Source organism: Oncorhynchus gorbuscha, linkage group LG15 (assembly GCF_021184085.1).
Source record: "Oncorhynchus gorbuscha isolate QuinsamMale2020 ecotype Even-year linkage group LG15, OgorEven_v1.0, whole genome shotgun sequence".
In the NCBI taxonomy this organism is placed as follows: Eukaryota; Metazoa; Chordata; class Actinopteri; order Salmoniformes; family Salmonidae; genus Oncorhynchus; species Oncorhynchus gorbuscha.
This window is the reverse complement of record NC_060187.1, coordinates 924,999-1,069,177: the sequence shown is the minus strand read 5'-3', so window position 1 is coordinate 1,069,177 and position 144,179 is coordinate 924,999. Positions and strand designations below refer to the sequence as shown.

At 46.0% G+C, this 144,179-nt stretch overlaps 5 protein-coding genes across 9 annotated transcripts in view; 4 read left to right on the top strand and 1 right to left on the bottom strand.

The window, feature by feature from the left end:
- The window catches only part of LOC123996510 (cytoplasmic FMR1-interacting protein 1 homolog), an 89,591-nt gene extending 70,856 nt beyond the window's left edge, over nt 1-18,735 (bottom strand). For 2 of the 3 annotated variants that reach the window (XR_006832002.1, XR_006832001.1), the window contains exon 1: nt 18,497-18,735. The gene's annotated coding sequence lies outside the window, so the exon portion shown is untranslated. The remainder of the gene's footprint in view (nt 1-18,496) is intronic. The other variant, XM_046299900.1, reaches the window with a different exon arrangement.
- Nucleotides 18,736-28,792: 10,057 nt separating this feature from the next.
- Nucleotides 28,793-44,944, top strand: LOC123996792 (protein XRP2-like). Of its 2 annotated transcripts, XM_046300494.1 has the most exons (7): nt 28,793-29,109; nt 31,354-32,022; nt 36,617-36,731; nt 42,854-42,939; nt 43,074-43,243; nt 43,280-43,669; nt 44,134-44,944. In XM_046300494.1, exons 1-5 carry the CDS (start codon nt 28,954-28,956, stop codon nt 43,155-43,157), a joined length of 1,110 nt encoding a protein of 369 aa, XP_046156450.1. In that variant the 5' UTR covers nt 28,793-28,953; the 3' UTR covers nt 43,158-43,243; nt 43,280-43,669; nt 44,134-44,944. The 2 variants fall into 2 exon arrangements, with proteins under 2 accessions (XP_046156450.1, XP_046156449.1); XM_046300493.1 differs by having other exon boundaries at nt 43,074-43,669.
- A 5,741-nt stretch (nt 44,945-50,685) lies between these two features.
- Nucleotides 50,686-97,153, top strand: LOC123996509 (protein Jade-3-like). Its single transcript, XM_046299899.1, has 13 exons — nt 50,686-51,076; nt 62,069-62,126; nt 65,093-65,152; nt 67,622-67,704; nt 71,329-71,486; nt 74,000-74,190; nt 76,326-76,537; nt 79,370-79,537; nt 91,954-92,070; nt 93,008-93,544; nt 94,746-94,863; nt 95,214-95,373; nt 95,538-97,153. The coding sequence occupies exons 3-13, from the start codon at nt 65,104-65,106 to the stop codon at nt 96,361-96,363; spliced, it is 2,619 nt and encodes an 872-aa protein (XP_046155855.1). The 5' UTR covers nt 50,686-51,076; nt 62,069-62,126; nt 65,093-65,103; the 3' UTR covers nt 96,364-97,153.
- LOC123996508 (glutenin, high molecular weight subunit DX5-like) lies at nt 72,092-74,110 on the top strand. The gene is made up of 2 exons (XM_046299898.1): nt 72,092-73,192; nt 73,257-74,110. The coding sequence occupies exons 1-2, from the start codon at nt 72,456-72,458 to the stop codon at nt 73,333-73,335; spliced, it is 816 nt and encodes a 271-aa protein (XP_046155854.1). The 5' UTR covers nt 72,092-72,455; the 3' UTR covers nt 73,336-74,110.
- A 16,057-nt stretch (nt 97,154-113,210) lies between the features above and the next one.
- Nucleotides 113,211-141,884, top strand: si:dkey-66a8.7 (PI-PLC X domain-containing protein 1). Of its 2 annotated transcripts, XM_046301071.1 has the most exons (6): nt 113,215-113,603; nt 115,238-115,374; nt 123,293-123,421; nt 123,642-123,797; nt 129,047-129,230; nt 140,993-141,884. In XM_046301071.1, the coding sequence occupies exons 1-6, from the start codon at nt 113,489-113,491 to the stop codon at nt 141,253-141,255; spliced, it is 984 nt and encodes a 327-aa protein (XP_046157027.1). In that variant the 5' UTR covers nt 113,215-113,488; the 3' UTR covers nt 141,256-141,884. The 2 variants fall into 2 exon arrangements, with proteins under 2 accessions (XP_046157028.1, XP_046157027.1); XM_046301072.1 differs by lacking the exon at nt 115,238-115,374 and having other exon boundaries at nt 113,211-113,603.
- The last annotated feature ends 2,295 nt before the right edge of the window (nt 141,885-144,179 follow it).

The following is a 144,179-nucleotide window of genomic DNA, read 5'->3' as shown; positions in this document are numbered from 1 at the left end:
GATGTTTGAAGTTGGTGAGGGAGATAAAAGTCTCCAACTTCAGCGATTTTTGCAATTTGTTCCAGTCACAGGCAGCAGAGTACTGGAACGAAAGGCGGCCAAATGAGGTGTTGGCTTTAGGGATGATCAATGAGATACACCTGCTGGAGCGCGTGCTACGGATGGGTGTTGCCATCGTGACCAGTGAACTGAGATAAGGCGGAGCTTTACCTAGCATGGACTTGTAGATGACCTGGAGCCAGTGGGTCTGGTGACGAATATGTAGCGAGGGCCAGCCGACTAGAGCATACAAGTCGCAGTGGTGGGTGGTATAAGGTGCTTTCGTGACAAAACGGATGGCACTGTGATAGACTGCATCCAGTTTGCTGAGTAGAGTGTTGGAAGCCATTTTGTAGATGACATCGCCGAAGTCGAGGATCTGTAGGATAGTCAGTTTTACTAGAGTAAGCTTGGCGGCGTGAGTGAAGGAGGCTTTGTTGCGGAATAGAAAGCCGACTCTTGATGTGATTTTCGATTGGAGATGTTTGATATGAGTCTGGAAGGAGAGTTTGCAGTCTAGCCAGACACCTAGGTACTTATAGATGTCCACATATTCAAGGTCGGAACCATCCAGGGTGGTGATGCTAGTCGGGCATGCGGGTGCAGGCAGCGATCGGTTGAAAAGCATGCATTTGGTTTTACTCGCGTTTAAGAGCAGTTGGAGGCCACGGAAGGAGTGCTGTATGGCATTGAAGCTCGTTTGGAGGTTAGATAGCACAGTGTCCAATGACGGGCCGAAAGTATATAGAATGGTGTCGTCTGCGTAGAGGTGGATCAGGGAATCGCCCACAGCAAGAGCAACATCATTGATATATACAGAGAAAAGAGTCGGCCCGAGAATTGAACCCTGTGGCACCCCCATAGAGACTGCCAGAGGACCGGACAGCATGCCCTCCGATTTGACACACTGAACTCTGTCTGCAAAGTAATTGGTGAACCTGGCAAGGCAGTCATCCGAAAAACCGAGGCTGAGTCTGCCGATAAGAGAGGTTGAACAGGCTGGTAATAGGGGTTGCGACAATGGCGGCGGATAGTTTCAGAAATAGAGGGTCCAGATTGTCAAGCCCAGCTGATTTGTACGGGTCCAGGTTTTGGAGCTCTTTCAGAACATCTGCTATCTGGTTTTGGGTAAAGGAGAACCTGGAGAGGCTTGGGCGAGGAGCTGCGGGGGGGGGGCGGAGCTGTTGGCCGAGGTTGGAGTAGCCAGGCGGAAGGCATGGCCAGCCGTTGAGAAATGCTTTTTGAAGTTTTCGATAATCATGGATTTATCGGTGGTGACCGTGTTACCTAGCCTCAGTGCAGTGGGCAGCTGGGAGGAGGTGCTCTTGTTCTCCATGGACTTCAGTGTCCCAGAACTTTTTGGAGTTGGAGCTACAGGATGCAAACTTCTGCCTGAAGAAGCTGGCCTTAGCTTTCCTGACTGACTGCGTGTATTGGTTCCTGACTTCCCTGAACAGTTGCATATCACGGGGACTATTCGATGCTATTGCAGTCCGCCACAGGATGTTTTTGTGCTGGTCGAGGGCAGTCAGGTCTGGAGTGAACCAAGGGCTGTATCTGTTCTTAGTTCTGCATTTTTTGAACGGAGCATGCTTATCTAAAATGGAGAGGAAGTTACTTTTAAAGAATGACCAGGCATCCTCAACTGACGGGATGAGGTCAATGTCCTTCCAGGATACCCGGGCCAGGTCGATTAGGAAGGCCTCCTCACAGAAGTGTTGTAGGGAGCGTTTGACAGTGATGAGGGGTGGTCGTTTGACTGCGGCTCCATTGCGGATACAGTCAATGAGGCAGTGATCGCTGAGATCCTGGTTGAAGACAGCAGAGGTATATTTGGAGGGCCAGTTGGTCAGGATAACATCTATGAGGGTGCCCTTGTTTACAGAGTTAGGGTTGTACCTGGTGGGTTCCTTGATGATTTGTGTGAGATTGAGGGCATCTAGCTTAGATTGTAGGACTGCCGGGGTGTTAAGCATATCCCAGTTTAGGTCACCTAACAGAACAAACTCTGAAGCTAGATGGGGGGGGCGATCAATTCACAAATGGTGTCCAGGGCACAGCTGGCAGCTGAGGAGGGTCGGTAGCAGGCGGCAACAGTGAGAGACTTATTTCTGGAGAGAGTAATTTTTAATTAGTAGTTCGAACTGTTTGGGTATGGACCTGGAAAGTATGACATTACTTTGCAGGCTATCTCTGCAGTAGACTGAAACTCCTCCCCCCTTTGGCAGTTCTATCTTGACGGAAGATGTTATAGTTGGGTATGGAAATCTCTGAATTTTTGGTGGCCTTCCTGAGCCAGGATTCAGACACTGCAAGAACATCAGGGTTAGCAGAGTGTGCTAAAGCAGTGAGTAAAACAAACTTAGGGAGGAGGCTTCTGATGTTGACATGCATGAAACCAAGGGTTTTTCGATCACAGAAGTCAACAAATGAGGGTGCCTGGGGACATGCAGGGCCTGGGTTTACCTCCACATCACCCACGGAACAGAGAAGGAGTAGTATGAGGGTGCGGCTAAAGGCTATCAAAACTGGTCGCCTAGAGCGTTGGGGACAGAGAATAAGAGGAGCAGGTTTCTGGGCATGGTAGAATATATTCAGGGCATAATGCGCAGACAGGGGTATGGTGGGGTGCGGGTACAGCGGAGGTAAGCCCAGGCCCTGGGTGATGATGAGAGAGGTTTTATCTCTGGACATGCTGGTTGTAATGGGTGAGGTCACTGCATGTGTGGGAGGTGGGACAAAGGAGTTATCAGGGGTATGAGGAGTGGGACTAGGGGCTCCATTGTGAACTAAAACAATGATAACTAACCTGAACAACAGTATACAAGGCATATTGACATTTGAGAGAGTCATACAGCAAGGCATACAGTAATCACAGGTGTTGAATTGGCAGAGCTAGCTAAAACAGTAGGTTAGACAGCAACAGCTAATCTGCTAGCACGACAACAGCAGGTAAAATGGCATTGACTAGGCAACGGGGCCAACAGATAAAACAAACAAGCAGAATGGAGTACCGTGATTAATGGACAGTCCAGCGTGCATCAGCTATGTAGCCAAGTGATCAGAGTCCAGGGGCAGCGGTGGATGGGGCAGGGGGGCTGGACTGGCGAGTGTTATCCAGGTTAAAAAACTAACAATGACTAAATAGCTTGTAGCTAGTTAGCTGGTTAGCTTCTGGGGGTTCTTGAGTGTGTTCTAAAAAATAAAAATAATAGCGATTCTGTATCACATTGGGTGAGGCAGGTTTCCGGAAGGTAAAAACAAATTAAAAATCAGAAAGCGATAGAAAGTAAATATGGGTGTTTGGGACGCGGCGATGCAGACGGTTAGCAGGCCTGTGCTTGCAAGCTAACAGTTCGTAGATAGCTAGATAGCTAGTTGTGAAGATCCAGCTGAAAATTGTTCCGTTTGCGGTGGGAATCCGGGGATGAAAAATAAGTAGGTCCGTTATGCTCTGGTTAGAGTCGCGTTGTTCGAACTGGCGAGAGCTTTCCGTGCTGAAGGTTAGCTGATGACCGCTAGCATGGCTGGTGGTTAGCTGGCTAGCTTCAGTTGAGGGGTTCCGGTTCCGAAGTAAATATAAATACTTTAGGAAAAATAGCTACATTGGGTGAGGCGGGTTGCAGGAGAGTATTTGGAAGCTTAGGTTTAGCTAAATGTTTTTAAAGAGATATGCGAAGAAAAATATGTAAAAAACGAAAAATAAACTATATATACAGGGGACACGACAGGACGACTTACTACTACGCCATCTTGGAACAACTATCTAACAGGCATCAGGCTATCAATGTGTATAATATCTAACAGGCTGGAGGCTATCAATGTGTATAATATCTAACAGGCTCAGGCTATCAATGTGTATATTATCTAACAGGCATCAGGCTATCAATGTGTATAATATCTAACAGGCATCAGGCTATCAATGTGTATAATATCTAACAGGCATCAGGCTATCAATGTGTATAATATCTAACAGGCATCAGGCTATCAATGTGTATAATATCTAACAGGCTGGAGGCTATCAATGTGTATATTATCTAACAGGCATCAGGCTATCAATGTGTATAATATCTAACAGGCATCAGGTTAACAGGCATCAGGCTATCAATGTGTATAATATGGAGGCTATCAATGTGTATAATATCTAACAGGCGGGGTAAGAGTAGAGAAGACAATGAAATGCTAATGCACATTGTGACTGAGTGACAGTAAACTTGGCTGCCTGCTGCAACATGACCACAGACACTCAGAGTGCTAATCTGAAGCTAATCTGAAGCCAACATCTATTTACATTAAAACACTTCTTTTTTTTTTTTACAATCACAAGTAGCATCCGATCCAACTGTCAATTTACGGACATGATTATGAGTATAGCCATGTCAGCAAACCCCTGGCAGGAACTTACACATAACTGAACAATAAGGCATCTGATTGGCTTAGAATAAACACTGGGACAATCACACTTCCTGGTTGAAACACTCAATCTAAAAGATGGAAGTAGACTGAATATGTACACTAGTAGTGGAGCTCTTCAACACATTATAGTTGTGGAGCTCTTCAACACATATTATAGTTGTGGAGCTCTTCAACACATATTATAGTTGTGGAGCTCTTCAACACATATTATAGTTGTGGAGCTCTTCAACACATATTATAGTTGTGGAGCTCTTCAACACATATTATAGTTGTGGAGCTCTTCAACACATATTATAGTTGTGGAGCTCTTCAACACATATTATAGTTGTGGAGCTCTTCAACACATATTATAGTTGTGGAGCTCTTCAACACATATTATAGTTGTGGAGCTCTTCAACACATATTATAGTTGTGGAGCTCTTCAACACATATTATAGTAGTGGAGCTCTTCAACACATATTATAGTTGTGGAGCTCTTCAACACATATTATAGTTGTGGAGCTCTTCAACACATATTATAGTTGTGGAGCTCTTCAACACATATTATAGTTGTGGAGCTCTTCAACACATATTATAGTTGTGGAGCTCTTCAACACATATTATAGTTGTGGAGCTCTTCAACACATATTATAGTAGTGGAGCTCTTCAACACTAACTGACTGGCAGACCTGTGAAATACAGTCTGTCAGACTCTTCAAACATATTATAGTCTGTCAGACCTGTGAAATACAGTCTGTCAGACCTGTGAAATACAGTCTGTCAGACCTATGAAATACAGTCTGTCAGACCTGTGAAATACAGTCTGTCAGACCTGTGAAATACAGTCTGGCAGACCTGTGAAATACAGTCTGGCAGAGCAGGGTAGTAACTGTAGAGAACTACACATGGTATGTTATGCTTACGTTTCAACAAATGATTTAACAGATTCACTATGCAGATATCACTCTGCCATTTACATTTAAGTCATTTAGCAGACGCTCTTATCCAGAGCGACTTACAACCATCACATCAGGATTACTTTATCCTATCCTAGGTATTCATTAAAGAGGTGGGGTTTCAGGTGTCTCCGGAAGGTGGTGATTGACTCCGCTGTCCTGGCGTCGTGAGGGAGTTTGTTCCACCATTGGGGGGCCAGGGAGCGAACAGTTTTGACTGGGCTGAGCTGGAACTGTACTTCCTCAGTGGGAGGGAGGCGAGCAGGCCAGAGGTGGATGAACGCAGTGCCCTTGTTTGGGTGTAGGGCCTGATCAGAGCCTGAGGTACTTCCTCAGTGGTAGGGAGGCGAGCAGGCCAGAGGTGGATGAACATTTCCTGGTTCATAAAACTAGTAGTTTGACTAATTCCAGTTTATGTGACAAAACAAACAAGTGTTGTGTAGAGAATCACTGTTCCCTCTCAACCACTGACATTTATTATCCAGTCTAATGTCATTTACTACACGCTTAATCAAAGGGCCACAGACTGCTTCCAGTCTAATGTCATTTACTACACCCTTTATCAAAGGGCCACAGACTGCTTGACCAGTCTAATGTCATTTACTACACCCTTAATCAAAGGGCCAGGCCAGACTGCTTCCAGTCTAATGTTTTTACTACACCCTTAATCAGTGGTAAGGGCCACAGACTGAACATTTCCAGTCTAAAATGTCATTTACTAACCCTTTATCAAAACAAACAAGTGTTCCAGTCTAATGTCATTTTACACCCTTAATCAACCACTGACATTTATTATCCAGTCTAATGTCATTTACTACACCCTTTATCAAAGGGCCACAGACTGCTTCCAGTCTAATGTCATTTACTACACCCTTAATCAAAGGGCCACAGACTGCTTCCAGTCTAATGTCATTTACTACACCCTTAATCAAAGGGCCACAGACTGCTTCCAGTCTAATGTCATTTACTACACCCTTTATCAAAGGGCCACAGACTGCTTCCAGTCTAATGTCATTTACTACACCCTTAATCAAAGGGCCACAGACTGCTTCCAGTCTAATGTCATTTACTACACCCTTTATCAAAGGGCCACAGACTGCTTCCAGGGGAAGGAAACCAATATGTCCTCTTTGTAATTTAGGAGACCAATTTGTTTTCAGCACTTCTCTTGCCATGACGGATTGAAACTAGATGTTTTCTCATGACTCGTATCTCTGCAGCAGTGGCGAACAATATGTTCGCAACATCGAATCACAATAAAATCACAGTATGCAATTACAATACACATCATAGAAGCGTTGTGATAATATCGGATCGTGAGGTCCCTGGTAATTCCCAGCCCTAATATCTGGGGGGGCGTTCAGTTCACTCAAACGTTTGCTACGTTGTGGAATGGTTTGTACATGAATGGCACATTTTCCCCAAAACATTTTTTGTAAGTTCTTGAACAGAAAGATAAGTTATCCATTTTGGTGGGTGTGGCTTGAAGCAAAGAGCAGCGTATTTTAAAAAGGGAAACGGTGCATTTTTAACCCATAACCCAAACCCCCCCCCCAACTAGTCATTCAATACAGCACCGTTTCAATTCAATTGAAGGTAAAAATGTAGTGAACCCAGCCCAGTAGTGCTGTTGGAAATCAGTCTCCTCTCACAGACTCTCGTCTGGATGAAGCCTTGCGTGGTAGAAACTCCGTTCAAGTCATGTTATGTTTTGTGGCCCTGTAGCTATGTCGAGACCAGCAGAAAAAGATGTAGCCAATGACACCTCTGAACAGGAGATTGACAGAGTCACACCTCCAACAGTAGCTGTGCAGTTGCAACAAGTTGTCACGTTTGCAAATATACAAGAGGTGTGAAATCACATGAAAACGTCAGCTTCCAAGGAAACCACTTCGCTCGAAGCCTCACTTTGGCACAAGAAAAACAACTACAGAGGTAGAAACCCTGCGGAGATAAATGACGTCCCCCACCACAAACCAAACCTGCAATACCAAGATCCAGATATACTAGGGTCCAGCTGTAACCCTCCCCCATCTACAGTTTCTCTCTTTCGCTTCTAAACCTCAGCAGCAACTCTCACTTCTCCTAAACCTCAGCAGCAGCTCTCACTTCTCCTAAACATCAGCTGCAACTCCCTCTACCCTGCCCCCTCTCTCAACTGTGCTTCACCAGATCACACAAGGAAGGAAGACACTGAGCAAATACAAAACACACAGAGTTCCTTGGGCATATACCAGACTGCTGGAGGGCCTATAGCAGACTAGATCTAGGCCTATAGCAGACTAGATCTAGGCCTATAGCAGACTAGATCTAGGCCTATAGCAGACTAGATCTAGGCCTATAGCAGACTAGATCTAGGCCTATAGCAGACTAGATCTAGGCCTATAGCAGACTGCTGGAGGGCCTATAGCAGACTAGATCTAGGCCTATAGCAGACTAGATCTAGGCCTATAGCAGACTAGATCTAGGCCTATAGCAGACTAGATCTAGGCCTATAGCAGACTAGATCTAGGCCTATCTGGTCTCAATAGAGACATGTTGAGCTTTAAGAGAAACTTCTCCTTATCTAATTGCAGAGTTGGTTCGTGGTGGCAGAATGACTATAGTCATTAGTGGGTGTATTACAAAGCAAGGATCCAACCAACTGGTTACATTGTGGTTTTGCAGGAACCTGGGCCATGCCACCCAGCCCACACCCAACAGATATGATACGAGTACATAGAAACCACATTTATAAATCAACAATACAAGTCACTACAGACATCTGGTTCGTGTGCACTGACACCAAATACAATTTAAACCGTGATTTTCGCAGAGCAAATGGATATGACTTCAGTTCAGAAATAATGAAATGTCGACTTTGAAATCTCTGTTCCTCAATAACAACCCAACTACTAGACCGACATGTAGTTCAACTCCTAGACCGACATGTAGTTCAACTACTAGACCGACATGTAGTTCAACTACTAGACCGACATGTAGTTCAACTCCTAGACCGACATGTAGTTCAACTACTAGACCGACATGTAGTTCAACTACTAGACCGACATGTAGTTCAACTCCTAGACCGACATGTAGTTCAACTACTAGACCGACATGTAGTTCAACTACTAGACCGACATGTAGTTCAACTACTAGACCGACATGTAGTTCAACTACTAGACCGACATGTAGTTCAACTACTAGACCGACATGTAGTTCAACTCCTAGACCGACATGTAGTTCAACTACTAGACCGACATGTAGTTCAACTACTAGACCGACATGTAGTTCAACTACTAGACCGACATGTAGTTCAACTACTAGACCGACATGTAGTTCAACTACTAGACCGACATGTAGTTCAACTACTAGACCGACATGTAGTTCAACTACTAGACCGACATGTAGTTCAACTACTAGACCGACATGTAGTTCAACTACTAGACCGACATGTAGTTCAACTACTAGACCGACATGTAGTTCAACTACTAGACCGACACGTAGTTCAACTACTAGACCGACACGTAGTTCAACTACTAGACCGACACGTAGTTCAACTACTAGACCGACATGTAGTTCAACTACTAGACCGACATGTAGTTCAACTACTAGACCGACATGTAGTTCAACTACTAGACCGACATGTAGTTCAACTACTAGACCGACATGTAGTTCAACTACTAGACCGACATGTAGTTCAACTACTAGACCGACATGTAGTTCAACTACTAGACCGACATGTAGTTCAACTACTAGACCGACATGTAGTTCAACTACTAGACCGACATGTAGTTCAACTACTAGACCGACATGTAGTTCAACTACTAGACCGACATGTAGTTCAACTACTAGACCGACATGTAGTTCAACTACTAGACCGACATGTAGTTCAACTACTAGACCGACATGTAGTTCAACTACTAGACCGACATGTAGTTCAACTACTAGACCGACATGTAGTTCAACTACTAGACCGACATGTAGTTCAACTACTAGACCGACATGTAGTTCAACTCAACTACTAGACCGACATGTAGTTCAACTACTAGACCGACTATGTAGTTCAACTACTAGTTCGACATGTAGTTCAACTACTAGACCGACATGTAGTTCAACTACTAGACCGACATGTAGTTCAACTACTAGACCGACATGTAGTTCAACTCGTAGTTCAACTACTAGACCGACATGTAGTTCAACTCCTAGACCGACATGTAGTTCAACTACTAGACCGACATGTAGTTCAACTACTAGACCGACATGTAGTTCAACTACTAGACCGACATGTAGTTCAACTACTAGACCGACATGTAGTTCAACTACTAGACCGACATGTAGTTCAACTACTAGACCGACATGTAGTTCAACTACTAGACCGACATGTAGTTCAACTACTAGACCGACATGTAGTTCAACTACTAGACCGACATGTAGTTCAACTACTAGACCGACATGTAGTTCAACTACTAGACCGACATGTAGTTCAACTACTAGACCGACATGTAGTTCAACTACTAGACCGACATGTAGTTCAACTACTAGACCGACATGTAGTTCAACTACTAGACCGACATGTAGTTCAACTACTAGACCGACACTAGACCGTAGTTCAACTACTAGACCGACATGTAGTTCAACTACTAGACCGACATGTAGTTCAACTACTAGACCGACATGTAGTTCAACTACTAGACCGACATGTAGTTCAACTACTAGACCGACATGTAGTTCAACTACTCGTAGTTCAACTACAGACCGACATGTAGTTCAACGACATGTAGTTCAACTACTAGACCGACATGTAGTTCAACTACTAGACCGACATGTAGTTCAACTACTAGACCGACATGTAGTTCAACTCGTAGTTCAACTACTAGACCGACATGTAGTTCAACTCGTAGTTCAACTACTAGACCGACATGTAGTTCAACTCGTAGTTCAACTACTAGACCGACATGTAGTTCAACTCGTAGTTCAACTACTAGACCGACATGTAGTTCAACTCGTAGTTCAACTCCTAGACCGACATGTAGTTCAACTACTAGACCGACATGTAGTTCAACTCCTAGACCGACATGTAGTTCAACTACTAGACCGACATGTAGTTCAACTACTAGACCGACATGTAGTTCAACTACTAGACCGACATGTAGTTCAACTACTAGACCGACATGTAGTTCAACTACTAGACCGACATGTAGTTCAACTACTAGACCGACATGTAGTTCAACTACTAGACCGACATGTAGTTCAACTCCTAGACCGACATGTAGTTCAACTACTAGACCGACATGTAGTTCAACTACTAGACCGACATGTAGTTCAACTACTAGACCGACATGTAGTTCAACTACTAGACCGACATGTAGTTCAACTACTAGACCGACATGTAGTTCAACTCGTAGTTCAACTACTAGACCGACATGTAGTTCAACTCGTAGTTCAACTACTAGACCGACATGTAGTTCAACTCGTAGTTCAACTACTAGACCGACATGTAGTTCAACTCGTAGTTCAACTACTAGACCGACATGTAGTTCAACTCGTAGTTCAACTCCTAGACCGACATGTAGTTCAACTACTAGACCGACATGTAGTTCAACTCCTAGACCGACATGTAGTTCAAACTAGACTAGTTCAACTACGACATGTAGTTCAACTACTAGACCGACATGTAGTTCAACTACTAGACCGACATGTAGTTCAACTACTAGACCGACATGTAGTTCAACTACTAGACCGACATGTAGTTCAACTACTAGACCGACATGTAGTTCAACTACTAGACCGACATGTAGTTCAACTCCTAGACCGACATGTAGTTCAACTACTAGACCGACATGTAGTTCAACTACTAGACCGACATGTAGTTCAACTACTAGACCGACATGTAGTTCAACTACTAGACCCATGTAGTTCAACTACTAGACCGACATGTAGTTCAACTACTAGACCGACATGTAGTTCAACTACTAGACCGACATGTAGTTCAACTACTAGACCGACATGTAGTTCAACTACTAGACCGACATGTAGTTCAACTACTAGACCGACATGTAGTTCAACTACTAGACCGACATGTAGTTCAACTACTAGACCGACATGTAGTTCAACTACTAGACCGACATGTAGTTCAACTACTAGACCGACATGTAGTTCAACTACTAGACCGACATGTAGTTCAACTACTAGTTCAACCGACCATGTAGTTCAACTACTAGACCGACATGTAGTTCAACTACTAGACCGACATGTAGTTCAACTACTAGACCGACATGTAGTTCAACTACTAGACCGACATGTAGTTCAACTACTAGACCGACATGTAGTTCAACTACTAGACCGACATGTAGTTCAACTACTAGACCGACATGTAGTTCAACTCGTAGTTCAACTACTAGACCGACATGTAGTTCAACTCGTAGTTCAACTACTAGACCGACATGTAGTTCAACTCGTAGTTCAACTACTAGACCGACATGTAGTTCAACTCGTAGTTCAACTACTAGACCGACATGTAGTTCAACTCGTAGTTCAACTACTAGACCGACATGTAGTTCAACTCGTAGTTCAACTACTAGACCGACATGTAGTTCAACTCGTAGTTCAACTACTAGACCGACATGTAGTTCAACTCGTAGTTCAACTACTAGACCGACATGTAGTTCAACTCGTAGTTCAACTACTAGACCGACATGTAGTTCAACTCGTAGTTCAACTACTAGACCGACATGTAGTTCAACTCGTAGTTCAACTACTAGACCGACATGTAGTTCAACTCGTAGTTCAACTACTAGACCGACATGTAGTTCAACTCGTAGTTCAACTACTAGACCGACATGTAGTTCAACTCGTAGTTCAACTACTAGACCGACATGTAGTTCAACTCGTAGTTCAACTACTAGACCGACATGTAGTTCAACTCGTAGTTCAACTACTAGACCGACATGTAGTTCAACTCGTAGTTCAACTACTAGACCGACATGTAGTTCAACTCGTAGTTCAACTACTAGACCGACATGTAGTTCAACTCGTAGTTCAACTACTAGACCGACATGTAGTTCAACTCGTAGTTCAACTACTAGACCGACATGTAGTTCAACTCGTAGTTCAACTACTAGACATTTTGCAGGTGGTAGCTGAACTACACTGAACACAAATAGAAGAAACACAACATGTAAAGTGTTGGTCCCGTGTTTCATGAGCTGAAATTACAAAAATCCCAGAAACGTTCCATACCTGCAAAAACTCCCCACCCATAGCCGCACCCCTGAGCCCACTGCACCCCTGAGCCCACTGCACCCCTGTGCCCACTGCACCCCTGTGCCCACTGCACCCCTGTGCCCACTGCACCCCTGAGCCCACTGCACCCCTGAGCCCACTGCACCCCTGTGCCCACTGCACCCCTGTGCCCACTGCACCCCTGAGCCCACTGCACCCCTGAGCCCACTGCACCCCTGCGCCCACTGCACCCCTGAGCCCATGCGCGCCTGAGCCCATGCGCGCCTGAGCCCATGCGCCCCTGAGCCCACTGCACCCCTGAGCCCACTGCACCCCTGAGCCCACTGCACCCCTGAGCCCACTGCACCCCTGCGCCCACTGCACCCCTGCGCCCACTGCACCCCTGTGCCCACTGCGCCCGAGCCCACTGTGCCCACTGCACCCACTGCGCCCTCTGCAACCCTGTCGCCACTGCACCCACTGCACCCCTGAGCCCCCTGCACCCCTGAGCCCACTGCACCCCTGAGCCCACTGCACCCCTGTGCCCGCTGCACCCATGAGCCCCTGAGCCCACTGCACCCCTGCACCCCTGAGCCCACTGCACCCCTGTGCCCGCTGCACCCCTGAGCCCCCTGAGCCCGCTGCACCCCTGAGCCCGCTGCACCCCTGAGCCCACTGCACCCCTGAGCCCCTGTGCCCGCTGCACCCCTGTGCCCGCTGCACCCCTGTACCCCTGTGCCCGCTGCACCCCTGAGCCCACTGCACCCCTGAGCCCACTGCACCCCTGAGCCCACTGCACCCCTGTGCCCACTGCACCCCTGTGCCCACTGCACCCCTGAGCCCACTGCACCCCTGCACCCCTGAGCCCACTGCACCCCTGTGCCCGCTGCACCCCTGAGCCCACTGCACCCCTGCACCCCTGAGCCCACTGCACCCCTGTGCCCGCTGCACCCCTGAGCCCGCTGCACCCCTGAGCCCACTGCACCCCTCGCCCGAGCCCACTGCACCCCTGTGCCCGCTGCATCCCTGAGCCCCTGAGCCCCTGCCCAGTCAAGTCAAGTGAAATCCATAGATAAGAGCCTTGTGAATTTATTTCAATTGACTGATTTCCTTCCATGAACTGTAACTCAGTAAAACCGTTTATATTTTTGTTCAGTTTGTTGGATTTGACATTTTGAACATTGACACATGATAGACACACATTAAGGAGAGAGATCTGTAGAAAGACAGAGTGGCTGACAGAGTGGCTGTGGAATGTGTTGGGGGACGGGAGCAGAGCAACGTGGTGATACAGGGGAGACAGATGGACATCTGTGGACTAGGGGAAGGAGGGGTTGAGGTCAGGAGGTGAGGACAGCGATGTGCTGATACAGGGGAGACAGATGGACATCTGTGGACTAGGGGAAGGAGGGGTTGAGGTCAGGAGGTGAGGACAGCGATGTGTTGATACAGGGGAGACAGATGGACATCTGTGGACTAGGGGAAGGAGGGGTTGAGGTCAGGAGGTCAGGACAGCGATGTGCTGATACAGGGGAGACAGATTGACATCTGTGGACTAGGGGAAGGAGGGGTTGAGGTCAGGAGGTGAGGACAGCGATGTGTTGATACAGGGGAGACAGATTGACATCTGTGGACTAGGGGAAGGAGGGGTTGAGGTCAGGAGGTGAGGACAGCGATGTGTTGATACAGGGGAGACAGATGGACATCTGTGGACTAGGGGAAGGAGGGGTTGAGGTCAGGAGGTGAGGACAGCGATGTGTTGATACAGGGGAGACAGATGGACATCTGTGGACTAGGGGAAGGAGGGGTTAAGGTGAGGAGGTGAGGACAGATCTCCTGAAGGGAGTATTTCAAGGTTTTACTACCCTCTTCCTGTGGAACCATAAGATGTAAGGATTGGAGAGGAGGAGGAGCAGCAAACCACTCTTGCTGTCTCTGACTGGCCGGCTCCCCTCGCTCTACTGGGATTCGTACCCTATTACGGGGGCTGAGTCACTGGCTTAGTAGCGCTCTTGCATGACAGTCCTAGAAGGGGTGAGTCACTGACGTGATCTTCCTGTCCGATCTCACAGCGGATGATACCTTCGTGGCTATACTCAGCCTTGCCTCAGGGTCGTAAGTTGGTGGTCTGTTGATATGCCTCGTGGTGTTGGGGCTGTGCATTGGCTAAGTGGGTGGGGTTATATTCTGCCTGGTTGACCCTGTCTGGGGGTATCGTCAGACGGGGCCACAGTGTCCCCCAACCCACCCTTGTCTCAGCCTCCAGTATCTATGTTACAATAGTTTGTGTGTCGGGGGGCTAGGGTCAGTATGTTATATCTGGTGAAATTATCCTGTCTTATCTGGTGTCCTGTGTGAATTTAAGTATGCTCACTCTAATTCTCTCCCTCCCCTCCCGGAGGACCTGAGCCCTGGGACCATGCCTCAGAACTACCTGGCCTGATGACTCCTTGCTGTCCCCAGTCCACCTGGTCATGCTTCTGCTCCAGTTTCAACTGTTCTGCCTGCAGCTATGGAACCCTGACTTGTTCACCAGACGTGCTACCTTGGGTTTCTGTATAGAACTTTGGGACAAAGGCCTTTACAAATACATTTAATTGAAATTTGATTGACTCTCAACGTGGCACAGTCATAGGATGCCACCTTTCCAACAAATCTGTTTGTCAAATGTCTGCCCTGCTAGAACTGGCCCAGTGTAAGTGCTGTTATTGTGAAGTGGAAACTTCTAGGAGGAACAACGGCTCAGCTGTGACGTGGTAGGCCACACAAGCTCACCGAACAGGACCACGGAGTGATGAAACGTGTAGCGTGTGAAAAATAGTCCGTCCTCTGTGGCGACACTCACTACCGTGTTCCAAACTACCCCTGGAAGCAACGTCAGCATAAGAAGTGTTCATGGCCTAGCAGCCGCACATAAGCATGAAATCACCATGCACAATGCCAAGCGTCAGCTGGAGTGGTGATAAGCTCACCGCCATTGGACTCTGGAGCTGCGGAAACGCGTCGAACGGACTAATCATATGTATGTATGTATGTAGCGCTTGGCATTGTACATACATACATACATACATACATACATACATACATACATACATACATACATACATACATACATACATACATACATACATACATACATACATACATACATACATACATACATACATACATACATACATACATACATACATACATACATACATACATACATACATACATACATACATACATACATACATACATACATACATACATACATACATACATACATACATACATACATACATACATACATACATACATACATACATACATACATACATACATACATACATACATACATACATACATACATACATACATACATACATACATACATACATACACTCTTGAATGTACAGGATGGCAACAACAACTGCCCACGTTACACCAGGAACACACAATCCCTCCATCAGTGCTCAGACTGTCCGTAATAGGCTGAGAGAGGCTGGACTGAGGGCCTGTAGGCCTGTTGTAAGGCAGGTCCTCACCAGACAGCACAATCCCTCCATCAGTACTCGTACTGTCCGCATTAGGCTGAGAGAGGCTGGACTGAGGGCTTGTAGGCCTGTTGTAAGGCAGGTCCTCACCAGACAGCACAATCCCTCCATCAGTACTCGTACTGTCCGCATTAGGCTGAGAGAGGCTGGACTGAGGGCTTGTAGGCATGTTGTAAGGCAGGTCCTCACCAGACATCACCGGCAACAATGTCGCCTATGGGCACAAACCCACCGTCGCTGGACCAAACAGGACTGGCAAAAAGTGCTCTTCACTGACGAGTTGTGGTTTTGCCTCACATGGGATGATGGTCAGATTCGCGTTTATCGTTGAAGGAATGAGCGTTACACCGAGGCCTGTACTCTGGAGCAGGATCAATTTGGAGGTGGAGGGTCTGTCATGGTTTGGGGCGGTGTGTCACAGCATCATCGGACTGAGCTTGTTGTCACTGCAGGCAATCTCAACGCTGTGCGTTACAGGGAAGACATCCTCCTCCCTCATGTGGTACCCTTCCTGATATGACCCTCCAGCCATACCGCTCGTTCTGTGTGTGATTTCCTGCAAGGAATGATCTTAATCCCATTGAGCACGTCTGGGACCTGTTGGATCGGAGGGCGAGGGCTTGGGCTATTGCCCGGGAACTTGCAGGTGCCTTGGTGGAAGAGTGGGGTAACATCTCACTGCAAGAACTGGCAAATCTGGTGCAGTCCATGAGGAGATGCACTGCAGTATTTAATGCAGCTGGTGGCCACACCAGATACTGACTGTTACTTTTGATTTTGACCCCCCCTTTGTTCAGGGACACATTAGTCAATTTCTGTTAGTCACATGTCTGTAGAACTTGTTCAATTTATGTCTCAGTTGTTGAATCTTATGTTCATACAAATATTTACACATGTTAAGTTTGCTGAAAGTAAACGCAGAAGACAGTGAGAGGACGTTTCTTTTTTTGCTGAGCTTCGATATTATTTTTAGTCCATATCGCCTTAGTCCTTATACATCCAAAACAGCGAGTGATGCCTGTTAATGTTCAGACGGCTGTTAGCAAAACTCCGCCTACAGAAGACGTCTTCGTCCAATGAGCTTGTGTGCATTCGGAAAGTATTCAGACCCCTTGACTTTTTCCACTTTTGCTACATTCCAGCCTTTATTCTAAAGTGGATTAAATTGTGTTTCCCACCTCAAGCTACATACAATTATCCATAATGACAAAGCAAAAACAAGTTGAGATTTTAGCAAATGTATTTAAAAATATATAACATTTACATAAGTATTCAGTATTCATCTTTCCCTTAATTCCCACCATGCTTCACCGAGGGGATGGTGCCAGGTTTCCTCCAGATGTGACGCTTGGCATTCAGGTCAAAGAGTTCAATCTTTGTTTCATCAGACCAAAGAATCTGGTTACTCATGTTCTGAGCATCCTTTAAGTGAATTCCGTCTGGCCACTTTACCATAAAGGCCTGATTGGTGGAGTGCTGCAGAGATGGTTGTCCTTCTGAAAGGTTCTTCCATCTCCACAGAGGATCTCTAGATTTCTGTCAGAGTGACCATCGGGTTCTTGGTCACTTCCCTGACCAAGACCTTTCTCCCCTGATTGCTCCGTTTGGCCGGGCGGCCAACTCTAGGAAGAGTCTTGGTGGTTCTAAACTTCTTCCATGTAATAATGATGGAGGTCACTGTGTTCTTGGGGACGTTCAATGCTGCAGAAGTGTTTTGGTACCCTTCCCCAGATCTGTGCCTCGACACAATCCTGTCTCAGAGCTAATATGATAGTGTGTAAATTGATGAGTAAAACATTTGATCCATTTTAGAATGAGGCTGTAAAATAACAAAATGTGGAAAAAGTGAAGGTGTCTGAATGCTTTCCGAATGCCCTGTAACAGAGTCATTATCAACCAGTAGCTTTCACAGTAACTTCCCAAACAGCCAATTATTTGTATCACTTTTAGTATTTTCTCATTGATGTCAGTCAACATCCACCATGATTGGTGCAAATAATTCCTGCAACCTGTGACTCGCCTGTATAAGAGTTACTCTCGACGGGCGGATCTGTGTCAGATTCCTGCGTGTCAAGATCCTATCTAGTCTGATTAGTCGCCCTGTTTGAGGCCTAGGGCGTTGAAGGGAAATATGCAGTTTATAGAGTTAACTTTTCATTAATTAAATCAAAATAATAGGCGCATAAGTAAAACATTTTATCGTCTAAATTCGATAAAAACGGTAATTCTCTTGAATAGCAAACCCATAAGGAGTAAAACAACGCGAAGCCACAAAAGGCAACACCCATCCAGAGAAACATCACAGAAAGTTTTCGTAGGCGTTGGTTACACAGCTAAAACTTCCCGAACTGATTAGATACTCACCCGGAGTTGTTTTCCTGGGAATTTGGTCCACTTCAACGACTTAGAAATCCATTCAACACTAATATTAACAAGCTTGACGCCCCTGGAAAGCAATGGCGGTGAAAAAGCATTAAATAGCACCGTTTTTGTTTAGTCTGGGGCAATCTTCTTCCCTGTTTGAGGCTATCGCGTCAGGCAGGCGGAGAGTCGAGAACAGGGAGTTCCTGTCCCACTGAAGCAGGGAAATGGAACAGGAAACCCCTCCACTGCGGTGCAGATGGTATCCGCTAGGGACGGTGTGGGGAACGACCTCACAGGAAAGGGCTCCTCACTACTTACCGTAACCACAGAGTCAGCCTCCTCCACCAATCAGATGAGTGAGTGTGATGACGCGGCATACATGCCTTTCTTTTTTTTTGATGAACTGTTTCACAGAAAGATACATCTTTGAAATTGGCAGATTTTTGGCTGATAAAATATGATAACTTTATTTGGCACCTATAAACTTACTATAGTAATTTATTTGTTGAACTTAAAATAGCCTTGTAGTCCACCCTAACTCCACTCGATAGAGGGGTAACTCACCACCCTAACTCCACTCGATAGAGGGGTAACTCACCACCCTAACCCCACTCTATACAGGGGTAACTCACCACCCTACTCTATACAGGGGTAACTCACCACCCTAACCCCACTCTATACAGGGGTAACTCACCACCCCACTCTATACAGGGGTAACTCACCACCCTACTCTATACAGGGGTATCTCACCACCTTAACCCAACTCTATACAGGGGTAACTCACCACCCTAACCCCACTCTATACAGGGGTAACTCACCACCCTACTCTATACAGGGGTAACTCACCACCCTAACCCCACTCTATACAGGGGTAACTCACCACCCTACTCTATACAGGGGTAACTCACCACCCTACTCTATACAGGGGTAACTCACCACCCTACTCTATACAGGGGTAACTCTCCACCCTGACCCTACTCTATACAGGGGTAACTCACCACCCTAACTCCACTCGACACTGGGGTAACTCACCACCCTAACCCTACTCTATACAGGGGTAACTCACCGCCCTAACACCACTCAATACAGGGGTAACTCACCACCCTAAAACCACTCTATACAGGGGTAACTCACCACCCTAACTCCACTCTACACAGGGGTAACTCACCACCCTTCTCTATACAGGGGTAACTCACCACCCTACTCTATACAGGGGTAACTCACCACCCTACTCTATACAGGGGTAACTCACCACCCTACTCTATACAGGGGTAACTCACCACCCTAACCCTACTCTATACAGGGGTAACTCACCACCCTAACACCACTCGATACAGGGGTAACTCACCACTTGATACAGGGGTAACTCACGACCCTAACCCTACTCTATACAGGGGTAACTCACCACCCTGACCCAACTTTATACAGGGGTAACTCACCACCCTAACACCACTCGATACAGGGGTAACTCACCACCCTAACCCTACTCTATACAGGGGTAACTCACCACCCTACTCTATACAGGGGTATCTCACCACCCTACTCTATACAGGGGTAACTCACCACCCTACTCTATACAGGGGTAACTCACCACCCTAACTCCACTCTATACAGGGGTAACTCACCACCCTACTCTATACAGGGTTAACTCACCACCCTAGCCCTACTCTACACAGGGGTAACTCACCACCCTAACCCTACTCTATACAGGGGTAACTCACCACCCTACTCTATACAGGGGTAACTCACCGCCCTAACTCCACTCTATACAGGGGTAACTCACCACCCTAACTCCACTCTATACAGGGGTAACTCACTACCCCACTCTATACAGGGGTAACCCACCACCCTAACCCTGCTCTATACAGGGGTATCTCACCACCCTAACCCTACTCTATACAGGGGTAACTCACCACCCTAACCCTACTCTGTACAGGGGTAACTCACCACCCTAACACCACTCGATACAGGGGTAACTCACCACCCTAACCCCACTCTATACAGGGGTAACTCACCACCCTAACCCTACTCTGTACAGGGGTAACTCACCACCCTAACCCCACTCTGTACAGGGGTAACTCACCACCCTAACACCACTCTATACAGGGGTAACGCACCACCCTCGTCTATACAGGGGTAACTCACCACCCTAACCCCACTCTATACAGGGGTAACCAACCACCCTACTCTGTACAGGGGTAACTCACCACCCGAACACCACTCGATACAGGAGTAACTCACCACCCTAACCCCTCTATACAGGGGTAACTCACCACCCTAACCCTACTCTATACAGGGGTAATTCACCACCCTAACACCACTCGATACAGGGGTAACTCACCACCATAACCCTACTCTATACAGGGGTAACTCACCACCATAACCCTACTCTATACAGGGGTAACTCACCACCCTAAGCCTACTCTATACAGGGGTAATTCACCACCCTAACACCACTCGATACAGGGGTAACTCACCACCATAACCCTACTCTATACAGGGGTAACTCACCACCATAACACCACTCTATACAGGGGTAACTCACCACCCTACTCGATACAGGGGTAACTCACCACCCTAACACCACTCTTTACAGGGGTAACGCAACACCCTACTCTATGCAGGGGTAACTCACCACCCTAACACCACTCTTTACAGGGGTAACTCACCACCCTACTCTATACAGGGGTAACTCACCACCCTACTCTATACAGGGGTAACTCACCACCCTAACCCTACTCTATACAGGGGTAACTCACCACCCTAACCCTACTCTGTACAGGGGTAACTCACCACCCTAACCCTACTCTATACAGGGGTAACTCACCACACTAACCCTACTCTATACAGGGGTAACTCACCACCCTAACCCCACTCTATACAGGGGTAACTCACCACCCTAACCCCACTCTATACAGGGGTAACTCACCACCCTAACCCTACTCTATACAGGGGTAACTTACCACCCTACTCTATACAGGGGTAACTCACCACCCCACTCTATACAGGGGTAACTCACCACCCTACTCTATACAGGGGTAACTCACCACCCTACTCTATACAGGGGTAACTCACCACCCTAACCCCACTCTATACAGGGGTAACTCACCACCCTAACCCTACTCTATACAGGGGTAACTCACCACCCCACTATATACAGGGGTAACTCACCACCCGAACACCACTCGATGCAGGAGTAACTCACCACCCTATCCCTACTCTATACAGGGGTAACTCACCACCCTAACCCTACTCTATACAGGGGTAACTCACCACCCTAACCCTACTCTATACAGGGGTAACTCACCACTCTGACCCTACTCGATACAGGGGTAACTCACCACTCTGACCCTACTCGATACAGGGGTAACTCACCACCCGAACACCACTCGATGCAGGAGTAACTCACCACCCTATCCCTACTCTGTACAGGGGTAACTCACCACCCCACTCTATACAGGGGTAACTCACCACCCTAACCCTACGCTATACAGGGGTAACTCACCACCCTACTCTATACAGGGGTAACTCACCACCCTACTCTATACAGGGGTAACTCACCACCCCACTCTGTACAGGGGTAACTCACCACCCTAACCCCACTTACATACTCTTTATTAGTATATATTTTGGTGGCCCATCCACCCCCCTCTTCGGAGGACAAAGGTAATTTTGTTTTACATTTTTGTTTCTTTTACAAATATTTTGTTCCATCCTGTGTCCAATAACAGTCAAATGTTTGGACACACCGACTCATTCAACGGTTCGTTCGTATGTTGTAGAATAATAGTGAAGACATCAACACTATGAAATAACACATAAGGAATCATGTAGTAATTACAAAAGGGTTAAACAAATCAAAATATATCTCATATTTGAGATTCTTCAAAGTAGCCACCCTTTTTTGATTCCATATGTGTTATATCATAGTTTGATGTCTTCATTATTATTCTACAATGAAGAAAATAGTACAAATAAAGAAAAACCCTGGAATGAGTAGATGTCCAAACTGTTGATACTGTATGCTTTTCCAGCAGCAGACTACGATCGATAATGTTGACTGGTGCTGTACATCATTCATACACTTTACATGCAGTTGAAGTCAGAAGTTTACATACAGGACACCTTAGCCAAATACATTTAAACTCCGTTTTTCACAATTCCTGACATTTAAACCTAGTAGAAATTCCCTGTCTTAGGTCAGTTAGGATCACCACTTTATTTTAAGAATGTGAAATGTCAGAATAATAGTAGAGAGACTGATTTACTTTTATTTTTTTCATCACATTCCCAGTGGGTCAGAAGTTTACATACACTCAATTAGTATTTGGTAGCATTGCCTTTAAATTGTTTAACTTGGGTCAAATGTTTCAGGTAGCCTTCCGCAAGCTTCCCACAATAAGTTGGGTGAATTGGTGTAACTGAGTCAGGTTTGTAGGCCTCCTTGCTCGCACACACTTTTTCAGTTCTGCCCACACATTTTCTATAGGTTTGAGGTCAGGGCTTTGTGATGGCCACTCCAATACCTTGACTTTGTTGTCCTTAAGCCATGTTGCCACAACTTTGGAAGTATGCTTGGGGTCATTGTCCATTTGGAAGACCCATTTGCTACCAAGCTTTAACTTCCTGTCAGGATTTGGCCAGGGTTGTTCCAGTTTTTGGTCACTAGATGCCCCCATTGTGCCTTTTGACCTTTTGTTTTCCCTTGATCCCCATTATTATTTGCACCTGTGCCTCGTTTCCCCTGATTGTATTTAAACCCTTTGTTTTCCTCAGTCCTTTGCTCTGTGTTTGTATGTTAGCACCCAGCCCTAGTACTCTGTGTACTCCTGTTGATCCCGGTGGACTCTCTTGTGGAATTCTGGTTTTTTTTGTTCTTGTTTGTTTTTGAGTATCTTTTGAGGCTTTTTGTGCTTTACATTCCACCTTGTGGATTTACCTTTTTGTCTTGGAGGATTACCTTTGTTCTTGTGGAATTCCTGTTGAGGTTGTGGAGTTACATGTTTTCCTGAAGAACTTCACTTTTTACTTCATTAAATACACCGTCTCAAGTACTGCTGTGTCTGCCTCATCTTCTGGGTTCTGCCGACTATTCATGGCTCAGTTGGTTAAGTGACTGTTTCTCACTCCGGAGACCCGGGTTCGTAACCGGGTCCTGACACTTCCTGACTGTCTTGAGATGTTGCTTCAATATATGCACATAATTTTCCCTCCCTAATGATGCCATCTATTTTGAAGTGCACCAGTCCCTCCTGCAGCAAAGCACTCCCACAACATGATGATGCCACCCCCGTGCTTCACGGTTGGGTTCTTCGGTTTGCAAGCCTCCCCGTTTTTCCTCCAAACAAACATAGCCTCCCCGTTTTTCCTCCAAACATAACGAGGGTCATTATGGGCAAACAGTTCTATTTTTGTATCAGACCAGAGGACATTTCTCCAAAAAGTATGATCTTTGTCCCCATGTGCAGTTGCAAACAGTAGTGTAGCATGTTTATGGTGGTTTTGGAGCAGTGGCTTCTTCCTTGCTGAGCGGCCTTTCAGGTTATGTTGATATAGGACTCATTTTACTGTGGATATAGATACTTTTGTACCTGTTTCCTCCAGCATCTTCACAAGGTCCTTTGCTGTTGTTCTGCGATTGATTTGCACTTTTCGCACCAAAGTACGTTCATCTCTAGAAGACAGAACGCGTCTCCTTCCTGAGCAGTATGACGTCTGCGTGGTTCAATGGTTTTTATACTTGCGTACTATTGTTTGTACAGATGAACGTGGTACCTTCTGGCATTTGGAAATTGCTCCCAAGGACGAGCCAGACTTGTGGAGGTCTACAATTTATTTTCTGAGGTCTCGGATGATTTCTTTTGATTTTCCCATGATGTCAAGCAAAGAGGCACTGAGTTTGAAGGTAGGCCTTGAAATACATCCACAGGTACACTTCCAATTGACTCAAATTATGTCTATTAGCCTATCAGAAGCTTCTAAAGCCATGACATACCCGCCCGTCCAGCATCACTACTCTGGAGGGTTCTGACTTAGAATATGTGGACATCTACAAATACCTAGGTGTCTGGTTAGACTGTAAACTCTCCTTCCAGACTCACATTAAGCATCTCCAATCCAAAATTAAATCTAGAATCGGCTTCCTATTTCACAACAAAGCATGCTTCACTCATGCTGCCAAACATACCCTCATAAATCATACCGATCCTCAACAACGGCGATTAGTTACATTAGACGTTATTGTTGTCATATCGTTTTCTTCACTGCATTGCAGGCATTAGCAGGCCAAAGACCATGTTCCGAGAAGGGAAGGGGACCAACCCCCGCCCATGGCAACCAGGGGACACCAATACATCCACCCAGCTCCCTTCCCCAGAGATATGGGGGGAGAGAGCCAGAGATCTGAGGCAGACCCAGGGAGAGGGGGCGACCCCCACCCAGGGTAACCAGGGGGCACCAATACATCCACCTAGCTCCCTACAGAGGGTCAGAGAGGGGTGGGGCCAAACCAGGGAAAGGGGGGCGTAGACCCCCACTCACGACCAAAAGAGGGTGCCACTACATCCAGCCAGCTCTCCCTGCGCAGGGAGATGAGGGAGAGGACCAGAGATGGCTGGGGCCACCTCAGGGCGGGTGGGGTTGTCCCCCGGAGAGGGGTGCCGACCCCCTGCCCTCGACACCCAGGAGGCGCCGCTACATCCCTCCTGCTTTCTTCACCAGGAAGAGAGAGGGGAGACAGCCAGAGAGGGATGGACAAACCCAGGGGGGGCGACCACAGGAGAGAGGGCCCGTCCCCTGCCCGTGGCCACCATAGGGTGCTACTAAATTCACCCAGAAAGGGCTGGGGCCACCTCAGGGCGGGTGGGGGTGTCACCCAGAAAGGGCTGGGGCCACCTCAGGGCGGGTGGGGGTGTCCCCCGGAGAGGGCTGGGGCCACCTCAGGGCGGGTGGGGGTGTCCCCCGGAGAGGGGTGGGGCCACCTCAGGGCGGGTGGGGGTGTCCCCCGGAGAGGGGTGGGGCCACCTCAGGTCGGGTGGGGGTGTCCCCGGAGAGAGGTGGGGCTAGCCCAGGGAGCCGGAGCCAATATCAGGGCAGCACTAACGCCATGGTTTGTTCAACTGCCTGTAGGGTAATAAATTACGTTTATGTATCATTAAAAATATATATATTCTTGCATTATTGCAGAAAATGACTTATTTGGGAAATACAGGCTGAGGAAATGTTCATTAAACCTGTTCAGCCTGTTGGGGAAGAAATGGCGTTTTGTAGTTGTTTTTGGATAATTGCCGAAAACAACTTATTTTTTGCAGCAAACGTCACCTTTGGTGATTTTATTATGCATTTATGTATTGAACAAAAACTCCTAAAGGCTTCGTAACTGCTAAATGTCATGTTAAATTACTGATATTATCTCATAGATGGAAACAGATCAGATCTCCTGAACCCGTCTGTCTGAACCTGACCTTATTTTCAGTGTTTTGTCAGATTTCTTCCATTATCACATTTACATTTGAGTAATTTAGCAGACGTTCTGGTAATATTTAGCAAAATACATATACTGGGACATCTTTTAGCATTTTCCTCACAGTAACACACATTATCAAGCTTTATTAGTCTTACTACACCAATTATTTACAGGATCGATTTGTCCGCGATGGGACGGTTGAGCTGACGTTGGAAGTAACAACAAAGACAATCCCAGGACATAGACATGTCTGATATGGGCAGAAAGCTTGAATTCATGTTAATCTAACTGCACTGTCCAATTTACAGTAGCTATTACAGTGACCCCTGACTCCTGACCCCTCCTGTCTCAGCCTCCAGTATTTATGCTGCAGTAGTTTATGTGTCGGGGGGCTAGGGTCAGTTTGTTATATCTGGAGTACTTCTCCTGTCCTATTCGGTGTCCTGTGTGAATCTAAGTGTGCGTTCTCTAATTCTCTCCTTCTCTCTTTCTTTCTCTCTCTCGGAGGACCTGAGCCCTAGGACCATGCCCCAGGACTACCTGATATGATGACTCCTTGCTGTCCCCAGTCCACCTGGCCGTGCTGCTGCTCCAGTTTCAACTGTTCTGCCTTATTATTATACGACCATGCTGGACATTTATGAACATTTGAACATCTTGGCCATGTTCTGTTATAAGCTCCACCCAGCACAGCCAGAAGAGGACTGGCCACCTCACATAGCCTGGTTCCTCTCTAGGTTTCTTCCTAGGGTTTGGCCTTTCTAGGGAGTTTTTCCTAGCCACCGTGCTTCTACACCTGCATTGCTTGCTGTTTGGGGTTTTAGGCTGGGTTTCTGTACAGCACTTTGAGATATCAGCTGATGTACGAAGGGCTATATAAATAAATTTGATGAATTTGATGAAATAATACCGTGCTATTGTTTGAGGAGAGTGCACAGTTATGAACTTGAAAATGTATTAATAAACCAATTAGGCACATTTGGCCAGTCTTGATACAACAGTTTAAACAGAAATGCAATGGTTCATTAAATCAGTCTAAAACTTTACACATACACTGCTGCCATCTAATGGCCAAAATGGCGCCTGGACTGACATAAGATGATGGAGAAAAAAAAAAGGGAAAAAAACGCATGTTTTTTCTTTGTATTATCTTTTACCAGATCTAATGTGTTATATTCCTCTACATTAATTTCACTTTTCCACAAACTTCAATGTGTTTCCTTTCAAATGGTATCAAGAATATGCATATCCTTGCTTCAGGTCCTGAGCTGCAGGAAGTTAGATTTGGGTCACTTCAGGCGAAAATTGCAAAAAAGGGTCCGATCTTTGAGAAAAGATGTACTCAGTTCCTCCACATTGAAATGAATGGCGGCCAACGGGAAACTACGCTGCTGTGACTGATTTGACACCTAATCCATGATGACTATGAAACGTTTCCGAAGGATCTCTTTGTTCTGTGGGAAGTTTGGTGTAGTTCTCATCTAGGGTACCATGTGATACTAATGCACATCCCAGAGCTGCCCATTCTGTCTCATCAATATACCCCAAAATGCATGCAGGTATGACCTTTGACCCCCCAAGGTGGACCCATGGAAATGTCATTAACGGTCCAATTATTTTATACATTATTTCATACCTCAAGTTAACCACATTGAGCCTTTTCCTATAGGTGGTTATGCCAGTGATAACTGAGCTTCCTCCTATAGGTGGTTATGCCAGTGATAACCACATTGAGCTTCCTCCTATAGATGGTTATGCCAGTGATAACCACATTGAGCTCCCTCCTATAGATGGTTATGCCAGTGATAACCACATTGAGCCTCCTCCTATAGGTGGTTATGCCAGTGATAACCACATTGAGCTCCCTCCTATAGGTGATTATGCCAGTGATAACTGAGCTCCCTCCTATAGGTGGTTATGCCAGTGATAACCACATTGAGCTCCCTCCTATAGATGGTTATGCCAGTGATAACCACATTGAGCTCCCTCCTATAGATGGTTATGCCAGTGATAACCACATTGAGCTCCCTCCTATAGATGGTTATGCCAGTGATAACCACATTGAGCTTCCTCCTATAGTTGCTTATCATACCAAAACATCACCCACAGACATGGATCTTAATGTAAATTGTCATTAGACTTTGCCACACCAAAGTGGGAAAATGTGTGAAATGTGTCCCTCTGGGCCATGGACTCATGTGGGATGCATACTGTGTCTTTAATCATTGTGTAATCCATATTTGGCTCTTAATGTGTGTTTAATTTATGTTAATTCAGAATGTATTATTGTTTTTTTTACTGTGAGAAATAAAACCAAATTCTGTTGTCATTGATATCAGAAAAGGGTCCAACTGACTGACTGACTGACTGGCTGAATGTTACGTTTGCTACCAAATAATTTGTCAGCAATTATCAAAAAACAAACTCCAAAACGCCATTCCTTCCCCAACAGGCTGAACAGGTTTAATGAACGTGTGTAAAAGCCCTCACAAGCGTTCTAATCACGTTAACACACCGGACAGGTGAAAAAAAATCACGTGTACAAAAATGACATTTGACACTTGAAAAAAGCAAGTGAAAATGACAATTACAAGTGTTCAGAAGAGTCCGGGTAAAAGACGATTTTGTGACTTTGTGACTGTGCTAACTAGTGTCGAGCACCAAAACGAGCACGGCACTGATTTGATTGGCTGCTATTGACCACGTTGCCCCATCCACGCCTGCCTGTTAGGTTACGCCCTCGCAAACCTTTTCTGTTCTGTGATTCGCTGTTACTAAGTAACGGATTGCAAAGTATTGATTGGTTGTTGACTGGGTAAGGAAACGGGAAGCTCAACTGCAGGTTTCGTGCGTGATAAGCCCGAAACTGAGGTGTCTCGAAGACAGAAATACCTGTATATTTCTTACAAAGTAGGCAAGATAACTTCTCGGGACAGACTCTTAGTCATATATTACTATTCACCTTTGGTGGTTTTGTCGTTAATAGGACAAAATGGGTTGCTGGTTTTCCAAAAAATCTAAAAGAAAATCACCCGAAAAAGAACCGACGACGACGGTAGAAGAGAACACGACCAGCAACAGCATTGCCCTCGGCAGCAATGCAACTGAGGATCCACCTAAACAATACAGCTGGGACAAACGTGAAAAGGTTTGAAGGAGATGCATGGCCAGGGAGACGAACTGGCGACATGGTTGTAACTGTAGTTAACATGTCAAAGACTTTTCAAGGCAGGGATTTTATCAAGTGCTTGTGAACCAATTATCTGGGGTTATATACATTATTGTTGCTAACAGACTGCCTTGAAAACAGATTGTAGCAAACAAGGTTAGGGTGATACACGGGTATATTTTGTCTACCTAGATAGCCTGGTAGCTCGATAGATAGAGCTCATTATCGGCTTAAAGTCAGTCCAAGACACGTAACAATTTTGTTTGGCAGCTAGTTGGTCATGTACCTGAATACACTGGATTTGCATATAAACAGTTACAACCGATATTCGCGCTTACAAACCTCAATAGCTGTGAAACTACTTGAGCTACAAACTCCTAATAAGTGTCATGATATTGGAAAAATTGTGCACAACAATGCATAGGTCTTATTTTCAAAATTTGGACATTAATATTATTTCCAAAGCTAATAAACATGTGGAAATGTGAGCAGCATTTTGTATTCCTAGTTGAATTATTTAGGGAGCGTAAACAAAGTACAAACTTTTTTTTTTACATTTGAATTTCAGAAGCTCCTTGGTCATGTGACCTACTCAAATCAAATTTATTTATATAGCCCTTCGAACATCAGCTGATATCTCAAAGTGCTGTACAGAAACGCAGCCTAAAACCCTAAACAGCAAGCAATGCAGGTGTAGAAGCACGGTGGCTAGGAAAAACTCCCTAGAAAGGCCGAAACCTAGAGAGGAACCAGGCTATGGGGGGGTGGCCAGTCCTCTTCTGGCTGTGCCGGGTGGAGATTATAACAGAACATGGCCAAGATGTTCAAATGTTCATAAATGACCAGCATGGTCGAATAATAATAATAAGGCAGAACAGTTGAAACTGGAGCAGCAGCACAGTCAGGTGGACTGGGGACAGCAAGGAGTCATCATGTCAGGTAGTCCTGGGGCATGGTCCTAGGGCTCAGGTCCTCCGAGAGAGAGATAGAAAGAGAGAATTAGAGAACGTACACTTAGATTCACACAGGACACTGAATAGGACAGGAGAAGTACTCCAGATATAACAAACAAACCTACTGACCTCAAACAAGGTTCAGAATGTCCACTCAGTGGCCCTACATGTTGCGCACCCTTTAGTTTGTCCATTTTCATCTCACACGATTTTACATTCGTTTTGTAATCATGACCTCCAACTACTTCCAATGCCGCTGGGGCGGCAGCGTAGCCTAGTGGTTAGAGCGTTGGACTAGTAACCGGAAGGTTGCGAGTTCAAACCCCCGAGCTGACAAGGTACAAATCTGTCGTTCTGCCCCTGAACAGGCAGTTAACCCACTGTTCCCAGGCTGTCATTGAAAATAAGAATATGTTCTTAACTGACTTGCCTGGTTAAATAAAGGTAAAATATATATATATTTTTTAAATACTCCATGGACTGGCGGAGACGGGCGCCGCGAGGAGTCCAGCGCGATAAAGTGACCGATCCTGGAGAAGCTGGCGGGAGCCCCGGGGAGAGTTCTCTTTTCATTGTGAAGGGCGCCCTGGAATGGGTTCGCCCCGAGGGACCCTGGAAAGCTTTGCGGTTTCGGCGGCGTCTGGTGAGCTCTCGCTGGCCCTTGAAAATCCGGGGGAGAGGGTGTAAATCTCACGCCGGGCCGTACCCATATCCGCAGCAGGTCTCCAAGGTGAACAGCCTCTAGCAGGTGGGGAGTTTGACTGGGGTGGTACACCTGTCAAACGGTAAGGCAGGTCTCCAAGGTGAACAGCCTCTGGCAAGTTATAACAATGTAGATAAGGGAAGTTGTCAAATCCTGTAACTTCGGGATAAGGATTGGCACTAAGGGCTGGGGTGCGAAGTGGGGCTCGAGCCGCGGCTGGGGAAGCAGTCACTGCATCGTCCTCTTTATATAATGTTTACATACCCTACATTACTCATCTCATATGTATATACTGTACTCAATACCATCTACTGTATCTTGCCTATGCCATTCTGTACCATCACTCATTCATATATCTTTATGTACATATTCTTATTAATTCCTTTACACTTGTGTGTATAAGGTAGTTGTTGTGAAATTGTTAGGTTAGATTACTTGTTAGATATTACTGCACTGTCAGAACTAGAAGCACAAGCATTTCGCTACACTCGCATTAACATCTGCTAACCATGTGTATGTGACAAATAAAAATGGCTTTGATTTGATTCTTGTCCTGTCCCCCTGCAGGTTGACCCGAAGGACTTCATGCTAACGGGGCTGAAGGATGCCACGGTGGGCCGTCTGCCAGGTAAGCTGAACGGACAGCAGTTTGTCATCCAGGACTGTGACAACTGTAAGATCTTCGTGTTGGACCACTCCGCCACCATCACCATCGACGACTGCACTAACTGCTGCATCGTTATGGGGCCAGTGAAGGGCAGTGTGTTCTTCAGGGACTGTAAGGACATCAAGTGTGTGGTGGCCTGCCAGCAGTTCAGGACCAGGGACTGTAAGAAGATGGAGGTGTTCCTGTGTTGCGCCACTCAGCCCATCATCGAGGCGTCCACGGGGATGAAGTTTGGCTGCTTCCAGTACTACTACCCCGAGCTGGCCTTCCACTTCAAGGACGCAGGCCTTAGCATCTTCAACAACAACTGGAGCAACGTCCATGACTTCACGCCCGTCTCAGGGGAGACCAACTGGAGCCTGCTGCCTGAGGACACTGTGGTGTTGGACCATGTTCCAGCCCCTGACCCGGAGTCAGAGTTTAAATCAGTCCGGATCTCAGCTGAGGCATCCCGCAGCATCGTGCCCATGACCAAAGGAGGCAGACGCAAGGAGAGTGATGAGTCCTGTCTGTTTGTGTTCTTCTCTGGGGACTACACCACTGCTAACGCCCGGAAACTCATTGATGAGGTGAGGAGGAGGTAGAGGGGAGGAAGTCAGTACAGGGTCGTTCCACCTCCAAAAAGAATCCCGTTGAATCCTGTCAGACAGGGGGTCAGACAGGGCGTCAGACACAGTTTTAGACAGGGGGTCAGACAAGGAGTTAGACACGGGGTCCGACAGGGGGTCAGACAAGGGTCAGACATGGGGTTAGACGGGGTCAGACATGGGGTCAGACACGGGGTCAGATGGGGTCAGGCACTGGGTCAGACACGGGGTTAGACAGGGGGTTAGTTAGGGGTTAGACAGGGGGTTAGTTAGGGGTTAGACAGGGGGTTAGTCAGGGGTTAGACACGGGATTAGACAGGGAGTCAGACACAGGGTTAGACACGGGGTCAGACACAGGGTTAAACACAGACCCCTACGCCCGACACAAGGACCCCCCCACGCCCGACACATGGACCCCCCCACGCCCGACACACGGACCCCCCCACGCCCGACACACGCACCCCCCCCCACGCCCCGACACACGGACCCCCCCACGCCAGACACACGGACCCCCCGACACATGGACCCACCCCACGCCCTGACACACGGACCCCCACGCCCCGACACATGGGACCCCCCACGCCCGACACATGGGACCCCCCACGCCCCGACACATGGACCCACCCCACGCCCGACACATGGACGACCCCCCCCCCCCCCACGCCCGACACATGGACCCCCCCACGCCGACACATGGACACGCCCGACACATGGACCTCCCCCCACGCCTCGACACATGGACCCCCCCAACACATGGACCCCCAACACATGGACCCCCCCCCACGCCGACACATGGACACGCCCGACACATGGACCCCCCCACGCCTCGACACATGGACCCCCCCAACACATGGACCCCCAACACATGGACCCCCCGACACATGGACCCCCCGACACATGGACCCCCCGACACATGGACCCCCCGACACATGGACCCCCCCACGCCGACACATGGACACGCCCGACACATGGACCTCCCCCACGCCTCGACACATGGACCCCCCCAACACATGGACCCCCCCAACACATGGACCCCCCCACGCCGACACATGGACACGCCCGACACATGGACCCCCCCCCCCCCACGCCCGACACATGGACCCCCCAACACATGGACCCCCCGACACATGGACCCCCCCGACACATGGACCCCCCCGACACATGGACCTCCCCCCAACACATGGACCCCCCCACGCCTCAACACATGGACCCCCCAACACATGGACCCCCCCACGCCTCAACACATGGACCCCCCCAACACATGGACCCCCTCCACGCCCCAACACATGGACCCCCCCCCCCTCCACGCCCCAACACATGGATCCCCCTCCACGCCCCCAACACATGGACCCCCTCCACAACACATTTTTCCAGAACGTTATCGACCGAATTAAGAAGGAATATCGCCGTAACTTGTAACGACATTAGAAGTTTGTTAAAATAATTATTATTTTGAGCTATGAGAATATGAATATGTTGCAAGTGAAAAGATCATTTGCCTTCATTAAACTCGCCAGATCATTTGCCTTCATTAAACTCGCCAGATCATTTGCCTTCGTTAAACTCGCCAGATCATTTGCCTTCGTTAAACTCGCCAGATCATTTGCCTTCGTTAAACTCGCCAGATCATTTGCCTTCGTTAAACTCGCCAGATCATTTGCCTTCGTTAAACTCGCCAGATCATTTGCCTTCGTTAAACTCGCCAGATCATTTGCCTTCGTTAAACTCGCCAGATCATTTGCCTTCGTTAAACTCGCCAGATCATTTGCCTTCATTAAACTCGCCAGATCATTTGCCGTTATTAAACTCGCCAGATCATTTTCCATCAATGGATGTCGATTGAACTCTTTTGACTACTATGATTAAGCAATAAGGCATGAGCGGTATGGTATATGGCCGGGTGGTGCCAGAATAACAACCTATGCCTCAACGTAACTAAGACTAAGGAGATCATTTTGGACTACAGGAGGACCGAGCACACCCCCATTCTAATTGACGGGGCTGTAGTGGAGCAGGTTGAGAGCTTCAAGTTCCTTGGTGTCCACATCACCAACAAACTAAAGTGGTCCAAACACACCAAGACAGTAGTGCCCCCCTCGGCCCCAAGGCTCGGCCCCCCTCGGCCCCAAGGCTTCCCCCTCAGGACACTAAAGATTTGGCATGGGTCCTAAGATCCTCAAAAGGTTCTACAGCTGCAACATCGAGAAGCCCAAACAGATATGTTTGACTAAAAATATAATAATTTCAACTCTTGCTTACATTTGCACACGATCACGTCTTATCTATTATTAAGCGTGGGAATCCTTGGGACCAGGAAATCAGCTCCAAGTGATTTTAATTGAATAATTCTGTTCCCAAGGATTAATAGAGAGGTACGACGTGATCGTGTGCAAATGTAAGCAAGAGTTGAAATGATTATGTTTTTGTCAAACATATCTGTTTGGGCTTCTTGCAGTCCATTTGAAGTCCACAAATTATTTGTAATTATGTTCCGGCCCCCAGGCCGCCCTCGACCCCAGGGACCCCTTGGCCTCAGGCCCCCCTCGACCCCAGGGCCCCCTTGGCCTCAGGCCCCCCTCGACCCCAGGGCCCCCTTGGCCTCAGGCCCCCCTCGACCCCAGGGCCCCCTTGGCTTCAGGCCCCCCTCGGCCCACAGGCCCCCCTCGGTCCCCAGGCCGCCCTCGGCCCCTCGACCCCAGGCCCCCCTCGACCCCTAGGCTTCGGCTGAATCTAGTTGATGATCCCTGCTGTAGCCCCTGATAGGCCTACATCTTATTTCAGATAGCTTACAGAAGCCTAGACACGATTTAGCAGCTTTCTTAGTTTAAATTAAATTTATTCAACGTGAATAGCGAGGTGATTTTTGAGGTAAGAAAGTGCTTGTGTTTCCCCAATAGCCTGCTGGAATATGCTACTGAGGATGAGGTCATTTCAATCACTGAATTAAAAATGAATACTATGAGGTGGATATGCCTGTCAACAACAGCTGGTGTTTATTATCTCCTTGTTTACCTGAAGCCTGATTTACCATCGAATGCTTTCTAACAACTGATCGGAAATTGCGGTAGAGCGTTAATAACGTCCAATAATGAATGAACTAAACATGGCCGTTTTAATCATTTCACTTTTACACAAAGCGACAACAACAATACACGGAAGTTATATGCTATTTATTGGATTTGTTTACAGGGAGGCGACACAAGTGGATGAAATGGATTTGCAATGTATCAAATGGCAGCCCACAATGGCATATAAATTAATAGGCTACATGTTGAATAGCCCCCCTACCTACAACAGGTAAACAGGAGTCTCCATAATGACATGTTGAATAGCCCCCCTACCTACAACAGGTAAACAGGAGTCTCCATAATGACATGTTAAATAGTCCCCCTACCTACAACAGGTAAACAGGAGTCTCCATAATGACATGTTAAATAGTCCCCCTACCTACAACAGGTAAACAGGAGTCTCCATAATGACATGTTGAATAGCCCCCCTACCTACAACAGGTAAACAGGAGTCTCCATAATGACATGTTGAATAGCCCCCCTACCTACAACAGGTAAACAGGAGTCTCCATAATGACATGTTAAATAGTCCCCTACCTACAACAGGTAAACAGGAGTCTCCATAATGACATGTTAAATAGTCCCCCTACCTACAACAGGTAAACAGGAGTCTCCATAATGACATGTTGAATAGCCCCCCTACCTACAACAGGTAAACAGGAGTCTCCATAATGACATGTTGAATAGCCCCCCTACCTACAACAGGTAAACAGGAGTCTCCAGGTGTCTCCATAATGACATGTTGAATAGCCCCCCTACCTACAACAGGTAAACAGGAGTCTCCATAATGACATGTTGAATAGCCCCCCTACCTACAACAGGTAAACAGGAGTCTCCATAATGACATGTTGAATAGCCCCCCTACCTACAACAGGTAAACAGGAGTCTCCATAATGACATGTTGAATAGCCCCCCTACCTACAACAGGTAAACAGGAGTCTCCATAATGACATGTTGAATAGCCCCCCTACCTACAACAGGTAAACAGGTGTCTCCATAATGACATGTTAAATAGTCCTACCTACAACAGGTAAACAGGTGTCTCCATAATGACATGTTAAATAACCCCAGGCCTCTGGGAAAGGGTTTAAGTCGCTCTGGATAAGAGCATCTGCTAAATGACTTAAATGTAATGTAATGTAAATGTTAACGGTGTCATTGCTTCCTGTCTGTATTAACTCCAGGCCTCTGGGAAAGGGTTTAATGGTGTCATTGCTTCCTGTCTGTATTAACTCCAGGCCTCTGGGAAAGGGTTTAATGGTGTCATTGCTTCCTGTCTGTATTAACTCCAGGCCTCTGGGAAAGGGTTTAATGGTGTCATTGCTTCCTGTCTGTATTAACTCCAGGCCTCTGGGAAAGGGTTTAACGGTGTCATTGCTTCCTGTCTGTATTAACTCCAGGCCTCTGGGAAAGGGTTTAATGGTGTCATTGCTTCCTGTCTGTATTAACTCCAGGCCTCTGGGAAAGGGTTTAACGGTGTCATTGCTTCCTGTCTGTATTAACTCCAGGCCTCTGGGAAAGGGTTTGTGCTGATCCAGACTAAGGAAGTGTCCATGCGCCCAGAGGATGTCAGCAGAGTGTTCCAGAACAATGCAGAGGGACTCCTAGAGTGGATCACCAACGGTAAGCAACACAAGACTGTGTCCCAAATGGCACTCTATTCCCTATATGGACCAGTGCCCAAAAGTAGTGCTCTATATTGGGAATTGGGTGACATTTGGGTTGCAATCAATCTTGTCAAAAGTAGGGTACTATATAGGGAATAGGGATAACATGTGAAATGCTTGATAATGTATGTAGTATCAACAGAGGTACATTTTCTGGGTGATTTAAATATTGACTGGCTTTCAGTTCATCAAGCTGCCCACTCAAGAAAAAGTTTCAAACTGTCACCAGTGCCTGTAACCTGGTTCAGGTTATCAGTCAACCTACCAGGGTAGATACAAACAGCACAGGAATGGAATCATCAATAAGTATTGATCACATCTTTACTGATGCTGCAGAAATGTGCTTTAAAACAGTATCCAAATCCATAGGATGTAGTGATCACAATATAGTAGCCATATCTAGGAAAACCAATGTTTCAAAGGCTGGGCCTAATATAGTGTATAAGAGGTCATACAATAAGTTTTGTAGTGATTCTTAAGTTGTTTATGTAAAGAATATTTGCTGGTCTGTGGTGTGTAATGAGGAGCAACCAGATGCTGCTGGTCTGTGGTGTGTAATGAGGAGCAACCAGACGCTGCTGGTCTGTGGTGTGTAATGAGGAGCAACCAGACGCTGCTGGTCTGTGGTGTGTAATGAGGAGCAACCAGACGCTGCTGGTCTGTGGTGTGTAATGAGGAGCAACCAGACGCTGCTGGTCTGTGGTGTGTAATGAGGAGCAACCAGACGCTGCTGGTCTGTGGTGTGTAATGAGGAGCAACCAGACGCTGCTGGTCTGTGGTGAGTAATGAGGAGCAACCAGACGCTGTTGGTCTGTGGTGTGTAATGAGGAGCAACCAGACGCTGCTGGTCTGTGGTGTGTAATGAGGAGCAACCAGACGCTGCTGGTCTGTGGTGTGTAATGAGGAGCAACCAGACGCTGCACTTGACACATTTATGAAATTGCTTATTCCAGTTACTAATAAACATGCCCCCATTAAGAAACGACCAAAAACTGTTGAATCCCAGTTGTAACGGGGTTCTTCCTGGGAAGGAGAGGCAGACCAAAATGCAGCGTGGTTGTTATTCATGGTTCTTTAATAAATAAACTATACATGAATAAACTACAGAAACAAGAAATGTAAACGTAAACCCCAAACAGTCCCGTGTGGTACAAACACAGGAGACAATCACCCACAACCCAAAACCAGTCCCGTGTGGTACACTGACACAGGAGACAATCACCCACAAACCCCAACACCAGTCCCGTGTGGCACTGACACAGGAGACAACCACCCACAAACCCCAACACCAAACAGTGCTGGTCTGTCACCCACAAACCCCAACACCAGGTGTGTACACAAACTGACACAGGAGACAATCACCCACAAACCCCAACACCAGTCCCGTGTGGCACTGACACAGGAGACAATCACCCACAAACCCCAACACCAGTCCCGTGTGGTACAAACACTGACACAGGAGACAATCACCCACAAACCCCAACACCAGTCCCGTGTGGTACAAATACTGACACAGGAGACAATCACCCACAAACCCCAACACCAGTCCCGTGTGGCACTGACACAGGAGACAATCACCCACAAACCCCAACACCAGCGTGTGGCACTGAGACAATCACCCACAAACCCCAACACCAGTGTGTGGCACTGACACAGGAGACAATCACCCACAAACCCCAACACCAGTCCCTGGCACTGAGACAATCACCCACAAACCCCAACACCAGTCCCGTGTGGTACAAACACTGACACAGGAGACAATCACCCACAAACCCCAACACCAGTCCCGTGTGGTACAAACACTGACACAGGAGACAATCACCCACAAACCCCAACACCAGTCCCGTGTGGTACAAACACTGACACAGGAGACAATCACCCACAAACCCCAACACCAGTCCCTGTTACAAACACTGACACAGGAGGTCAACACCAGTCCCGTGTGGTACAAACACTGACACAGGAGACAATCACCCACAAACCCCAACACCAGTCCCTGGTACAAACACTGAGACAATCACCCACAAACCCCAACACCAGTCCCGTGTGGTACAAACACTGACACAGGAGACAATCACCCACAAACCCCAACACCAGTCCTGCTGGTACAAACACTGACACAGGAGACAATCACCCACAAACCCCAACACCAGTCCCGTGTGGTACAAACACTGACACAGGAGACAATCACCCACAAACCCAACACCAGTCCCGTGTGGTACAAACACTGACACAGGAGACAATCACCCACAAACCCCAACACCAGTGTGGTACACTGACACAGGAGACAATCACCCACAAACCAACACCAGTCCCGTGTGGTACAAACACTGACACAGGAGACAATCACCCACAAACCCCAACACCAGGTGTGGTACAAACACTGACACAGGAGACAATCACCCACAAACCCCAACACCAGTCCCGTGTGGTACAAACACTGACACAGGAGACAATCACCCACAAACCCCAACACCAGTCCCGTGTGGTACAAACACTGACACAGGAGACAATCACCCACAAACCCCAACACCAGTCCCTGCTGACACAGGAGACAATCACCCACAAACCCCAACACCAGTGTGGTGTGGCACTGACACAGGAGACAATCACCCACAAACCCCAACACCAGTCCCTGGTGGCACTGACACAGGAGACAATCACCCACAAACCCCAACACCAGGTGTGGCACTGACACAGGAGACAATCACCCACAAACCCCAACACCAGTCCCGTGTGGCACTGACAGGAGACATCACCCACAAACCCCAACACCAGTTATGGAAATTGACAATCACCCACAACAAAACCAGTCCCGTTATTCCAGTTACTGACACAGGAGACAAAACAAACCCCAACACCAGTCCCGTGTGGTACAAACACTGACACAGGAGACAATCACCCACAAAAAACCAGTCCCGTGTGGTACAAACACTGACACAGGAGACAATCACCCACAAACCCCAACACCAGTTGGTACAAACACTGACACAGGAGACAATTCAGTTCCTGTGGTACAAACACTGACACAGGAGACAATCACCCACAAACCCCAACACCAGTCCCGTGTGGTACAAACACTGACACAGGAGACAATCACCCACAAACCCCAACACCATGGTTACAAACACTGACACAGGAGACAATCACCCACAAACCCCAAACCACGTGTGGTACAAACACTGACACAGGAGACAATCACCCACAAACCCCAAAAGTCCCGTGTGGTACAAACACTGACACAGGAGACAATCACCCACAAACCCAAACCAGTCCCGTGTGGTACAAACACTGACACAGGAGACAATCACCCACAAACCCCAACACCAGTCCCGTGTGGTACAAACACTGACACAGGAGACAACCACCCACAAACCCCAAACCCCAACACCAGTCCGTGTGGTGTGGACAATCACCCACAAACCCCAACACCACAAACACTGACACAGGAGACAATCACCCACAAACCCCAACACCAGTCCCGTGTGGTACAAACACTGACACAGGAGACAATCACCCACAAACCCCAACACCAGTCCCGTGTGGTACAAACACTGACACAGGAGACAATCACCCACAAACCCCAACACCAGTCCCGTGTGGTACAAACACTGACACAGGAGACAACCACCCACAAACCCCAACACCAGTCCCGTGTGGTACAAATACTGACACAGGAGACAACCACCCACAAACCCCAACACCAGTCCCGTGTGGTACAAATACTGACACAGGAGACAACCACCCACAAACCCCAACACCAGTCCCGTGTGGTACAAATACTGACACAGGAGACAACCACCCACAAACCCCAACACCAGTCCCGTGTGGTACAAATACTGACACAGGAGACAACCACCCACAAACCCCAACACCAGTCCCGTGTGGTACACTGACACAGGAGACAATCACCCACAAACCCCAACACCAGTCCCGTGTGGTACACTGACACAGGAGACAACCACCCACAAACCCCAACACCAGTCCCGTGTGGTACAAACACTGACACAGGAGACAACCACCCACAAACCCCAACACCAGTCCCGTGTGGTACACTGACACAGGAGACAACCACCCACAAACCCCAACACCAGTCCCGTGTGGTACAAACACTGACACAGGAGACAATCACCCACAAACCCCAACACCAAACAGTCCCGTGTGGTACAAACACTGACACAGGAGACAATCACCCACAAACCCCAACACCAAACAGGCTACCTAAATATGGTTCCCAATCAGAGACAATGACTAACACCTGCCTCTGATTGAGAACCATATCAGGCCAAACACAGAAACAGACAAACTAGACACACAACATAGAATGCCCACTCAGACCACACCCTGACCAAACAAAACATAGAAACAGACAAACTAGACACACAACATAGAATGCCCACTCAGATCACACCCTGACCAAACAAAACATAGAAACATACAAAGCAAACTATGGTCAGGGTGTGACACCAGTGGATTGATAAGGGATTACAAAATGGTATGGTTGAGAGGGATGAGGCAAAAGGAATGGCAAATAAGTCTGGCTGCACAACTGATTGGCAAACATACTGCAAACTGAGAATTAATGTTACTAAACTGAATGAAAAGAAGAAGAAACTACACTATGAAACAAAGATAAATTACAAAGAATGATAGTAAAAGTCTGTGGAGCACCTTCAATTAAATTTAGGGAAAAAAGGCAAACTCAGATGGCTCATTCATTACAAAACCGACTGATATTGCCAACTATTTTAATTATTTTTTTCATTGGCAAGATTAGCAAACGTAGGCATGACATGCAAGCAACAAATGCTGACATTACACATCCAAGTATGTCTGACCAAATTATGAAAGTCATTTCGCTACCCAAGAATATAAAAAAAAAACTTATACTGGCTCAAATAGACGACCAATCAGCCTGTTTCCAACCCTTAGTAAAGTTTTGGGAAAAAATGTGTTTGACCAGATACAATACTATTTCACAGTAAACAAATTGACAACAGATTTTCAGCATGCTTACAGAGAAGGATATTCAACAAGCACAGCACTTACACTAATAACTGATGATTGGCTGAGAGAAATTGATGATAAAAAGATTGGGGCGACTGTTTTGTTAGACTTCAGTGTGGCTATTGACATTATTGATCAGTCTGCTGCTGGAAAACATATGTGTTATGTCTTTACACCCCCTGCTATATTGTGGGTAAAGAGTTACCTGTCTAACAGAACACAGCGGGTGTTCTTTAGTGGAAGCCTCTCCAACATGGGGAGGCAGGTATCCTAGTGGTTAGAGCGTTGGACAACCGAAAGGTTGTAAGATCGAAAAAAAAATCTGTCATTCTGCCCCTGAACAAGGCAGTTAACCCAGTGTTCCTAGGCCGTCATTGAAAATAAGAATTTGTTCTGGACCTACTTGCCCAGTTAAATAAAGGTCAAATAAAATTAAAATAAAGACATAATCCAGGTAGAATCAGGAATTCCCCAGGGCAGCTGTCTAGGCCCCTTACTTTGTTCAATCTTTAATAAAGGAAGAGTAGCTGCTGCCTTGGCAGGAACTAACGGGGGTCCATAATAAACTCCAGGAAGAGTAGCTGCTGCCTTGGCAGGAACTAATGTGGATCCATAATAAATACTTTTATTATTTAATTAACTTTTATCATCTGGGTTAATAATTCAATAATAAGGAAGGTGTGACATCATCTGGGTTAAATCAAATCAAATCTATTTATAAAGCCCTTCTTACATCAGCTGATATCTGAAAGTGCTGTACAGAAACCCAGCCTAAAACCCCCAAATAGCAAACAATGCAGGTGTAGAAGCACGGTGGCTAGGAAAAACTCCCTAGAAAGGCCAGAATAATAAGGGAGGAAGGTGTGACATCGTCTGGGTTAATAATTGAATAATTAGGAAGGTGTGACATTAGTTTGTTTTCTGGTTCTCTGTGAGGTATGATGACCTTTGAACCAAGAGAAAGGGTGGATAAGATCCTCATAGCTGAAGGAAATCATTGTGTTAATGAGTTGGTTTAGTGCTTATGATGTTTAGGCAAGCATTTCTGAACTGCATCTCTTTTTGCCACAGGCCCAGTGACAGCTCTGGAGTTGAATGGGGACGGGGTAGTGGAGGCCTGCAAGAGCATGGCCAGTGACGTGTTCAGTGGAACCAAGGTAACAGCATTCCTGACCTCTCGGTACAAAAACATCTCAAGATTGTATCAATAGTACTGAAAGTGTTAGTCAGAACTGAACTAGCTAATAATATAGTACCTGTATGTGAAGTAACTCTGTCCTATTCCCTGCAGGTGTTTGTTTCAGACAACAGAAATACTTCCTCTCGAGATGTGGACAATTTCTTCAACTTCGCTGACATGCAGATGGGCTTGTGATTGAGTCACTGTATGACAATCAAAACTACACCACTTTTGTATGTTGACTTTTTTATTGGTAGTATGAACACTGGATATACCGGTAGGTAGAGAGGACAGGTTAATCAACATAGTGAATGTAGGTAGGAGAGAGGACAGGTTAATCAACATAGTGAATGTAGGTAGCAGAGAGGACAGGTTAATCAACATAGTGAATGTAGGTAGCAGAGAGGACAGGTTAATCAACATAGTGAATGTAGGTAGCAGAGAGGACAGGTTAATCAACATAGTGAATGTAGGTAGCAGAGAGGACAGGTTAATCAACATAGTGAATGTAGGTAGCAGAGAGGACAGGTTAATCAACATAGTGAATGTAGGTAGGAGAGAGGACAGGTTAATCAACATAGTGAATGTAGGTAGGAGAGAGGACAGGTTAATCAACATAGTGAATGTAGGTAGCAGAGAGGACAGGTTAATCAACATAGTGAATGTAGGTAGCAGAGAGGACAGGTTGATCAACATAGTGAATGTAGGTAGAGAGAGGACAGGTTGATCAACATAGTGAATGTAGGTAGAGAGAGGACAGGTTGATCAACATAGTGAATGTAGGTAGGAGAGAGGACAGGTTAATCAACATAGTGAATGTAGGTAGAGAGAGGACAGGTTAATCAACATAGTGAAGGTTAGGTTAATCAACATAGTGAATGTAGGTAGCAGAGGACAGGTTAATCAACATAGTGGTTAATCAACATAGTGAATGTAGGTAGGAGAGAGGACAGGTTAATCAACATAGTGAATGTAGGTAGCAGAGAGGACAGGTTAATCAACATAGTGAATGTAGGTAGCAGAGAGGACAGGTTAATCAACATAGTGAATGTAGGTAGGAGAGAGGACAGGTTAATCAACATAGTGAATGTAGGTAGCAGAGAGGACAGGTTAATCAACATAGTGAATGTAGGTAGCAGAGAGGACAGGTTGATCAACATAGTGAATGTAGGTAAGAGAGAGGACAGGTTAATCAACATAGTGAATGTAGGTAAGAGAGAGGACAGGTTGATCAACATAGTAACAATATAGACTACCAGTCTATCTATCCACTATTCATAGTGACAATATAGACTACCAGTCTGTCTATCCACTATTCATAGTAACAATATAGACTACCAGTCTGTCTATCCTGCCCTCTATCTATACCTAGCAGTGGAGAGGTCAGCTGACAGGCAGCGGAGAGGTCAGCTGACAGGCAGCGGAGAGGTCAGCTGACAGGCAGCGGAGAGGTCAGCTGACAGGCAGCGGAGAGGTCAGCTGACAGGCAGCGGAGAGGTCAGCTGACAGGCAGCGGAGAGGTCAGCTGACAGGCAGCGGAGAGGTCAGCTGACAGGCAGCGGAGAGGTCAGCTGACAGGCAGCGGAGAGGTCAGCTGACAGGCAGCGGAGAGGTCAGCTGACAGGCAGGCAGCGGAGAGGTCAGCTGACAGGCAGGCAGCGGAGAGGTCAGCTGACAGGCAGGCAGCGGAGAGGTCAGCTGACAGGCAGGCAGCGGAGAGGTCAGCTGACAGGCAGGCAGCGGAGAGGTCAGCTGACAGGCAGGCAGCGGAGAGGTCAGCTGACAGGCAGCCAGCGGAGAGGTCAGCTGATAGGCAGGCAGCGGAGAGGTCAGCTGATAGGGCCTACTCTGGACAGTTAATAAGGATCAGTAGTGGGTCTACTCTCTACAGTCTAAGGATCAGTAGTGGGTCTACTCTACAGTCTATAAGGATCAGTAGTGGGTCTACTCTACAGTCTATAAGGATCAGTAGTGGGTGTACTCTACAGTCTATAAGGATCAGTAGTGGGTGTACTCTGAACAGTTGATAAGGATCAGTAGTGGGTCTACTCTCTACAGTCTATAAGGATCAGTAGTGGGTCTACTCTCTACAGTCTATAAGGATCAGTAGTGGGTCTACTCTCTACAGTCTATAAGGATCAGTAGTGGGTCTACTCTCTACAGTTAATAAGAATCAGTAGTGGGTATACTGGGAGAGTCAGGCAGGGAGAGTCTCGTCCATGGGGACAGGCAGGGAGAGTCTTGTACATGGTGGTCAGCAAACCCTCATCCGTATGGCTTGTTGGCCCTGCGTGGCATCAGCTGTGTCACAAAAGAATGCTGAAGTTGTAAAGACGATATGTCAACGCTTATAAATACAGGCTTGTTACAGTTTATTTATGGTAGTAGTCATCGTTGTTGTACATTTTAGAAGGAGGGGGGGGTTGGTCCATCCAGCTATGTGACATTGTTTGGTATGTTTCATGTGTTTTCTCTTCGCGTATGTATTAGGGTGTTTAGTAGAGCAGCATGTCAGCTGGACTTCCTTAGTGGTTACCTGGGTTACCTGGGTTGTTTCCAGACACGTTGTCAAGGTGATACAGGTGTAAATAGCTGACTGGACGTTGATCTGATTAATGAGTACGAGAGTGTATTCACTAGGAAATATACTGAAGCAAACAGGGCAAAACGGGGTTGTATCCACCTGAATATGTCAAATAGAAATCAGTTTGCACTAATGAATATACCCCATGCCACATGATTCAGGTTGTATCTGTAACACTGGTTACACCACTGTAATACGTTTGCACTAATGAATACATCCCATGCCACATGATTCAGGTAACACTTTGGTTACACCACTGAGATGAGTTTGGGGAAAGGCTTTTTATAAGTCTCGATTCTTATTTTGTATTTTTGTTTTCTGCTCTCAAGTTGTGAATATTTTTTTTATTGAAAGCCAACCAGAATGTGCACAAATCAGCTTTCAAGACGATACACAATGTTAACTAAATAGATCTAAGGATTTGGAATGTATTGCAGAGAGGAAGAGGTAATAATGTTGTTTTCTATGGGACCAGACAGGAAGAGATGTAGATGGTAATGTTGTTTTCTATGGGACCAGACAGGAAGAGATGGTAATGTTGTTTTCTATGGGACCAGACAGGAAGACATGTAGGTGGTAATGTTGTTTTCTATGGGACCAGACAGGAAGAGATGTAGATGGTAATGTTGTTTTCTATGGGACCAGACAGGAAGAGATGTAGATGGTAATGTTTTCTATGGGACCAGACAGGAAGAGATGTAGATGGTAATGTTGTTTTCTATGGGACCAGACAGGAAGAGATGGTAATGTTGTTTTCTATGGGACCAGACAGGAAGAGATGTAGATGGTAATGTTGTTTTCTATGGGACCAGACAGGAAGAGATGGTAATGTAGTTTTCTATGGGACCAGACAGGAAGAGATGTAGATGGTAATGTTGTTTTCTATGGGACCAGACAGGAAGAGATGTAGATGGTAATGTTGTTTTCTATGGGACCAGACAGGAAGAGATGTAGATGGTAATGTTGTTTTCTATGGGACCAGACAGGAAGAGATGTAGATGGTAATGTTGTTTTCTATGGGACCAGACAGGAAGAGATGTAGATGGTAATGTTGTTTTCTATGGGACCAGACAGGAAGAGATGTAGATGGTAATTTTGTTTTCTTCTGTGATGAAATGTAAAGTGCCTTCAGAAAGTATTCAGACCCCTTGACTTTTTCCACATTTTGTTACGTAACAACCTTACTCTAAAATTGATTTTTTAAAATTGTTTCCTAAATCACAATACCTCATAATGACAAAGAAAAAAATGGGTTTTTAGACATTTTTGCTAATTTATTCAAAATAAACTGAAATATCATATTTCCATAAGTATTCAGACCCTTTACTCAGCACTTTGTTGAAGCACCTTTAGCAGCGATTACAGCCTCCAGTCTTCGTGGGTATGAAGATAACTTGGCACACCTGTATTTGGGGAGTTTCTCCCATTCTTCTCTGCAGATCCAAGCTCTGTCAGGTTCGATGGGGAGCGTCGCTGCACAGCTATTTTCAGGTCTCCAGAGATGTTCGATCGGGTTGGTGCCAGATTTCCTCCAGACGTGACACTTGGCATTCTGGCTAAAGAGTTCAATCTTGGTTTCATCAGACCAGAGAATCTTGTTTCTCATGGTCAGAGTCCTTTCGGTGCATTTTGGTAAACTCTAATGTAAATATAAATAAGGTATTTCTGTTTTGTATTTGTTTAAAGAAATAAAAAACAGCTTTTGCTTTGTCATTATGGGGTATTGTGTGTAGATTGCTGAGGATTTTTTATTAATTTAATGAATTTTTGAATACGGCTGTAACATAACAAAATGTGGAAAAAGTCAAGGGGTCTGAATACATTCCAAAGGCACTGTGTACTTCCTAAATGGCACCCTGTTCCCTTTATAGTACACTAATTTTGACCAGGGTAGTGCACTATAAAAGGACTAGGGTGCCATTTGGGATAGACAATATACTGTAATATTTGAAGGAATGATATGATTGGACTTTGTAAAAAATAATTCCTTTTTGTATCTGCTTCTTTTGTAGAATCAACATCTCTAATATATTTGTCAAAAGATCAGTTTTATGTTCTGTGGTGTGTTTATTTTAGATTTTAGTGTGGCGTCATTGTGGGAGATTTTCTTGTTATACCGTACAGACTTTAACCAAATACATTTCAACTCAGTTTTTCACAATTCCTAACATTTAATCCTAGTAAAAATTCCCTGTCTTAGGTCAGTTAGGATCACCACTTTATTTTAAGAATGTGAAATGTCAGAATAATAGTAGAGAGAATTTATTTCAGCTTTTATTTCTGTCATCACATTCCCAGTGGGTCAGAAGTTTACATACTCAATTAGTTTTTGGTAGCATTGCCTTTAAATTGTTTAACTTGGGTCAAATGTTTCAGGTAGCCTTCCACAAGCTTCCCACAATAAGTTGGGTGAATTTTGGCTCATTCCTCCTGACAGAGCTGGTGTAACTGAGTCAGGTTTGTAGGCCTCCTTGCTCACACACGCTTTTTCAATTCTGTTCACAACTTTTCTATAGGTTTGAGGTCAGGGCTTTGTGATGGCCACTTCAGTACCTTGACTTTGTTGTCCTTATGCCATTTTGCCACAACTTTGGAAGTATGCTTGGGGTCATTGTCCATTTGGAAAACCCATTTGCGACCAAGCTTTAACTTCCCGACTGATGTCTTGAGATGTTGCTTCAATATATCCACATAATTTCCCTACCTCATGATGCCATCTATTTTGTGAAGTGCACCAGTCCCTCCTACAGCAAAGCACCCCCACATGATGCTGCCACCCCCGTGCTCCACGGTTGGGATGGTGTTCTTCAGCTTGCAAGACTTCCCCTTTTTCCTCCAAACATAACAATGATCATTATGGCCAAACCGTTCTAATTTTGTTTCATCAGACCAGAGGACATTTCTCCAAAAAGTATGATCTTTGTCCCCATGTGCAGTTGCAAACCGTAGTCTGGCTTTTTTATGGCGGTTTTGGAGCAGTGGCTTCTTCCTTGCTGAGCGGCCTTTCAGGTTATGTAGATATAGGACTATAGGACTGTGGATATAGATGCTTTTGTATCTGTTTCCTCCAGCATCTTCACAAGATCCTTTGCTGTTGTTCTGGGATTGATTTGCACTTTTTGCACCAAAGTACGTGCATCTCTAGGAAACAGAACACGTCTTCTTCACGAGTGGTATGACGGCTGCGTGGTCCCATGGTGTTTATACTTACGTACTATTGTTTGTACAGATGAATGTGGTACCTTCAGGCATTTGGAAATTGCTCCCAAGGATGAACCAGACTTGTGGAGGTCTACAATTTATTTTCTGAGGTCTTGGCTGATTTCTTTTGATTTTCCCATGATGCCAAGCAAAGAGGCACTGAGTTTGAATGTAGGTCTTGAAATACATCCACATGTACACCTCCAATTGCCTCAAATTATGTCAATTAGCAGAAGCTTCTAAAGCCATGACATTATTTTCTGGAATTTTCTACGCTGTTTAAAGGCACAGTCAACTTAGTGTATGTAAACTTCTGACCCACTGGAATTGTGATACAGTGAATTATAAGTGAAATAATCTGTTTGATAACAATTGTTGGAAAAATTACCTGTGTCATACACAAAGTAAATGTCCTAACCAACTTGCCAAAACTATAGTTTGTTCACAAGACATTTGTGGAGTGGTTGAAAAACTAGTTTTACTGACTCCAACCTAAGTGTATGTAAACTTCCGACTTCAACTGTCATGGTAGTTGGCTGGCAATAGTTGTAACCAGGTATAGTAAACAGATATACAGGCTATCCTGTCTCAGGATAATTACTGGGCTCCTAAGTGGTGCAGCGGTCTAAGGCACTGCATCTCAGTGCTAGAGGTGTCACTACAGACCCTGGTTCGATTCCAGGCTGAATCACAACCGGCTGTGATTCGGAGTCCCATAGGGCGGCACACAATTGACCCAGCATTGGCCGGGCTAGGCCTTCATTGTAAATATGAATGTGTTCTTAACTGGCTTGCCTATTTATATGAAGGTAAAAATATATATATATATATATATATATATATATATATATATGGTAGTTGGCTGATAATGGCCATAATCAGGTATAGTAAACAGAAATAAACTCAGCAAAAAAAAATGGGAACTTGCAGGTGCCTTGGTGGAAGAGTGAGGTTTATTTTTTTAACATCTCACAGCAAGAACTAGCAAATCTGGTGTAGTCCATGTGGAGGAGATGCACTGCAGTATTTAATGCAGCTGGTGGCCACACCAGATACTGACTTACTTTTGATTTGAACCCCCCCTTTGTTCAGGGACACATTATTCCATTTCTGTTAGTCACATGTCTGTAGAACCTGTTCAATTTATGTCTCAGTTGTTGAATCTGGTTATGTTCATACAAATATTTACACTGAAAATAAACGCAGTTGACAATGAGAGGACGTTTCTTTTTTTGCTGAATTTATATGTTTGTTGGCTGACTGGCCATATCCAGATATAGTAAACAGATTTACAATATATAATCCACTTAAGACTTTCATCCTTCACATCTTGATTAAACTTAGTTTGTTGACATTTCTCTGCATTTGACAAACACTCACATGTTTGTGTCAGGAGCAAATTATTGTTGACTGAAAAGGACACATACACTGAGTGGACAAAACATTAGGAACACCTTCTTACTGTTGAGTTGCACCTCCTCAATTCATCGGGGCATAGACTCTACAAGGTGTCGAAAGAGTTCCACAGGGATGTTGACTCGAATCCGTCCCACAGTTGTGTCAAGTTGTTTGGATGTCATTTGGGTGGTGCATCATTCTTGATACACACGGGGAAAACGGTTGAGTGTGAAAAACCCAGCAGCATTGCAGTTCTTGAAACACTCAAAATGGGGTGCCTGGCACCTACTACTGCACCCTGTCCAAAGGCACTTACATATTTTGTCTTACCCATTCACCTTCTGAATGGCACACACACGATCCATGTCTCAAGGCTTTAAAAAAAATCCTCTTTAACCTGTCTCCTCCCCTTCATCTACATGTCTCCTCCCCTTCATCTACACTGATTGAAGTGGATTTAACAAACGATGTCAATAAGGGATCATATTTTTCACCTGGTTAGTCTATGTAAAGACCTGATTTTCTTAATGTTTTGTATACTCAGTGTATTCCAAGTGTTGTATGTTATCAAAAGAAATAACTCAGATATACAGTTCAATATATTTGACAGAATATCACCAGTTTAGTTCAGTACAGTAGCGCAGGCCAATGCTTTAATTAACCAGAGACCGTAAATATAAATGCAATAGATTTGAAACCGAAGTACAGTGTTGACCATCCATCCCCAAGCCCGGCGGAGTCTATGACCCAGCGGACAGGGTGGTACAATAGCCCTGTTATGCCGTAATGCGGAGAGCTTGCTGCTAACTCTGGGAAATACTGTCCCCCAAAAATACCGTTTTACTAAGAGTCTGCGGTGTTTTATATGTGAAGAATTGGGTGATAGAAATCACGAGTCTCAATAAGCTGCAGAATTTACCGCAGCCCCAAGGTAAGGTCGCTGAACAATCTTGTCGTTGTGTGCCGAGCCTGCTTGCCATATGGTCCAGCCAGGCTCTATGGCCTGCAAACTAGATCACTTCCTCTCTCATATATTTCACCCTCGTATGGCACAAATTATTAATGTGATACGCGGTCACATCGATACTCTAATGGATTAACGTCTGAATTAATTGAGACATTGAGGAAATGCCGCTGGGAGCTAAAATGGAGTGATATTTTAGGCATCGCAAGTAGCCGGAGTTGGTGGCGTTGGTGGCGGCGCAGTTTGATTTCAGACACCGCGGTGCTGCGAGGCCTGAGCTTGGCGCTAGGGCCGCCGGTGGTTTGTCCCGGTCTGGGTGTTTGTTTTGTCCCGGTCTGGGTGTGTGGTTTGTCCCGGTCTGGGTGTGTGGTTTGTCCCGGTCTGGATGTGTGTGGTTTGTCCCGGTCTGGATGTGTGTGGTTTGTCCCGGTCTGGGTGTGTGTGGTTTGTCCCGGTCTGGGTGTGTGTGGTTTGTCCCGGTCTGGGTGTGTGTGGTTTGTCCCGGTCTGGGTGTGTGTGGTTTGTCCCGGTCTGGGTGTGTGTGGTTTGTCCCGGTCTGGGTGTGTGTGGTTTGTCCCGGTCTGGGTGTGTGTGGTTTGTCCCGGTCTGGGTGTGTGTGGTTTGTCCCGGTCTGGGTGTGTGTGGTTTGTCCCGGTCTGGGTGTGTGTGGTTTGTCCCGGTCTGGATGTGTGTGGTTTGTCCCGGTCTGGATGTGTGTGGTTTGTCCCGGTCTGGATGTGTGTGGTTTGTCCCGGTCTGGGTGTGTGTGGTTTGTCCCGGTCTGGGTGTGTGTGGTTTGTCCCGGTCTGGGTGTGTGTGGTTTGTCCCGGTCTGGGTGTGTGTGGTTTGTCCCGGTCTGGATGTGTGTGGTTTGTAGTTTTGGTCTAGCTATATGCAATATGCATTGTTTTACAGAATCTATATTTTGAGTGACAGGGGCCGGGGTCTGTTGATCAGCTTCAGGAAACTGGTCATTTGTGGAGGTAAATGTAGGATGGTGGATTTGTCGTTCTTATTTACATACTAGGATTCCATATTACTGTTAGCTAGTTATATCAAATTGGGTTAGCCTATGCTTAGACTTGTTAGTTGATGGTGAATAACGTAGTAAGTTAGACAACGCGTCCTGCCATAGTTATAAGAACAAAACACAATGATTTCATGCACTTTATTCTCATGAAAATAACTTTCCTTTTTCGTAAATGAGCGTAGTTAATCTATGGAAATGGAGTAGCAAATATATTTACAACTAACCCAATATAGACCATAACTTGTCGTTTCCAATTGGAGTGAATGAATGATATCGGGAAGAACAAGCACAGATGTAGGCAGAGCCAAGCAGGAGTTAGTGAGATCCTATTTGCTCTTTCTAGCACTGCTTTGCATATTTCCGTTAGGGAACGCCTACTTTGAAGTGAGCCTGTGTAATACTTCTGTTTGCCCTGGCTTTCCTTCTAAACAATGTCATTTTTAAAAAACTTTGACATAGGGTAAAGTCTACAAAATGCAGTCCACACCGTTTGTTACAGTTTCTAGTTTTGGAAACCGAAAACTGTATGGAGATCAAATGTTTAATCTATGAGGAAATGTGTAGCATAACGGCCATCTTGCTCAATCTTCTCCCACTGCCGGTCACTGGACTTCCTCTCATCACCATATTTGGTAGTGAGTGTGAACGCCAACCGGATGCCTCATATTTATACATTCCGTGAAATATCTGTTCTGTCTGTGGAAGTAGTGTCAGAGGAATTCTGGAGGAAACTTCTTCAGGAAAACCTCATCTAATGTTGTAAACAAACATCATTATGTTGTCATCGAGTCACGGGTATTTATTTCTAAGCTATAGCACACAATATTTTCCATACAGCAGGTTTTTAAAGGACCAAGGAGTTTGAATTGCTTCATGTTTTCATTTTTGCCATGGAAAAAAATTTGCGATTATTGGTATCATCCTGGCCCTACTAATGGTATACAGCTACGAACATAATTTACTTTTCTAGAGTTCCTTTAAATTCGTTTTTTGATTTTTATAGGGGTAGAATAGCGGAAGCTTGAGAGAGCCACTTTCTCACAGATGGTACTTCAGGTGTGGACCTTAGTAACAATATGATTTTTTTTGGTTAAGTTTACAAAGTTATTGAGCAGATGTTCAGGATCAGGGTCAAGCACAATGTTACACAATCAAAGTAGAGTGAAAACAAACAACTCCATGAAGAAATGGAGTTGTTTGCTTATGGAGTTGCATTTGGGGTAGACGCGTTGGCATATAGAAGCCCATTCTTCCTCACCCATGTCCAATGTCTCTCTCCCAAACAGGTTTCAACGCAGCATAAGATGAGAAACTTCTGTCAAATAAAATAGAATATATGTCGGAGATTAAACCTCTCCGAACAGTAGGATTCGTAAATAGATTTTTAAAAAAATCTTCAGTCATTTGAAAACGTAGTTATTCGACTCCTATGAAGTGTCTAAGATGTAGGTAAAAAAAATCTTTGTTGAGAAAGTCAATCTCAGTTTTTATCTGTTGGTACGATTTATGAGTGTCCTGAGTAAATAAAGGCTTAAGGTCAGCAATCATCTTATTCTTCTAGTCCAGAAGTCCAATACTCCTTATTTGGGGGGGGGATCTTGATTAAAGGCAAACGGTGACCAGAGTGATAAATCGTCTGGAATCTGCATGTACCTCTTTGCATGTTTCCAAGCTAAGAGTGTATTATGCACTGTTACAATTGTCAGATAAGGTCGGGATCTTTTCAATGCTATTAAAATACATGGTAAGGAAGCTAATGTGCTTGGGTGACATGCTATTGATTCCATCCCAACCTAAATTGTGTGGTGTCTGTCTAGGCACCAATTAATCATGTGCAGACCAGTAATATAGTTGTGGTTTTGGCAAAGAGATCCCTGCTAAATCCTTAGGTTAATAGGTTTCTTGTTGTTCCAGATATATTTAGATTGGCATTCATTTTCTGGCAAAAGGACTGCGATAGATGGCAGGGGATATTTGGGAGTAGATAATTTAGCCGATGAAGGATATCCATCCTGACAAAAAGAGTTTGGTAGGGTGACCAGTTAATCAGGTCCTGTTTAATCTCCGTTAGCCAAGGCATATCATTTGAAGTGTACAGGTTATTAAGATTTGGAGCAACACAAGTATTTGAAACGTGTTTCAGTCTTTTGGAATGGAGATAATAACGTTTCTAAGTTGATTGAGGACTGGTTGCTTAGTATGGCAACTGCTCGGGCTTCCGACCGCAAGGCACTACAGAGGGGAGTGCATACGGTCCAGTACATCACCGGGGCCAAGCTTCCTGCCAGGACCTCTATACCAGGCAGTGTCAGAGGAAGGCCCTAGAAATGGTCAGACTCCAGCCACCCTGGTCATAGACTGTTCTCTCTGCTACCGCACGGCAAGCGGTACCGGAGCGCCAAGTCTAGGCCCAAGAGGCTTCTAAACAGCTTCTACCCCCAAGCCATAAGACTCCTGAACAGCTAGTCAGATGGCTACCCAGACTATTTGCATTGCCCCCCCCCCCCCACCCATCCTCCTCTTCCACACTGCTGCTACTCTCTGTTATTATCTATGCATAGTCACTTTATTAACTCTACCTACCAGAGGTCGACTGATTAGGATTTTTCAACGCCGATACAGATTATTGGAGGACCAAAAAAAGAAGATACCGATTAAATCGGCAGATTTAAAAAAATATTTATTATTTGTTATAATGACAATTACAACAATACTGAATGAACACTTATTTTAACTTAATATAATGCATCAATAAAATTAATTTAACCTCAAATAAGTAATGAAACATGTTCAATTTGGTTTAAATAATGCAAAAACAGTGTTGGAGACGAAAGTAAAAGTGCAATATGTGCCATGTAAGAAAGCTAACGTTTCAGTTCCTTGCTCAGAACATGAGAACATATGAAAGCTGGTGGTTCCTTTTAACATATCAAATCAAACATGAGTCTTCAATATTCCCAGCTGGTGAGTATCACCACTAAGGGAGGCCGTGGGGAAGGCACAGAGTATCACCACTAAGGGAGGCCGTGGGGAAGGCACAGAGTATCACCACTAAGGGAGGCCGTGGGGAAGGCACAGAGTATCACCACTAAGGGAGGCCGTGGGGAAGGCACAGAGTATCACCACTAAGGGAGGCCGTGGGGAAGGCACAGAGTATCACCACTAAGGGAGGCCGTGGGGAAGGCACAGAGTATCACCACTAAGGGAGGCCGTGGGGAAGGCACAGAGTATCACCACTAAGGGAGGCCGTGGGGAAGATACAGAGTATCACCACTAAGGGAGGCCGTGGGGAAGGCACAGAGTATCACCACTAAGGGAGGTCGTGGGGAAGGCACAGAGTATCACCACTAAGACATTTTACTGTTCATTCCCATATATTTGAATCTACAACGTTTGTTGGTTTCTGTAATTTCCGTTAATGCATTTAATATGTATTATTACAGTTACTTTTTAATCTTTGTTTACAGGTCACATGGCTGTCTGCTTAGTTAGCGAGCTAATTACATGCATGTCCGGACACGTCCACATGAGCCTTATTATTAGTGATTTAACGAAACTAATATTTGGTCACTGTCAATTCATCCACGTCTCAATACCTTACCTTTCTGTTAGAGAATGAGCTCGATGCTGATTTGACCAGCTAGACATTCCTCAGCATTGTACAGTGCTCGTGGCATAGCAGACGTGTTTCTATGTATAGGGACTATTGGCATAGTGGACAGCCGATAGACTAGAAAAGGCATATCGGGTTGGACGATTATGGGTTGGACGATTATGGGTTGTTCTGGAAATTGTAGTTATGCTGTAGATGAGGGCAATACAGAATCTTCAACATGACACAAACAAGGAATCCTGTCGTGACACGGATGTTTTAGAGTTGTTGCTTGTCAATCTTACAGCATATTAATAGGTTATAAAGTGGCTGAATTGTCAGTTTTGGTGCTGATAGATTCATATTTGAGGGCACTGCCACAGATATGGAAGTTGGTGTGATTTGGTCCAGTCAGCAAAATGGGACCTTGTCCTGTATTTCTTGGCTTTGTACATGGTTTCGTCCACAAGCTAGGTTGTTGTTCAATGTCAGTTTGGTTCTGCTGCTTCAACTGATAGCAGAGTGGCTGTCTACTACAAGTCACGTCCAACATCTCAGACATGTGACACCGTTACCATGGTAACCTCCCGCCCTTAAAGGGGCAGCTGAACATTTTGTCTCTGATATTTTGATTAAAAGACTCTGGTCACATTAAATTGAGCAGTATACCACATTACTTCTTACTAATACATTTCCTGTTTTAGAAACATTACAAAGCATGCTCATCTGGGGAGGGGGTTGATGTGATAATGGGGCAAACATATTTTGGCTGGTAATATATGCCATTTAGCAGACGCTTTTATCCAAAGCGACTTACAGTCATGTGTGCATACATTCTACGTATGGGTGGTCCCGGGGATCGAACCCACTACCCTGGCGTTACAAGCGCCATGCTCTACCAACTGAGCTACAGAAGGACCAGTAAAAAGCCATAGTGCTTTGGTCTAAAGTCGTGCACTATATAGGGAATAGGGCTCTGGTCTATAGTAGTGCACTATATAGGGCTTCGGTCTATAGTAGTAGTACCACTATATAGGGAATAGGTTTCTGGTCTATAGTAGTACCACTATATAGGGAATAGGGCTCTGGTCTATAGTAGTACCACTGTATAGGGCTTCGGTCTATAGTAGTGCACTATATAGGGAATAGGGCTCTGGTCTATAGTAGTACCACTATATAGGGAATAGGGTTCTGGTCTATAGTAGTACCACTATATAGGGAATAGGGTTCTGGTCTATAGTAGTACCACTATATAGGGCTTCGGTCTATAGTAGTGCACTATATAGGGAATAGTGCTTCGGTCTATAGTAGTACCACTATATAGGGAATAGGGCTTCGGTCTATAGTAGTACCACTATATAGGGAATAGTGCTTCGGTCTATAGTAGTACCACTATATAGGGAATAGGGCTCTGGTCTATAGTAGTACCACTATATAGGGAATAGGGCTTCGGTCTATAGTAGTGCACTATATAGGGAATAGGGCTCTGGTCTATAGTAGTACCACTATATAGGGAATAGGGTTCTGGTCTATAGTAGTGCACTATATAGGGAATAGTGCTTCGGTCTATAGTAGTACCACTATATAGGGAATAGGGCTCTGGTCTATAGTAGTGCACTATATAGGGCTCTGGTCTATAGTAGTGCACTATATAGGGAATAGGGCTCTGGTCTATAGTAGTGCACTATATAGGGAATAGGGCTCTGGTCTATAGTAGTGTACTATGTAGGGAATAGGGCTCTGGTCTATAGTAGTGCACTATATAGGGAATAGGGCTCTGGTCTATAGTAGTGCACTATATAGGGAATAGGGCTCTGGTCTATAGTAGTACCACTATATAGGGAATAGGGCTCTGGTCTATAGTAGTGCACTATATAGGGAATAGGGCTCTGGTCTATAGTAGTACCACTATATAGGGAATAGGGCTCTGGTCTATAGTAGTGCACTATATAGGGAATAGGGCTCTGGTCTATAGTAGTGCACTATATAGGGAATAGGGCTCTGGTCTATAGTAGTACCACTATATAGGGAATAGGGCTCTGGTCTATAGTAGTACCACTATATAGGGAATAGGGCTCTGGTCTATAGTAGTACCACTATATAGGGAATAGGGCTCTGGTCTATAGTAGTGCACTATATAGGGAATAGGGCTCTGGTCTATAGTAGTGTTCTATATAGTGAATAGGGCTCTGGTCTATAGTAGTGCACTATATAGGGAATAGGGCTCTGGTCTATAGTAGTGCACTATATAGGGAATAGGACTCTGGTCTATAGTAGTGCACTATATAGGGAATAGGACTCTGGTCTATAGTAGTGCACTATATAGGGAATAGGACTCTGGTCTAAAGTAGTGCACTATATAGGGAATAGTGCTTCGGTCTATAGTAGTACCACTATATAGGGAATAGGGCTCTGGTCTATAGTAGTGCACTATATAGGGCTCTGGTCTATAGTAGTGCACTATATAGGGCTCTGGTCTATAGTAGTGTACTATGTAGGGAATAGGGCTCTGGTCTATAGTAGTGCACTATATAGGGAATAGGGCTCTGGTCTATAGTAGTGCACTATATAGGGAATAGGGCTCTGGTCTATAGTAGTACCACTATATAGGGAATAGGGCTCTGGTCTATAGTAGTGCACTATATAGGGAATAGGGCTCTGGTCTATAGTAGTACCACTATATAGGGAATAGGGCTCTGGTCTATAGTAGTGCACTATATAGGGAATAGGGCTCTGGTCTATAGTAGTGCACTATATAGGGAATAGGGCTCTGGTCTATAGTAGTACCACTATATAGGGAATAGGACTCTGGTCTATAGTAGTACCACTATATAGGGAATAGGGCTCTGGTCTATAGTAGTACACTATATAGGGAATAGGGCTCTGGTCTATAGTAGTGCACTATATAGGGAATAGGGCTCTGGTCTATAGTAGTGCACTATATAGGGAATAGGACTCTGGTCTATAGTAGTGCACTATATAGGGAATAGGACTCTGGTCTATAGTAGTACCACTATATAGGGAATAGGGCTCTGGTCTATAGTAGTACACTATATAGGGAATAGGACTCTGGTCTATAGTAGTGCACTATATAGGGAATAGGGCTCTGGTCTATAGTAGTACCACTATATAGGGAATAGGGCTCTGGTCTATAGTAGTACCACTATATAGGGAATAGGGCTCTGGTCTATAGTAGTGCACTATATAGGGAATAGGGCTCTGGTCTATAGTAGTACCACTATATAGGGAATAGGGTTCTGGTCTATAGTAGTACCACTATATAGGGAATAGGGCTCTGGTCTATAGTAGTGTACTATATAGGGCTTCGGTCTATAGTAGTACCACTATATAGGGAATAGGGCTCTGGTCTATAGTAGTACCACTATATAGGGAATAGGGCTCTGGTCTATAGTAGTACCACTATATAGGGAATAGGACTCTGGTCTATAGTAGTACCACTATATAGGGAATAGGGCTCTGGTCTATAGTAGTACCACTATATAGGGAATAGCTTGCCATTAGACACATCCCCCACCACTTCCATTGTCAGCAGTCTCTCTCCAAATAGGACGTGTTCAGTAGCAGTCTCTCTCCAAATAGGACGTGTTCAGTAGCAGTCTCTCTCCAAATAGGACGTGTTCAGTAGCAGTCTCTCTCCAAATAGGACGTGTCAGTAGCAGTCTCTCTCCAAATAGGATGTGTTCAGTAGCAGTCTCTCTCCAAATAGGACGTGTTCAGTAGCAGTCTCTCTCCAAATAGGACGTGTTCAGTAGCAGTCTCTCTCCAAATAGGACGTGTCAGTAGCAGTCTCTCTCCAAATAGGACGTGTTCAGTAGCAGTCTCTCTCCAAATAGGACGTGTTCAGTAGCAGTCTCTCTCCAAATAGGACGTGTTCAGTAGCAGTCTCTCTCCAAATAGGACGTGTTCAGTAGCAGTCTCTCTCCAAATAGGACGTGTTCAGTAGCAGTCTCTCTCCAAATAGGACGTGTTCAGTAGCAGTCTCTCTCCAAATAGGACGTGTTCAGTAGCAGTCTCTCTCCAAATAGGACGTGTTCAGTAGCAGTCTCTCTCCAAATAGGACGTGTTCAGTAGCAGTCTCTCTCCAAATAGGACGTGTTCAGTAGCAGTCTCTCTCCAAATAGGACGTGTTCAGTAGCAGTCTCTCTCCAAATAGGACGTGTTCAGTAGCAGTCTCTCTCCAAATAGGACGTGTTCAGTAGCAGTCTCTCTCCAAATAGGACGTGTTCAGTAGCAGTCTCTCTCCAAATAGGACGTGTTCAGTAGCAGTCTCTCTCCAAATAGGTCATAGGGTTAGTAACATGGTCAGGGGTACTAGGGTTAGTAACATGGTCAGGGGTACTAGGGTTAGTAACATGGTCAGGGGTACTAGGGTTAGTAACATGGTCAGGGGTACTAGGGTTAGTAACATGGTCAGGGGTACTAGGGTTAGTAACATGGTCAGGGGTCGTAGGGGTGTTACAGTAGATCATATTACAGGGGTTAGTAACATGGTCAGGGGTACTAGGGTTCGTAACATGGTCAGGGGGACTAGGTGTGTTACAGTAGACCATATTACAGGGGTTAGTAACATGGTCAGGGGTACTAGGGTTAGTAACATGGTCAGGGGGACTAGGGGTGTTACAGTAGACCATATTACAGGGGTTAGTAACATGGTCAGGGGTACTAGGGTTAGTAACATGGTCAGGGGTACTAGGGTTAGTAACATGGTCAGGGGGACTAGGGTTAGTAACATGGTCAGGGGGACTAGGGGTGTTACAGTAGACTATATTACAGGGGTTAGTAACATGGTCAGGGGTACTAGGGTTAGTAACATGGTCAGGGGTACTAGGGTTAGTAACATGGTCAGGGGGACTAGGGTTAGTAACATGGTCAGGGGGACTAGGGGTGTTACAGTAGACTAGTCAGTGACTGCAAGGTGCACTTTCACCAATGGTGAGTCCTGTGTTATTCAAGTTCATGAAATAACTATAGTATGAACACTCAACTAACAGTTTGAGCAATGTCTTTGGCAATAGATAGTGTTAAAGTACAATAGTGTTTCTCGTGTTGATGTACAATACCAGCAGGATCATATTGTCTAGTGGTTCCAGCAGGATCATATTGTCTAGTGGTTCCAGCAGGATCATATTGTCTAGTGGTTCCAGATGGATCATATTGTCTAGTGGTTCCAGCCCCCTACCAGATGGATCATATTGTCTAGTGGTTCCAGCCCCCTACCAGATGGATCATATTGTCTAGTGGTTCCAGCCCCCTACCAGATGGATCATATTGTCTAGTGGTTCCAGCCCCCTATCATATTGTCTAGTGGTTCCAGCCCCCTACCAGATGGATCATATTGTCTAGTGGTTCCAGATGGATCATATTGTCTAGTGGTTCCAGCCTCCTACCAGATGGATCATATTGTCTAGTGGTTCCAGATGGTTCATATTGTCTAGTGGTTCCAGCCTCCTACCAGATGGATCATATTGTCTAGTGGTTCCAGATGGATCATATTGTCTAGTGGTTCCAGATGGATCATATTGTTTACATTTACATTTACATTTAAGTCATTTAGCAGACGCTCTTATCCAGAGCGACTTACAAATTGTCTAGTGGTTCCAGCCCCCTACCAGATGGATCATATTGTCTAGTGGCTCCAGATGGATCATATTGTCTAGTGGCTCCAGATGGATCATATTGTCTAGTGGTTCCAGATGGATCATATTGTCTAGTGGTTCCAGCCCCCTACCAGATGGATCATATTGTCTAGTGGTTCCAGATGGATCATATTGTCTAGTGGTTCCAGCCCCCTACCAGATGGATCATATTGTCTAGTGGTTCCAGCCCCCTACCAGATGGATCATATTGTCTAGTGGTTTCAGATGGTTCATATTGTCTAGTGGTTCCAGATGGTTCATATTGTCTAGTGGTTTCAGCCCCCTACCAGATGGATCATATTGTCTAGTGGTTCCAGCCCCCTACCAGATGGTTCATATTGTCTAGTGGTTCCAGCCCCCTACCAGATGGATCATAGTGTCTAGTGGTTCCAGCCCCCTACCAGATGGTTCATATTGTCTAGTGGTTTCAGCCCCCTACCAGCAGGATCATATTGTCTAGTGGTTCCAGCCCCCTACCAGATGGAGAACCCAGCTATTGACTGGGTTCTCCTACCAACAGCTATTGACTGGGTTCTCCTACCCACAGCTATTGACTGGGTTCTCCTACCCACAGCTATTGACAGGGTTCTCCTACCCACAACTATTGACTGGGTTCTCCTACCCACAGCTATTCCATCTATGGACTCATAATGACATGAGCTGTTGTAATCTGTCTACAGGGATGAGAGGAGGGTGGTTGGAGTGCACCAGAGGAAGACTTTTAACGTGACATTTATGGTGAGTTGTCTCAGTGCTGCTTGCAGATGTGTCAGCATCAAGTACTAGTCTCTGTCCCCCTCCCAGTTAGGGGGAGTGGTGAGCTCTACAGCAGAGTCTCTGTCCCCCTCCCAGTTCGGGGGAGTGGTGAGCTCTACAGCAGAGTCTCTGTCCCCCTCCCAGTTAGGGGGAGTGGTGAGCTCTACAGCAGAGTCTCTGACCCCCTCCCAGTTAGGGGGAGTGGTGAGCTCTACAGCAGAGTCTCTGGCCCCTCCCAGTTAGGGGGAGTGGTGAGCTCTACAGCAGAGTCTCTGGCCCCTCCCAGTTAGGGGGAGTGGTGAGCTCTACAGCAGACTCGCTCAACTCAATCGCTGGTTGAAAACAGTTTTCTGGCCTCTCCCAAAATATAGAATTTTGTAGATAACTGGCCACAGTGTGTCCTCTGGAAAATGTGTTAGCCGTTGGGGGGGTCTGTTTTTGGGTGTTTCCGAGGACCCCCAAAAAAAACATGTTTACGTTTTGAAAAGCTTGATTCTGGTGAACTTTTAAAAAAAACAAAACAAAATACCCATCTAAAATATAATTTCCACACCCAGAAATGGGCTCAATAGCATATTGGTGAAGTGATTAAAGTATACACAGGATGTCATATAAGGGTGAGTGCTGCAGCCATCTAAAGAAACACAAGAGACCTTTTTTCTGAAATTAAAATGTTTATCTTGACAAAATGAACAGAGGAGCATTTGACTGAACATCCAATTAAAGCCCACTAATTCATGTTCATCACAAACGGAGGGCATTGAAAATCTCTCTAGGTTCTGATAAAAACCTCGTTCTGACATAGTTTTCAGCCTTTTGACAGAGCACTTTTGTTTTTCTGGGCTTTCAGAAAAAGAAGTCAAATTTATCACCCCTTACAGCTTAAAGAAGATGGAATGAACAATGTTATTGGATAGGATGGAAGTTCTTTAGTCTCCCGTTGGGCTCATATATAGTTATTCTACGTCTCATTGCTCAGATTCTCGTGCCTCTTTTCGTGCCTCTTTTCGTGCCTCTTTTCGTGCCTCTTCTCGTGCCTCATGCCTCTTCTCATGCCTCTTCTCGTGCCTCTTCTCGTGCCTCTTCTCGTGCCTCATGCCTCTTCTCGTGCCTCTTCTCGTGCCTCATGCCTCTTCTCATGCCTCTTCTCATGCCTCTTCTCGTGCCTCTTCTCGTGCCTCATGCCTCTTCTCGTGCCTCTTCTCGTGCCTCTTCTCGTGCCTCTTCTCGTGCCTCTTCTCGTGCCTCTTCTCGTGCCTCTTCTCGTTCCTCATGCCTCTTCTCGTGTCTCATGCCTCTTCTCGTGCCTCTTCTCGTGCCTCTTCTCATGCCTCTTCTCGTGCCTCTTCTCGTGCCTCATGCCTCTTCTCGTGCCTCGTGCCTCTTCTCGTGCCTCGTGCCTCTTCTCGTGCCTCGTGCCTCTTCTCGTGCCTCGTGCCTCTTCTCGTGCCTCGTGCCTCGTGCCTCTTCTCGTGCCTCGTGCCTCTTCTCGTGCCTCGTGCCTCGTGCCTCTTCTCGTGCCTCGTGCCTCTTCTCGTGCCTCGTGCCTCGTGCCTCGTGCCTCTTCTCGTGCCTCGTGCCTCTTCTCGTGCCTCGTGCCTCTTCTCGTGCCTCTTCTCGTGCCTCGTGCCTCTTCTCGTGCCTCTTCTCTCGTGCCTCTTCTCGTGCCTCTTCTCGTGCCTCGTGCCTCTTCTCGTGCCTCTTCTCGTGCCTCGTGCCTCTTCTCGTGCCTCTTCTCGTGCCTCGTGCCTCTTCTCGTGCCTCTTCTCGTGCCTCGTGCCTCTTCTCGTGCCTCTTCTCGTGCCTCGTGCCTCTTCTCGTGCCTCGTGCCTCTTCTCGTGCCTCTTCTCGTGCCTCGTGCCTCTTCTCGTGCCTCTTCTCGTGCCTCGTGCCTCTTCTCGTGCCTCTTCTCGTGCCTCGTGCCTCTTCTCGTGCCTCTTCTCGTGCCTCTTCTCGTGCCTCATGCCTCTTCTCGTGCCTCTTCTCGTGCCTCTTCTCATGCCTCTTCTCGTGCCTCTTCTCATGCCTCTTCTCGTGCCTCTTCTCGTGCCTCTTCTCGTGCCTCTTCTCGTGCCTCTTCTCGTGCCTCGTGCCTCTTCTCGTGCCTCGTGCCTCTTCTCGTGCCTCGTGCCTCTTCTCGTGCCTCATGCCTCTTCTCGTGCCTCTTCTCGTGCCTCGTGCCTCTTCTCGTGCCTCTTCTCGTGCCTCGTGCCTCTTCTCGTGCCTCTTCTCGTGCCTCGTGCCTCTTCTCGTGCCTCGTGCCTCGTGCCTCTTCTCGTGCCTCGTGCCTCTTCTCGTGCCTCATGCCTCTTCTCGTGCCTCTTCTCGTGCCTCTTCTCATGCCTCCTCGTGCCTCTTCTCGTGCCTCTTCTCGTGCCTCTTCTCGTGCCTCTTCTCGTGCCTCTTCTCGTGCCTCATGCCTCTTCTCGTGCCTCTTCTCGTGCCTCATGCCTCTTCTCGTGCCTCTTCTCGTGCCTCATGCCTCTTCTCGTGCCTCTTCTCGTGCCTCATGCCTCTTCTCGTGCCTCTTCTCGTGCCTCTTCTCGTGCCTCTTCTCGTGCCTCTTCTCGTGCCTCTTCTCGTGCCTCTTCTCGTGCCTCTTCTCGTGCCTCTTCTCGTGCCTCTTCTCGTGCCTCTTCTCGTGCCTCATGCCTCTTCTCGTGCCTCTTCTCGTGCCTCATGCCTCTTCTCGTGCCTCTTCTCGTGCCTCTTCTCGTGCCTCTTCTCGTGCCTCTTCTCGTGCCTCTTCTCGTGCCTCATGCCTCTTCTTGTGCCTCTTCTCGTGCCTCATGCCTCTTCTCGTGCCTCTTCTCGTGCCTCTTCTCGTGCCTCATGCCTCTTCTCATGCCTCATGCCTCTTCTCATGCCTCTTCTCATGCCTCGTGCCTCTTCTCATGCCTCTTCTCGTGCCTCTTCTCATGCCTCATCTCGTGCCTCTCCCCCTGTAGGATACGTCAGGATGAAACGGCTCAGGTCTTCAAGCAGCAGTGACAGTTCTGACAATGAGAGTGAGTTCACTTTCTGCATAAACTTCATGACTTAAAACGACGTGATTGTTTTTTAATATTTTTTATACCTAGTACACAGTGCCTTCGGAAAGCATTAAGACCCCTGGACCTTTTCCACATTTTGTTACGTTACAGCCTTATTCAAAAATGCTGAGGGAATGTTATTTAATACAATCTACACACACTACCCCATAATAAAAAAGAGCGAACCAACTTTTTTTGACATTTTGATTGGACTCCACCTGTAGTAAATTCAATTGATTGGACATGGTTTGGAAAGGCACACACCTGTCAATATAAGGTCCCACAGTTGACAGTGCATGTCAGAGCAAGAACCAAGCCATGAGGCCGAAAGAATTGTCCGTAGTGCTCAGAGAGGATTGTGTCGATGGACCAGATCTGGAGAAGGGTACCAAAACATTTCTGCAGCATTGAAGGTCCCCAAGAACACAGGGGCCTCCAAATGGAAGTAGTTTGGAACCACCAAGACACTTCCTAGAACTGGCCGCCCAGGCAAACTGAGCAATCGGGAGAAGGACCTTGGTCAGGGAGGTGACCAAGAACCCGATGGTCACTCTGGAGCGCTGTCAGAGTTCCTCTGTGGAGATGGTTGTCCTTCTGGAAGGTTCTCCCATGTCTGCAGCACTCCACCAATCAGACCTTTATGGTAGAGTGGCCAGACAGAAGCCACTCCACCAATCAGACCTTTATGGTAGAGTGGCCAGACAGAAGCCACTCCACCAATCAGGCCTTTATGGTAGAGTGGCCAGTTGGAAGCCACTCCTCAGTAAAAGACACGACAGCCTGCTTGGAGTTTGCCAAAAGGCACCTAAAGACTCTCAGACCATGAGAAAAAAATATTCTCTGGTCTGATGAAACAAAGATGGAAATCTTTGGCCAGAATGCCAAGTGTCACATCTGGAGGAAACCTGGCACAATCCCTACAGTGAAGCATGCTGGTGGCAGCAGCATGCTGTGGGGATGTTTTTCAGGGACTGGGAGACTAGTCAGGATCAAGGGAAAGATGAACGGAGCAAAGTACACAGAGATCCTTGATGAAAACATGCTCCAGAGAGCTTAAGACCTGAGACTGGGCGGCGAAGGTTCACCTTCTAACAGGACACCGACCTTAAGCACACATCAAAGACAACGCTGGAGGGGCTTCGGGACAAGTCTCTGAATGTCCTTGAGTGGCCCAGACAGAGCCCAGACTTGAGCCCGATCTAACATCTCTGGAGAGACCTGAAAATAGCTGTGCAGCGATGCTCCCCATCCAACCTGACAGATCTTGAGAGGATCTGCAGAGAAGAATGGGAGAAACTCCCCAAATACAGGTGTGCCAAGTTATCTTCATACCCATGAAGACTGGAGGCTGTAATCGCTGCTAAAGGTGCTTCAACAAAGTGCTGAGTAAAGGGTCTGACTACTTATGGAAATGTGATATTTCAGTTTATTTTGTTTGATAAATTAGCAACCATTTCTAAAAACCTGTTTTTTGTTTTGACATTATGGGGTATTGTGTGTAGATTGAAGGGGGATACATATTACATTGTTACATTACAGCCAACTGAGACAAACTGAACAAGTTCCACAGACATGTGACTAACAGATATGGAAAATGGCTGTAATGTAACCAAATCTGGAAAAAAGTCAAGGGGTCTGAATACTTTCCGAAGTGTTTGTTGCATGTTTTTCATTTTCATCTTGACAAAAAAAAAAACAGGTCAAACATGTACCAGGGTTGGCTCAATTTGAAATGAAGCCAGTCAATTCAGCAAGATTTAAACATGTACCAGGGTTGGCTCAATTTGAAATGAAGCCAGTCAATTCAGGAAGATTTAAACATGTACCAGGGTTGGCTCAATTTGATATGAAGCCAGTCAATTCAGCAAGATTTAAACATGTACCAGGGTTGGCTCAATTTGATATGAAGCCAGTCAATTCAGCAAGATTTAAACATGTACCAGGGTTGGCTCAATTTGATATGAAGCCAGTCAATTCAGCAAGATTTAAACATGTACCAGGGTTGGCTCAATTTGAAATGAAGCCAGTCAATTCAGCAAGATTTAAACATGTACCAGGGTTGGCTCAATTTGATATGAAGCCAGTCAATTCAGCAAGATTTAAACATGTACCAGGGTTGGCTCAATTTGATATGAAGCCAGTCAATTCAGCAAGATTTAAACATGTACCAGGGTTGGCTCAATTTGATATGAAGCCAGTCAATTCAGCAAGATTTAAACATGTACCAGGGTTGGTTCAATTTGATATGAAGCCAGTCAATTCAGCAAGATTTAAAATGTTTGAAATAAATAGCTACTAAATTTCAGTTTATTGAAAAGCCATTGAAAATAAAGGACATTTTTTTCGATTGAATTGTAATTTTAGTTTACTTCCTGAAATGACTCCAATTAGAATTGACCCTGGTTTGTATGCCTTGTTCCTCTCTCAAACTCCCCTTTCCTTCAGGTCCTTCCACCTCATTCTGCTCCTCCAACAAGTATGGAAGCAAACCTGGAACCCCTGCTCCCATGCCCAAGAAACCAGCAGAGGTACAGTAAGAGAAGGACACTGTTTCCTGTCTATAGGCTGGTTCTCAGGTTGTTCCCTGATGACAACTCCATAGGGCTCTGGTCAATAGTAGTGCACCCTAGGGTAGAATGTCTGTCAGCCTGTTGATACCCCTCTCCTCCCACCCTAGGGTAGAATGTCTGTCAGCCTGTTGATACCCCTCTCCTCCCACCCTAGGGTAGAATGTCTGTCAGCCTGTTGATACCCCTCTCCTCCCCCCTAGGGTAGAATGTCTGTCAGCCTGTTGATACCCCTCTCCTCCCACCCTAGGGTAGAATGTCTGTCAGCCTGTTGATACCCCTCTCCTCCCACCCTAGGGTAGAATGTCTGTCAGCCTGTTGATACCCCTCTCCTCCCACCCTAGGGTAGAATGTCTGTCAGCCTGTTGATACCCCTCTCCTCCCACCCTAGGGTAGAATGTCTGTCAGCCTGTTGATACCCCTCTCCTCCCACCCTAGGGTAGAATGTCTGTCAGCCTGTTGATACCCCTCTCCTCCCACCCTAGGGTAGAATGTCTGTCAGCCTGTTGATACCCCTCTCCTCCCACCCTAGGGTAGAATGTCTGTCAGCCTGTTGATACCCCTCTCCTCCCACCCTAGGGTAGAATGTCTGTCAGCCTGTTGATACCCCTCTCCTCCCACCCTAGGGTAGAATGTCTGTCAGCCTGTTGATACCCCTCTCCTCCCACCCTAGGGTAGAATGTCTGTCAGCCTGTTGATACCCCTCTCCTCCCCCCCTAAGGTAGAATGTCTGTCAGCCTGTTGATACCCCTCTCCTCCCACCCTAGGGTAGAATGTCTGTCAGCCTGTTGATACCCCTCTCCTCCCACCCTAGGGTAGAATGTCTGTCAGCCTGTTGATACCCCTCTCCTCCCACCCTAGGGTAGAATGTCTGTCAGCCTGTTGATACCCCTCTCCTCCCACCCTAGGGTAGAATGTCTGTCAGCCTGTTGATACCCCTCTCCTCCCCCCTAGGGTAGAATGTCTGTCAGCCTGTTGATACCCCTCTCCTCCCACCCTAGGGTAGAATGTCTGTCAGCCTGTTGATACCCCTCTCCTCCCACCCTAGGGTAGAATGTCTGTCAGCCTGTTGATACCCCTCTCCTCCCACCCTAGGGTAGAATGTCTGTCAGCCTGTTGATACCCCTCTCCTCCCACCCTAGGGTAGAATGTCTGTCAGCCTGTTGATACCCCTCTCCTCCCACCCTAGGGTAGAATGTCTGTCAGCCTGTTGATACCCCTCTCCTCCCACCCTAGGGTAGAATGTCTGTCAGCCTGTTGATACCCCTCTCCTCCCCCCCTAAGGTAGAATGTCTGTCAGCCTGTTGATACCCCTCTCCTCCCCCCTAGGGTAGAATGTCTGTCAGCCTGTTGATACCCCTCTCCTCCCTCCCTAGGGTAGAATGTCTGTCAGCCTGTTGATACCCCTCTCCTCTCTCCCTAGGGTAGAATGTCTGTCAGCCTGTTGATACCCCTCTCCTCCTCTCTAGGGTAGAATGTCTGTCAGCCTGTTGATACCCCCTCTCCTCTCTCCCTAGGGTAGAATGTCTGTCAGCCTGTTGATACCCCTCTCCTCCCTCCCTAGGGTAGAATGTCTGTCAGCCTGTTGATACCCCTCTCCTCTCTCCCTAGGGTAGAATGTCTGTCAGCCTGTTGATACCCCTCCCTCCCCCCTAAGGTAGAATGTCTGTCAGCCTGTTGATACCCCTCTCCTCCCACCCTAGGGTAGAATGTCTGTCAGCCTGTTGATACCCCTCTCCTCCCACCCTAGGGTAGAATGTCTGTCAGCCTGTTGATACCCCTCTCCTCCCACCCTAGGGTAGAATGTCTGTCAGCCTGTTGATACCCCTCTCCTCCCACCCTAGGGTAGAATGTCTGTCAGCCTGTTGATACCCCCTCTCCTCTCTCCCTAGGGTAGAATGTCTGTCAGCCTGTTGATACCCCTCTCCTCCCTCCCTAGGGTAGAATGTCTGTCAGCCTGTTGATACCCCTCTCCTCTCTCCCTAGGGTAGAATGTCTGTCAGCCTGTTGATACCCCTCTCCTCCCCCCCTAAGGTAGAATGTCTGTCAGCCTGTTGATACCCCTCTCCTCCCACCCTAGGGTAGAATGTCTGTCAGCCTGTTGATACCCTCTCCTCCCACCCTAGGGTAGAATGTCTGTCAGCCTGTTGATACCCCTCTCCTCCCACCCTAGGGTAGAATGTCTGTCAGCCTGTTGATACCCCTCTCCTCCCACCCTAGGGTAGAATGTCTGTCAGCCTGTTGATACCCCTCTCCTCCCCCCCTAAGGTAGAATGTCTGTCAGCCTGTTGATACCCCTCTCCTCCCCCCTAGGGTAGAATGTCTGTCAGCCTGTTGATACCCCTCTCCTCCCTCCCTAGGGTAGAATGTCTGTCAGCCTGTTGATACCCCTCTCCTCTCTCCCTAGGGTAGAATGTCTGTCAGCCTGTTGATACCCCTCTCCTCCTCTCTAGGGTAGAATGTCTGTCAGCCTGTTGATACCCCCTCTCCTCTCTCCCTAGGGTAGAATGTCTGTCAGCCTGTTGATACCCCTCTCCTCCCTCCCTAGGGTAGAATGTCTGTCAGCCTGTTGATACCCCTCTCCTCTCTCCCTAGGGTAGAATGTCTGTCAGCCTGTTGATACCCCTCTCCTCCCCCCCTAAGGTAGAATGTCTGTCAGCCTGTTGATACCCCTCTCCTCCCCCCTAGGGTAGAATGTCTGTCAGCCTGTTGATACCCCTCTCCTCCCTCCCTAGGGTAGAATGTCTGTCAGCCTGTTGATACCCCTCTCCTCTCTCCCTAGGGTAGAATGTCTGTCAGCCTGTTGATACCCCTCTCCTCCTCTCTAGGGTAGAATGTCTGTCAGCCTGTTGATACCCCTCTCCTCCTCTCTAGGGTAGAATGTCTGTCAGCCTGTTGATACCCCCTCTCCTCTCTCCCTAGGGTAGAATGTCTGTCAGCCTGTTGATACCCCTCTCCTCCCTCCCTAGGGTAGAATGTCTGTCAGCCTGTTGATACCCCTCTCCTCTCTCCCTAGGGTAGAATGTCTGTCAGCCTGTTGATACCCCTCTCCTCCCTCCCTAGGGTAGAATGTCTGTCAGCCTGTTGATACCCCTCTCCTCTCTCCCTAGGGTAGAATGTCTGTCAGCCTGTTGATACCCCCTCTCCTCTCTCCCTAGGGTAGAATGTCTGTCAGCCTGTTGATACCCCCTCTCCTCCCTCCCTAGGGTAGAATGTCTGTCAGCCTGTTGATACCCCTCTCCTCCCACCCTAGGGTAGAATGTCTGTCAGCCTGTTGATACCCCTCTCCTCCTCTCTCCCTAGGGTAGAATGTCTGTCAGCCTGTTGATACCCCCTCTCCTCCCTCCCTAGGGTAGAATGTCTGTCAGCCTGTTGATACCCCTCTCCTCCCACCCTAGGGTAGAATGTCTGTCAGCCTGTTGATACCCCTCTCCTCCCACCCTAGGGTAGAATGTCTGTCAGCCTGTTGATACCCCTCTCCTCCCACCCTAGGGTAGAATGTCTGTCAGCCTGTTGATACCCCTCTCCTCCCTCCCTAGGGTAAAATGTCTGTCAGCCTGTTGATACCCCTCTCCTCCTCTCTAGGTGTTCAGGAAAGACCTGATTAGTGCCATGAAGCTGCCAGACTCTCACCATGTCTCCCCTGAAGACTATTACCTGCTGGGGGACACCTGGAGACAGGAGTGGGAGAAGGGGGTGCAGGTGCCCGCCTTCCCTGAAACCATCCCACACGCCTCTATCAGGTAACCCTCCCACACACCTCTATCAGGTAACCCTCCCACACACCTCTATCAGGTAACCCTCCCACACACCTCTATCAGGTAACCCTCCCACACACCTCTATCAGGTAACCCTCCCACACACCTCTATCAGGTAACCCTCCCACACACCTCTGTCAGGTAACCCTCCCACACACCTCTGTCAGGTAACCCTCCCACACACCTCTATCAGGTAACCCTCCCACACACCTCTATCAGGTAACCCTCCCACACACCTCTATCAGGTAACCCTCCCACACACCTCTATCAGGTAACCCTCCCACACACCTCTATCAGGTAACCCTCCCACACACCTCTATCAGGTAACCCTCCCACACACCTCTATCAGGTAACCCTCCCACGTGAAAGTACAGACTGGTGTCTCCAAGTGGCCACATCTCTCCAGACTGTGCACAGCTCCTAAGTAATTTCAATATACTTTTATGATTAAAAAAATAGTCTTCAGCTATAAAGTATTTTTTTTGCTGTGCAGTTGAGGAACTAGAGTAAGCACACTTGTAGTGGTTTGGAACACAGCCTGTTTGGTTTGGAACACAGCCCTGCATCCCTGTCTGTTTGGTTTGGAACACAGCCCTGCATCCCTGCCTGTTTGGTTTGGAACACAGCCCTGCATCCCTGCCTGTTTGGTTTGGAACACACCCCTGCATCCCTGCCTGTTTGGTTTGGAACACAGCCCTGCATCCCTGCCTGTTTGGTTTGGAACACAGCCCTGCATCCCTGCCTGTTTGGTTTGGAACACAGCCCTGCAAACACACAACTACTGTTGTTTACACAATCCACAAATTGTCTACTTATAAATGTGGGCATAATTTGGAAGCTTGTCCTATTGCCAACATGACGAGATAAATGATCAAATACTATCTTACAGTTTTAGGCATTCACAAGGCAATTCAGAGAAGCAGGTTGTAATTTTGGTGTCATGCGTGCATTCCTATGCGATGTGTGGTCAGCGCCAAATGTTCTTCACAATACACACACAGGCTCATCCTGTTCAGGACAGGCCAGGGTACGACGCCGTGTCATCCTGTTCAGGACAGGCCAGGGTACGACGCCGTGTCATCCTGTCCAGGACAGGCCAGGGTACGACGCCGTGTCATCCTGTCCAGGACAGGCCAGGGTACGACGCCGTGTCAGGACAGGCCAGGGTACGACGCCGTGTCAGGACAGGCCAGGGTACGACGCCGTGTCAGGACAGGCCAGGGTACGACGCCGTGTCAGGACAGGCCAGGGTACGACGCCGTGTCAGGACAGGCCAGGGTACGACGCCGTGTCAGGACAGGCCAGGGTACGACGCCGTGTCAGGACAGGCCAGGGTACGACGCCGTGTCAGGACAGGCCAGGGTACGACGCCGTGTCAGGACAGGCCAGGGTACGACGCCGTGTCAGGACAGGCCAGGGTACGACGCCGTGTCAGGACAGGCCAGGGTACGACGCCGTGTCAGGACAGGCCAGGGTACGACGCCGTGTCAGGACAGGCCAGGGTACGACGCCGTGTCAGGACAGGCCAGGGTACGACGCCGTGTCAGGACAGGCCAGGGTACGACGCCGTGTCAGGACAGGCCAGGGTACGACGCCGTGTCAGGACAGGCCAGGGTACGCGCCGTGTCAGGACAGGCCAGGGTACGACGCCGTGTCAGGACAGGCCAGGGTACGACGCCGTGTCAGGACAGGCTCCCCCGACAGCGAGGCAAAGACAGGTCTTCTGTGACAGGGTACGACGCCGTGTCAGGCCAGGGTACGACGCCGTGTCAGGACAGGGTACGACGCAGTGTCAGGACAGGCTAGGGTACGACGCCGTGTCAGGACAGGGTAACTGTACATCAAACATAGGGATCATAAACGTTGACACTGTATGACATGAGTCACATTTGGACTTGTGTTTGGACGTGTGTTTGGACGTGTGTTTGGACGTGTGTTATAAACATAAACGTCTCATCTTTTCTCATCTTTTCAAAATACGTAGAGTCCTCGTAATTTACAGCAATTCCCTCACTCAAAGTGTGCAAAAGTTGCCCAATTAGCGGGACGGATGGGGGAACTTCTTGTGCTCTAGTTCAGAACAGCTGTCAGGCAAAACCCATACAGCGCTGTGAAGCTCAGAGCCTGAGCATGTTACTGTACAGCCACTGCGTTCCAATTTCAGTGCTTCTCAGTGTCCAGGTCTGCCGTTATCAACCTGTGTATGGGTATGATTGTAGAGTGTTATTGGTTCTCTGTTTGTCTGGGTACTGTACGACTTGGGGGCGGCAGGGTAGCCTAGTGGCTAGGCCATTGGACTAGTAACCGGAAGGTTGCAAGTTCAAATCCCCAAGCTGACAAGGTTCTGCCCCTGAACAGGCAGTTAACCCACTGTTCCCAGGCCGTCATTGGAAATAAGAATTTGTTCTTAACTGACTTGCCTAGTAAAATAAAGGTAAAATAAAAATAATAAACTTCCCAAACTGCCAGTGATTCCTGACAATTGTTTGTGTCTGTAGGAACATAGCGGAGAAGCCTAAGGAGGTGTTGTTCACCCTACAGAAGAGGTATATCCAGTGTTGGAGCCAGGCCTCTACAGAGACGGGTTACGTTAACATCAAGGAGCTGGCTGAGGCCATGTGCTCTTATGACCTGGATAACATGGACCTCTACTGGCTGCAGGCACTCAACGCTGAGCTGGAACACATGGGTAAGGACTCAACGCTGAGCTGGAACACATGGGTAAGAGCTAGGACACATGGGTAAGGACTCAACGCCGAGCTGGAACACATGGGTAAGGACTCAACGCTGAGCTGGAACACATGGGTAAGGACTCAACACTGAGCTGGAACACATGGGTAAGGACTCAACGCTGAGCTGGAACACACGGGTAAGGACTCAACACTGAGCTGGAACACATGGGTAAGGACTCAACACTGAGCTGGAACACATGGGTAAGGACTCAACACTGAGCTGGAACACATGGGTAAGGACTCAACACTGAGCTGGAACACATGGGTAAGGACTCAACGCTGAGCTGAAACACATGGGTAAGAGCTAGGACACATGGGTAAGAGCTAGGACACATGGGTAAGGACTCAACACTGAGCTGGAACACATGGGTAAGGACTCAACGCTGAGCTGGGACACATGGGTAAGAGCTAGGACACATGGGTAAGGACTCAACGCTGAGCTGGAACACATTGCTGAGCTAGGACACATGGGTTAGGAACACATTGCTGAGCTGGAACACATGGGTAAGGACTCAACGCTGAGCTGGAACACATGGGTAAGGACTCAACGCTGAGCTGGGACACATGGGTAAGGACTCAACGCTTAGCTGGGACACATGGGTAAGAGCTAGGACACATGGGTAAGGAACACATTGCTGAGCTGGAACACATTGCTGAGCTAGGACACATGGGTTAGGAACACATTGCTGAGCTAGGACACATGGGTTAGGAACACATTGCTGAGCTAGGACACATGGGTTAGGAACACATTGCTGAGCTAGGACACATGGGTTAGGAACACATTGCTGAGCTAGGACACATGGGTAAGGAACACATTGCTGAGCTAGGACACATGGGTTAGGAACACATTGCTGAGCTAGGACACATGGGTTAGGAACACATTGCTGAGCTAGGACACATGGGTTAGGAACACATTGCTGAGCTAGGACACATGGGTTAGGAACATATTGCTGAGCTAGGACACATGGGTTAGGAACACATTGCTGAGCTAGGACACATGGGTTAGGAACACATTGCTGAGCTAGGACACATGGGTTAGGAACACATTGCTGAGCTAGGACACATGGGTTAGGAACACATTGCTGAGCTAGGACACATGGGTTAGGAACACATCCACATACTTGCGTAGATTCGGTTTGCTCCCAGCAGAACTCTGCTAGGCGACGCGAATGTCTGTGTTCGCATACTCCCTTAAAAGACCTCGCTTGAATAACAAGATAAGAAGTGGTAATTTGACTGTTTGTCCCTCTTGAGACGCCGTAGCAGCAACACAGACTATACTACTTCCTCAATAGTCCAAATGAATCTAAGATGAATACATCAGGTATGAATTTAGACTTTTTTGCATAGTAGGTCATATTCATTCTATTTTACATTAAAGATATTTGGTCAAGTATTTTTCAAGTGAAAACTACTATTTGCTTTTTGAATGACGACAAACAATGAATTCAAGAAAACCCATCCATAGTGCCTACACCTACTAGGAGTAGTACTGTTGACCAATCACAGACAAGGGGCAGGGGGACGGGCTTCACACCTCCACCTTCCAGGGGACGAGCCAACTGTTATTCTGTCTCTCAGGGGAGGGTCCCGGGGACGAGCCAACTGTTATTCTGTCTCTCAGGGGAGGGTCCCGGGGACGAGCCAACTGTTATTCTGTCTCTCAGGGGAGGGTCCCGGGGACGAGCCAACTGTTATTCTGTCTCTCAGGGGAGGGTCCCGGGGACGAGCCAACTGTTATTCTGTCTCTCAGGGGAGGGTCCAGGGGACGAGCCAACTGTTATTCTGTCTCTCAGGGGAGGGTCCCGGGGACGAGCCAACTGTTATTCTGTCTCTCAGGGGAGGGTCCCGGGGACGAGCCAACTGTTATTCTGTCTCTCAGGGGAGGGTCCCGGGGACGAGCCAACTGTTATTCTGTCTCTCAGGGGAGGGTCCCGGGGACGAGCCAACTGTTATTCTGTCTCTCAGGGGAGGGTCCCGGGGACGAGCCAACTGTTATTCTGTCTCTCAGGGGAGGGTCCCGGGGACGAGCCAACTGTTATTCTGTCTCTGTGTCTAACTGTTTGTCTAACTGTGTTACGTCATTCCCCAGGGGAGGGGCCTGTAGACGAGCTGACAATGGAGCGCACCATGGAGGCATTGGAGCGTCATTGCCATGACAACATGAACCACGCCATCGACACGGTAGAAGGGCTGGGCATCGAGTATGACGAGGATGTCATCTGTGACGTGTGTCGCTCCCCCGACAGCGAGGAAGGCAACGACATGGTCTTCTGTGACAAATGTAACATCTGTGTTCATCAGGTAGGAACCTGACCACCTGATGACTATAGAAATGTAATACTAATGATAAACTGGGTGGTCCCTGAATGCTGATTGGCTGACAGCCATGGTATATCAGACCGTATACCACAGTTATGACGAAACATTTATTTTTACTGCTCTAATTATGTTGGTAACCAGTTTATAATAGCAATAAGGCACCTTGGCGGTTTGTGGTATATGGCCAAGGGCTAATAATAATAATAATAATATATGCCATTTAGCAGACGCTTTTATCCAAAGCGACTTACAGTCATGTGTGCATACATTCTATGTATGGGTGGTCCCGGGGATCGAACCCACTACCCTGGCGTTACAAGCGCCATGCTCTACCAACTGAGCTACAGAAGGCTAAGGGCTGTGGTATATTGCCGTGGTATATTGGTCATATACCACACCTCATTGGGCCTTATTGCTTAAATATACTCTGAGCAGTGGAGGCTCCTCAGCAGAGGACGGGGAGGACTATCCTCCTTAGTGAATTTGGTGAAGTCATTTTTAGATAAAACTTATACTAAATATATTCACGTCACCACATAATTGATTTAAAACACACTGTTTTGCAATAGTCTACAGTAGCCTCAACAGCACTCTGTATGGTAGCACCATGGTGTAGCCGGAGGACAGCTAGCTTCCGTCCTCATCTGGGTACATTGACTACAAAACCTAGGAGTCTCATGGTTCTCATGGTTCTCACCCCCTCCATAGATTTACACAGTAATTATGACAACTTCCAGAGTAAGTCCTCCATCCTATCGGAGCTCTTGCAGCATGAACTGACATGTTGTCCACCCAATCAAAGGATCAGAGAATGACTCTAGTACTGAAAGCATAAGCTACAGCTAGCTAGCACTGCAGTGCATAAAATGTGTTGAGTAGTTGACTCAAAGAGAGAGGAAGACAATAGTTGAACCGTTTTGAACGAATACATTGCTTCAAAAAGCTTTTGTTTTTACAGATGTTTTGCCTCCGGGGCCTGCCGGTATAACTACTAAACTGCTTACTGACTGTACACTGTACTGCATGTTTTTAGCGGGTTTTTAACACATTAGTTCTATTAGCTATGTTGACTATGACGTTACTTTAGCAAATATGGTGACAACGATGTAGGCTGTGTGTAGCGGTTATGATATGAATGTTTTTGGTAAGGATTTTTCGCCTGGTCACAGACAGCTGATGTGTTGTATATTGAAGTCTATAAGTGAAGGGAAACGGTGAGAGGAGGAGAGCGCGTAGAGGTCGAGAAGGAATACAACGTGGCTGCTATGAAAGTGAACTGTGTTTACGTGTGATCAGGGGTGTATTCATTCCGCCTATTCTGTTGAAAAACATTTCTTAAACGGAAGCAAACAAAATGAGGATAAACATACCTGAATTTGGCCTAGCTGTTGGACTAATGCTTACTCCCTAGATCAGCTAGATGCAGGCAAGCGCGTGCAAGGCGCTATTGAATGTATGACTGTCTGACACCTCAAATTTGTCTCAACTTCTGTGCATCTACATTGTAAACTTTCATTCATTATGCTAGGTTGTAGTAACCTCATGATGGGTATAGCGGAAATTAGAGTATCATGTAGTAGCATGAACCTATCACTGTTAAATTGAGCTGGGTGAATGGAATATGAATGACAGTCATCCAATATGCTGTAATAGAAATTAGGCCATGCTCATGAAAAAATACTATTAATCGTCCTCCCTCATCTTAAACATCACCGACTGACAGTGAATTAAATATAAAGGCAACATGCAACAATTTCAGAGATTTTACTGAGTTACAGTTAAAATAATGAAATCAGTCAATTCATTAGACCCTAATCTATGCACTTAAATATCAAATGGAGGTCGCTTTTCCCATTGTTCATTCTCATGCCAGCCAGGTAGGCTATACTCCTGTTGTAAAGACAAGCAATGTGCTTAATATTAGGAAAGTTGAGAAGTAAATATAGTAGGCCTGGCCTATAGAAAGCTGGTAGGATCCTCCTCTTTTTATTAGAGGCCATCACTCTGTTTTCTCGCGCATGTGCATAGCCTATAGAAATGTTGTGTAACATGAGCTCATGGGCTCTCATCAAGTGTTTGATTAGATTTTAGGTCTCATTTGCATTGATGTCAGAGTGATTAGAGGGAGAATAGAGTGCTGAGTACCAGGCAGTTAGCAAGTTTGGAAGGTTACAAATGACCATCAGTAGCATTAGAGCTTTGGAGAAGCCTAATTACCGTGACTTGACTGCCTTCATGACGTGACTGGCGGTGTGGTGGTAATACGGTCAAATGAGAGCGAGAAGCTTTTTGTGCGTATGGAACATTTCTGGGATCTTTTATATCAGCTTGGAACCAACACTTCATGTGTTACGTTACGTGTTGTTCGGTATAGATGAGTGCATCTAATAAACTGGCCACGGAGTATATTTCGTTTTGAGGAGGGCAACGTCGTGGTCTTCTGTGACAAGGCAACATCTGTTTACCAGGTAGGAATCTATGTCCTCATTTAGTATGGCTGTTGAAGGGGCCGTCTGTCTCTCTCCTGCCCCCCCCTGCCCAGGCGTGTTATGGTATAGTGAAGATACCATGTGTAGTCCTAACTCTCTCTCTCCCTCTCCCCTCTCTCCCCTCTCTCCCTCCCCCTGCCCCCCCCCTACCCAGGTGTGTTATGGTATAGTGAAGATACCATGTGTAGTCCTAACTCTCTCTCTCCCTCTCCCTCTCCCCTCTCTCCCCTCTCTCTCCCTCCCCCTCCCCCCCCCCTACCCAGGTGTGTTATGGTATAGTGAAGATACCATGTGTAGTCCTAAATCTCTCTCTCTCCCCCCCCAGGCGTGTTATGGTATAGTGAAGGTACCAGATGGTAACTGGCTGTGCAGGACGTGTGTCCTGGGCATCGACCCCCAGTGTCAGCTGTGCCCCATCAAGGGAGGGGCGATGAAGGCTACGCGGGCGGGCACCAAGTGGGCACACGTCAGCTGTGCCCTGTGGATCCCTGAGGTAAAGGATGACTTCCGATTTACACCCAATTGCCTTTATAAACTCAGCAAAACAAGAAACGTCCTCTCACTTTCAACTGCGTTTATTTTCAGTGTAAATATTTGTATGAACATAACAAGATTCAACAACTGAGACATGAACTGAACAAGTTCCACAGACATGTGACTAACAGAAATGGAATAATGTGTCCCTGAACAAAGGGGGGTCAAAAAGTAACGGTCAGTATCTGGTGTGGCCACCAGCTGCATTAAGTACTGCAGTTTTTTTTTTTTTACCTTTATTTTACTAGGCAAGTCAGTTAAGAACAAATTCTTATTTTCAATGACGGCCTAGGAACAGTGGGTTAACTGCCTGTTCAGGGGCAGAACGACAGATTTGTACCTTGTCAGCTCGGGGGTTCGAACTTGCAACCTTTCGGTTACTAGTCCAACGCTCTAACCACTAGGCTACCCTGCCGCCCCAGTGCATCTCCTCCTCATGGACTGCACCAGATTTGCTAGTTCTTGCTGTGAGATGTTAAAAAAAATAAACCTCACTCTTCTACCAAGGCACCTGCAAGTTCACGGACACTTCTGGGGGGAATGGCAGAACACTGACATTCCTGTCTTGCAGGAAATTACGCTCAGAACGAGCAGTATGGCTGGTGGCATTGTCATGCTGGAGGGTCATGTCAGGATGAGCCTGCAGGAAGAGTACCGCATGAGGGAGGAGGATGTCTTCCCTGTAACGCACAGCGTTGAGATTTCCTGTAATGACAACAAGCTCAGTCTGATGATGCTGTGACACACCGCCCCAGACCATGACGGACCCTCCACCTCCAAATTGATCCCGCTCCAGAGTACAGGCCTCGGTGTAACGCTCATTCCCTCGAATGATAAACGCGAATCTGACCATCACCCCATATGAGACAACCGCAGCTCGTCAGTGAAGAGCACTTTTTGCCAGTCCTGTCTTGTCCAGCGACGGTGGGTTTGTGCCCATCGGCGACGTTGTTGCCGGTGATGTCTGTTGAGGACCTGCCTTACAACAGGCCTACAAGCCCTCAGTCCAGCCTCTCTCAGCCTATTGCAGACAGTCTGAGCACTGATGGAGGGATTGTGGCAGTTGTTGCCATCCTGTACCTGTCCCGCAGATGTGATGTTCGGATGTACCGATCCTGTGCAGGTGTTGTTACACGTGGTCTGCCACTGAGGACGATCAGCTGTCCTTCCTGTCTCCCTGTAGCGCTGTCTTAGGCGTCTCACAGTACAATTTGGGTTCCCAGTAGATTACAGCGGTGATAGACAGAGAGGTGGATAAAACGTGAACACCTTCAACATGTTGACACATTTTACTCCAACATCAGTAGACCGGAGCTAAAAGGCAAAGGAACAACACCATCTCCCCTCAGCATTCAAGCTGTCCTTGGCAGCTGATTCTGACCGGGACAAATACATTACAAGAGTGATAGGTAGGCTATGTTTATATGTTTAGTCTTTGGGCGCATATCCGCAGCTATAAACCAATTCTCAGTAGTTGAGAATAAGGGGTTTCAGCACCCTGATAAAGTGCTCAAGCCACATTATAAACTTCCCTCTTGCACCCATTTCAGCAAACCGGTGTGGTATCCTCTCTATATAAACAAGCCAAACCGGTGTGGTATCCTCTCTATATAAACAAGCCAAACCGGTGTGGTATCCTCTCTATATAAACAAGCCAAACCGGTGTGGTATCCTCTCTATATAAACAAGCCAAACCGGTGTGGTATCCTCTCTATATAAACAAGCCAAACCGGTGTGGTATCCTCTCTATATAAACAAGCCAAACTGGTGTGGTATCCTCTCTATATAAACAAGCCAAACTGGTGTGGTATCCTCTCTATATAAACAAGCCAAACCGGTGTGGTATCCTCTCTATATAAACAAGCCAAAACGGTGTGGTATCCTCTCTATATAAACAAGCCAAACCGGTGTGGTATCCTCTCTATATAAACAAGCCAAACCGGTGTGGTATCCTCTCTATATAAACAAGCCAAACCGGTGTAGTAACATGCTTTGTTTCAGGGAATCATGGCTCTCTCCGGATATACTGTCCATACAGCCAGCTGGGTTCTCAGTACATCGCGCAGACAGGAATAAAGAACTCTCCAGGAAGAAGAAAGGCGGGTGGTGTATGTTTCATGACCGTAGTACCTCCCAAGAGAATTCTCTTTGGTTATAGTCACAGCCGTGTATATTCCCCTCAAGCAGATACCACGACGGCCCTCAAATAACTAACCTGTACTTTATGCAAACTCAAAATCATATATCCTGAGGCTGCATTTATTGTAGCTGGGGATTTTAACAAAGAAAATTTGAGGAAAAAGCTACCAAAGTTCTATCAAAACACTGCCTGTAGTACTGCACCAAAAACTCTTGATCATTGTTGTTACTCCCCCTTCCTGGATGGCTTCAAGGCCCTCTCTTTGGCAAATCAGATCACCACTCCACTCTGCTCCTCCCTTCCTATAGGCAGAAACTCAAACAGGAAGTACCTGTGCTAAGGCCTATTCAATGCTGGTCTGACCAATCAGAACCCACGCTTCAAGATTGTTTTGATCACGCGGACTGGAATATGTTCCGGGTAGCCTCCGAGAATAACATTGACAAATACACAGATGCGGTGACTGAGTTCTTTAGGAAGTGACTGAGTTTATCAGGAAGTGTATAGGAGCTGTTGTACCCACTGTGACTATTAAAACCTACTCAAACGAGAAACTGTGGATAGATGGCAGCATTCGTGCAAAACTGAAAGCACGAACCACCGTATTTAACCACGGCAAGGTGACTGGGAATATGGTTGAATACAAAGTGTAGTTATTCCCTCCGTAAGGCAATCAAACAGGCTAAACGTCAGTACAGAGACAAGGTGGAGTCGCAATTTAACGACTCCGTCACGAGACTTATATCGAAAATCAAATCAAGAGTCGGCTTTCTATTCCGCAACAAAGCCTCCTTCACTCACGCTGCCAAGCTTACCCTAGTAAAACTGACTATCCTACCGATCCTCGACTTCGGCGATGTCATCTACAAAATCGCTTCCAACACTCTACTCAGCAAACTGGATGCAGTTTATCACAGTGCCATCCGTTTTGTCACTAAAGCACCTTATACTACCCACCACTGCGACTTGTATGCTCTGGTCGGCTGGCCCTCGCTACATATTCGTCGCCAGACCCACTGGCTCCAGGTCATCTACAAGGCCATGCTAGGTAAAGCTCCGCCTTATCTCAGTTCACTGGTTACGATGGCAACACCCATCCGTAGCACGCGATCCAGCAGGTGTATCTCACTGATCATCCCTAAAGCCAACACCTCATTCGGCCGCCTTTCGTTCCAGTACTCTGCTGCCTGTGACTGGAACGAATTGCAAAAATCGCTGAAGTTGGAGACTTTTATCTCTCTCACCAACTTCAAACATCAGCTATCTGAGAAGCTAACCGATCGCTGCAGCTGTACATAATCTATTGGTAAATAGCCCACCCATTTTCACCTACCTCATCCCCACAGTTTTTATTTATTTACTTTTCTGCTCTTTTGCACACCAATATCTCTACCTGTACATGATCATCTGATCATTTATCACTCCAGTGTTAATCTGCAATATTGTAATTATTCGCCTACCCGCCTACCTCCTTATGCCTTTTGTACACATTGTATATAGACTCTGTGTTATTGACTTGTTAATTGTTTACTCCATGTGTAACTCTGTGTTGTCTGTTCACACCGCTATGCTTTATCTTGGCCAGGTCGCAGTTGCAAATGAGAACTTGTTCTCAACTAGCCTACCTGGTTAAATAAAGGTGAAATAAAAAATAAATAAAATAAAAAATATTGCACAGTCTACAGAAAATCACGGATTACAATGGGAAAACCAGCCACGTCTCAAACACCGTCTTGCTCCCGGACAAGCTAAACACCTTCTTCTCTCGCTTTGAGGATAACACAGTGCCACCGACGTCTTGCTCTGGACAAGCTAAACACCTTCTTCACATTTAAGCGTGTTAACCCTCGCAAGACTGCTGGCCCAGAAGGCATCCCTAGTCACGTCCTCGGAGCATGCACAGACCAGCTGGCTGGAGTGTTTACAGACATATTCAATCTCTCCCTATCCCAGTCTGCTGGCCCCACATGCTTCAAGATGGCCACCATTGTTCCTGTACCCAAGAAGGCAAAGGTAACTGAACTAAATGACTATCGCCCCGTAGCACTCACTTCTGTTATCATGAAGTGCTTTGAGAGACTAGTTAAGGATCATATCACCTCCCCTACCTGAAATCCTAGACCCCCCCACTTCAATTTGCTTACATTCCTAATAGATCCACAGACGACGCAATCGCCATCGCTATAGACAAGAAGGATATCTATGTAAAAATGCTGTTCATTGACACTAGCTCAGCCTTCAACACCATAGTACCCTCCAAGCTCATCATTAAGCTTGGTGCCCTCGGTCTCAACCCTGCCCTGTACAACTGGGTCCTGGACTTCCTGATGGGCCGCCCACAGGTGGTGAAGGAAGGAAACGACACCACTACTACGCCAATCAACACTGGGGCCCCACAAGAGTGTGTTCTCAGACCTCTCCTGTATTCCCTGTTCACCCATGACTGCGTGGCCACGCACGCCTCCAATTCAATCACCAAGTTTGCAGGTGACACAACGGTAGTAGGCCTGATTACCAACAATGACGAGACTGCTTACAGGGAGGAGGTGAGGCCTCTCGGAGTGTGGCGTCAGGAAAGTAATCTCTCACTCAATGTCAACTAAACAAAGGAGATGATCGTGGACTTCAGGAAACAGCAGAGGGAGCAGCCCCCTATCCACATCGACGGGACAACAGTGGAGAAGGTGTAAAGTTTGAAGTTCCTCGGCGTACAAATCACGGATAAACTGAATTGGTCCACTCACACTGACGGTGTGGTGAAGAAGGCGCAACAGTGCTTCTTCAACCTCAGGAGGCTGAAGAAATTGGCTTGTCACCAAAACACTCAGATGCACAATTGAGGACTTCCTGTCAGGCTGTATCACTGCCTGCCCTACAGGACACCTACAGTCCTACAGGACAGCACCCGTTGTCACAGAAAGACAAAAAGTTCAAGGACAACCACTCGAGCCACTACCTGTTCACCCCGCTATCATCCAGAAGGCGAGGTCAGTACAGCTGCATCAAAGCAAGGACCAAGAGACTGCCTGTTCACCCTGCTATCATCCAGAAGGCGAGGTCAGTACAGCTGCATCAAAGCTGGGACCGAGAGACTGCCTGTTCACCCCGCTATCATCCAGAAGGCGAGGTCAGTACAGCTGCATCAAAGCTGGGACCGAGAGACTGCCTGTTCACCCCGCTATCATCCAGAAGGCGAGGTCAGTACAGCTGCATCAAAGCTGGGACCGAGAGACTGCCTGTTCACCCCGCTATCATCCAGAAGGCTATCATCCAGAAGGCGAGGTCAGTACAGCTGCATCAAAGCTGGGACCGAGAGACTGCCTGTTCACCCCGCTATCATCCAGAAGGCGAGGTCAGTACAGCTGCATCAAAGCTGGGACCGAGAGACTGCCTGTTCACCCTGTTCATCCAGAAGGCGAGGTCCAGCTGCATCATCCAGAGACTGCCTGTTCACCCCGCTATCATCCAGAAGGCGAGGTCAGTACAGCTGCATCAAAGCTGGGACCGAGAGAAGCTGTTTTTCAGTCTCTCTCAAGTTCATCAGATTGTTAAATAGCCATCACCAGCCAGCTACACTGGTTACTCAAACCTGCATATGAGTCTCTGCTGCCCCATATACATAGACATGGAGTCACTGGCCACTTTAATAATGTTTACATACTGCTTTACTCATTTCATATGTATATACTTTATTTTAGTCAATGCCACTGCTACTTTGCTCGTCTTAATATTTCTATAATTCTTAATTCCGTTCTTTTACTTTTACATGTGTGTATTGTTGTGAATTGTTAGATATTACTACACTGTTGGAGATAGGAACACAAGCATTTAGTTAGATACTACTGCACTGTTGGAGCTAGGAACACAAGCATTTAGTTAGATACTACTGCACTGTTGGAGCTAGGAACACAAGCATTTAGTTAGATACTACTGCACTGTTGGAGCTAGGAACACAAGCATTTAGTTAGATACTACTGCACTGTTGGAGCTAGGAACACAAGCATTTAGTTAGATACTACTGCACTGCTAGAAACACAAGCATTTCGCTAAATTTGTGTATGTGACCAATAGAATGCGGTTTTATTTGAGTGGGGGGATGTAATGCCCTACAGATACGCCCCCTTTAAGAGAGTCACAAGTGGGAAGCTGGCACAGGAGGCAGTGTCATGCTGCGTTCGTAACCAAGATGGAAGTGGGAAGCTGGCACAGGAGGCAGTGTCATGCTGCGTTCGTAACCAAGATGGAAGTGGGAAGCTGGCACAGGAGGCAGTGTCATGCTGCGTTCGTAACCAAGATGGAAGTGGGAAGCTGGCACAGGAGGCAGTGTCATGCTGCGTTCGTAACCAAGATGGAAGTGGGAAAATAACACATACGACTGAAATCCGCTGACGCCCCTCCAACTGGTAATTACTAGTGGGGAAACTGTCATCCTGAGCTCACACCTCTCCCACATGGTGACCTCTGACCTCATCTAAGGAAATGACCTCGATAACAGCATTTTCGGCAGTTGAACACAACAAAAATCAATGGATTAATGTGTTTTTCAACATTTATAATTTGGTTACAATCATGATAGCTGTACTTTTGGTTTATGGTTGACGCAGCTTCAAATCACATGAATGTATCCAGCTGGTATTTTCGACAGCTGGTAAATTCCCACCATCCACATGGTTACAAACGCAGCGTCTGAGTGGAAACTAGAGGCCCAATGAAACAACCCTGTCGCAACAGACAATACATTCTGAATAGGATTTCATTTTCTCGCTGTAACAAAGCGTGCCGAACCGTGACCCCGACCCTGCAATACGTACTGAACTGGGGGTTTGGTGAACAGTTTACAGTACGTACTGAACCGGGGGTTTGGTGAACTGTTTACAATACGTACTGAACCGGGGGTTTGGTGAACTGTTTACAATATGTACTGAACTGTTTACAGAATAGGGTTAGCCCAAATGAACTAGGTTGAACTGCCCAAATTTACAAGATGGAATGTAGGCAGTGTCAACTGTTTACCAAGATGGAAGTGGGAAGCTGGCACAGGAGGCAGTGAACTGTTTACAATATGTACTGAACAAGATGGAAGTTTACTGAAATACGCCCCTCCAACTGGTAATTACTAGTGGGAAACTGTTCCTGAGCTCACACCTCTCCCACATGGTGACCTCTGACCTCATCTAAGGAAATGACCTCGATAACAGCATTTTTGCAGTGAACACAACAAAAATCAATGGATTAATGTGTTTTTCAACATTTATAATTTGTTACAATCATGAACTGTTTACAATATGTACTGAACTGTTTACAATATGTACTGAACTGAACAGTTTACAATTTACAATAGGGTTAGCCCAAATGTACTGAACTGTTTACAATATGTACTGAACTGTTTACACATACGTACTGAACAGTTTACTCACACCTCTCCCACATGGTGACCTCGTACTGAACCAGGGGTTTGGTGAACTGTTTACAATATTTGGCACTGGTTTACAATACATACTGAACTGTTTACAAAGATGGTACTGAACTGTTTACAATATGTACTGAACTGTTTACAATGTACTGAACTGTTTACAATTTACAATGGGGAAACTGTCATCGTACTGAACATGGTTTACAATCACTGAACAGCATTTTTGGCAGTTGAACACAACAAAAATCAATGGATTAATGTGTTTTTACAATAATGTACTGAACTGGTTTACAATACGTCCACTGAACTGTTTCCCACCATCCACATGGTTACAAACTGTTGAGTACGTACTGAACTGTTTACAATACGCAATATGTACTGAACTGAACAGTTTACAATACGTACTGAACTGTTTACAATACGTACTGAACCGGGGGTTTGGTGAACTGTTTACAATATGTACTGAACTGTTTACAATATGTACTGAACTGTTTACAATATGTACTGAACTGTTTACAATATGTACTGAACTGTTTACAATATGTACTGAACTGTTTACAATACGTACTGAACAGTTTACAATACGTACTGAACCGGGGTTTGGTGAACTGTTTACAATATGTACTGAACTGTTTACAACTGTTTACAATATGTACTGAACTGTTTACAATATGTACTGAACTGTTTACAATGAATGTTTACTGAACTGTTTACAATGAACTGTTTACGTACTGAACTGTTTACAATACATACTGAACTGTTTACAATACTGAACTGTTTACAATACTGAACGTTTACTGAACCGTTTACAATACGTACTGAACTGTTTACAATACGTGAACTGAACGTGTTTACAATACGTTTACTGAACCACTGTTTACAATATGTACTGAACCATTTACAATATGTACTGAACTACTGAACTGTTTACAATACGTACTGAAATACTGAATACGTACTGAACCGTTTACAATACGTACTGAACTGTTTACAATACGTACTGAACTGTTTACAATACGTACTGAACCCGGGGTTTGGTGAACTGTTTACAATACGTACTGAACTGTTTACAATACGTACTGAACTGTTTACAATACGTACTGAACCGTTTACAATACGTACTGAACCGTTTACAATACGTACTGGACCGTTTACAATACGTACTGAACTGTTTACACTACGTACTGAACTGGGGGTTTGGTGAACCGTTTACAATACGTACTGAACCGTTTACAATACGTACTGAACCGTTTACAATACGTACTGAACCGTTTACAATACGTACTGAACTGTTTACAATACGTACTGAACTGTTTACAATACGTACTGAACCGGGGGTTTGGTGAACTGTTTACAATACGTACTGAACCGGGGGTTTGGTGAACTGTTTACAATACGTACTGAACCGTTTACACCCATACTTTAGAGCACTACTTTTAGCCCAAATGAAGGGTCCCTGAGGTTTAATCAGAGCCCATAGGGTTAGCCCAAATGAAGGGTCCCTAGGTTAGCTCAGAGCCCATAGGGTTAGCTCAAATGAAGGGTCCCTAGGTTAGCTCAGAGCCCATAGGGTTAGCCCAAATGAAGGGTTCTTGAGGTTAGCTCAGAGCCCATAGGGTTAGCCCAAATGAAGGGTCCCTAGGTTAGCTCAGAGCCCATAGGGTTAGCCCAAATGAAGGGTCCCTAGGTTAGCTCAGAGCCCATAGGGTTAGCCCAAATGAAGGGTCCTTGAGGTTAGCTCAGAGCCCATAGGGTTAGCCCAAATGAAGGGTCCGTAACCAAGATGGAAGTGGGAAGCTGGCACAGGAGGCAGTGTCATGCTGCGTTCGTAACCAAGATGGAAGTGGGAAGCTGGCACAGGAGGCAGTGTCATGCTGCGTTCGTAACCAAGATGGAAGTGGGAAGCTGGCACAGGAGGCAGTGTCATGCTGCGTTCGTAACCAAGATGGAAGTGGGAAAATAACACATACGACTGAAATCCGCTGACGCCCCTCCAACTGGTAATTACTAGTGGGGAAACTGTCATCCTGAGCTCACACCTCTCCCACATGGTGACCTCTGACCTCATCTAAGGAAATGACCTCGATAACAGCATTTTTGGCAGTTGAACACAACAAAAATCAATGGATTAATGTGTTTTTCAACATTTATAATTTGGTTACAATCATGATAGCTGTACTTTTGGTTTATGGTTGACGCAGCTTCAAATCACATGAATGTATCCAGCTGGTATTTTCGACAGCTGGTAAATTCCCACCATCCACATGGTTACAAACGCAGCGTCTGAGTGGAAACTAGAGGCCCAATGAATCAACCCTGTCACAACAGACAATACATTCTGAATAGGATTTCATTTTCTCGCTGTAACAAAGCGTGCCGAACCGTGACCCCGACCCTGCAATACGTACTGAACTGGGGGTTTGGTGAACAGTTTACAGTACGTACTGAACCGGGGGTTTGGTGAACTGTTTACAATATGTACTGAACTGTTTACAATACGTACTGAACAGTTTACAATACGTACTGAACCGGGGGTTTGGTGAACTGTTTACAATACGTACTGAACCGTTTACAATACGTACTGAACCGTTTACAATACGTACTGAACCGTTTACAATACGTACTGAACCGTTTACAATACGTACTGAACTGTTTACAATACGTACTGAACCGTTTACAATATGTACTGAACTGTTTACAATACGTACTGAACTGTTTACAATACGTACTGAACTGTTTACAATACGTACTGAACCGTTTACAATACGTACTGAACCGTTTACAATACGTACTGAACCGTTTACAATACGTACTGAACCGTTTACAATACGTACTGAACCGTTTACAATACGCACTGAACCGTTTACAATACGCACTGAACCGTTTACAATACGCACTGAACCGTTTACAATACGTACTGAACCGTTTACAATACGTACTGAACCGTTTACAATACGTACTGAACCGTTTACAATACGTACTGAACCGTTTACAATACGTACTGAACCGTTTACAATACGTACTGAACCGTTTACAATACGCACTGAACCGTTTACAATACGCACTGAACCGTTTACAATACGCACTGAACCGTTTACAATACGCACTGAACCGTTTACAATACGTACTGAACCGTTTACAATACGTACTGAACCGTTTACAATACGTACTGAACCGTTTACAATACGTACTGAACCGTTTACAATACGTACTGAACCGTTTACAATACGTACTGAACCGTTTACAATACGTACTGAACCGTTTACAATACGTACTGAACTGTTTACAATACGTACTGAACCGTTTACACTACGTACTGAACCGGGGGTTTGGTGAACTGTTTATAATACGTACTGAACCGGGGGTTTGGTGAACTGTTTACAATACGTACTGAACTGTTTACAATACGTACTGAACTGTTTACAATACGTACTGAACCGTTTACAATACGTACTGAACCGTTTACAATCCGTACTGAACCGTTTACAATACGTACTGAACCGTTTACAATACGTACTGAACCGTTTACAATACGTACTGAACCGTTTACAATACGTACTGAACCGTTTACAATACGTACTGAACTGTTTACACTACGTACTGAACCGGGGGTTTGGTGAACTGTTTACAATACGTACTGAACTGGGGGTTTGGTGAACTGTTTACAATACGTACTGAACCGTTTACACCCATACTTTAGAGCACTACTTTTAGCCCAAATGAAGGGTCCCTGAGGTTTAATCAGAGCCCATAGGGTTAGCCCAAATGAAGGGTCCATAGGTTAGCTCAGAGCCCATAGGGTTAGCCCAAATAAAGGGTCCCTAGGTTAGCTCAGAGCCCATAGGGTTAGCCCAAATGAAGGGTCCCTAGGTTAGCTCAGAGCCCATAGGGTTAGCCCAAATGAAGGGTCCTTGAGGTTAGCTCAGAGCCCATAGGGTTAGCCCAAATGAAGGGTCCCTAGGTTAGCTCAGAGCCCATAGGGTTAGCCCAAATGAAGGGTCCCTAGGTTAGCTCAGAGCCCATAGGGTTAGCTCAAATGAAGGGTCCCTAGGTTAGCTCAGAGCCCATAGGGTTAGCTCAAATGAAGGGTCCCTAGGTTAGCTCAGAGCCCATAGGGTTAGCTCAAATGAAGGGTCCTTCAGCTCCAATAAAATGTTTTATTTATTACCACACGGTGAAGAATGGCCAGAACAGTAAATCTGACAGTGTGTTCTTCATGTCTCTAGGTTAGCATAGCGTGTTGACAGTGTGTTCTTCATGTCTCTAGGTGAGCATAGCGTGTTGACAGTGTGTTCTTCATGTCTCTAGGTTAGCATAGCGTGTTGACAGTGTGTTCTTCATGTCTCTAGGTTAGCATAGCGTGTTGACAGTGTGTTCTTCATGTCTCTAGGTTAGCATAGCGTGTTGACAGTGTGTTCATGTCTCTAGGTGAGCATAGCGTGTTGACAGTGTGTTCTTCATGTCTCTAGGTGAGCATAGCGTGTTGACAGTGTGTTCTTCATGTCTCTAGGTGAGCATAGCGTGTTGACAGTGTGTTCTTCATGTCTCTAGCTGACTAACGGTCCCGTGTGTCTCTAGGTGAGCATAGCGTGTTGAGTGTGTTCTTCATGTCTCTAGGTGAGCATAGCGTGTTGACAGTGTGTTCTTCATGTCTCTAGGTGAGCATAGCGTGTTGACAGTGTGTTCTTCATGTCTCTAGGTTAGCATAGCGTGTTGACAGTGTGTTCTTCATGTCTCTAGGTGAGCATAGCGTGTTGACAGTGTGTTCTTCATGTCTCTAGGTTAGCATAGCGTGTTGACAGTGTGTTCTTCATGTCTCTAGGTGAGCATCGCGTGTCCAGAGAGGATGGAGCCCATCACCAAAGTGTCTCACATCCCCCCCTCCCGCTGGTCTCTCATCTGTAGCCTCTGTAAACTGAAGACTGGTGCCTGTATACAGGTGAGTAATGCTGTCTATGTGGAGGGTAGGGCCCGCTGTCTACTTGGAGGGTAGGGCCCGCTGTCTACGTGGAGGGTAGGGCCCGCTGTCTACGTGGAGGGTAGGGCCCGCTGTCTACGTGGAGGGTAGGGCCCGCTGTCTACGTGGAGGGTAGGGCCCGCGTGGAGGGTAGGGCCCGCTGTCTACGTGGAGGGTAGGGCCCGCTGTCTACGTGGAGGGTAGGGCCCGCTGTCTACGTGGAGGGTAGGGCCCGCTGTCTACGTGGAGGGTAGGGCCCGCTGTCTACGTGGAGGGTAGGGCCCGCTGTCTACGTGGAGGGTAGGGCCCGCTGTCTACGTGGAGGGTAGGGCCCGCTGTCTATGTGGAGGGTAGGGCCCGCTGTCTACGTGGAGGGTAGGGCCCGCTGTCTACGTGGAGGGTAGGGCCCGCTGTCTACGTGGAGGGTAAGGCCCGCTGTCTACGTGGAGGGTAGGGCCCGCTGTCTACGTGGAGGGTAGGGCCCGCTGTCTATGTGGAGGGTAGGGCCCGCTGTCTATGTGGAGGGTAGGGCCCGCTGTCTATGTGGAGGGTAGGGCCCGCTGTCTATGTGGAGGGTAGGGCCCGCTGTCTATGTGGAGGGTAGGGCCCGCTGTCTATGTGGAGGGTAGGGCCCGCTGTCTATGTGGAGGGTAGGGCCCGCTGTCTATGTGGAGGGTAGGGCCCGCTGTCTATGTGGAGGGTAGGGCCCGCTGTCTATGTGGAGGGTAGGGCCCGCTGTCTATGTGGAGGGTAGGGCCCGCTGTCTACCTGGAGGGTAGGGCCCGCTGTCTATGTGGAGGGTAGGTGAAGAACTGCACCATCCTGTTCCATGTGACGTGTGTCTTGGAGTAATATGTTTCTATTATTCTGATTTAGTTAATGATGTGTATATTCTGTTGTGTTGGGTCTCATCCCTCAGTGCTCAGTGAAGAACTGCACCATCCCGTTCCATGTGACGTGTGCCTTCGAGCACAGCCTGGAGATGAAGACTGTCCTGGATGAAGGAGATGAGGTGAAGTTCAGGTCCTACTGCCTGAAGCACAGCAAGCCCAAGAACCAGGCCTCCTCCGACCAACCAGCCCCCGGCCTCAGCCCCTGTCAACCAGCCCACAACAAGCAGTCCAAGGCAGGGGAGCCAGGCTCCGATCTCAGTCCGGCCCGGCCCAAACCCCCCGTAGACCCAGAGAGGGGGGGCCTGAGGGCCCAGAGGTTACTAGAACTAGAGGAGGAGTTTTCTACTCTGATTCACCCTGAGGAGCTGGCCCTGAACCTGGGCCTCCCTCCCAGCCTGCTGGACTTCATCTACCAGTACTGGAAACTGAAGAGGAAGAGCAACTTCAACCGTGCTCTGCTGCCCCCTAGTGAGGAGGAGGGTAACCTGCTGCTGTTGCCTCATGAAGACAGCATCCACACACGGATGAGGATGTTCATGCACCTCCGACAGGACTTAGAGAGGGTTAGTATGACTTATTAGTTAGATATTTAAAACTGAAATATTAGAAGAAGAAGGCTACACACGAATGAGGATGATCATGCACCTCAGACAGGACTTAGTGTGTGACTGGTTGATTATATTATGGCAGGGCTCGTCAACCCTGTTCCTGCAGAGAGACCCTCCTGTAGGTTGTCACTCTAACCCTGTTCCTGGAGAGGGAACCTCCTGTAGGTTTTAACTCCAACCCTGTTCCTGGAGAGAAACCCTCCTGTAGGTTTTAACTCCAACCCTGTTCCTGGAGAGAAACCCTCCTGTAGGCTGTCACACTAACCCTGTTCCCGGAGAGAGACCCTCCTGTAGGTTTGAACTCCGACCCTGTTCCTGGAGAGAGACCCTCCTGTAGGTTTGAACTCCAATGAGGCTCATCCATATGGTTTCTAGGTTAGCTCCAGGTACAGGGTTGGAGAGATGTAATGAGGCTCATCCATATGGTTTCTAGGTTAGCTCCAGGTACAGGGTTGGAGAGATGTAATGAGGCTCATCCATATGGTTTCTAGGTTAGCTCCAGGTACAGGGTTGGAGAGATGTAATGAGGCTCATCCATATGGTTTCTAGGTTAGCTCCAGGTACAGGGTTGGAGAGATGTAATGAGGCTCATCCATATGGTTTCTAGGTTAGCTCCAGGTACAGGGTTGGAGAGATGTAATGAGGCTCATCCATATGGTTTCTAGGTTAGCTCCAGGTACAGGGTTGGAGAGATATAATGTAATGAAGCTCATCCATATGGTTTCTAGGTTAGCTCCAGGTACAGGGTTGGAGAGATGTAATGAAGCTCATCCATATGGTTTCTAGGTTAGCTCCAGGTACAGGGTTGGAGAGATGTAATGAGGCTCATCCATATGGTTTCTAGGTTAGCTCCAGGTACAGGGTTGGAGAGATGTAATGAGGCTCATCCATATGGTTTCTAGGTTAGCTCCAGGTACACGTTTTCTGTGCCAGGTATAGGACCAGTCTATTATATTCTAGTTACTGAGGATCCTTACAGGTATTTAAATGTCTGTCTAGAAATGGGGTGGGCAAACTACGGATATCCGTTGAATTTCAAAATCCCGAACTGACACCTGAGCCAAAAAGTTTGCCCACCCCTGATTTAGAACATAGCCTCCTCTACCGTGTTGGGTCAATGTCTGCTCTCTTGACGGCCATGTTGTGTCCCCTACAGGTGAGGAACCTGTGTTATATGGTGAGTCGGAGGGAGAAGCTGAAACTGTCTCAGAGCAAGGCCCAGGAGCAGATCTTCAACCTCCACGTCAAACTGCACAACCAGGAGATCTCCGCTGGTAAGATACTGGTTGTGTGTCTGTGTGTCCTCTGTCCAGAAGAGGAACAGGTTAATGTTCTATCCTAGGGTGGAGTTGGGACTCATGGTGTTTGTCTCTCCAGGTTAATGTTCTATCCTAGGGTGTGGGAGGAGTTGGGGACTAACCCATCATTCTGATTGGCCCTCATGGTCTTTTCTCTCCACGTTAATGTTCTATCCTAGGGTGTGGGAGGAGTTGGGGACTAACCCATCATTCTGATTGGCCCTCATGGTCTTTTCTCTCCAGGTTAATGTTCTATCCTAGGGTGTGGGAGGAGTTGGGGACTAACCCATCATTCTGATTGGCCCTCATGGTGTTTGTCTCTCCAGGTCTGCCGGTGGACAGCATGTTGTTCCGGCCTCCTCCCAGAATCACCCTGACGCTGAAGATGCCCAAAGTGTCGCTGGGTAACGGGAAGACCGGCTCCAAGTCAGTCAACGGCCCCCTGTGTCCAGATAACAGCGGAAATGTTCACGAACGTAGTGGGGGAGGGAAGGGGGGAGGGAGGGAGGGGCTGGCTAAGGAGGGAGGGGGCTGGCTAAGGAGGGAGGGGGCTGGCTAAGGAGGGAGGGGGCTGGCTAAGGAGGGAGGGGGCTGGGGAGGGGGGCTGGGTAAGGAAGGAGGGGGCTGGGAAAGGGTAAGGGGGGAGGGTTGGGTAAAGGAGGAGGGAAGCCTCAGCTCCATGGGCGAGGCAGGAGAGAGGAGCGCTCCAATGGCAGTCTACTGTCAACCTCTACCTCAGGTCAGTCATTTAGAGAGAGCAGTACCACCACTGGTCCAGCACTGACCAACAGCATGTCCAGAGGCTCAGCCCTGCCTATCAAATCTACTGGCAAGCCCCTGACTGGCAAAACCTTAACGGGTAAAACAGTGGTGCTCCAACTGGACCCAGACCGAGCGGGCCACATCCCCAAATCCAACGGTGTGATGGAGAAGATGGTTGGCGTGACCCAGAAGGACACCGCCTGTCAGACCCCCAGTGAACAGGAAGCTGGTGAGGGGTCAGGGGGCAAGGGCAGCCAGTCAGCCAGCTTCAGGAGGTCAACCATGGAGCACTTCAGCCGGTCATTCAAGGAGGCGACGGTCAGTTTGGTGCGGACCACGGAGGACCTGCGGGGGGACAAGGTGTCCCAGGGGGGTAGAGGCTCCAGATCAGCCCAGGACCGACCCTGGGCCAAACCAGCTCCTGGAGGCCCCCAAGGAGCCAGTGGTACCAGATCAGCCCAGGACCGACCCTGGGCCAAACCAGCTCCTGGAGGCCCCCAAGGAGCCAGTGGTACCAGACCACCACCCAACCAGGAGATGGATGGATACTGCCCTGACCTGGAGCTCAGTGACTCGGAGCCAGAGGCTCAAGGTCAGAGGTGGAGGCAGGGTAGGGGTGACTCGGGGGGCCAGGCAGGAGGAGACTACAGCAGGGGGAACAGCAGAGGGAAGCAGGGCCTGGGGGGGTCCAGTAGAACCTCAGCACAGAGGTGACATCCCTGACCCCTCACCTACTGTAGACACTGGCCCCAGTTCTGTCACCGCTCTGTCATTCCCTCTCTGACTACTGGAGCCCTGACCAGCCATAGAGCAGCAGGGGCCAATCGCAGCCATCTATTGGTCAACTGGGACCAGGGCCCCCTACACTGGCTGGGGCAACTATCTATTGGTCAACTGGGACGTTGGCCCCCGACACTGACTGGGGCATCGATCTAATGGTCAACTGGGACCAGGGCCCCCTACACTGGCTGGGGCATCTATCTAATGGTCAACTGGGACCAGGGCCCCCCACACTGGCTGGGGCATCTATGTATTGGTCAACTGGGACCAGGGCCCCCTACACTGGCTGGGGCATCTATCTATTGGTCAACTGGGACCAGGGCCCTCTACACTGGCTGGGGCATCTATCTAATGGTCAACTGGGACCAGGGCCCCCTACACTGGCTGGGGCATCTATCTATTGGTCAACTGGGACCAGGGCCCTCTACACTGGCTGGGGCATCTATCTAATGGTCAACTGGGACCAGGGCCCCCTACACTGGCTGGGGCATCTATCTATTGGTTAACTGGGACCAGGGCCCTCTACACTGGCTGGGGCATCTATCTATTGGTCAACTGGGACACATACAGACAGGAGGACTGATGCATGGTGGGGGTCCAGATCATCACCTCAATGGGACTGGGACGTTTGTCCTCCTGTTACGGATCCTCTATCTCTCTCCATGCTCGCTGTGAGCGGAGCAGTGTTGTACTATCTTCTGAGATTAAACCACTTGTCTGTTTATTTCTGTCTTCTCTGTTTTGCTTAGAAATGTTTTTCTGTATCTGTTAGGGGTTTAACAGTATACATATTCATACGGAACCTTGTTTCGGTCGCACTGTGAGCCTGAAAGAATACAAAAAGCAAATATAACCACTACCTACAGGCTAAACCTACGCTGTATTGTCTGCCTCCTGAGTAAGTCTGAATTAAACCTATTTCAGGCTGCTCTGATAGAACAACTAGAGCCTTTATATGTAATAAAAGGTTTGCGCATTTCAAACTGTCCTTTTGTGAGGCGCAGCCGGGAACTAGTTCTGTAAGGTGGGGAGGATAAACAAGGAGCATTTCCTGTCATCGTTCACATCTCCAGTTTGACAACATTTTGGGTTCCTAGTAGATTACAGAGGTGATGGACAGAGAGCATGTCTCCACGCTCATCTAGAATAGATTACAGTGGTGATGGACAGAGAGCATGTCTCCACGCTCATCTAGAATAGATTACAGTGGTGATGGACAGAGAGCATGTCCCCACGCTCATCTAGAATAGATTAGAGGTGATGGACAGAGAGCATGTCTCCACGCTCATCTAGAATAGATTAGAGGTGATGGACAGAGAGCATGTCTCCACGCTCATCTAGAATAGATTACAGTGGTGATGGACAGAGAGCACGTCTCCACGCTCATCTAGAATAGATTACAGTGGTGATGGACAGAGAGCACGTCTCCACGCTCATCTAGAATAGATTACAGTGGTGATGGACAGAGCACGTCTCCACGCTCATCTAGAATAGCCTCTGCATCTGCCAACACCTCAGACATGTTGACACATTTACACCAACATCACCTCAGTATTCCATGGGAGCAAGACGGAAACGCACGTACATAACACAACTAAACCCTCAGCTGATTCGGATCAGGCCAAAATAATCAAGAGTGACATGTGCGGCCGTTCTCAGTGGATAGAGGGTCAGGGGTCAGGATGTCTGGGTCAGGGGGTCAGGATGTCTGGGTCAGGGGGTCAGGATGTCTGGGTTAGGGGCCAGGATGTCTGGGTCAGGGGGTCAGGATGTCTGGGTCAGGGGGTCAGGATGTCTGGGTCAGGGGGTCAGGATGTCTGGGTTAGGGGCCAGGATGTCTGGGTTAGGGGGTCAGGATGTCTGGGTCAGGGGTCAGGATGTCTGGGTTAGGGGTCAGGATGTCTGGGTCAGGGGTCAGGATGTCTGGGTTAGGGGGTCAGGATGTCTGGGTTAGGGGGTCAGGATGTCTGGGTTAGGGGGTCAGGATGTCTGGGTTAGGGGTCAGGATGTCTGGGTTAGGGGGTCAGGATGTCTGGGTTAGGGGTCAGGATGTCTGGGTTAGGGGGTCAGGATGTCTGGGTCAGGTGGTCAGGATGTCTGGGTCAGGGGGTCAGGATGTCTGGGTTAGGGGGTCAGGATGTCTGGGTTAGGGGGTCAGGATGTCTGGGTTAGGGGGTCAGGATGTCTGGGTTAGGGGGTCAGGATGTCTGGGTTAGGGGGTCAGGATGTCTGGGTTAGGGGGTCAGGATGTCGGGGTTAGGGGGTCAGGATGTCTGGGTTAGGGGGTCAGGAAGTCTGGGTTAGAGGGTCGGGATGTCGGGGTTAGGGGGTCAGGATGCCGGACTGTTAAGTGACAGCCCATCACATGACCCCGGACTGGGAAAGGAGAACTACAGTGCCATAGACACACCCCCTTTGAGTCACATATTTGTGTCTTTGTAAGAAAACAGGTCTTTTCCATGTCTGAGCCACGTTTCCATATTTCTTCTAGTGTTGATGAGTCGTGGTGTTTTCATTTCAGAAGATGGTGCTCTCATCAGACCTGTTATGGTGGATATGGAATCAGAAGTATCAACATGGAAGTTAACTGCCGAAGCCAAACTGTTCATTTTCCCCCTATACCAAAACCGAATCGTGACCCCAAAACTGCGATCCATACCTTACCACCGGTCTCTGTACGCTCTACTCATCTTCATCGTCATAACCAGTGAATCTACATGTCTTCATCATAACCTGTGAATCTAGTAGTCTTCTTCATAACCTGTGAATCTAGTAGTCTTCTTCATAACCTGTGAATCTAGTAGTCTTCATCATAACCTGTGAATCTAGTAGTCTTCATCATAACCTGTGAATCTAGTAGTCTTCATCATAACCTGTGAATCTAGTAGTCTTCATCATAACCTGTGAATCTAGTAGTCTTCATCATAACCTGTGAATCTACTCTACCCCCTAGTAGTCTTCTTCATAACCTGTGAATCTAGTAGTCTTCTTCATAACCAGTGAATCTAGTAGTCTTCATCATAACCTGTGAATCTACTCTACCCCCTAGTAGTCTTCATCATAACCTGTGAATCTACTCTACCCCCTAGTAGTCTTCATCATAACCTGTGAATCTACTCTACCCCCTAGTAGTCTTCATCATAACCTGTGAATCTACTCTACCCCCTAGTAGTCTTCTTCATAACCTGTGAATCTACTCTACCCCCTAGTAGTCTTCTTCATAATCTGTGAATCTACTCTACCCCTAGTAGTCTTCTTCATAACCTGTGAATCTACTCTACCCCCTAGTAGTATTCTTCATCATAACCTGTGAATCTACTCTACCCCCTAGTAGTCTTCTTCATAACCTGTGAATCTAACTCTACTCCCCCTAGTAGTATTCTTCATCATAACCTGTGAATCTACTCTACCCCCTAGTAGTCTTCTTCATAACCTGTGAATCTACTCTACCCCTAGTAGTCTTCTTCATAACCTGTGAATCTACTCTACCCCCTAGTAGTCTTCTTCATAACCTGTGAATCTACTCTACCCCCTAGTAGTCTTCTTCATAACCTGTGAATCTACTCTACCCCTAGTAGTCTTCTTCATAACCTGTGAATCTACTCTACCCCCTAGTAGTCTTCTTCATAACCTGTGAATCTACTCTACCCCCTAGTAGTATTCTTCATCATAACCTGTGAATCTACTCTACCCCTAGTAGTCTTCTTCATAACCTGTGAATCTACTCTACCCCCTAGTAGTCTTCTTCATAACCTGTAACCATGGCTCCCCACACACTGGGGAGCCAGGCCCACCCACTGGGGAGCCAGGCCCACCCACTGGGGAGCCAGGCCCACCCACTGGGGAGCCAGGCCCACCCACTGGGGAGCCAGGCCCACCCACTGGGGAGCCAGGCCCACCCACTGGGGAGCCAGGCCCAGCCACTGGGGAGCCAGGCCCAGCCACTGGGGAGCCAGGCCCAGCCAATCCATAATGAGTTTTTCCCCCCAAAAATGGCTTTATTACAGACAGAAATACTCCATATGCCACACCAGTCTGGTGGATGGATTATCTTGGCAAAGGAGAAATGCTCACTAACAGGGATGTAAACAAACTTGTGCACAGAATGAGGACATGGAACATTTCTGGGATCTTTTATTTCAGCTCATGAAACATGGGATTAACACTTTATGTTGTGTTTGTATGTTTGTTCAGTGTAGGTAAAAAATTAACCTTAAACGACTATTGTGGTAAATATTGATTGGGCTCTAAGTAGTCGTTCGTATATTGACACTTGGAGTTAGAACACATATTGATTTAAAGACATCACACTGAATACAAGGTTCCAATGGGGAACCTCAACATGACACCGGATCTGCAGGGGAACCTCAACATGACACCCGGATCTGCAGGGGAACCTCAACATGACACTGGATCTGCAGGGGAACCTCAACATGACACTGGATCTGCAGGGGAACCTCAACATGACACCGGATCTGCAGGGGAACCTCAACATGACACCGGATCTGCAGGGGAACCTCAACATGACACCGGATCTGCAGGGGAACCTCAACATGACACCGGATCTGCAGGGGAACCTCAACATGACACCGGATCTGCAGGGGAACCTCAACATGACACTGGATCTGCAGGAGAACCTCAACATGACACCAGATCTGCAGGGGAACCTCAACGTGACACCGGATCTGCAGGGGAACCTCAACGTGACACTGAGAGGTTGGTGGTGTACACCTGAGCTCAATTTTGAGTCTCATGGCAACGGGTCTGAATACTTGTGTAAATAAGCTATTTGTTTTCTATTTTTAATAAATTTGCAACAACAAAAAAACGTTAACTTTGTCATTATATCGTTATGTCATATCTCTAGCCGCGTCCTCAGAGCATGCGCAGACTGTTGGAAAAGCATTCCAGATGATGCTGGTTGAGAGAATGCCAAGAGTGTGCAAAGCTGTCACCGTAAAGGGTGGCTTCTTTGAAGAATCTCAAATATAAAATATATTTTGATTTGTTTGAAAAGTAACCACTTCTTTGGTTACTACATGATTCCATATGTGTTATTTCATAGTTGTCATGTCTTCACTATTATTCTACAATGTAGAAAATAGTCCAAATAAAGAAAAAGCCTTGATGTTGTGAAACGTATGACCGGTAGTGTATAGAGTATGTATAAGCTGGAATCAGAAGCCTAAGTAGTGTTTTTCATTAGTTTACTCTAATTAGGGGAGGGGTGGTAGGGTTAGGGGAAAATAATGAAGGAACATTTATTTTTAAAAGATAAACACACCCAGAGCATTCGGAAAGTATTCAGACCCCTTGACTTTTTACACATGTTGTTACTTTACAGCCTCATTCTAAAATGGATTCAATAAACAAAAAAAGAAACGTTCCATTTTCAGGATCCTGTCTTTAAAAGATCATTCGTAAAAATCCAAATAACTTCACAGATCTTTATTGTAAAGGGTTTAAACACTGTTTCCCATGCTTGTTCAATGAACCATAAACAACTAATGAACATGCACCTGTGGAACGGTCGTTAAGACACTAACAGCTTACAGACGGTAGGCAATTAAGGTCACAGTTATGAAAACTTAGGACACTAAAGAGGCCTTTCTACTGACTCTGAAAAACACCAAAAGAAAGATGCCCAGGGTCCCTGCGTGAACTTGCCTTAGGCACGCTGCAAGGAGGATGCAGATTTAGCCAAGGAAATAAATTGCAATGTCCGTACTGAGACGCCTAAGACAGCGCTACAGGGAGACAGGACAGACAGCTGATCGTCCTCACAGTGGCAGACCACGTGTAACAACTCCTGCACAGGATCGGTACATCCGAACAGCACACCTGTGGGACAGGTACAGGATGGCAACAACAACTGCCCGAGTTACACCAGGAATGCACAATCCCTCCATCAGTGCTCAGACTCTCCGCAATAGGCTGCTAGAGGCTGGACTGAGGGCTTGTAGGCCTGTTGTAAGGCAGGTCCTCACCAGACATCACCGGCAACAACGACGCCTATGGGCACAAACCGTCCGTCGCTGGACCAGACAGGACTGGCAAAAAGTGCACTTCACTGACGAGTTGTGGTTTTGCCTCACATGCGATGATGGTCAGATTCGCGTTTATCGTTGAAGGAATGAGCGTTACACCGAGGCCTGTACTCTGTAGTGGGATCGATTTGGAGGTGGAGGGTCTGTCATGGTCTGGGGCGATGTGTCACAGCATCATCAGACTGAGCTTGTTGTCATTGCAGGCAATCTCAACGCTGTGCGTTACAGGGAAGACATCCTCCTCCCTCATGTGGTACCCTTCCTGCAGGCTCATCCTGACATGACCCTCCAGCATGACAATGCCACCAGCCATACTGCTCGTTCTGTGCCTGATTTCCTACAAGACAGGAATGTCAGTGTTCTGCCAGAGCCTGGATCTCAATCCCATTGAGCACGTCTGGGACCTGTTGGATCGGAGGGTGAGGGTGAGGGTCATTCAATATACAACCATGTACAATTACATTACTATAGTAACAGAACCAACAACCATGTACAATTACATTACTATAGTAACAGAACCAACAACCATGTATAATTACGTTACTATAGTAACAGAACCTACAACCATGTATAATTACGTTACTATAGTAACAGAACCTACAACCATGTATAATTACATTACTATAGTAACAGAACCTCCAACCATGTATAATTACATTACTATAGTAACAGAACCTCCAACCATGTATAATTACGTTACTATAGTAACAGAACATACAACCATGTATAATTACATTACTATACTGTGACGACCCTCCCACTCTGTCTGCTGTATTCTTTCTCTTTGCTCTTGTTTTCCTCCTAGGATGCCGGTGGGCGGAGCCTGGAGGGTTGTCAGATACATGGGAAACACCTGGGCCTGGGTGTGTCCCAGGATAAATACACCTCTTCCCCATTCATTGAGGAGACTCCATGCAGACACACTGATAGATTTTGTTTGTGGCATTTTGTGGCTGGTTTTGTTTGTTTGCTTTGGCACCTTTCAACGCCCCTCATTATCACATTTATGCGTGCAAACACTCACTCACTACTGACTACACACACCATTGTTCATTGTATTTACATTACTTCAGGTAATAAATATATTTTGTTATTCCTTATCTCCACTTTGTCTCCCTTTTTATTCTGAACTTGGTGCCGGTTCGTGACAGAACTCACCTAAAGAAGAGGATGAAACTGCAGCATGATGAAATAAAACATGGCTCGTTTTCAAAATAAAATAATATCATTGACTTGAACATCATTATCTGCTAAGATATATTTGCACAAAATTATTGACAACAGTGAACTGTTTCTACCTGTGTTGAGCTGCTCTCTCCACTTCCTGTCTGTTGAGCTGCTCTCTCCACTTCCTGTCTGTTGAGCTGCTCTCTCCACTTCCTGTCTGTTGAGCTGCTGTCTTCCTGACCTGCACGGATATATTGATGTACCTGTTTACGTGAACTTTTGTTATCTTTAGGCCTCTCTTTATGCAATGTATGTATTTTCATATCTCAGGCAGTGGCCACATGTTTTAAAATGCTCCTTTGACCTAAGCAATAATGATATGACTAATGTTTTCACTAAAACCTCTGTCGGTGTCTTAGACCACAACAAGCACTTCACACAGCACTGGTTTAAAGTAGCATATACAGAATGGGCACTTCAATGGTTAGCACACTTTGAGGTTAAAAAACCCCACCTACCATGTTTTTCCATTAGATATCCCATATCTGTGGTTAAAACGTTTCTCTAGTTATAACACTGTACCAACTGAAGAGCATGGCTGGGCCCTGGTCAAAAGTAGGGCACTATAAAAAGGGAATAGGGCCCTGGTCAAAAGTAGGGGCACTATATAGGGAATAGGGCCCTGGTCAAAAGTAGGGCACTATAAAGGGAATAGGGCCCTGGTCAAAAGTAGGGCACTATAAAGGGAATAGGGCCCCCTGGTCTATAAAGGGAAAGTATGTGGGGTACATAAACCACTATATCAGAGGAATAGGGCCTGTTCTGCAGTTGAGATATGACCAGTGATGTAGTGGTAAAAACAGCTATAAAGTGGAATAGGGCCCTGGTATAAAGTAGGGTAAAAACAGCTGAGGTATAACCAGTGATGTAGGGTAAATAATATAATAATAATAATAATAATAATATAATTTAGCAGGGCCATGTGTGCATACAAGTAGAATGCACTATAAAGGGAATGGTAAAAACAGCTGAGGTATGACCAGTGATGTAGTGGTAAAAACAGCTGAGGTATAACCAGTGATGTAGTGGTAAAAACAGTTGAGGTATGACCAGTGATGTAGTGGTAAAAACAGCTGAGGTATAACCAGTGATGTAGTGGTAAAAACAGTTGAGGTATAACCAGTGATGTAGTGGTAAAAACAGTTTAGGTATAACCAGTGATGTAGTGGTAAAAAACAGCTGAGGTATGACCAGTGATGTAGTGGTAAAAACAGCTGAGGTATAACCAGTGATGTAGTGGTAAAAAACAGCTGAGGTATAACCAGTGATGTAGTGGTAAAAACAGCTGAGGTATAACCAGTGATGTAGTGGTAAAAACAGCTGAGGTATAACCAGTGATGTAGTGGTAAAAAACAGCTGAGGTATGACCAGTGATTTAGTGGTAAAAAACAGCTGAGGTATGACCAGTGATGTAGTGGTAAAAACAGCTGAGGTATAACCAGTGATGTAGTGATAAAAACAGCTGAGGTATAACCAGTGATGTAGTGGTAAAAACAGCTGAGGTATAACCAGTGATGTAGTGGTAAAAACAGCTGAGGTATAACCAGTGATGTAGTGGTAAAAACAGCTGAGGTATGAACAGTGATGTAGTGGTAAAAACAGCTGAGGTATGACCAGTGATGTAGTGGTAAAAACAGCTGAGGTATAACCAGTGATGTAGTGGTAAAAACAGCTGAGGTATAACCAGTGATGTAGTGGTAAAAACAGCTGAGGTATAACCAGTGATGTAGTGATAAAAACAGCTGAGGTATGACCAGTGATGTAGTGGTAAAAACAGCTGAGGTATGACCAGTGATGTAGTGGTAAAAACAGCTGAGGTATAACCAGTGATGTAGTGGTAAAAACAGTTGAGGTATAACCAGTGATGTAGTGGTAAAACAGCTGAGGTATAACCAGTGATGTAGTGGTAAAAATGACCAGTGATGTAGTGGTAAAAACAGTTGAGGTATAACCAGTGATGTAGTGGTAAAAACAGTTGAGGTATAACCAGTGATGTAGTGGTAAAAACAGTTGAGGTATAACCAGTGATGTAGTGGTAAAAACAGTTGAGGTATAACCAGTGATGTAGTGGTAAAAACAGCTGAGGTATAACCAGTGATGTAGTGGTAAAAACAGTTGAGGTATGACCAGTGATGTAGTGGTAAAAATAAAAATAGGGTCTCCATTCAATGAGATCCACTTTAGTCGATGTCCGCACAGCAGTTGTTCTGACGGTGTCGGAGGTGGAACTGCCTTAGAGCTGTCAAATCCACAAGCAGCTCCCGGCATTACATCTAAAGCGGACATTGCCATTGGCTGCATGGAGTTGTATTAACAGAAATCTCATGCAGCCTTGTTTACACTGTTCCAACACTGTCATGTGAGATGTAATCCACACCTCGATGAGGATGCAAGAAATCCTTATTATTTAGTTGAATATTTTTTAATTTGAGCCCAATTATTTCTATACAGCCTATTGGTTTGGTTCTGGTTCTGGTTCTGAACTTCTAACGCGAGTGGGAGATTTGACAGCTCCAAGGAAGCTACTCCTCCATCTCCGCCAAAACATCAGATATGTGTCGCTATCGCCGGTTAATGCTTGATCTGGTTGAATCTAGGCCTAGGTGGGTAAACTGGTTGAATCTAGGCCTAGGTGGGTAAACTGGTTGAATCTAGGCCTAGGTGGGTAAACTGGTTGAATCTAGGCCTAGGTGGGTAAACTGGTTGAATCTACTGGTTGAATCTAGGCCTAGGTGGGGGTTGAAAGGCCTAGGTGGGTAAACCGGTTGAATCTAGGCCTAGGTGGGGGTTGAATCTAGGCCTAGGTGGGTGGTTGAATCTAGGCCTAGGTGGGTTGAATCTAAGGTGGGTAAACTGGTTGAATCTAGGCCTAGGTGGGTAAACTGGTTGAATCTAGGCCTAGGTGGGTAAACTGGTTGAATCTAGGCCTAGGTGGGTAAACTGGTTGAATCTAGGCCTAGGTGGGTAAACTGGTTGAATCTAGGCCTAGGTGGGTAAACTGGTTGAATCTAGGCCTAGGTGGGTAAACTGGTTGAATCTAGGCCTAGGTGGGTAAACTGGTTGAATCTAGGCCTAGGTGGGTAAACTGGTTGAATCTAGGCCTAGGTGTAAACTGGTTGAATCTAGGCCTAGGTGGGTAAACTGGTTGAATCTAAACTGGTTGAATCTAGGCCTAGGTGGGTAAACTGGTTGAAAGGCCTAGGTGGGTAAACTTGAATCTAGGCCTAGGTGGGTAATCTGGTTGAATCTAGGCCTAGGTGGGTAAACTGGTTGAATCTAGGCCTAGGTGGGTAAACTGGTTGAATCTAGGCCTAGGTGGGTAAACTGGTTGAATCTAGGCCTAGGTGGGTAATCTGGTTGAATCTAGGCCTAGGTGGGTAAACTGGTTGAATCTAGGCCTAGGTGGGTAAACTGGTTGAATCTAGGCCTAGGTGGGTAAACTGGTTGAATCTAAAGGAATCTAGGCCTAGGTGGGTAAACTGGTTGAATCTAGGCCTAGGTGGGTAAACTGGTTGAATCTAGGCCTAGGTGGGTAAACTAGATGAATCTAGGCCTAGGTGGGTAAACTGGTTGAATCTAGGCCTAGGTGGGTAAACTGGTTGAATCTAGGCCTAGGTGGGTAAACTGGTTGAATCTAGGCCTAGGTGGGTAAACTGGTTGAATCTAGGCCTAGGTGGGTAAACTGGTTGAATCTAGGCCTAGGTGGGTAAATCTAGGCCTGGTTGAATCTAGGCCTCTGGTGGGTAAATCTGCATCTAGGCCTAGGTGAATCTAGGCCTAGGTGGGTAAACTGGTTGAATCTACTGGTTGAATCTAGGCCTAGGTGGGTAAACTGGTTGAATCTAGGCCTAGGTGGGTAAACTGGCTGAATCTAGGCCTAGGTGGGTAAACTGGCTGAATCTAGGCCTAGGTGGGTAAACTGGTTGAATCTAGGCCTAGGTGGGTAAACTGGTTGAATCTAGGCCTAGGTGGGTAAACTGGTTGAATCTAGGCCTAGGTGGGTAAACTGGTTGAATCTAGGCCTAGGTGGGTAAACTGGTTGAATCTAGGTAAACTGGTTGAATCTAGGCCTAGGTGGGTAAACTGGTTGAATCTAGGTAAACTGGTTGAATCTAGGTGGGTAAAAATCTAGGTAGGTGTAAACTGGTTGAATCTAGGCCTAGGTGGGTAAAGTTGAATCTAGGCCTAGGTGGGTAAACTGGTTGAATCTAGGCCTAGGTGGGTAAACTGGTTGAATCTAGGCCTAGGTGGGTAAACTGGTTGAAAGGCCTAGGTGGGTAAACTGGTTGAATCTAGGCCTAGGTGGGTAAACTGGTTGAATCTAGGCCTAGGTGGGTAAACTGGTTGAATCTAGGCCTAGGTGGGTAAACTGGATAAATCTAGGCCTAGGTGGGTAATCTGGTTGAATCTAGGCCTAGGTGGGTAAACTGGTTGAATCTAGGCCTAGGTGGGTAAACTGGTTGAATCTAGGCCTAGGTGGGTAAACTGGTTGAATCTAGGTGGGTAATCTGGTTGAAAGGCCTAGGTGGGTAAACTGGTTGAATCTAGGCCTAGGTGGGTAATCTGGTTGAATCTAGGCCTAGGTGGGTAATCTGGTTGAATCTAGGCCTAGGTGGGTAAACTGGTTGCATCTAGGCCTAGGTGGGTAAACTGGTTGAATCTAGGCCTAGGTGGGTAAACTGCATCTAGGCCTTGTAAACTGGTTGCATCTAGGCCTAGGTGGGTAAACTGGTTGAATCTAGGCCTAGGTGGGTAAACTGGTTGCATCTAGGCCTAGGTGGGTAAACTGGTTGCATCTAGGCCTAGGTGGGTAAACTGGTTGAATCTAGGCCTAGGTGGGTAAACTGGTTGAATCTAGGCCTAGGTGGGTAAATGCTGATTGCTGTTCACGAGGAGTAAAGTAACCCTCTATACTTTCATTGCATTTTTCTGCAAAAGGTTAAACGTACAACATAAAAAAAGGTTAGTATACGGCCTTGACATGTGTTTACCCTTCACGAGACTGGGTATGACCTACAGTGGGGAGAACAAGTATTAGATACACTGCAGGTTTTCCTACTTACAAAGCATGTAGGGGTCTGTCATTTTTATCATAGGTACACTTCAACTGTGAGAGACGGAATCTAAAACAAAAATCCAGAAAATCACATTGTATGATTTTTAAGTAATTAATTAGCATTTTATTGCATGATAAGTATTTGATCACCTACCAACCAGTAAGAATTCTGGCTCTCACAGACCAGTTAGTTTTTCTTTAAGAAGCCCTCCTGTTCTCCACTCATTACCTGTATTAACTGCACCTGTTTGAACTCTTTACCTGTATAAAAGACACATGTCCACACACTCAATCAAACAAACTCCAACCTCTCCACAATGGCCAAGCCCAGAGAGCTCTGTAAGGACATCAGGGATAAAATTGTAGACTTGCACAAGGTTGGGATGGGCTACAGGATAATAGGCAAGCAGCTTGGTGAGAGGGCAAAAACTGTTGGCGCAATTATTGGAAATGTAACGAGTTCAAGATGACGGTCAATCACCCTCGGTCTGGGGCTCCATGCAAGATCTCATCTCGTGGGGCATCAATGATCATGAGGAAGGTGAGGGATCAGCCCAGAACTACACGGCAGGACCTGGTCAATGATCTGAAGAGAGCTGGGACCACAGTCTCAAAGAAAACCATTAGTAACACACTACGCCTCCATGGATTAAAATCCTGCAGCGCACGCAAGTTCCCCTGCTCAAGCCAGCTCATGTCCAGGCCCGTCTGAAATTTGCCAATGACCATGTGGATGATCCAGAGGAGGAATGGGAGAAGGTCATGTGGTCTGATGAGACAAAAATAGAGCTTTTTGAGTACAACCCCAAGAACACCATCCCAACTATGAAGCATGGAGGTGGAAACATCATTCTTTGGGGATGCTTTTCTGCAAAGGGGACAGGATGACTGCCCCTGAGGGGAGGATGGATGGGGCCATGTATCACAAGATTTTGGCCAACAACCTCCTTCCCTCAGTAAGAGCATTGAAGATGGGTCGTGGCTGGGTCTTCCAGCATGACAACGACCCGAAACACACAGTCAGGGCAACTAAGGAGTGGCTCCGTAAGAAGCATCTCAAGGTCCTGGAGTGGCCTAGCCAGTCTCCAGACCTGAACCCAATAGAAAATCTTTGGAGGGAGCTGAAAGTCCGTATTGCCCAGCGACAGCCCCGAAACCTGAAGGATCTGGAGAAGGTCTGTATGGAGGAGTGGGCCAAAATCCCTGCTGCAGTGTGTGCAAACCTGGTCAAGAACTACAGGAAACGTGTGATCTCTGTAATTGCAAACAAAGGTTTCTGTACCAAATATTACGTTCTGCTTTTCTGATGTATCAAATACTTATGTCATGCAATAAAATGCAAATGAATACCTTAAAAATCATACAATGTGATTTTCTGGATCTACATGCTTTGTAAGTAGGAAAACCTGCAAAATCGGCAGTGTATCAAATACTTGTTCTCCCCACTGTATGTACCCTTTAGTAGGGGACAGTGGATGCATGCCTTCATTATTACTGAAAGACCTGCACCTCTGAGCCTGTGGACAAGATGAGAGCCCGTTCATACAACTGAGAATCAATCTACAGAATGGTTTACCTTATAGGCTTCAACTTCAAAAATGTTTTTACTTAAAACATTATTTGGATTTCTGCTTGTGTTTTGGGTATTGTTCACACTATTCTAGTAATTACTGCTTAAAACCTTCTAAAGTTGATTCCAGTTTAGAGATCACGGAGAGGAATGGAGTTCTCAATATAGCAAGTCAGAGGTCTGGCTATTAGAACAATGGAACCATAGGTCAATGACAGGTCAAGTCACTCAGACCTTTAAACAACATACTACTAACACTCAAACAAGTCTCTGTGACTAGTGACACGTCATCCCAAATATTGATCGGTGAAAATGGTTCATTGGCAAGGTTCCAAATGTTTGGAGGAGGGTGTGGTTTCAGTTTTGGAGGAGGGTGTGGTTTCAGTTTTGGAGGAGGGTGTGGTTTCAGTTTGGAGTAGGGTGTGGTTTCAGTTTGGAGAAGGGTGTGGTTTCAGTTTTGGAGGAGGGTGTGGTTTCAGTTTTGGAGGAGGGTGTGGTTTCAGTTTGGAGGAGGGTGTGGTTTCAGTTTGGAGTAGGGTGTGGTTTCAGTTTGGAGGAGGGTGTGGTTTCAGTTTGGAGGAGGGTGTGGTTTCAGTCACCACAGGCAGACTTCAAACAGAACAGTTGAACATTTTCAGGGAGAATTCATACTCGCCTTATTCCACATGTTGTTGCAGCCTGAATAAAACAGTTATTCATTGTTTTTACCCATCTACACACAATACCCCAGAATGACAAACTGAAAACATGTTGTTTTACCATCTACACACAATACCCCAGAATGACAAACTGAAAACATGTTGTTTTACCATCTACACACAATACCCCAGAATGACAAACTGAAAACATGTTGTTTTACCATCTACACACAATACCCCAGAATGACAAACTGAAAACATGTTGTTGGTTTTTTGCAAATGTATTGAAAATCAAATACATAAATATCTAATTTAGAGATGTTTTCACACCCCTCTGACAATACATGTTAGAATCACCTTTGGCAGCGATTACAGCTGGGAGTCTTTTTGGGTCTCTAACAGCTTTCCACACCTGGGTTATACAATATTTGCACATTATTCTTTTTTAAATTCTTCAAGCTTTATCAAGTTGGTTGTTGATCAATGCTTGACCGACATTTTCAAGTCTTGCCATAGATTTTCAAGCCGACTTTAAGTTAAAACTGTAACTAGGCCACTCAGGAGCATTCAATGTCATCTTGGTAAGCAACTCCAGTCTATATTTGTCCTTGTGTTTTAGGTTATTGTCCTGCTGAAAGGTGAATTAATCTCCCAGTGTCTGGTGGAAATCAGATTGAACTAGGATTTTGCCTGCACTTAAGCTCCATTCCGTTCCTAAAAACTCCCTAGTCTTTGCCGATGACAAGCATACCCATAACATGATGCAGCCACCACCATCTCTGTGAAGCATTGGAAAACCTCCCTGGTCTTTGCCGATGACAAGCATACCCATAACATGATGCAGCCACCACCATCTCTGTGAAGCATTGGAAAACCTCCCTGGTCTTTGCCGATGACAAGCATACCCATAACATGATGCAGTCACCACCATCTCTGTGAAGCACTGGAAAACCTCCCTGGTCTTTGCCGATGACAAGCATACCCATAACATGATGCAGCCACCACCATCTCTGTGAAGCATTGGAAAACCTCCCTGGTCTTTGCCGATGACAAGCATACCCATAACATGATGCAGCCACCACCATCTCTGTGAAGCATTGGAAAAACTCCCTGGTCTTTGCCGATGACAAGCATACCCATAACATGATGCAGCCACCACCATCTCTGTGAAGCATTGGAAAACCTCCCTGGTCTTTGTGGTTGAATCTGTGTTTTGAAATTCACTGCTCGACTTAGGGATCTTACAGATAATTGTATGTGTGAGGTACAGACTGTTGCACACAGTCCATGCAACTTATTATGTGACTTGTTAAGCACAGTTTTACTTCTTCTATTTAGGCTTGAAATAACAAAGGGATTGAATACTTACAGCTTTTTATTTTTTATACATTTGTAAAAATGTCCAAAAACACTTTGACATTTTGGGTATTATGTGTAGACCAGTGACACAAAATCTCAATTTAAATTGAGGCTGTAACAACAACATGTGGAAGAAGTTCAGGGTTGTGAAATACTTTCTGAAGACACTGTATACATCTGCATTCTTCACATCTTCACATTCTTTCTACTGGGACTGCTTTCCTCCTCTGAACAGGCGAAACACTTTCAGGACACCTCAGAGGTTCAAAGCAAATCATGCATCTAATTGCAACTTAAGTTTATACTTGATTTGAGCTTTTCTGACATGTTTGAACATTATGACTGGAGTGGATGAGAACCTGGGTCGCTGGTGTGAATGGCAAACATCCTAAACATTGCTCGTAAGACCAACCCACTTGGTGGAAATTGTAACGTGACTCATAGCAAGGATTGCTACAGTATTCTAATTCTTAAGGTAATGTTGTTCTCTTGGGATAGTATTACTGTCTGTGTAAATAACAGATATGACTGATGACATTAACTGAACTTGAGCGTGATTGTATCAGACCAATTTATGGATCCCACATTTTATAGACCTAAATGTATTATGTGTGATAAAAAGGAAGCTACTACAGGAATATTTGTACCCACAATACTGTAGAATGAAAAAGTGAAATTATCAATACTCGCATAAATCAATCCCTATGTTTGTTGATGATCTGAAATTACTATTTTTTCGCCATTTTGTGGGAAATAACTTTTTAGACACTCTCTGGGGTGACAGAGGCGGAGCGACATGAGTACTGACGACCTCTTAGTAACTGATCTAGAGCCAGTTGTTGTTTGGATCAACGCTCAGTTTTAAAGCAATGCTAGCAACAGTTGATCCAGAGTCAGTCATAATAAGTAAAGGCATTTTTTTTAAACGGTCGAGCGCAAACACAATAGCGAAACCAGGAAATGCAACTTTGGGTGATATTCCCACATTGTTGTTCGCTTTTATGGAGGTGTCACTATTTCGGTTTGAGAGTTTCCGCCTGGAACTGATAGAGGAACTGATGGGAGTTATTTGCAATGAAGTGGTGTCATGAGTAGAAACCCCTGGGGTTCGACTTGTGCATGTCAGTGGAAACTTCGGGAGACAGAGCACTGACACGAATGAATGTCCACGGAAGTTGCCATGTATTCTGATGAGGATAACCAGAATTATGAGGACTGGATGTCAAGTTTGCCCGAGGAGCTGTGGGATGTGCCTCTTTCAAGTCTCGCCATACCAGGTAACTTTATTCAACTGCATGCAAACTGTACATGTTTAAATTAATTCATTAAACGTCCACAATCCTCTCTTTTTCACGTTGACAGGTGGCCAATTGCGATAGGCTTTCTAATCTTCAGTAGCCAAACTAATTTGCCTAAAGAGACATTATAGCCTAATCATGATTATATAACCATCCCTACAATTTTACAATTATATAACCATTCTTACAAGTATATAACCATCATTACAATTACAATTTCTTTACAAAACAAATGACCGAGGTAAAGACCGATTCAGGTTGGATATTGCCTGTAATTTTCCTTAAATCCACCAACAGCAGTTAGGGACCATCAACATAGTGACAAATCAAATTCTTCCAATTTCAATAGTTCTTTAAGCATTACTCCTACAACTTTCAAAACTGGTTCTAGCTAATCCGATGGGATAGACGCACATTGCACACACTTTTGTCGATTCACATCTTACACTATTTTAAATTATTTATTTACATTTTTTAATTTCAATAGCTCCTTGGTCATGTGACCTAAAGACCTCAAACAAGGTTCAGAATGTCCACTCAGTGGCCCTACATGTTGCACACGCTTTAGTTTGTCCATTTTCATCTCACAATTTTACATTAATTTTTGTAAACATTCTAATTTCAATAGCTATTTGGTCATGTGACCTACTGGACTCAAACAAGGTTCATAATGAGGCTCCGCTTTCACGGTTTGTATTCATACTGAAAATCAAGATCAAGCGAGCTTTTGCCCTTCTGCTCCACGGGAGGTTTCTGTCCTCCCTGAGCTCGCCTTAGGACACCTGCGTTACCGTTTGACAGGTGTACCACCCCAGTCAAACTCCCCACCTGCCAGAGGCTGTTCACCTTGGAGACCTGCAGCAGATATGAGTACGGCCCAGAGTGAGATTTACACCCTCTCCCCCGGATTTTCAAGGGCCAGCGAGAGCTCACCAGACGCCGCCGAAACCGCAAAGCTTTCCAGGGCTTGGGTTCCTCGGGGCGAACCCATTCCAGGGCGCCCTTCACAAAGAAAAGAGAACTCTCCCTGGGGCTCCTGCCAGCTTCTCTGAGATCGGTCGCGTTACCACACTAGAAGCCTTTGCGGCGCCCGTCTCCGCCAGTCCGTGGACATTCTGAAAGTAGTTTGTGGTCAGTAGGTCACATGACCAAGGAGCTAATGAAATGTGAAAGTTTGAAAAAGTAATGTAACATTTGTGAGATAAAAATGGACTAACTAAAGGGTGTGCAATGTGTCGGCCCAGTGATTGAACATTCTGAACCTTGTGTGAGATCAATAGGTCACATGACCAAGGAAATAAATGAAATTCAAATATTAAAAAAAAGTTTGTACTTTGTTTACGCTCCCTAACTAATTCAACTAGGAATACAAAATGCTGCTCACATTTCCACATGTTTATCAGCTTTTTCAAAGCGAATGAATGTCCAAATTGTGAATAAGACCTGTGCAATATTGTGCACAGTTTCCCCAACATGACACTTATTTGGAGTCTGTGGCTCAAGTGGTTTGAAAGCTATTGAGGTTTGAAAGCGCGAATATCGATTGAATATCCAACCTGAAACTGTCTTTACCTCGGTAAGCAAATTACAATCTTTCATTCATCCCTATTTAGGAAGTCATGATGCTATGAGCTACTCCCTGGACATCAACTCTCCTCTGATCCGCTCTGAGTCTGACACATTTAGACTCCTGGATGGTCTCTTCTACTGCCTCACCAGACCTGCTATCTACAGGTGGTCTACCACGCAGGTACAGGGCCTGCTAATACCGTGACATCTGTTGTAAAAAAAAAAAACTGTTTTGCCCGGAGGCTTTGAATAGACGACTAATGGCTAGGTAGGGTGAGCATAGTATGCATAGTTCTTGTCTGAGACCAAAATGGACGGTTGTGTTGTGAATAGCATTAGCTTGAGCAACAATAGTGGAGACAGACCGGTTGTTAGGCAGTAGGTTGCCACAGAGTTGTGGTGGCAGTCTTCTCACTTCCTCTCTCAGCCAAACTTCTCACTCGATGGTGGTTCATCTGGTTCATCACTTAAAGTATCTGTGACACAGACTGCCTGTCTGTTTTTTCAAGACTAGGATTCCAGTAAAGCGTGCATACGTCATTATGAAGACTAGGATTCCAGTAAAACGTGCATACGTCATTATAAAGACTAGGATTCCAGTAAAGCGTGCATACGTCATGACGAAGACTAGGATTCCAGTAAAGCGTGCATACGTCATGATGAAGACTGGATTCCAGTAAAGCGTGCATACGCCATGATGAAGACTAGGATTCCAGTAAAGCGTGCATACGCCATGATGAAGACTAGGATTCCAGTAAAGCGTGCATACGCCATGATGAAGACTAGGATTCCAGTAAAGCGTGCATACGTCATGACGAAGACTAGGATTCCAGTAAAGCGTGCATACGTCATGACGAAGACTAGGATTCCAGTAAAGCGTGCATACATCATTATGAAGACTAGGATTCCAGTAACGCGTGCATACGTCATGATGAAGACTAGGATTCCAGTAAAGCGTGCATACGTCATTATATACATACTTTTTTTTAGAATATACCTTTATTATTCCCCAAACCCTACCACCCCTCCCCCAATTGGAGTAAACTAATTAACAATGACACTTAGGCTTCTACCTTCAGTTTATAAATACTATACATGTTTTACAGACACAATCTATTTTACAATAGTTATATTTTGTTTGTTTTTAGTCCTTCCTCTATTTCTGATTTCCATCCAGTTTGATTTCTATTTGTAACTGTGCTATTTCACAAAAGTTCTGAACCTATATACATTTGACAGACCCCATATGTTTTACATTGGTTATCTTGTTGTTATTAGTCCCACCCTTCAGCTCCACTCAACCCCTCCCATCTTTCTCTCAACATCATCCATTTTGGATTTCTATTTGCTGTGGATCTTCTGTAGCTCAGTTGGTAGAGCATGGCGCTTGTAACGCCAGGGTAGTGGGTTCGATCCCCGGGACCACCCATACGTAGAATGTATGCACACATGACTGTAAGTCGCTTTGGATAAAAGCGTCTGCTAAATGGCATTTATTATTATTATTATATATATTTTTCAACTGTGCTGTGATGCTTCACAAACGACTTGAACCTTTCTATTCTCATAGGTTCTACAGATTGTACATTAAAAATATATATTTTTTGCTAAAATAATTATATTATTGATTGCCTATGGCTTTTCAAATCACCCAGTATTGCTGTCTGCAGCGTTATTTCTAGGTAAATGTTGCAATTCTTCAGCCATTCCTGGACCTGTGACCAAAACCGAGCTTCATACGGACAGTACCAAAATAAATTATCAAATGACTCTGGCTCCTCACAGCAAAATCTGCAGAGCTGGGACCCCCATATATAACATTCTATTGGTTGCAGGAATTTTGTATAGTAATTTAAATTGAAAAATTAGAAGTTTTGATTCAGTTGTTTGGTGTATCAATTCATAAACCATGTGCCATCGAATGGGTACATCGAAAATCTCTTCCCAACTATTTTGCAATTTATATGGCACAGCTGCCAGTTTTTTGGTCCTTAAATGAAATTGGTATATGTTGTTATTTACCACACCCTTCTTTAACCTTTAATACAGGGCCGACATACATTTTCCCCCTTCTACTCGCCTCTTCCATTTCTGTGGTAATGCTGTAATTGGTTGGTTGTAATTTTGGGTAGAGCAGACATGTCCATATGTCTGTGTTAGCTGCATGTGTGACATAACTCCACCAGTCCTATTTATATCATTCACAACAATTGTACCTTTCTTAAACATTTCTTCAGAAAATTCATTTTTTAAAATCAATTAGTAAATTTGAGTTTAACCACTATTTGTAGTATTATTTGTTCTGTCTTTTCAGGATTAAAGCTGAAATTGCAACCAACTTGTTTAAAAAAAAAGAGATATTTTGGAGATGATTTCCTTTTCAAACAACCAAAAGTGAGCCGGTGTAATCTGAATAAAGGAGAGGTTATAATCTGAATAAAGGAGAGGTTATAATCTGAATAAAGGAGAGGTGTAAGTCGCTCTGGATAAGAGCGTCTGCTAAATGACTTAAATGTAAATGTTATAATCTGAATAAAGGAGAGGTTGTAATCTGAATAAAGGAGAGGTTGTAATCTGAATAAAGGAGAGGTTGTAATCTGAATAAAGGAGAGGTTGTAATCTGAATAAAGGAGAGGTTGTAATCTGAATAAAGGAGAGGTTGTAATCTGAATAAAGGAGAGGTTGTAATCTGAATAAAGGAGAGGTTGTAATCTGAATAAAGGAGAGGTTGTAATCTGAATAAAGGAGAGGTTGTAATCTGAATAAAGGAGAGGTTGTAATCTGAATAAAGGAGAGGTTGTAATCTGAATAAAGGAGAGGTTGTAATCTGAATAAAGGAGAGGTTGTAATCTGAATAAAGGAGCGGTTATAATCTGAATAAAGGAGAGGTTATAATCTGAATAAAGGAGAGGTTATAATCTGAATAAAGGAGAGGTTATAATCTGAATACAGGAGAGGTTATAATCTGAATACAGGAGAGGTTATAATCTGAATACAGGAGAGGTTATAATCTGAATAAAGGAGAGGTTATAATCTGAATAAAGGAGAGGTTATAATCTGAATAAAGGAGAGGTTGTAATCTGAATAAAGGAGCGGTTATAATCTGAATAAAGGGGAAAAGGCCCTTCCTGAACATTGGTACGAATGTCTCATCCTATCTACTAAAGAACCAGTTTGGATTTAAGTATAACTTTTGTATGACTGAAGCCTTTAGTGAGAATTCTAATGCTTTAATATTTAATAATTTCTGCCCTCCGAATTCATATTCATTATATAAATAGGCCCGTTTAATTTTGTCTGGTTTGCCATTCAAAATTAACTTGAATATTTTTTTGTTCATATAATTTAAAAAGCAGATCAAAAGGTGCAGGCAAAACCATAAGCAAATGGGTAAACTGTCATGTGACTAAAGAGTTCATCAGGGTCAACTGTCATGTGACTAAAGAGTTCATCAGGGGGATTTTTTCCACAGAGAGACAGGTATTTTCCTTTCCGTGGTAGCAAGATCTTATCTATTTTTGCTAACTTTCTATAAACATATGTCCACATCTCCGTCAGATGACGTTAGCTAGTTTCCATGAAACAGCTGTCTGTGTTAGCTGCCAAGTTAGTGCAGTGTACTTAGCTAGTTAGATATGTTATGCTAGCTAGTTAAACATTTGGCTAAGATCTGGCATTGGCAATAAGCGAATTCAATTGTTTCTTCGTCATCTTGCTTGGTAGTTACCGAGCTGTGGCCATCTGACATGTATAGAGCTGTGGCCATCTGACATGTATAGAGCTGTGGTCATCTGACATGTATAGAGCTGTGGTCATCTGACATGTATAGAGCTGTGGCCATCTGACATGTATAGAGCTGTGGCCATCTGACATGTATAGAGCTGTGGCCATCTGACATGTATAGAGCTGTGGCCATCTGACATGTATAGAGCTGTGGCCATCTGACATGTATAGAGCTGTGGCCATCTGACATGTATAGAGCTGTGGCCATCTGACATGTATAGAGCTGTGGCCATCTGACATGTATAGAGCTGTGGCCATCTGACATGTATAGAGCTGTGGCCATCTGACATGTATAGAGCTGTGGCCATCTGACATGTATAGAGCTGTGGCCATCTGACATGTATAGAGCTGTGGCCATCTGACATGTATAGAGCTGTGGCCATCTGACATGTATAGAGCTGTGGTCATCTGACATGTATAGAGCTGTGGTCATCTGACATGTATAGAGCTGTGGTCATCTGACATGTATAGAGCTGTGGTCATCTGACATGTATAGAGCTGTGGCCATCTGACATGTATAGAGCTGTGGCCATCTGACATGTATAGAGCTGTGGCCATCTGACATGTATAGAGCTGTGGCCTACAAGCCACTGATGACCTTTGGAACATCTACATTTAAACAATAAATCCATGTAATATAGTCTACCTACACCGTCACAATAAATCCATGTAATGTAGTCTAAAAGACTACATGAGGTGTGATACTAAACTTATAGGCCTATGGGCTAGGCTACATAATGTGTGATACTAAACTTATAGGCCTATGGGCTAGGCTACATAAGGTGTGATACTAACCTTATAGGCCTATGGGCTAGACTACATGAGGTGTGATACTAACCTTATAGGACTATGGGCTAGGCTACATGAGGTGTGATACTAACCTTATTTAAACATATAGGACTATGGGCTAGGCTACATGAGGTGTGATACTAACCTTATAGGACTATGGACTAGACTACATGAGGTGTGATACTAACCTTATAGGCCTATGGGCTAGACTACATGAGGTGTGATACTAACCTTATAGGACTATGGGCTAGGCTACATGAGGTGTGATACTAACCTTATTAAAACATATAGGACTATGGCCTAGACTACATGAGGTGTGATACTAACCTTATAGGACTATGGGCTAGGCTACATGAGGTGTGATACTAACCTTTCGCTCTGGATAAGAGCGTCTGCTAAATGACTTAAATGTAAATGTAAAACATATAGGCCTATGGGCTAGACTACATGAGGTGTGATACTAACCTTATAGGACTATGGGCTAGACTACATGAGGTGTGATACTAACCTTATAGGACTATGGGCTAGACTACATGAGGTGTGATACTAACCTTATAGGACTATGGGCTAGACTACATGAGGTGTGATACTAACCTTATAGGACTATGGGCTAGACTACATGAGGTGTGATACTAACCTTATAGGCCTATGGGCTAGGCTACATGAGGTGTGATACTAACCTTATAGGACTATGGGCTAGGCTACATGAGGTGTGATACTAACCTTATAGGACTATGGGCTAGGCTACATGAGGTGTGATACTAACCTTATAGGCCTATGGGCTAGGCTACATGAGGTGTGATACTAACCTTATAGGACTATGGGCTAGGCTACATGAGGTGTGATACTAACCTTATAGGCCTATGGGCTAGGCTACATGAGGTGTGATACTAACCTTATAGGACTATGGGCTAGGCTACATGAGGTGTGATACTAACCTTATAGGACTATGGGCTAGACTACATGAGGTGTGATACTAACCTTATTAAAACATATAGGCCTATGGGCTAGACTACATGAGGTGTGATACTAACCTTATTAAAACATATAGGCCTATGGGCTAGACTACATGAGGTGTGATACTAACCTTATTAAAACATATAGGCCTATGGGCTAGACTACATGAGGTGTGATACTAACCATATAGGCCTATGGGCTAGACTACATGAGGTGTGATACTAACCTTATTAAAACATATAGGCTTATGGGCTAGACTACATGAGGTGTGATACTAACCTTATTAAAACATATAGGCCTATGGGCTAGACTACATGAGGTGTGATACTATGATTAGAAAAATAAATAAATAAATATCAAATGGAAGACTCTTTTCCCCGTGGTTTATTTTCATGCCAGCCAAGTAGGCTATAGTCCTGTTGTAAATATAAGCAATGTGCTTAATATTAGGAAAGTTGAGAAATAAATATAGTAGGCCTAGCCTATAGAAAGCTGGTAGGATCCTCCTCTTTTTAATAGAGGCCATCATTCTTTTTCTTATGCATAGCCTATAGAATTGTTGAGCAACATGTTTGAATATATTTTCCATTACATTTGCATTGATGTCAGAGTGACTAGAGGGACAGTAAAGTGCTGAGTACCAGGCAGTTAGCAAATTTGGTATGTTACTAATGACCATCAGTAGCATCAGAGCTTGGAAAAGCCTAATTACCGTGACTAAACGGTCATGACTGCCGGTGTGGCGGTAATACGGTCATGCAACAGCCCTAGGCTTGCATCAATAAAATAACAACATTGGTGCAGATAGCTGGGAATCTAGACCATAAGTAATAGACACAGATATTGTCAAACAACGTTACTGCCACCTTCTGGTTTGGAGTATTTTAACTGTGTGGCTGACGAGGTCTTTGCTGTGTGAACATGAAAGAGAGCACCTGTGGGCAGTCAATAAGTGTCAAACGTTCGCCAGACGACAGTAGTCTGAGCTTTAACAGCAGAAACATTGCTAGACCGACATACTCTCCTCTCTTGCTAAATGCAAAATTTAAAGGGGAATTACACAAAAACATTAAATATTTTTTTCCCCCAGACCTAAATAATTGTCTTCTGGTGTGATGTTCAGTGCTTTGGGAAAGTATTCAGACCCCTTGACTTCTTCCTCAGTTTATGTTACAGCCTTTTACTCTGAAATGGATTCAATAGTTTTTTTTCCCTCATCAATCTTCACAGTACTTCATAATGACAAAGCAAAAACTGTTTTTAGAAATTGTAGCAAATGTATTAAAAATAAACTGAAATATCACATTTACATAAGTATATGTCCGTAAACACGGAATATTGAATATGTCCGTAAACACTGCAGCCAGCTCTGTGGCTAAGGATGCTGGGCCGGCAGCCTTGCGGGGGCTAACGCATCTCCCAGTCCTGCCGCTGAAAAACATCCCCACATCACGATGCTGACACCACTATGCTTCACTGTAGGGATGTTGCCAGGTTTCCTCCGTACGTGACACTTGGCATTCAGGCCAACAAGTTTTCATTAGACCAGAGAATCTTGTTACTCATGGTCAGAGTCTTTAGGTGCCTTTTGGTAAACTCCAAGCGGGCTGTCATGTGCCTTTTTACTGAGTGGTGGCTTCTGTCTGGCCACTCTACCATAAAGGCCTGATTGGTGGAGTGCTGCAGAGATGGTTGTCCTTCTGGAAGGTTCTCCCATCTCCACAGAGGAACTCTAGAGTTCTGTCAGTGTGACCATCGGGTTCTTGGTCACTTCACTTCCCTGACCAAGACCCTTCTCCCCTGATTGCTCAGTTTGGCCAGGCAGCCAGCTCTAGGAAGAGTCTTGGTGGTTCTAAACTTCTTCCATTGAAGATTGATGGAGGCAACGGTGTTCTTGTGGACCTTCAGTGCTGCAGAAGTGTTTTTGTACCCTTCCCCAGATCTGTGCCTCGACACAATCCTGTCTCGGAGCTCTACAGATAATTCCTTCGACCTCATGGCTTTGTTTTTGCTCTGACATGCACTGTCAACTGTGGGACCTTTTATAGACCGGTGTGCATCTTCCCAAATCATGTCCAATCAGTTGAATTTACCACAGGTGGACTCCAATCAAGTTTTAGAAACATCTCAAGGATGATCAATGGAAACAGGATGCACCTGAGCTCAATATTGAGTCTCATGGCAAAGAGTCTCAATACTTATGTAAATAAGGTATTTATGTTTAAAAAAAAATTAATACACATTTACTTCAATTTCTTAACCTTTTTCACTTTGTCATTATGGGGTATTGTGTGTAGATTGCTGAAGAAGAAAAAATGTCATCTATTTTAGAATAAGACTGTAATGTAACAAAATGTGGAAAAAGTCAAGGGGTCTGAACTTTCCTGAAGGCACTGTAAGCATTGACATGGACTCTGAAAACCAATTTTCATTGTTTTTATATCAATAATTGTAATATTGAGAGTAAAAAACACAAACAAATCATAAAACAAAGAAAAATAAAACCGAGAACTGAATTCAGGAAAGTTATTAATTTAAATAATGTTTTGTTTGTTTTTGCCTTCTAACAGGAAAAAGGTATTGTGGAGCAGCTATCAGAGGGGATTCGATACTTCGACCTCCGAATCGCCCACAAACCGTACGACCCGTCCAACCAACTGTATTTCACACATGTCATTTACACTCATCTGACAGTGGTGGTGAGTAGAAGGAATACTATGCCTAACTCTTCATTATAAACATTTTTTACTACATCATCAGTTGTTACAAAGAGCTTTATAGTTACCCAGCCTAAACCCCAAAGACCAAGTAGAAACAGGAGAGAGAGAGAGCACAATGACCAAGAAGAGCTCTCTAAAAAGAATACGCAATATTGGGAGGATCATTGCTTATATATTTAATATTTCCTGACTGGTACAGGAAACTCTGAGGGCCGTAGCCTCGTGGTTGGAGTCTCACTCCAGGGAGGTTGTTATCCTGGCATGCAGTCACTTTGAAGGACTCAACGACAAACTACATGAACATTTCATTTTCTCACTGAAGAAAATCTTTGGGTCTAAACTCTGTCCTCGCAAGGTAAACTTTGTTATTTCTATAACTGTAGTCAATGTCAATAGCTGAAAAGACTGATACATTTACAACATTTTTGCTAAGCATTACCAGTCGGTCTCTATCGAATTGGATTGCTTTACTGAAAATACTGTATTTCTTCAGTAAATGAAATTAGATGTTTAGTTAATGTTCAGCATGAGAGAAGGCTTCACCAGCTGACCAATACTACCTACACAAATCACCAGCTGCCCAATACTACCTACACAAATCACCAGCTGCCCAATGCTACCTACACAAATCACCAGCTGACCAATGCTACCTACACAAATCACCAGCTGCCCAATACTACCTACACAAATCACCAGCTGCCCAATGCTACCTACACAAATCACCAGCTGCCCAATACTACCTACACAAATCACCAGCTGCCCAATACTACCTACACAAATCACCAGCTGACCAATGCTACCTACACAAATCACCAGCTGACCAATGCTACCTACACAAATCACCAGCTGACCAATGCTACCTACACAAATCACCAGCTGCCCAATGCTACCTACACAAATCACCAGCTGCCCAATGCTACCTACACAAATCACCAGCTGCCCAATGCTACCTACACAAATCACCAGCTGCCCAATGCTACCTACACAAATCACCAGCTGCCCAATGCTACCTACACAAATCACCAGCTGCCCAATACTACCTACACAAATCACCAGCTGACCAATGCTACCTACACAAATCACCAGCTGACCGATGCTACCTACACAAATCACCAGCTGACCGATGCTACCTACACAAATCACCAGCTGACCGATGCTACCTACACAAATCACCAGCTGCCCGATGCTACCTACACAAATCACCAGCTGCCCGATACTACCTACACAAATCACCAGCTGCCCGATACTACCTACACAAATCACCAGCTGCCCAATACTACCTACACAAATCACCAGCTGCCCAATGCTACCTACACAAATCACCAGCTGCCCAATACTACCTACACAAATCACCAGCTGCCCAATGCTACCTACACAAATCACCAGCTGCCCAATACTACCTACACAAATCACCAGCTGCCCAATGCTACCTACACAAATCACCAGCTGCCCAATACTACCTACACAAATCACCAGCTGCCCAATGCTACCTACACAAATCACCAGCTGCCCAATGCTACCTACACAAATCACCAGCTGCCCAATGCTACCTACACAAATCACCAGCTGCCCAATACTACCTACACAAATCACCAGCTGCCCAATACTACCTACACAAATCACCAGCTGCCCAATGCCACCTACACAAATCACCAGCTGACCACCTACACAAATCACCAGCTGACCACCTACACAAATCACCAGCTGACCACCTACACAAATCACCAGCTGACCACCTACACAAATCACCAGCTGACCACCTACACAAATCACCAGCTGACCACCTACACAAATCACCAGCTGACCACCTACACAAATCACCAGCTGCCCACCTACACAAATCACCAGCTGCCCAATGCTACCTACACAAATCACCAGCTGCCCAATGCTACCTACACAAATCACCAGCTGCCCAATACTACCTACACAAATCACCAGCTGCCCAATGCTACCTACACAAATCACCAGCTGCCCAATGCTACCTACACAAATCACCAGCTGCCCAAACCTACACAAATCACCAGCTGACCAATACTACCTACACAAATCACCAGCTGCCCAATACCACCTACACAAATCACCAGCTGCCCAACCACCTACACAAATCACCAGCTGACCACCACCAAATCACCAGCTGACCACCTACACAAATCACCAGCTGACCACCTACACAAATCACCAGCTGCCCAACTACCTACACAAATCACCAGCTGCCCAAACCTACAAATCACCAGCTGCCCCTACCTACACAAATCACCAGCTGCCCAATGCTACCTACACAAATCACCAGCTGACCACCTACACAAATCACCAGCTGACCACCTACACAAATCACCAGCTGACCACCTACACAAATCACCAGCTGCCCAATACTACCTACACAAATCACCAGCTGCCCAATACTACCTACACAAATCACCAGCTGCCCACCTACACAAATCACCAGCTGACCACCTACACAAATCACCAGCTGACCACCTACACAAATCACCAGCTGACCACCTACACAAATCACCAGCTGACCACCTACACAAATCACCAGCTGCCCAATGCTACCTACACAAATCACCAGCTGCCCAATGCTACCTACACAAATCACCAGCTGCCCAATGCTACCTACACAAATCACCAGCTGCCCAATGCTACCTACACAAATCACCAGCTGCCCAATGCTACCTACACAAATCACCAGCTGCACCATGACTACCTACACAAATCACCAGCTGCCCCACCTACACAAATCACCAGCTGCCCAATGCTACCTACACAAATCACCAGCTGCCCAACCTACACAAATCACCAGCTGCCCAACCTACACAAATCACCAGCTGCCCAATGCTACCTACACAAATCACCAGCTGCCCAATGCTACCTACACAAATCACCAGCTGCCCAATGCTACCTACACAAATCACCAGCTGCCCAATGCTACCTACACAAATCACCAGCTGCCCAATGCTACCTACACAAATCACCAGCTGCCCAATGCTACCTACACAAATCACCAGCTGCCCAATGCTACCTACACAAATCACCAGCTGCCCAATACTACCTACACAAATCACCAGCTGCCCAATGCTACCTACACAAATCACCAGCTGCCCAATGCCACCTACACAAATCACCAGCTGACCACCTACACAAATCACCAGCTGACCACCTACACAAATCACCAGCTGACCACCTACACAAATCACCAGCTGACCACCTACACAAATCACCAGCTGACCACCTACACAAATCACCAGCTGCCCACCTACACAAATCACCAGCTGCCCAACTACCTACACAAATCACCAGCTGCTGCTACCTACACAAATCACCAGCTGCCCAAACTACCTACACAAATCACAAATCACCAGCTGCTACCCCAAATCACCAGCTGCCCAACCTACACAAATCACCAGCTGCCCAATGCTACCTACACAAATCACCAGCTGCCCAATGCTACCTACACAAATCACCAGCTGCCCAATGCTACCTACACAAATCACCAGCTGACTACCTACACAAATCACCAGCTGCTACCTACACAAATCACCAGCTGACCACCTACACAAATCACCAGCTGACCACCTACACAAATCACCAGCTGACCACCTACACAAATCACCAGCTGACCACCTACACAAATCACCAGCTGCCCAATACTACCTACACAAATCACCAGCTGCCCAATGCTACCTACACAAATCACCAGCTGCCCAATGCTACCTACACAAATCACCAGCTGCCCAATGCTACCTACACAAATCACCAGCTGCCCAATGCTACCTACACAAATCACCAGCTGCCCAATGCTACCTACACAAATCACCAGCTGCCCAATGCTACCTACACAAATCACCAGCTGCCCAATGCTACCTACACAAATCACCAGCTGCCCAATGCTACCTACACAAATCACCAGCTGCCCAATACTACCTACACAAATCACCAGCTGCCCAATACTACCTACACAAATCACCAGCTGCCCAATGCTACCTACACAAATCACCAGCTGACCACCTACACAAATCACCAGCTGACCACCTACACAAATCACCAGCTGACCACCTACACAAATCACCAGCTGACCACCTACACAAATCACCAGCTGACCACCTACACAAATCACCAGCTGACCACCTACACAAATCACCAGCTGACCACCTACACAAATCACCAGCTGACCACCTACACAAATCACCAGCTGACCACCTACACAAATCACCAGCTGACCACCTACACAAATCACCAGCTGACCACCTACACAAATCACCAGCTGACCACCTACACAAATCACCAGCTGCCCAATACTACCTACACAAATCACCAGCTGACCACCTACACAAATCACCAGCTGACCACCTACACAAATCACCAGCTGCCCAATACTACCTACACAAATCACCAGCTGCCCAATACTACCTACACAAATCACCAGCTGACCAATGCTACCTACACAAATCACCAGCTGACCAATGCTACCTACACAAATCACCAGCTGACCAATGCTACCTACACAAATCACCAGCTGCCCAATGCTACCTACACAAATCACCAGCTGCCCAATGCTACCTACACAAATCACCAGCTGCCCAATGCTACCTACACAAATCACCAGCTGCCCAATACTACCTACACAAATCACCAGCTGCCCAATACTACCTACACAAATCACCAGCTGCCCAATACTACCTACACAAATCACCAGCTGCCCAATGCTACCTACACAAATCACCAGCTGCCCAATGCTACCTACACAAATCACCAGCTGCCCAATGCTACCTACACAAATCACCAGCTGCCCAATACTACCTACACAAATCACCAGCTGCCCAATGCTACCTACACAAATCACCAGCTGCCCACCTACACAAATCACCAGCTGACCACCTACACAAATCACCAGCTGACCACCTACACAAATCACCAGCTGACCACCTACACAAATCACCAGCTGACCACCTACACAAATCACCAGCTGACCACCTACACAAATCACCAGCTGACCACCTACACAAATCACCAGCTGACCACCTACACAAATCACCAGCTGACCACCTACACAAATCACCAGCTGACCACCTACACAAATCACCAGCTGACCACCTACACAAATCACCAGCTGACCACCTACACAAATCACCAGCTGACCAATGCTACCTACACAAATCACCAGCTGCCCAATGCTACCTACACAAATCACCAGCTGCCCAATGCTACCTACACAAATCACCAGCTGCCCAATGCTACCTACACAAATCACCAGCTGCCCAATGCTACCTACACAAATCACCAGCTGCCCAATGCTACCTACACAAATCAGCAGCTGCCCAATGCTACCTACACAAATCACCAGCTGCCCAATGCTACCTACACAAATCACCAGCTGCCCAATGCTACCTACACAAATCACCAGCTGCCCAATACTACCTACACAAATCACCAGCTGCCCAATGCTACCTACACAAATCACCAGCTGCCCAATGCTACCTACACAAATCACTAGGATGCTTTCCCTTCTCTGCCCAGGGCTGAAGTAGTGCACTATACAGGGAATTGGGTGTCATATGGACAGCCGATAACAGAGGCTACTTGTTCTTCTGTCTTTCCCTCCAGGAGACAGTGGTGACCCTGCGTGGTCTGTGGGCATTGGGTTACCAGGTACTGCTGTCGTATGATGACCAGTCAGCAGCACGACACCAGGCTCTGTGGCCAGGTATACCGTACTGGTGGGCCAACCAATACACGGCCAGCGGGGTGGTCAGCTATCTGGACTGGCAGAAAGACATGGGACGCCCAGGTATGTGAAAAGCCCTGGACTAAAAGTCATAAATAACTTAGATGTTCAAACATGTTTCAGTGCCTAGTCTACACACCCCTTGCACAGTCTTCACATTTTGCCATCTTATAATTTAATACTTTTTTGGGATTAAATTGTACCTACTCCACCAACCTACTCCACATTTCCGAATTTGAACGTTTTCCAAATGAATCAAAAATGAAGATGTCTTAATTGTGTAGGGTTAGGGTATGTCTTCACACCCCAAGAGATAATCATTGGTGGAAGAGCCTTTAGCAGCCATTACAGCTGTGAACCTGGTTTGAATAAGAATCGACCAACTTTGCACAACTCAAGTTTTGTGGTTCCAGCTTCATGTTCTGGGTATTTATTGTGGTTCCAGCTTCATGTTATGGGTATTTATTGTGGTGGCAGCATCATGTTCTGGGGATTTATTGTGGTTTCAGCATCATGTTATGGGTATTTATTGTGGTGGCAGCATCATGTTATGGGTATTTATTGTGGTGGCAGCTTCATGTTATGGGTATTTATTGTGGTGGCAGCATCATGTTATGGGTATTTATTGTGGTGGCAGCATCATGTTCTGGGTATTTATTGTGGTTTCAGCTTCATGTTATGGGTATTTATTGTGGTTCCAGCTTCATGTTATGGGTATTTATTGTGGTGGCAGCATCATGTTCTGGGTATTTATTGTGGTGGCAGCATCATGTTATGGGTATTTATTGTGGTGGCAGCATCATGTTATGGGTATTTATTGTGGTGGCAGCATCATGTTCTGGGTATTTATTGTGGTGGCAGCATCATGTTCTGGGTATTTATTGTGGTGGCAGCATCATGTTATGGGTATTTATTGTGGTGGCAGCATCATGTTATGGGTATTTATTGTGGTGGCAGCATCATGTTATGGGTATTTACATTACATTTACATTTACATTACATTTAAGTCATTTAGCAGACGCTCTTATCCAGAGCGACTTACAAATTGGTGCATTCACCTTATGACATCCAGTGGGACAGTCACTTAACAATAGTGCATCTAAAACTTAGGGGGGGTGGGGTGAGAGGGATTACTTAACCTATCCTAGGTATTCCTTAAAGAGGTGGGGTTTCAGGTGTCTCCGGAAGGTGGTGATTGACTCCGCTGTCCTGGCGTCGTGAGGGAGTTTGTTCCACCATTGGGGGGCCAGGGCAGCGAACAGTTTTGACTGGGCTGAGCGGGAGCTGTACTTCCTCAGTGGTAGGGAGGCGAGCAGGCCAGAGGTGGATGAACGCAGTGCCCTTGTTTGGGTGTAGGGCCTGATCAGAGCCTGGAGGTACTGAGGTGCCGTTCCCCTCACAGCTCCGTAGGCAAGCACCATGGTCTTGTAGCGGATGCGAGCTTCAACTGGAAGCCAGTGGAGAGAACGGAGGAGCGGGGTGACGTGAGAGAACTTGGGAAGGTTGAACACCAGACGGGCTGCGGCGTTCTGGATGAGTTGAAGGGGTTTAATGGCACAGGCAGGGAGCCCAGCCAACAGCGAGTTGCAGTAATCCAGACGGGAGATGACAAGTGCCTGGATTAGGACCTGCGCCGCTTCCTGTGTGAGGCAGGGTCGTACTCTGCGGATGTTGTAGAGCATGAACCTACAGGAACGGGCCACCGCCTTGATGTTAGTTGAGAACGACAGGGTGTTGTCCAGGATCACACCAAGGTTCTTGGCGCTCTGGGAGGAGGACACAGTGGAGTTGTCAACCGTGATGGCGAGATCATGGAACGGGCAGTCCTTCCCCGGGAGGAAGAGCAGCTCCGTCTTGCCGAGGTTCAGCTTGAGGTGGTGATCCGTCATCCACACTGATATGTCTGCCAGACATGCAGAGATGCGATTCGCCACCTGGTCATCAGAAGGGGGAAAGGAGAAGATTAATTGTGTGTCGTCTGCATAGCAATGATAAGAGAGACCATGTGAGGTTATGACAGAGCCAAGTGACTTGGTGTATAGCGAGAATAGGAGAGGGCCAAGAACAGAGCCCTGGGGGACACCAGTGGTGAGAGCGCGTGGTGAGGAGACAGATTCTCGCCACGCCACCTGGTAGGAGCGACCTGTCAGGTAGGACGCAATCCAAGCGTGGGCCGCGCCGGAGATGCCCAACTCGGAGAGGGTGGAGAGGAGGATCTGATGGTTCACAGTATCGAAGGCAGCCGATAGATCTAGAAGGATGAGAGCAGAGGAGAGAGAGTTAGCTTTAGCAGTGCGGAGCGCCTCCGTGATACAGAGGAGAGCAGTCTCAGTTGAATGACTAGTCTTGAAACCTGACTGATTTGGATCAAGAAGGTCATTCAGAGAGAGATAGCGGGAGAGCTGGCCAAGGACGGCACGTTCAAGAGTTTTGGAGAGAAAAGAAAGAAGGGATACTGGTCTGTAATTGTTGACATCGGAGGGATCGAGTGTAGGTTTTTTCAGAAGGGGTGCAACTCTCGCTCTCTTGAAGACGGAAGGGACGTAGCCAACGGTCAGGGATGAGTTGATGAGCGAGGTGAGGTAAGGGAGAAGGTCTCCGGAAATGGTCTGGAGAAGAGAGGAGGGGATAGGGTCAAGCGGGCAGGTTGTTGGGCGGCCGGCCGTCACAAGACGCGAGATTTCATCTGGAGAGAGAGGGGAGAAAGAGGTCAGAGCATAGGGTAGGGCAGTGTGAGCAGAACCAGCGGTGTCGTTTGACTTAGCAAACGAGGATCGGATGTCGTCGACCTTCTTTTCAAAATGGTTGACGAAGTCATCTGCAGAGAGGGAGGAGGGGGGGAGGGGGCGGAGGATTCAGGAGGGAGGAGAAGGTGGCAAAGAGCTTCCTAGGGTTAGAGGCAGAAGCTTGGAATTTAGCGTGGTAGAAAGTGGCTTTAGCTTTAGCAGCAGAGACAGAGGAGGAAAATGTAGAGAGGAGGGAGTGAAAGGATGCCAGGTCCGCAGGGAGGCGAGTTTTCCTCCATTTCCGCTCGGCTGCCCGGAGCCCTGTTCTGTGAGCTCGCAATGAGTCATCGAGCCACGGAGCGGGAGGGGAGGACCGAGCCGGCCTGGAGGATAGGGGACATAGAGAGTCAAGGGATGCAGAGAGGGAGGAGAGGAGGGTTGAGGAGGCAGAATCAGGAGATAGGTGGGAGAAGGTTTGAGCGGAGGGAAGAGATGATAGGATGGAAGAGGAGAGAGTAGCGGGGGAGAGAGAGCGAAGGTTGGGACGGCGCGATACCATCCGAGTAGGGGCAGTGTGGGAGGTGTTGGATGAGAGCGAGAGGGAAAAGGATACAAGGCAGTGGTCGGAGACTTGGAGGGGAGTTGCAATGAGGTTAGTGGAAGAACAGCATCTAGTAAAGATGAGGTCGAGCGTATTGCCTGCCTTGTGAGTAGGGGGGAAGGTGAGAGGGTGAGGTCAAAAGAGGAGAGGAGTGGAAAGAAGGAGGCAGAGAGGAAAGAGTCAAAGGTAGACGTGGGGAGGTTAAAGTCGCCCAGAACTGTGAGAGGTGAGCCGTCCTCAGGAAAGGAGCTTATCAAGGCATCAAGCTCATTGATGAACTCTCCGAGGGAACCTGGAGGGCGATAAATGATAAGGATGTTAAGCTTGAAAGGGCTAGTGACTGTGACAGCATGGAATTCAAAGGAGGCGATAGACAGATGGGTAAGGGGAGAAAGAGAGAATGACCACTTGGGAGAGATGAGGATCCCGGTGCCACCACCCCGCTGACCAGACGCTCTCGGGGTGTGCGAGAACACGTGGGCGGACGAAGAGAGAGCAGTAGGAGTAGCAGTGTTGTCTGTGGTGATCCATGTTTCCGTCAGGGCCAAGAAGTCGAGGGACTGGAGGGAGGCATGGGCTGAGATGAACTCTGCCTTGTTGACCGCAGATTGGCAGTTCCAGAGGCTACCGGAGACCTGGAACTCCACGTGGGTCGTGCGCGCTGGGACCACCAGAGTAGGGTGGCCGCGGCCACGCGGTGAGGAGCGTTTGTATGGTCTGTGCAGAGAGGAGAGAACAGGGATAAACCGACACATAGTTGACAGGCTACAGAAGAGGCTACGCTAATGCAAAGGAGATTGGAATGACAAGTGGACTACACGTCTCGAATGTTCAGAAAGTTAAGCTACGTAGCAAGAATCTTATTGACCAAAATGATTAAAATGATACAGTACTGCTGAAGTAGGCCAGCTGGCAGTGGGTGCGTTGTTGACACTACACTAATCAAGTCGTTCCGTTGAGTGTAATAGTTTCTGCAGTGTTGCTATTCGGGGGCTAGCAGGCTAGCTAGCAGTGTTGTTTACGTTACGTTGCGTTAAAAGAACGACAATAGATGGCTAGCGAACCTAGAAAATCGCTCTAGACTACACAATTATCTTTGATACAAAGACGGCTATTTATTGTGGTGGCAGCATCATGTTATGGGTATTTATTGTGGTTCCAGCTTCATGTTATGGGTATTTATTGTGGTGGCAGCATCATGTTATGGGTATTTATTGTGGTGGCAGCTTCATGTTATGGGTATTTATTGTGGTTCCAGCTTCATGTTATGGGTATTTATTGTGGTTTCAGCTTCATGTTATGGGTATTTATTGTGGTTTCAGCATCATGTTATGGGTATTTATTGTGGTGGCAGCATCATGTTATGGGTATGCTTTTCACTGACTGAGACTGGGGAGTTTGTCACGATTAGAATAAATATAGAAGGAGCAAAGCCCAGGTAAAAACCTAAATGAAAACCCGCCGTAGTCTTCTGTAAACCTAACCCTGCAATAGTGTTGTATTTTTCAGTGGGACAATTACAAAAAAATGTATGACAAAGACACCAGAATGGATGTGTTTCTGAATGATATGAATATTGCTGTCCACCAATAACTCCTGACCAAATTTACTGAGAAAAAAAACAATGGATGTACAATATGTTGCCCTAAAAGTTATTGGTAGAATCTTATTAACATCTGTAATGGTTGACAAAGACGCTTCCATCAATCTTAGCTCTGGGGTGGGAAGACGTACGCGAACAACACATCTTCATTTATTTTTTTTAGGTTGTGTAGATCAGTATGATGTTGTTTTACATTTAGGGCTGTATTCAATCAGATATGCTTTAGCTGACATTTGCATAGCAAATAGCGTACGGGCACTTCCATAGAGCACAAACCCATATGTTAGAACTGGTTATCACACTTTGAGGTTAGAAAAACACCTACCATGTGTCATGACTGTCCACGAGAATCCAAATAGGTCAGATCAGGTTTGCAATGAATAACTTCAATCAGACCCCCTCTCACCCGTAGAGGGGGAAGAAAATAACTAACAACCACATCCTGGTGGGATTAACAACCACATCCTGGTGTAAATCAGGGGACAAGATCTAGGCCTGTACTATCCAAATTCACCAAAGGAATATGCTTTGTCTCAACAGACCTTTTTTCTGCTAAAACTCTTAACACGCTCAAGCGAATAGTGGAACATTTGTAACTTAGAACGGGAGGAATGGTCAGAGGCGATCTATAGAACACTAATGTCCTTTTTGTTTGTATTTATTTTGTTTTTGTTAAGAGAGCGATGTGATTTGAGAAGTTTTAAGAGAATTGTTTTCCAGAACTTTGCACAATGACTAATCACCGCCCTGAGTGAGGTCAGAGAGCGTGTCAGCCTGCCGGAACCACCCCTTTCGAAGCAAAAAATGATGGGTTTAGAAAAAAACACATTGGACCAGAAAATGGAAGAAAAATCGACTCTGTAGTTCTGTTCAGGACTACACGACAAGTCACCAGATACCGGACAACAACAAAGGACAACAGTTGTTGGAACTATTTTGGATAATCATAACCTTACAAGCGTGCCGCGAAAAGGCCCAAATCCCTTTTCTAAGGCTGCCCCGTTCACCGAGAGATCTCTGGCAAAACCAGGCATTTCACATAAATACATGCATGATTTCTTGCTCAAAGTGGGCGGTGGTTCATGTGCAAAGTATATGGTTAGTGAATGTGGCAATGTTAAGTGTCTCTGTCCCCCTCTCTCCATCTCTTCTTTAACAAGCATCCATGTTGTCATTCCGCTAGGGACCCTTTTTCAGCGTATTATGTCTCCAGTTAATATCGGTGTAGTATGTGTGTTTATCCTGTGTTCCCATTTAATTAGGTAAATTCGGGAGATGGTAACTCTTTAAAGAACCTCTCTCGTGGAGCCCCAGATCCTAATGAGTTAATTGTTACATGATGAATTTTACAATTAAACATATTTTAGTTAATTAGATAAATATTAGTCCTCAGATTAATGTTAAAGTCAAGTAACCAAAAAAAAGAAACGTACATGAACTATTGCTTGATTTCAGAGGCACAACTCTCAGCATGACCTATGACTAGATCAAGATGGCGCCAATAGAGGTGCCAGCTTTGCTTCAAGTCCAGGAAACTGTGCAGGATTTGCAGTACACGAGCGAGAAACCCACTCGACCACTGCTACTCTAACGTCCGTGCTGCATATAAGGCCCTCCTTTTGGCAAATTGACCATGACTCCATCTTGTTGCTCCCCTCCTATTGCATAAACTAAAACAGGAAGCGCCCATGCTTAGGTCTATCCAAAGCTGGTGTGACCAATCAGATTCCACGCTTCAAGGTTGCTTCGATCACGTGGACTGGGATATGTTCCGGGTAGCCTCAGAGAACAACATTGACGTATTCACTGACTCGTGAGCGAGTTTATAAGGAAGTGTATAGGAGATGTTGTACCCACTGTGACTATTAAAACCTTCCCGAACCAGAAACCGTGGATTGATGGCAGCATTCACGCAAAACCGGAAGCACGTACCACCGCATTTAATCATGGCAAGGCAACTGGAAACATGACCGAATACAAACAGTGTAGTTATTCCCTCCTCAAGGCAATCAAACAAGCAAAGTGTCATTATAGGCTCAGAAACGAGATGTATGTGGCAGGGTCTTCAGACAATCACGGATTACAAAAAGAAAAACAGCTCCATTGCGGACATCGAAGTCTTGCTCCCAGACAAATTAAACAACTTCTTTGCGCGCTTGAGGACAAAAGTGCCACCAACACGGCCCAGTCTCTGTCTGACAGAGGAGGCAGCATAATAAACAGAGTCCAGTCTCTGTTCGACAGAGGAGGTTGCATGATAAACAGAGTCCAGTCTCTGTCTGACAGAGGAGGCAGCATAATAAACAGAGTCCAGTCTCTGTTCGACAGAGGAGGCTGCATGATAAACAGAGTCCAGTCTCTGTTCGACAGAGGTTGCATTATATACAACAACCACAATCAATCACAGAGAGAACAGTGGCCTGAACAAGCTTCTTTCTAGCCATAAGCGGGAAGCAAGCCTTATACGAAAATAAAACTCTAATTTCAATTCAAACTTCATCATAAGATTAAACTTTTAAAGGACAACTTCACATCCAACCATATACCTCAATATTTGTAGGATGACATGTTTTCAATGGATAAGCCACCAGATGTGACAATGCAAACCTTTTTTCTACATTCAAGACCAGTTTGAGACTATAAAGGGAGGCCTGCACACACTGAAAAGCAGTCTGGAGCTCTTCAACAGCCTGAACCAGAGAAGGAGCACAATATATGACTGGAGCATCTGTATGTCGTGTCTTTGGCATCATTCAACTGAAGACTTATTTTTATCAAATAAATTCTCTGTAATTATTATTACGTGATTAAACTAACTTAATCATGTAACTGTAATTAACTAGGAAGTCGGGGCAACAAGGAAAATATTCAGATCAAAGTTATAATTTTCCTAATATAACTTTCAGATATTTTAATATATGATCAATTAGTCTTCTCTTAAATTTACATTTAAGTCATTTAGCAGACGCTCTTATCCAGAGCGACTTACAAATTGGTGCATTCACCTTATGACATCCAGTGGAACAGTCACTTTACAATAGTGCATCTAAATCTTAAAGGGGGGGTGAGAGGGAATACTTATCCTATCCTAGGTATTCCTTAAAGAGGTGGGGTTTCAGGTGTCTCCGGAAGGTGGTGATTGACTCCGCTCTTCTAGTGGAGCAGGTTGAGATTTTCAAGTTCCTTGGTGTCCACATCACCAACAAACTAACATGGTCCAACACCATGACAGTCGTGAAGCGGGCACGACAACACCTGTCCCCCCTCAGGAGACTGAGTACTGGGTCCTCAGATCCACAAAAATTTCTACAGCTGCACCATCGAGAGAATCCTGACTGGTTGCATCAATGCCTGGTATGGCAACTGCTCAGCCTCCGACCGCAAGGCACTACAGAGGGTAGTGCGTACGGCCCAGTACATTACTGGGGCTAAGATTACTGCCATCCAGGACCTCTATACCAGGCGGTGTCAGAGGAAGGCCCTAGAAATGGTCAGACTCCAGCCACCCTAGTCAAAGACTGTTCTCTCTGCTACTGCACGGCAAGCTGTACCAGTACCCACTGTATATAGCCTCCACATTGACTCTGTACCGTAACACCCTGTATATAGCCTCCAGCCCAGTCACGGACCAGGATGTCTTGCTCCCAGGCAGACTAAATAACTTTTTTGCCCGCTTTGAGGGACAATACAGTGCCACTGACACGGCCTGCAACGAAAACATGCGGTCTCTCCTTCACTGCAGCCGAGGTGAGTAAGACATTTAAACGTGTTAACCCTCGCAAGGCTGCAGGCCCAGACGGCATCCCCAGCCGCGCCCTCAGAGCATGCGCAGACCAGCTGGCCGGTGTGTTTACGGACATATTCAATCAATCCCTATACCAGTCTGCTGTTCCCACATGCTTCAAGAGGGCCACCATTGTTCCTGTTCCCAAGAAAGCTAAGGTAACTGAGCTAAACGACTACCGCCCCGTAGCACTCACTTCCGTCATCATGAAGTGCTTTGAGAGACTAGTCAAGGACCATATCACCTCCACCCTACCTGACACCCTAGACCCACTCCAATTTGCTTACCGCCCAAATAGGTCCACAGACGATGCAATCTCAACCACACTGCACACTGCCCTAACCCACCTGGACAAGAGGAATACCTATGTGAGAATGCTGTTCATCGACTACAGCTCGGCATTCAACACCATAGTACCCTCCAAGCTCGTCATCAAGCTCGAGACCCTGGGTCTCGACCCCGCCCTGTGCAACTGGGTACTGGACTTCCTGACGGGCCGCCCCCAGGTGGTGAGGGTAGGCAACAACATCTCCTCCCTGCTGATCCTCAACACGGGGGCCCCACAAGGGTGCGTTCTGAGCCCTCTCCTGTACTCCCTGTTCGCCCACGACTGCGTGGCCACGCACGCTTCCAACTCAATCATCAAGTTTGCGGACGACACAACAGTGGTAGGCTTGATTACCAACAACGACGAGACGGCCTACAGGGAGGAGGTGAGGGCCCTCGGAGTGTGGTGTCAGGAAAATAACCTCACACTCAACGTCAACAAAACTAAGGAGATGATTGTGGACTTCAGGAAACAGCAGAGGGAACACCCCCCTATCCACATCGATGGAACAGTAGTGGAGAGGGTAGCTAGTTTTAAGTTCCTCGGCATACACATCACAGACAAACTGAATTGATCCACTCACACTGACAGCGTCGTGAAGAAGGCGCAGCAGCGCCTATTAAACCTCAGGAGGCTGAAGAAATTCGGCTCGTCACCAAAAGCACTCACAAACTTCTACAGATGCACAATCGAGAGCATCCTGGCGGGCTGTATCGCCGCCTGGTACGGCAACTGCTCCGCCCTCAATCGTAAGGCTCTCCAGAGGGTAGTGAGGACTGCACAACGCATCACCGGGGGCAAACTACCTGCCCTCCAGGACACCTACACCACCCGATGTTACAGGAAGGCCATAAAGATCATCAAGGACATCAACCACCCGAACCACTGCCTGTTCACCCCGCTATCATCCAGAAGGCGAGGTCAGTACAGGTGCATCAAAGCTGGGACCGAGAGACTGAAAAACAGCTTCTATCTCAAGGCCATCAGACTGTTAAACAGCCACCACTAACATTGAGTGGCTGCTGCCAACACACTGTCATTGACACTGACCCAACTCCAGCCATTTTAATAATGGGAACTGATGGGAAATGATGTAAATATATCACTAGCCACTTTAAACAATGCTACCTTATATAATGTTACTTACCCTACATTAGTCATGTCATATGTATATGTATATACTGTACTCTACATCATCGACTGCATCCTTATGTAATACATGTATCACTCGCCACTTTAACTATGCCACTTTGTTTACTTTGTCTACACACTCATCTCATATGTATATACTGTACTCGATACCATCTACTGTATGCTGCTCTGTACCATCACTCATTCATATATCCTTATGTACATATTCCTTATCCCCTTACACTGTGTATAAGATAGTAGTTTGGAATTGTTAGTTAGATTACTTGTTGGTTATTACTGCATTGTCGGAACTAGAAGCACAAGCATTTCACTACACTCGCATTAACATCTGCTAACCATGTGTATGTGACAAATAAAAATTTGATTTGTGGAGACTATATACAGGGTATTACGGTACAGAGTCAATGTGGAGGCTATATACAGGGTGTTACGGTACAGGGTCAATGTGGAGGCTATATACAGGGGGTACTCTGTAGGCCGTCTCGTCGTTGTTGGTAACATTGACACTGTAGTGTACCGTAACACCCTGTATATAGCCTCCACATTGACTCTACCGTAACACCCTGTATATAGCCTCCACATTGACTCTGTACTAGTACCCCCTGTATATAGCCTCCACATTGACTCTGTACTAGTACCCCCTGTATATAGCCTCCACATTGACTCTGTACCGTAACACTCTGTATATAGTCTCCACATTGACTCTGTACCGGTACCCCCTGTATATAGTCTCCACATTGACTCTGTACCGGTACCCCCTGTATATAGCGTCCACATTGACTCTGTACCGTAACACCCAGTCTATACTGCGACCTGTACGCGCTCGTTGGTTGGCCCTAAGTTCATACTCGTCGCCAAACCCACTGGCTACAGGTTATCTACAAATCTCTGCTAGGTAAAGCCCCGCCTTATCTCAGCTCACTGGTCACCATAGCAGCACCCACTCATAGCATGCGCTCCAGCAGGTATATCTCACTGGTCACCCCAAAAGCCAATTCCTTTTTTATTTTTTTATTTCTTAAAACTGCATTGTTGTAAGGCGTGTGTGACAAATACGATTTGATTATACCTAAAGCGGACATTGCCATTGGCTGCACAGAGTTTCGTGGAGAGAAATTCCATGTAGCCTTGTTGACAAGTTAGAACACTGGAATGTAAGATGTAATCTACACCTCGATTAGGATTCTAGAAATCCTTATTTAAATATTTTTTTACATTTGAGCCTAATTCTTTCTATATAGCGTACACTTCCTCCTTTTGAACTTCTAAGGAGAGTCGGACGGTGTGGCTGCTACCGTCGGTTAATGCTTGATCTGATTCAATCTAGGCCTTACGACTGTGCAAGGGGTGTGTAGACTTTCACATGACACTGCATGTTATTACTCTTCAGATAGTAACATATCAAGAGGACCATGACAATGTCTAATGATACTGTTGTGAACTGCCTCTGTAAAAAGGGCTTTATAAAATCCATTTGATGAGATGTCCTGTAGGGCTCAATCTGTGTCGCTGGTGTGTTCTCCAATAACACAACATTCATCTTTACATTTGAATCACGCTGTAATGCTGAACCTCCGTGATACGGATTGAATAGAGCCCTTAAACTTTAATCCACGTTTTGTTTTGTTCAGATGGTTTCTTCGTGTCTGGTTTGAACCTGACGGCTGACCGCTCCTACATCGCGCTGCACCCCCGTCAGTCCCTGCAGACCCTAACTCTGGCTAACTGGAAGGAGCTGAGGCCGTGGCTGGAGGAACAGGTCCCTGGACCACACTCTAACAACCTCAACATCATAGCAGGAGACTTTATAGGACCTGTCCCCTTCTGTCCTCTGGTCATCAACCTCAATAGAAAACTGTTACGGCAGCAGAGGATGGATGAGAGGGACTCTTAGAGGAGAGGATGGATGAGAGGACTGTTAGAGGAGAGGATGGATGAGAGGATGGATGAGAGGATGGATGAGAGGAGTCTTAGAGGAGAGGATGGATGAGAGGATGGATCAGAGGAGTCTTAGAGGAGAGGATGGATGAGAGGAGAGGATGGATCAGAGGAGTCTTAAAGGAGAGGAGGACTGACCGACCTACAGATGAGAAATAAAATACCTGGTTTAGGGAGTAATTCCATCAAAAATATGTAATTCAAAGAGAACAGAACTGCTACATCAGCAAAGTTACGACTGAGGACAACCAGTCATTATTTAGTTTCACTGGGAATCATACAGACCATAGAAAGTCATTCCAATAGAAGCCCTAGATACTTCAGAAATGGTTCACACCCCTTGACTTTTTACACATTTTGTTACAGCCTGAATTTAAAACTGATTAAATTGAGATGTGTCACTGGCCTACACATAATTCCACTTTGACATGTGGTATTATGTTTTTAGAAATGATTTAAAAATGAAAAGCTGAAATGTCTTAAGTCTATAAGTATTCACCCCTTTTGTTATGTCAGGAGTAAAATGGGCAAGTCACATAATTAGTGTCATGGACTCACTCTGTGTGCAATAATAGTTTAACATGATTTTTGAATGACTACCTCATCTCTGTACCCCACATATACAGTTATCTGTAAGGTCCCTCATCTCTGTACCCCACACATACAGTTATCTGTAAGGTCCCTCATCTCTGTACCCCACAAATACAATTATCTGTAAGGTCCCTCATCTCTGTACCCCACACATACACTTATCTGTTAGGTCCCTCATCTCTGTACCCCACACATACAATTATCTGTTAGGTCCCTCAGTCAAGCAGTAAATTTCAAACACAGATTCAATTACAAAGACCAGGGCGGTTTTTACAATGCCTTGCAAAGAAAAGCACCTATTGGTAGATGGGTAAAACAACAAGAAAAGCAGTCATTGAATATCCCTTTGATCATGGTGAAGTTATTAGTTACACTTTGGATGGTGTATCAATAAGCCCAGTCACTACAAAGATACAGGTGTCCCTCCTAACTCAGTTGCCGGAGAAGAAGGAAACTGCTCACCATGAGGCCAATGGTGACTTTAAAACAGGTACAGAGTTTAATGGCTGTGATAGGATGGATCAACAGCATTGTAGTTACTCCACAATACTAACCTAAATGACAGAGTTTAATGGCTGTGATAGGAGAAAACTGAGGAGGGATCAACAACATTGTAGTTACTCCACAATACTAACCTAAATGACAGAGTTTAAGTAGGAGAAAAGGGATCAACAACATTGTAGTTACTCCACAATACTAACCTAAATGACAGAGTGAAAAGAAGGAAGCCTTTACAGAATAAACTATATTCCAAAACATCCTGTTTGAAAGAAGGCACTAAAGTAAAACTGCAAAAAAAATGGCAAAGAAATTATCTTTATGTCCTGACTACAAGGTGTTATATTTTGGGCCAATCCAACACATCACTGAGTACGACTCTTCATATTGTCAAGCATGGTGTTGGCTGCATCATGTTATCGGTGTGCTTACCATCGGCAAGGACTAGGGAGTTTTTTTATGATGAAAAGAAACGGGAATAGAGCTAAGCACAGGCAAAATCCTAGAGGAAAACCTGGTTCAGTCTGCATTCCAACAGACACTGGGAGATGAATTCACCTTTCATCAGAATAACCTAAAACACAGGGCCAAATATAGACTGGAGTTGATTACCAAGACAACATTGCATGTTCCTGAGTGGCCCAGTTACAGTTTGGACTTAAATCAGCTGGAAAATCTACGGCAAGACTGAAATGTCTGTCTAGCCATGATCAACACAACCAACATGACAGAGCTTGAAGAATAAAAAATAAGAATAATGTGCAAATATTATACAACCCAGGTGTGGAAAGCTCTTAAGAGACTTACCCAGAAAGACTCCCAGCTGTAATCGCTGCCAAAGGTGATTCTAACATGTATTGTCAGAGGGGTGTGAAAACATCTCTAAATTAGATATTTATGTATTTCATTTTCAATACATTTGCAAAAAAACAACATGTTTTCAGTTTGTCATTCTGGGGTATTGTGTGTAGATGGCAAAACAACATGTTTTCAGTTTGTCATTCTGGGGTATTGTGTGTAGATGGTAAAACAACATGTTTTCAGTTTGTCATTCTGGGGTATTGTGTGTAGATGGTAAAAACAACATGTTTTCAGTTTGTCATTCTGGGGTATTGTGTGTAGATGGTAAAACAACATGTTTTCAGTTTTGTCATTCTGGGGTATTGTGTGTAGATGGTAAAACAACATGTTTTCAGTTTGTCATTCTGGGGTATTGTGTGTAGATGGGTAAAAATAACATGTTTTCAGTTTGTCATTCTGGGGTATTGTGTGTAGATGGTAAAAACATGTTTTCAGTTTGTCATTATGGGGTATTGTGTGTAGATGGTAAAACATGTTTTCAGTTTGTCATTATGGGGTATTGTGTGTAGATGGTAAAACAACATGTTTTCAGTTTGTCATTCTGGGGTATTGTGTGTAGATGGTAAAACAACATGTTTTCAGTTTGTCATTCTGGGGTATTGTGTGTAGATGGGTAAAAACAACGAATAACAGTTTTATTCAGGCTGCAACAACATGTGGAATAAGGCGAGGGGTGTGACTTCTCCCTGAAGCCCCTGTACCTCATACCTACACTGAAGCCCCTGTACCTCATACCTACACTGAAGCCCCTGGACCTCATACCTACACTGAAGCCCCTGACCTCATACCTACACTGAAGCCCCTGGACCTCATACCTACACTGAAGCCCCTGGACCTCATACCTACACTGAAGCCCCTGAACCTCATACCTACACTGAAGCCCCTGGACCTCATACTTACACTGAAGCCCCTGGACCTCATGCCTACACT

Coding starts and splice junctions, on each gene's coding strand:
- LOC123996792 (XM_046300494.1), top strand. CDS start 28,954: ATGGGTTGCTGGTTTTCCAAAAAATCTAAAAGAAAATCACCCGAAAAA. Junction 32,023..36,616: donor CCCGGAAACTCATTGATGAG/GTGAGGAGGAGG, acceptor TATTAACTCCAG/GCCTCTGGGAAAGGGTTTGT. Junction 42,940..43,073: donor ACGTGTTCAGTGGAACCAAG/GTAACAGCATTC, acceptor TATTCCCTGCAG/GTGTTTGTTTCAGACAACAG.
- LOC123996509 (XM_046299899.1), top strand. CDS start 65,104: ATGAAACGGCTCAGGTCTTCAAGCAGCAGTGACAGTTCTGACAATGAG. Junction 74,191..76,325: donor CGCTGAGCTGGAACACATGG/GTAAGGACTCAA, acceptor GTCATTCCCCAG/GGGAGGGGCCTGTAGACGAG. Junction 79,538..91,953: donor GTGCCCTGTGGATCCCTGAG/GTAAAGGATGAC, acceptor TCATGTCTCTAG/GTGAGCATCGCGTGTCCAGA.
- LOC123996508 (XM_046299898.1), top strand. CDS start 72,456: ATGCGATGTGTGGTCAGCGCCAAATGTTCTTCACAATACACACACAGG. Junction 73,193..73,256: donor ACGACGCCGTGTCAGGACAG/GCTCCCCCGACA, acceptor GTGTCAGGCCAG/GGTACGACGCCGTGTCAGGA.
- si:dkey-66a8.7 (XM_046301071.1), top strand. CDS start 113,489: ATGTCCACGGAAGTTGCCATGTATTCTGATGAGGATAACCAGAATTAT. Junction 115,375..123,292: donor ACAGGTGGTCTACCACGCAG/GTACAGGGCCTG, acceptor GCCTTCTAACAG/GAAAAAGGTATTGTGGAGCA. Junction 123,798..129,046: donor CTAAACTCTGTCCTCGCAAG/GTAAACTTTGTT, acceptor CTTTCCCTCCAG/GAGACAGTGGTGACCCTGCG.